The sequence below is a fragment of the Hippocampus bargibanti genome, linkage group LG08 (genome assembly GCF_051943395.1).
Source record: "Hippocampus bargibanti isolate YZ-2025 linkage group LG08, ASM5194339v1, whole genome shotgun sequence".
Classification (NCBI taxonomy): Eukaryota; Metazoa; Chordata; class Actinopteri; order Syngnathiformes; family Syngnathidae; genus Hippocampus; species Hippocampus bargibanti.
Window position 1 is genome coordinate 2,024,728 of NC_142741.1, and position 144,179 is coordinate 2,168,906.

At 38.9% G+C, this 144,179-nt stretch overlaps 5 protein-coding genes across 7 annotated transcripts; 2 read left to right on the plus strand and 3 right to left on the minus strand.

The window, feature by feature from the left end:
• The first annotated feature begins 20,798 nt into the window (after positions 1-20,798).
• tbr1b (T-box brain transcription factor 1b) lies at positions 20,799-29,681 on the plus strand. Its single transcript, XM_089002461.1, has 7 exons — positions 20,799-23,192; positions 23,224-23,747; positions 23,833-23,987; positions 25,559-25,680; positions 25,812-25,970; positions 26,943-27,004; positions 28,285-29,681. Exons 1-7 carry the CDS (start codon positions 23,055-23,057, stop codon positions 29,102-29,104), a joined length of 1,980 nt encoding a protein of 659 aa, XP_088858587.1. The 5' UTR covers positions 20,799-23,054; the 3' UTR covers positions 29,105-29,681.
• Positions 29,682-31,868: 2,187 nt separating this feature from the next.
• slc4a10b (solute carrier family 4 member 10b) lies at positions 31,869-60,311 on the plus strand. The gene is made up of 26 exons (XM_089002456.1): positions 31,869-31,958; positions 34,159-34,200; positions 35,975-36,056; positions 37,281-37,433; positions 38,534-38,672; positions 40,522-40,682; positions 41,651-41,836; positions 41,927-42,015; positions 45,216-45,373; positions 45,430-45,517; positions 46,753-46,899; positions 46,966-47,066; positions 47,149-47,323; positions 48,548-48,681; positions 48,755-49,000; positions 50,073-50,178; positions 51,306-51,467; positions 52,221-52,334; positions 52,405-52,566; positions 53,772-54,023; positions 54,153-54,221; positions 55,182-55,355; positions 56,907-57,026; positions 57,115-57,179; positions 58,385-58,483; positions 59,840-60,311. The coding sequence occupies exons 1-25, from the start codon at positions 31,911-31,913 to the stop codon at positions 58,458-58,460; spliced, it is 3,249 nt and encodes a 1,082-aa protein (XP_088858582.1). The 5' UTR covers positions 31,869-31,910; the 3' UTR covers positions 58,461-58,483; positions 59,840-60,311.
• A 1,782-nt stretch (positions 60,312-62,093) lies between these two features.
• gcgb (glucagon b) lies at positions 62,094-64,845 on the minus strand. Of its 2 annotated transcripts, none has more exons than XM_089002480.1 (4): positions 64,745-64,845; positions 64,550-64,649; positions 63,654-63,809; positions 62,094-62,480 (listed from the first exon to the last, which is right to left on the minus strand). In XM_089002480.1, exons 2-4 carry the CDS (start codon positions 64,636-64,638, stop codon positions 62,360-62,362), a joined length of 366 nt encoding a protein of 121 aa, XP_088858606.1. In that variant the 5' UTR covers positions 64,639-64,649; positions 64,745-64,845; the 3' UTR covers positions 62,094-62,359. The 2 variants fall into 2 exon arrangements, with proteins under 2 accessions (XP_088858606.1, XP_088858605.1); XM_089002479.1 differs by having other exon boundaries at positions 62,094-62,483.
• A 595-nt stretch (positions 64,846-65,440) lies between these two features.
• fap (fibroblast activation protein, alpha) lies at positions 65,441-78,691 on the minus strand. Of its 2 annotated transcripts, none has more exons than XM_089002458.1 (26): positions 78,458-78,691; positions 78,290-78,374; positions 77,158-77,247; positions 76,981-77,075; positions 76,810-76,884; positions 76,216-76,268; positions 75,283-75,355; positions 75,077-75,197; positions 73,988-74,142; positions 73,774-73,874; positions 73,210-73,342; positions 73,086-73,124; positions 72,157-72,255; positions 71,066-71,136; positions 70,581-70,634; positions 70,222-70,346; positions 70,061-70,117; positions 68,512-68,610; positions 68,365-68,434; positions 68,096-68,290; positions 67,460-67,514; positions 67,273-67,372; positions 66,149-66,207; positions 65,985-66,057; positions 65,778-65,851; positions 65,441-65,608 (listed from the first exon to the last, which is right to left on the minus strand). In XM_089002458.1, exons 1-26 carry the CDS (start codon positions 78,458-78,460, stop codon positions 65,510-65,512), a joined length of 2,253 nt encoding a protein of 750 aa, XP_088858584.1. In that variant the 5' UTR covers positions 78,461-78,691; the 3' UTR covers positions 65,441-65,509. The 2 variants fall into 2 exon arrangements, with proteins under 2 accessions (XP_088858584.1, XP_088858585.1); XM_089002459.1 differs by having other exon boundaries at positions 65,470-65,608; positions 65,778-65,873; positions 66,021-66,057.
• A 17,809-nt stretch (positions 78,692-96,500) lies between these two features.
• On the minus strand, positions 96,501-139,681 carry kcnh7b (potassium channel, voltage gated eag related subfamily H, member 7b). Its single transcript, XM_089002455.1, has 15 exons — positions 139,591-139,681; positions 137,692-137,922; positions 124,254-124,409; positions 121,693-122,130; positions 120,722-120,933; positions 117,870-118,295; positions 112,013-112,412; positions 111,724-111,923; positions 109,896-110,148; positions 106,930-107,135; positions 105,673-105,760; positions 104,749-104,925; positions 103,242-103,398; positions 100,725-100,908; positions 96,501-99,784 (listed from the first exon to the last, which is right to left on the minus strand). The coding sequence occupies exons 1-15, from the start codon at positions 139,664-139,666 to the stop codon at positions 99,512-99,514; spliced, it is 3,477 nt and encodes a 1,158-aa protein (XP_088858581.1). The 5' UTR covers positions 139,667-139,681; the 3' UTR covers positions 96,501-99,511.
• Positions 139,682-144,179: the final 4,498 nt, after the last annotated feature.

The following is a 144,179-nucleotide window of genomic DNA, read 5'->3' on the forward strand; positions in this document are numbered from 1 at the left end:
CCAAACATTTTTTCATCCTTTCCATTCTCGTTCTAAACAGGCCCCGGATTTGAGAAAGATTTACCGTTAAGCGATATAGAACATCAAAAAAAAAAAATGTCACATGTAAGATGCGGGATTGAGGTGGACATGCAGCGGCCTGATTACGAGGTGTAAAAATTGCCGGGAGCAAGAAGGTGAAAGCAATCAGGAGTGAGAAGATTGTGGCATTCGTGAGGGGCAACTAATTATCTCAGTCATTTGTGGAGCGAAGCATCCGAGGCTGCTCCAACCCACCGACTGGTGACAGATTGGAGTCAAGGAGAAGGGGAGGTGTTAGAACAATGGAGCCTTCTTGCCTTGCTCCTCATCATTAAATGCGCGCTAATCAGCAATGCCGCAACACCGCTCGGTGCTGCGTAGAGTCAGAATGGGGCGGGGGGGCGGGTCAACCAAGGGGGTTCGAGACCTGAGGGTGGAAAGTGACGCTACCGGCGCTCAGCCACTAGCTTGTTTAATAATAATAATAATAATAATAATAATACATTCCATTTATAAGCGCCTTTCAAAACTCTCAAGGTCACTTTACAGTCACACAATAAGTTTTTCCGTTGCGGCAGCCACGCGCGCCAGCGTTCACTCAACCCGGAATAAGTCAAATAGATAGAAAGCTAGCTAGCTAGCAAATAGATAGCTAGCCAGCCAGATAGCGAACCAGCTAGATCGCTAATAGATAGATAGCAAATGGATAGCGAGCTATATAGCCAGATAGCTAGCTAAATAGCAGCGGCAGCCACACGCGGTAGCGTTTTCCGGGTTGAGTGAACGCTGGCGCGTGTGGCTGCCACTATTCACCGGCAGAAAAAAATATCCTTTGACTCTAAAGTGTCCTTGAGAGTTTTGAAAGGCGCTTGTAAATGAAATGTATTATTATTATTATTATTTTTATTATTTTTATTTTAACTCAAATAAGATGGATAGCCAGCTAGCAAATAGCTAGCCAGCTAGATCACTTGTAAATGAAATGTATTATTATTATTATTATTATTATTATTATTATTATTATTCAAATACGATAGAAAGTTACCTAGATAGCGAATAGCTAGGCAGCTAACTTGCTAGCCTGCTAGATAGCTAGCCAGCCAGATAGCTAGCCAGCTAGATAGATAATAGATAGGCAGCTAGATTGCTAATAGATGGCAAATGGATAGCTGGCTCGGTAGCCTGCTAGATAGCTAGCCAGATAGCTAATTCCTAAATTATATGGGTCGGGAGTTACACGAGTTTATGCAGATAAATTCACCTCATGCAAAAAAAAAAATAAAATAAAATACATTCTATGCTGGAAAACAACATAGAAAGTCCAACATGCTATTATTATTTTTTTATTATTTTTTATGGTTATTTTAATTTCCACCGTGGACCCCCCCCCCCCCCCTTTATTTTTGTGAGTGGGGTGCGGGTCACCTGACTTGAGTGTCCTCTTGATGTCAGTGTCATTGAGAGGATTAACAATTTAGTAGCGAAACATATTCCTCGGTCGTAGCCCGCGGTCACCGTTGGCATGAGCGGATGCCAACCGCCTGCCGCTCGACGGGTTCCTTCGTATTCGAAACAACGTGTTGAAGCCATCTTTGCCTCTGTTAAATCTCACAACACCCCCCCCCCCTCCATCCGTTGCTCTCACAAAAGATTTGGCAGTCACAGCTTCTGATGACAGAGGCAGTGGTGCGATCGCACCCGCAACCCCAAAGGACGCTCAGATTACGGGCGGGGTGGTGTTCGCTACGCATGCATTGCGAAAGGCCCTCCTCAGTGCAGGTCGCAAGCAAGCCCGGCCGGGTATGTCATTTGAGACTTACCGTCAAAGTAAACATCAAATATGACAATTAAATGTGTATTTTGGAGGTCGCTTTTAGCTCAAATTGTGCATTGGAGCAAACAATAAAATCTGAGGACCGGAAAAAAAAAAATCATTTGATTTTATTTTGAAGGGGTGTCAATGATCGCCGTGTGTACAAGGACCAACTGTACTCATCGATTCTGTTTGAAGCAATTTTAGCAACATCATCCTGTTTGACAAAGTCCAGTTTTACAAAACTAAACTCTCGATTGTTAAAAAAAAATAATATCTATATGTATATTTTTTAATTATCTGCTCTGACGCGAAAAAAAAAACATTTAATTCTATTGTTTGATGTTTACTTCAACTGTAATCCTCAAATGACATTCCCGGTTTCAATGTGTTCAATGCGTGTATGTATGTATGTATGTATGTATGTATGTATGTATGTACAGTAAAGTCTCGTTATATCGATATTCAAGGGAGTCCGAAAAAATATCGATATAACCGGGACTATCGATATATCCGACCCTGTTTGCATGTAATTTTGTCCGTGCGTGCATAGAAATAGTATCAATATAACCGGGACTATCGATATATCCAATATCGATATAACGAGACTTTACTGTATGTGAATATATGTATATATGTATGTGAATATATGTATATGTATGTATGTATGTATGTATGTATGTATGTATGTATGTATGTATGTATGTATGTATGTGTGTGTGTATATATATATGTATATAAGTGTGTATGTGTGTATATAAGTGTGTATGTGTGTACATATGTGTACGTATGGTGCGTGTACCTATGTATATGTACGTATGTATATATGTATGCATATATGTTATTTACGGTCATGTGCTGGACATAAAGATGCATTTAGCTATCAATTTTAGCACCCCCCTCAAAGTGTGTTTTGGAGTTGTCAGCAGCCCGTTACTTCATTAAGCGCCTGAGAAGTTGTCGCAGGCCGGGGCGAGCGTGCGGATGTTTGCGAGGTGACGTCGGCACCAAAGAATCCATTCCGGGTTTAATGACCTCGCTTTGCCGGACGACAACCACATGGAAGGCGCTAGTGACTCGTCCTAAGTTTGCCAATTAACACTTGGCCGCCTCTGAACAAGCACCCAAGCGGTTTGTTGTTTGATTTTTGAAAGATCAGCTGGGGCGTTTCTTATTTGTCTTCCTTTCATTCAGATGAAACTGCTTTTACATTGCGGCGATATGACTCCAACCGCGATTGATCAAAAAAAAAAAAAAGCCACAATTTGTCATTTTTTTTGTTCCTCGCACCCAAAAATGCCTTTTTTTTTAAATTGTGATGTCTGGATTGACTTCACAAAAACTCCTTGTCTACGTACAGTGATAATCTGTACCAGAAACCTGTTCGAAAACCAATTTGTTCTAAAACCAAAACAACACTTTCCATTATAATCAATGTAAAAAATTGCAATCCGTTCCAAGTCTAGAAATCAACTTTTTTAAAGCACCTGTAACTTTTTATAATAATAATAATAATACATTTGATTTATAAGTGCCTTTCAAAACTCTCAAGGTCACTTTCCAGTCACAGGATAATTTTTTTCCTGTGGGTGAGCGTATTTCGGTGAGCATAAATATGTCCAACATCGGCCATGATGTTGGACATATTTATTTTATTTTTTTTCTCCACAAGCCGCTTGAATCCAGCCATTTTTTTTTTTGCACGTCCCCATATGGCCACGTGCAGCTTCAATTAAGCACATGCTCGTCCTCCCCTATTGCTTGAACAATCCACTGTCCTCAATAGATGAGTCTGAAAAGTCCCTTTTTCAAATAAGACCCCCCCCCCCCTCATCTTCAGTCCCTCATTTCCCCCCTCGCTGCACTCACCCCTCTGGTGCCGCACATGCTTATCAGCCTCCCAAACAACACCTAGTGCAGGTGTGAATATTCAAATCCCCAGTCCAAGTCGCCGTGGGCTTTCTTCGCTTGTCCTCGGAGTCCCCTTACGGCGCGGCAGCTTTGGGTGGGTGTGGGGGGTAGCATGAGGGGCTGCCGCGCCGTTGGCTAACGCCAACTTGCAGAAACACCTTTTGGCTAAGTGTAAAGGTGGACGTCCGCTAACCAAATGCTCTTAATGACTGATAAAGACGCAATTGAAATCAGCTTCTAATTGAAAAAAAAAAAAAGTGGACTCCGAAAGGCGTCAACGGGAACGTTAGCCGCCAAAATCATGTTTTCAACCTTCGCTGTCCTTGTTGTGTTGATGCGAAGATGGGGACAAAAAAATGAAGGCAGGACACTTTTTTTTAAGAAGAAGCTGTTTAAAATGTCTGCTGGATTTAGTGCGCATGGATCGGTAGCATCTGCCTGAGGGCAGTAGTTGGAAAAGGTGGTGGGCAGGGTACCGAGGGTCCAGTAGGATTTTTCCACGTCCTTGTTTCGATTGTTGCAGTATCGGACTGAATGTTACTGTTAATGTGTAAATTGGGTGAAAATAAAACATATTACAGTTTGTTTATATAGTATTTTATCATTGACTTGCTCCATTACGTGTTTATCCAGTTTATGCTGTAAAAAGCTCATAGATAACTAATACATAGCGAGCTAGATAGGTAGCTATAAAGCTAATAGATAGATAGATGGCTATATGGCTAATAGATAGCTCGATAGCCAGCCATATAGCTAATAGACAGCTAGATAGCTAATATTTTAAATTTTTTCTGCTAGCGGCCGTCCAACGCCTATCTATTTAGCTATTGGCTATGTGGCTTTCTAGATAGCTAGCTAGCTATTAGTTATCTGTATTTTCTATTTATTGGCTAGCTAGCTCACTTTCTATCTATTTGAGTGACTTCCGCGTTGAGTGAACGCTAGCGCGTATGGCTGCCGCTGCTCACCCACAGGAAAAACGTATCCTGTGACTGTAAAGTGTCCTTGAGAGTTTTGAAAGGCGCTTGGAAAATTAAATGTATTATTATTATTATATAAAAAATTATAGGTGCTTTAAAAAAAAGTTGTTTTCTAGACTTGGAACGAATTACAATTTTTTACATTGATTATAATGGAAAGTGTTGTTTTGGTTTTAGAACAAATTGGTTTTCAAACAGGTTTCTGTTACAGATTATCACTGTATGTAGACAGGGAGTTTTTGTGAAGTCAATCCAGACATCACAATTTCAAAAAAAAGCCATTTTTGGGTACGGGGAACAAAAAAATGACTAATTATGGCCTGTTTTTTTTGCCTACCCCGAGCACCGCAAAAAAAAGACACCCCGGTGTCACATCTTGATCGCAATGTGTCCTACTCAAATATTCAGCGTTAAGAAACCATCTGGCTTGGACCAGAGCTGAATGTCATCCTGGCGAGGCCGTTTTTATCTGACTGACACCTCCAAAGAATTCGTGTCGGGGGCGAATTTTCCCTTCTCGTAACGATGTCGCACTTCCCGTTTCGAATCGCTTGCAGGGGATTGGTCCATTTGGTCAATGGCGGGTGATGAGATGGGTGGCGCTTTGTGGTTTTTTTTTTGGTGGATTTTACAAAGATGGAAATTTCTAGTGCCATTTTTGGGGGGATAATATTGATATATGGGGGATAATTTTGGATTCTATATATCGTAGCTAGCTAATGAACACAAAGAATAAACACAATATAGCATGATTATATACCGTAGCTAGCTAGCTAGCTAATAAACACAATATAGCATGATTATCTACCGTAGCTAGCTAGATAATAAACACAAAGAATACACATAATATAGCATGATTATATACCATAGCTAGCTACCTATCTATTAGCTATCTGGCTGGCTATCTCGCTAGCTGGCTATATTGGTAGCTATCTATTTGGCTACCTAGTTAGCTACCTATCTATTTGCTATCTCTTAGCTATCTAGCTGGCTATCTAGCTAGCTATCTATCTGGCTAGCTACCTATCTATTTGCTATCTATTGGCTATCTATATCTAGCTAGCTAATAGATATATAATAGCTAGCTAGCTAGCTGGCTTTCTATCTATTTGAGTTATTCCAGGTTGAGTGAACGCTGGCGCATGTGGCTGCCGCTGCTCACCCACAGAAAAACTTAGCCCGTGATTGTAAAGTGACTGAGAGTTTTGAAAGGAAAACGCTTAGAAATGAAATGCATTATTATTATTATTATGATGATGATGATTATTATTATTATTATTAAAACAAACGGAACTCAAATGACATGCAGTATAAGATTTTCATTTCTTCTTCTTTTCCTGTGCACCAAACAAATTGGCTGTATATTTTGTTCACACCTTTTGCAACCTGGGGATGGCGAGCGCACATGTGCCTCGTCGTACCTGTGACAACAAGCTGCAAAGTGCTCCCTGTGCCCTAATCTGCATTGCACTGTTGAGACCTTCTTCTTCTTCTTCTTTTTCTGCTTCTACGTTCATGTCGTTTTCCTTTTTTTCCTCTGAGCACATCTGTCTCCTGGTTTTTTGCTCGTCTGGCAGTGAATGAGTTAACTTCCCTTTTTTTAAACACTAACTTTTTTGTTCCAGTTGAACAGACTAAGACTATAGAGTGGATATCTTGTGGTTACTTCCGGGATGAGTGAACGCTGGCGCGTGTGGCTGCCGCTGCTCACCCACAGAAAAACTTATCCTGTGACTGCAAAGTGACCTTGAAAGTTTTGAAAGGTGCTAATAAATAAAATGTATTATTTATTATTATCATCTATTTGCTATATATTAGCTATCTATCTACCTAGCTGGCTATCTAGCTAGCTATTTGCTAAATAGCTAGATAGCTAGTTATATATTAACTTCCTAGCTAGCTTTCTATCTATTTGAGTTACTTGCAGGTTGAGTAAACGCTGGCGCTTGTGACTGCCGCTGCTCACACACAGAAAAACGTATCCAGTGACTGTTAAATGTCCTTGAGAATTTTGAAAGGCGCTTATAAATGAAATGCATTATTATTATTATTATTATTATTATTATTATTATTATACTAATACTACTACTAATACTAATACTACTAATAATAAAAATAATAATAATAATCTCACCTGCTCACCTGCACTATCCCATGACTGTAAAGTGTCCTTGAGAATTTTGAAAGGCGCTTATAAATGAAATGTATTATTTAATATTGTCATCTATTTGCTATATATTAGCGATCTAACTAACAAGCTATATATTAGCTATCTAGCTAGCTTTCTAGCTAGTTGAGTTACTTGCAGGTTGAGTAAACGCTGGCGCTTGTGACTGCCGCTGCTCACCCACAGAAAAACTTATCCTGTGACTGCAAAGTGACTTTGAAAGTTTTGAAAGGTGCTAATAAATAAAATGTATTATTTATTATTATCATCTATTTGCTATATATGAGCTATCTATCTACCTAGCTGGCTATCTAGCTAGCTATCCATTAGCTATCTAGCTAGCTAGCTATTAGCTGTATCCTTTGACTGTAAAGTGAGTTTTTAAAATGAGTAACACGTGTACCACTGGCTCGCTTTTGGAATGGACTCAAGCGAGTCCGAGCGCTACGCGACTGTCTCGTCCGATCTCGCCCGTGTGAATGATGTCACGGCTAGAGCTCCTCGGTACTACTCACGAATCCCCGTCGGCCGTGGGACATCCCCGTCCGGTTGCATTATTTAGCATGACTTCGTACCTCGGTGACGCTTGGGTGGAGGGGACTGTTAAATATTTCAAATATATATTGGATTTTTGGGGGATTTTTTTCTTTTATTTTTATTATTACAGTGATACCTTGGCTTACGAACTTAATTGGTTCCCAGAAAGAGTGTGTAAAGCGAAAAGTGTGTATCCCAAAAATTAATTTCCTATAGGAAACTATTAAAATGAGAATTATCCGTTCCCAGGTCACCATAAAACATAATTTTCTTATTTTGTAGGCCTTAAAACTACACAAAATATACCTTATTTTATGGATAATAAATGTGTTATGGTATTATCATTAAAGAAATAAACTGTACTGTATAATAAAGTTGTTTTATTTACCTTTGTGATGGTCGTTGATGGCTTGATGGAATGGACACTTAAACACTAAGAACGTAATCTTCTTCTTTGACCATCTTGAGGAATGATCCCTTGTAGGTGCTTTTTCTGCGATAATTTTACCTTGTTCCTCATCAATTGTGTTCTGTTTATCTGGGTTGATTGCTTTTTTTCATCAAGTGTACAGATGGCTTGTGCGGGTTGTTTGTAGAGCCTGATTGATTGGATATTTTAACCTTGCAGTCTACACTCTGCCTTTGAACTATCAAAGTTGAAACGAGTCCAAATTTCACTGTTTTCTATCCATTTTCTCACTCTCTGTCTGCCTGTCTCTTTAATGTTTAAACCACCGCCCCTCACTGCTGCGTTCTTGACCAATCACGTGGCTTTAACCGAAGACTGGGAGTGGGGAATAGAGGACAAAACAAGCAGGCTGCCATTTTCGTTCCGGGGAACGGGCTCGTTCGCGAACGTTACATCACTCATTGTGGCAGCTCCGTGTGTATCCCAAAAATAGTGTGTATGCCAAGGTAAAATGTTCATAAATGTAACGTTCGTAAACCGAAACGTTCGTAAGCTAAGGGGTTCGTAAACCGACGTATCACTGTATTATTTTTTTCGATGTATGGATGAATGTGGTGGTGGTGGTGGTGGTGGTGGGTGGAGACGTTGCCAGCTGGTGCATCCTGGATAATCACCAAGGCAACTTGCCGAGTCTGTCAAAGTGATCTTGGCAGTCTCGCGAGGTGGACGTCGTGGACGAACGGACTTCCTCCATCGTCTTTTTTTTTTTTGTGTGTTTTGGGCGATTGACGGATCATTGATCGTTTGGCTCTCACCGCCACGAACGCGTTCGATGTTAGCGTGTCATCTGGGGCATATGTGAACACCTGCGCTAACGCTGTTCTTTATTCGCGCCACCTGCTATATGAGTGTGAATGTTTGATAGCGATTGATGTTTTGCTTGTCGATTTCAAATTAAAATAAATGTAAATTCTACACGTGCGTCGATTGTGACACCTGGAAAAAAGACAGATACAGACACTCCCCTACTTACGAACAGCTGAGTTACAAACAATGGGACATACGAGCATTTTTCTTGCCCACCCACTGAAACACTGATCCCGTGACTGTAAAGTGACCTGGAGAGTTTTGAAAGGCGCTTACAAATGAAATGTATTCTTATTATCTATTAGCTAACTAGCTAATACATACAGTAATAATAATACATTTCATTTATAAGCGTCTTTCAAAACTCTCAAGGTCACTTTACAGTCAAGGGATACATTTTTCTGTGGGTGAGCAGTGACAGCCACACGCACCAGCGTTCACTCAACCCGGAAGTAATTCAAAAAGATAGAAAGCTAGATAGCTAATAGATCCAGTAATAATAATACATGCCATTTCTATGCGCCTTTCAAAACTCTCAAGGACACTTTACAGTCACAGGATATTTTTCTCCGGTTGAGCAGTGGCAGCCACACTCGCCAGCGTTCACTCAACCCGGAAGTAACTTAAATAGATAGAAAGCTAGCTAGCTAATAGATACAGTAATAATAATAATACATGTCATTTATAAGCACCTTTCAAAACTTTCAAGGTCACTCTACAGTCAAGGGATACATTTTTCTGTGGGTGAGCAGTGGTAGCCACACGCGCCAGTGTTCACTCAACCCGGAAGTAACTCAAATAAATAGAAAGCTAGCTAGCTAATAGATAGCTTTACTGCAGCCTCTCTCAGTTCTTGTTGGTTTCTCTGTTTTTTTTCTCCTTCAGTCTCATTTTTATGAAACAAAATGGATGCTTGCTTGGGTCAAGTGATGAAGTACATCTTTTGTATCTTTCCAATCAAATCGCCACCGGTGTGGAAGCTAATCCATCCCAAAGTTTGTCAGGACACAACTTGGATTTGTTTTGCTAGCGCATCATGTCACATTCATTGCCTTTTTTTCACTCAACTTGGAACGCCGTCCCACTCCCGGTAGAATTGGGCGCTGATCATTAACCTTTCTTCGGGTTTCTTCTCTTTGCCTGGTCACATTTCCTTCTCCATTTGCTTCCTGCCCCCCATATGCCACTTTCCTATTTCCTGCCTACAGACAGCAGGGGAGTAGCTCTATTATCACCTTTCTCGAGCTGTCTTTGAATGTGAGAGGCAATTCCATTTCACTCAGCTGTGTGGGGAGGGGGAGTATGAGAGGAGGGGGCTGTAGAAGAAAGAAACACATCACAGAGTCGTCAGAAATCGGGCGATGGTCACTTCGGTCGAACAGAATTTCAGTCAACCGCCGTTAACTCATTCACTGCCATTATAATAAGAACACATTTCATTTGAAGCGCCTTTCAAAGCGCTCAAGGACACTTTACAGTCACAGACAAGCATAGGTGCTATAATCAATAACATACAATCACAAATAGAATACAATCAATAAAATACAGTTATAAATAGAAACATGAAATAGAACTACACAAAAAAAATGTGATTTTAAATAGGTGTGTTTTGAAATGGAATTTGAAGGTGGGAAGATAATCCATGTTACCAATGTTGGGAGGAAGTGAGTTCCAGAGTTTGGGGGCAGAGCAGCTGAAAGCCCTGTCCCCCATCGTGCTGAGACGGTCAGGGGGTGGGGGGTGGTGGATGAGGATCTGAAGGAACGAGAGGGAATAGAAATTTGATTTATTCGGGAATTGAAAATATGATGTAGAGCAGAGGTCCCCAATCCCCGGGCTGGGGACCGGTACCGGTCCGTGGGTCATTTGGTACCGGGCCGTGCAGAAAGAATAAATAATGTACAGAATTTCCGTTTTATTTATTATCCGAGTCCGAACTGTTTTATTTTGAAAAATGAAAAATTATCAGTTTACATTCGACTCTGTGTTTTTCGCCACATTGCTTCTCGTCAACTCTATCTCCATGCTAACGCATCATGGGAGATGCTAGCAAACATGCTAACAATGCGTTTGGACTGCCAAATAAGACAGTCTGTGCTTTTCGCCACATTGCCTCTCGTCAACACTATCTTCATGCTAATGCATCACGGGAGATGCTAGCAAACATGCTAACAATGCGTTTGGACTGCTAAATAAAAAATACTCTGTGCTTCTCGCCACATTGCTTCTCGTCAACTATCTTCATGCTAACGCTTCATGGGAGATGCTAGCAAACATGCTAACAATACGTTTTCACTGCCAAATAAAAGGGACTCTGTGCTTTTCGCCACATTGCTTCTCGTCAACTCTATCTTCATGCTAACGCATCATGGGAGATGCTAGCAAACATGCTAACAATACGTTTTCACTGCCAAATAAAAGAGACTATGCTTTTCGCCACATTGCTTCTCGTCAACTCTATCTTCATGCTAACGCATCATGGGAGATGCTAGCAAACATGCTAACAATACGTTTTCACTGCCAAATAAAAGAGACTATGCTTTTCGCCACATTGCTTCTCATCAACACTATCTTGATGCTAACGCATCATGGGAGATGCTAGCAAACATGCTAACAATGCGTTTGGACTGCCAAATAAAAGACACTCTGTGCTTTTCGCCACATTGCCTCTCGTCAACACTATCTTCATGCTAATGCATCACGGGAGATGCTAGCAAACATGGTAACAATGCGTTCGGACTGCTAAATAAAAGAGACTGTGCTTTTCGCCACATTGCCTCTCGTCAACTATCTTCATGCTAACGCTTCATGGGAGATGCTAGCAAACATGCTAACAATATGTTTTCACTGCCTAATAAAAGGGACTCTGTGCTTTTCGCCACATTGCTTCTTGTCAACTCTATTGAAAGTTCCCGCCCCCTCTTCCTGAAATATTGATAAGCTCAAAGCAGGTATATTTTACTACTGTGAAGTCGTGCTAAACATGTTGAGGATGCTCCCATTCTCAAGTGTGTTCTCTCCATTTTGCGGCATTTGACTCCAAGCTTGTGTTTTTTATTTATTTTTGTGTACGAGATGCTTTCCCTTTGGTCTTATCTTCTCCTTCCTTTTTTTATCGCCGTCTTGTCATACGGGAGCACAGGAAGCTCTGGACAATATTGCGGCGGCATAAATTAAACATGCGGAGTGATAATCTGCAGGCCTCTGTCGATTTTCACGCTGCATTGCCAATGAGCCGCGGGTTGGCCTGGTGTTGTTGCCTGTGATTTTAATGACTATTATTCTTGCAACGCGACAGCCGCCCGTTTGCTCCTTTCCCTCTGTTTTTTTTAGCAGTTATTTTAAGAACTGGCCGCTTTGTCATGGTGATAATGAAGATATGAAATAGCGACTGATTCAAAATGAAGGGTCATGTGATAAATTACAATTTGCGAGAAAAAAAAAACACTGAATTATTGTCATTATAGTACATATTCAAAATACCTTAAAGGTCAACCGACGTCACTTTTTTGTTTCCTAACTGACATCAGAAAAACGTTTGATAGCATCTAAAATACCCAAAACACGCCGGATGATATTTTTATTCAAATGCAAAACACCAATAAAAAATGACTTAAAGTGTCCAAAATCTGCAAAAAAATTGAGCTGCGAATTGGGCAATTTCAGAAAGTCCCGCCCCCACTTCGTGACGTCGCGCCAAGTCGTCTTGCTTTGCTGTAGAATCAAAACAATGGCTTCAGATTCGGAGAAGATGCTTTCTTGTTCCACATCCAGTTATGAATAGGATTCAAATAGTTCTGAAGAGGAAAGCATACATGTTTGCAATCGATTAAAGAATTTATTCAATGCCATTTTGAGGCAACATTGGGGAGAAACTATCACCAGAAAAGAGGCACAAAATGGCGACCAGCTCCTGTGAGGAATGAATCAACCCGTTTCCACAGGCTGATAAATTCCATACATGGAGCTTGGACGCCCTCTTCTGGCGGCTTTTGGGTGCAACACGAGGTTTTCAGACCAAACAAGCACAGCAAAATACATTGACGTGATGGAAGTACTGCTACAACGTGTCTTTTTTTTTTCGGTCAGGGGCGTTCCTTTAGTGATGTCACATACGGACTCGTCACCAACTCAAAAACAAGACTTCCTGAATATTCAGCGCGAGTCTTAAAATGTAAAATATAGCTATATGGGGTGGAATCTTTGTCAGATACGCTCAGTAGAAGTCATTTGAAGCCATTTTACAAATTATGGACACAACTTGTCCGGAGGTTGTCCTTTAAAATTCACATTTAAAAAAAAGAGCATCCCAAAACTTTCTATTGTGTGTTAGTTGCATGGGAAACCTCAGAGGAGTCCCCAGGCAGTAAAGAGGACACACTTCATAGCAAGGCTACTCTTAAAATGCAACCGATGTCACTGATAAATAATTCCAAACGTTACAAACATCGGCCCTCGCAATCACGTCCACCCGCCGATATTCATTTGGCATAAGTCAGTTTCATTCCGACGCGCTTTTCATCAGAAATGGCCTGAAAAGAAGAGTCGGTGTGAATTTTTCATGCCAAGGGCTTACTTGGTGGCGTGGGGGAGGGGGGGGGGGTACAGTGGCCATGTTCTTCACTCGTAGACGTCTGACGGCGCATGGCAGCAGAAAAAACAAAATGGTCACCGAGCCGTGCTTCTAGCCGGGGTCACACGGCCTGGTTAAATTTTTAAAGGAGAAACGGTGTCGATACTTCCAGTTGATAACAGGTCAACGGACGGCGATAAAAATACGTTTTTAAGGCGTATTGGGCCTCTGTGACTAACTAATCATAGTATCACTAACCACTAGTGAGAAGTGCATACTGGCCAGAGCTAGCACACTGTATATTTAGCGAGCTGCAGAAGAAGATTTTTTTTAAAGGACAACCGACGCCTTCCGGACAAGTTGTGTCCATAATTTGTCAAAACACTTCAAATGACTTCAACTGGGTGTATTTTACAAAGATTCCACCTCATATAGCTAGCTATATTTTACGTTTTAAGACTCTTTCTGATGTCAGTTAGGAAACAAAAAAAAAATGGTGTCGGTTGTCCTTTAAAGATGCATCTGCAAATAAGTCTTGGCTTTGGTCTCATCGACGCGACATTGCAGTGTTTCACACACACCGTGGTTGGTGCGAGACAAAATTCACACAGGTCTCACTATGTGTCTGTTAATGGGATTTTCCAGGTGAAGACCCTACTAGAGTGTCTGCATTAAAAAAAAAGAAAATACATAATAATTATAATCATAATAATATTCAAATGGCGTATTTATAATCGTATTTTCCAGACTATAACGTGACCCCCCCCCCCCCAATGAATGGTGTATTTTATTATGTTTATGTTCCTTTGAGGTTTTCATGCAATATTTTGGCCTTAAATTTTTAAGAAGTAAACACATTTATTGACATTTTTTTGACAAACAACTTGTCAATTGGTCCAGCAAATAAATAAATACATGTATTAATAAATACGTAAACACATACATAAATAGAGAAATAAATATAAATAATAAACAGATAAACAGTTGAATTAAATCAACAATTAATGCATTCATTAATACATACATAAATACATAATAAAAAATAAATAGATGAGCCGTTTAAATAAATAAATGGACAAATAAATGAATAAACAGTTTAAACAGATAAATAAATACATTGATTAATAAATACATAAATAAATAAATGAATAAATAAATAGTTTAAAGAGCTAAATAAATAAATTGTATAAACAGATAAATAGTTCAAACTAGTTAAACAGATCAATAAATAAATAGATAAATAAATGAAATAATAAATAGATAAACAGTTGAAATCAAGAAACTATTTAAATAAATAAATAATGTAAAAAATGCATTCATTAATATATACATAAATACATAATAAAACACAATAAATAGATGGACAGTTTAAATAAATACACAAATAAATGAATAAATAGTCAGTTTAAACAGATAAATACATGCATTGATTAATAAATAAATACATAAATAAATAGTATAAACAGATAAATAAATCGTTTTAACTAGTTAAAAAGATAAATAAATACACAATAAAACATAATAAATAATAAATGGATGAACCGTTTAAATAAATACACAAATAAATGAACAAATAAACAGTTTAAACAGATAAATAAATACATTGATTAATAAATACATAAATAAATAGATAAATAAATAACTAGTATAAACAGATAAATACATAGTTTAAACTAGTTAAACAGATAAATAAATAAATAAATACATAATAAATAATAAATGGATGAACCGTTTAAATAAATAAATACACAAATAAATCAATAAATAAATACGTTGATTCATACATACAAACATAAATAAATAGTATAAACAGATAAATAAATAAATAATAGTTTAAACTAGTTAAACAGATAAATAAATACATAATAAAACATAATAATAAATGGATGAACCGTTTAAATAAATAAATACACAAATAAATGAATAAACAGTTTAAACAGATACATAAATACATTGATTAATAAATACAGAAATAAATAAATAGTTTAAACTAAATAAAAAAATAAAATAAACAAACAGATAAATCGATAGATAAATCGATTGATAAATCGATTTTATAAATAAATAATCCGCCTATTTTGTCCATTATAGTCTGCAGCCATTTTGCCACTTTCTCCCCAAAACAACATCCCAGTTGCTCAGGGCTCCGATTACGACCAACCATGGTTCACTTTCAGAAAACAGGTGACATTTTTGAAATAGTATGAATGGATGATTCTAGAAAATGCTTTAAAAGTCATGAATCACCTTATCTATTTTCCTTCCCTGACTTGAAATCCCACCAAAGACCAGAATCACCTGCTCTGAGGTTAATTTGCCCCGAGCTTTGTGGTGAGGCGCCCGCTGCGCATTGGCTTGCGTCCTTTCAGGAAACGACTATAATGAGCAGGTGTAGGAAGTTGGAGGGGGGGGGGGGGGGGGGGGTCACGGGGGGGCACTTGTGCGTACGGACGCGTGTCGCCGCGTGTCCAGGGAGGACGGTTAATGAGACTTTAAAAGCCACAAGTGTCCACTCCGCCCCTTTTCAGCCCCCTCCCCACAGCTGTCTTTTCAACACCAAGTTGGGGCGGCGTTCATATTAGCATAGCGGCTAGCGCCGGATTAGCCAAATTACTTAAAGGACAACCGACACCATTTTTTTGGTTCCTAACTGACATCAGAAAAACGTTTTATTGCATCTAAAATACCCAAAACGTGCAGGCTGATATTTTTAGTCAAATGCAAAACAACAATAAAAATCAGTTAGTGTCCCAAAACGACTTCAAAATGACGAGTTTCAGAAGGTCCCGCCTCCTTGTTCGTCTTGCCTTGCTCTAGAATCAAAACAATGGATTCAGATTCGGAGAAGATGCTTTCTTGTTACTCATCCAGTTATGAATATGATTCAAATAATTCTATAATCGATTGCAAACATTCATGCTTTCCTCTTCAGAAGTCTTTCCGTATCAATTCGAGCCGTCAAAGACAGCATGTAGTGTCCCGGAAAATGCACAAGATGGCGCCCAAGCTCCGTTGGAAATTGTCTGCTGGGAATTTGTCTCAACTAGCATCAAATACAGTGAGACCTCAACTTACGAACTTAATTGAGTGTGTAAGGCGAAAAGTGTGTATCTCAAAAAAAAATTCCCATAGGAAACCATTAAAATGGGAATAATCCGTTCCCGGGTTTCCATAAAATATACTTTTCAACTAAATAAGCCTTAAAACTACACACAATATACCTTATTCTATGTATAATAAATGTGCTATTGTATTGTAATGAAAGAAATGCACTGCATTGTATCATAAAGTCACTTTATTTACATTTGTGATGGTCATTTATGGCTTGATGGAATGGCGTTGGAGGTCAAAGGGAATTGCTGTTTGGAAAGAGAGGCGCATTACATGACGACTGTAATTAAAGAAATAAACTGCTGTAAAATAAAGTTTTATTTACCTTTTTGATGGTCGTTGATGACTTATGGAAGGAGAGTCACCTTCCATAAGGACTGTTGGTAACTTAACCTCTGGTGCTGTTCGGTCGTGTGCTTCCGCCGAAGATCACTCCGCCAGCCGTGGTGGGTGTGTATTATGAAAATAGTGCTTATTATAAGGTTTCATTTTCATAAATTTGACGTTTGTAAGACAAAAAGTTTGTAAGTTGAGGTCTCACTGTAGTAGTCTTGGTGCAACACACAACAATTCACGGTTGCGTTATTTATGTGTTTTTCCTTCTAATTTTGCCATCAACAAAAAGGTTTCAGACCAAACAAGTACCCAAAATGCATCGTGTGTCGCTTTCTCGGTCAGGGGCGTTCCCTCCGTGACGTCACTTAGGGGATCGTCCTCAACTCGAAAACAAGACTTCCTGAATATTCAGCGCGAATCTTAAAACGTAAAATAGAGCTATTCGCGGTGGAATATTTGTCCAATATGCCCAGTCGAAGTCATTTGAAGTGATTTTACAAATTATGAACACAACTTGTCCGCAAGTGTCGGTTGTCCTTTAATTAAACACTTCACATGCATCGGGTAATGTCTCGGAAATCAAAGTTTATAGAGAGAGTGGGGCCATATTATGTTCCATTCACTTTGATTTATTGACGGAAATTGCGATGTGACATGTGGCAAACAACATATAAATAAGTTAAAGGCCATCTTAAATGCGTTTCCATGAAATTTTTAGTGCTACTGTAATATAAGCCACTACCTGTCATGAATTCCAAATAACCTTGGCTCTATCCTCTTAGTCCGGGACCCACTGTGCCTCATTCCTTATTACTGGGCTGACAAGGAAATGTTTACCCATCCGACAAGAGACATGCCATTCCGTCGGTTGCAGAAGGGAAGAGGGGGTTTGTGTGTGTGTGTGTGTGTGTGTGTGTGTGTGTGTGTGTGTTTGTGTGTGTGTGTGTGGGGGTGTTTAAAAAAAAAAAAAAAGCAATTTCACCTGACTGGAGTAGCGCGCTGTGTGTCCCCTACTGTATCCTTGCTGGCTATAATTTTGTTGTCATTTGGTGTATCGTGATCATGTCATTGAAGTGACAGAAGTGAGCATTAGGTAAAGTCCCCGAGCTGGTGTTCACTTTGGGTTCTTTTTCTTTTTTCTTTTTTTTTTTTTCTTCTTCTTCTTCTTCTTGTCATTCACATTGATTAGATTAGACCCAGGTGGCCTTCCTTCCTGCCTGCCTGCACACATTCCTTTGACACAACAGCAATAAGAATAGGGAGTGATGCCGCTTTTTTTATTATATTTATTTATTTATTTATTGATTTATTTATTTGTGTGTTTGTTTATTTATTTATTTATCAATCTATTTATTTAATTAGTTATTTTTTTTATTTGTATGTATTTATTTAGTTGTTTATCCATTCATCCATTTACATGTATGTATGTATGTATGTATGTATGTATGTATGTATGTATGTATGTGTATGGATGGATGGATGGACATTATTTTTTATTTTTTCATTTGTATTTATTTAGTTGTTTATCCATTCATCCATTTACATGTATGTATGTATGTATGTATGTATGTATGTATGTATGTACGTACAGACGGATGTATGTATGTATGTATGTATGTATGTATGTATGTATGTATGTATGTATGTATGTATGTATGTACGTACATACGGATGTATGTATGTATGTACAGTAAAGTCTCGTTATATCGATATTCAAGGGAGTCCGAAAAAATATCGATATAACCGGGACTATCGATATATCCGACCCTGTTTGCATGTAATTTTCTCCTTGCGTGCATAGAAATAGTATCGATATAACCGGGACTATCGATATATCCGATATCGATATAACGAGACTTTACTGTATTTAAATTGTTTATTTATTTCAACTGCGCTGGAATCTTTGTCAAATACGCTCAGTAGAAGTCATTTGATGTGATTTGAACAAATTATGGACACAACTTGTCCGGGGCGTCGGTTGTCCTTTAAATGTTAAGATGACTTGAAAATTTTGGTTTCCGTGAGATACACTAACGCACACACACACACTCACACAGATTGGTTGTGATCATCTCTGTGCTTTGGGCTAGTGGAATGAGATGAGCAAGTCTCGGGGGTATCCAGGTGAGATATCTTTCACAGGTAGCTTTATTAGTTGGTTCAAGGGATTTAAAAAAAAAACAAAAAAACATTGCCTTGATTAAAGATCAGAATTGGAAGTCAACTATAATCCTTTTAATTAAGCGACCTGAGAGCTTTCTTCTACTCGCTTTCGGGTCCGGACAAGCCCGTGCTTGCATGTTTTACAGCAATAGATTACCTGACCCTTCATCCTTACTGTATAATGACCTCTCTCGTTAGCGTCGTGCCATGTTCATTAGCGCCACAAGCTATGTACTCTTCGGTATAGACAGAAAGCCTCCCATTGTTCATATACTAAACAGAACTAAACGGCAGATTATAAATTAACATGTATTGGAAAGATGTTTGGAAAACTCCCAATATCGAATACCGATAAAATAAATCTAACAATAATTTTAATCTAAGACACTTAACAAATTTATGATTCAGAACATAGAAAGGGAAAGTGCTGTACAGTGATACCTCGGTTTACGAACCCCTTGGCTGACGAACTTTTCGGTTTACGAACGTTACATTTATGAACATTTTACCTTGGCATATGAACGTTTTTCGTACAGGGAGCTACCTCAATGAGTGATGTGTCGTTCGCGAACGAGCCTGTTCTTCTAACAACAAAATAGCAGCCGACTATTTTTGTCCTCTCTTCCCCGCCCACAGTCTTCAATTAAAGCCACGTGAGTTCAAAGGCAGAGTATAGACTGCAAGGTTAAAATATCCCATCAATCAGGCTCCACAAACAACCCGCACAAGCCATCTGTACACTTGATGCAAAAAGCTATCAAACCAGCTAAACAACACAATTGATGAGGAACTAGATAAAATTATGGCAGAGAAAGCACCCACAAGGCATCCTTCCTCAAGATGCTGAAAGAAGATTACGTTCCTCATCAAGTGTTTCATGCTGATGAAACCTGCCACTCCATTCCATCAGGCCATCGACCATCACAAAGGTAAAGAAAATGACTTTATTATACTTTACAGTTTATTTCTTTAAATATAATACTACAGCACATTCATTCTACATAAAATAAGGTATATTTTGTGTAGTTTTACAGCTTAGAAAAGTAGAAAATGATGTTTTATGGGGACCTGGGAACGGATTATTGTCATTTGAATGCTTTCCTATGGGAAATTATTTTTTGGGAGACACACTTTTCATCTTACACACTCTGTCTGGGAACCAATTAAGTTCGTAAGCCAAGGTATCACTGTATTTAACATTTTTCAGTCTATGGCTCACACAGTTCATTAGTACAAGACACATCCAGCAGTTCCCTGGCCCAAAACTGGCATCCACCTTCATTTATAAGCACTCCTCTATTAATAATCGTGCAATCCAGCTGTTAATCGGGATGATCTATTTGCCCCTACAAACCGAATGAAAGGCTGCATCAAAGTGCACAGCAGTCTGGATGAGATCATGAAACCCCCCCCCCCCCCCACCACCCCTCCATCCCCCACGACGGCATGTGTTACCTTGGTAATAAGCTTATTAGGCCGGAGACTGAGGTGTTCACTGTGCAGGCTTCGGTGCAGCTGCTCCCACTGTACTGTGACTTTGTCACTTCAACTACTATATATATAGTGAGACCTCAACTTACGAACTTAATTGGTTCCCAGACAGAGTGTGTAAGGCGAAAAGTGTGTATCTCAAAAAATAAATCCCATAGGAAACCATTAAAATGGGAATAATCCGTTCCCGGGTTTCCATAAAATATATTTTTCAACTAAATAAGCCTTAAAACTACACGCAACATACCTTATTCTATGTATAATAAATGTGCTATTGTATTGTAATGAAAGAAATACACTGCATTGTATCAGAAAAGTCACTTTATTTACATTTGTGATGGTCATTTATGGCTTGATGGAATGGCGTTGGAGGTCGAAGGTCAAAGGGAATTGCTGTTTGGAAAGAGAGGCAGGTAAATTGGGGTGCGTCTGTATAAGTACACAATTTTGCATCGGAATTTCCATTGTAGGGAATTGGTCGTTGCTATCATTTAGTGCACTGGTATCGAAGTCAAGGCCCGCGGGCCAAATCCGGCCCGCCACATCATTTTTTTCGGCCCGCGAAAGCAAATCAAACTTGTTAAATTCCATCATGATTGCTAAAATCTGAGCCAAAATTTCATATTTTTTTAAGTATATATAAATGAAACATATTTATAGATAGATAACTGCATAGCTAGCTTGCTAGCTAGATAGATAGCTGGATAGATTTTGAAGTGTACCTAATGAAATGGTCAGCGAATGTCCACTCAGACAAAATCAATGTGATTATCTTCTCTTTCAAATATTCAAAAGTCAACCGTGGCTCGTCCAATACGGAGCCTTTCCCTCGACTTGGTGTGACATGTCCCCGATATCCGTGCACCGGCTTATAACTTGAGCCCCGATGAAATATTCAGCAGTCCCGGGACTCATAAACACATCTTCAGTGGGACGCCGTGATTTCACGCTATATCACAAACATTTTAAGGCATCCTGTGCACTAAGCTGTCATGGGCCGTCTGTCATTGATGTGAATAATAAATCCCTTCCTGTCCTCCACAGACATACTTTGGCACTCATGGCACATAAATAGGTAAATAACGTGGGTAAAATGGCTAAACACGGAGATTAATAACCAACACTTCAATAACACTTAGGTCTTAAAGGACAACCGACGTCACTGGACAAGTTGTGTCCATAATTTGTAAAATGGCTTCAAATGACTTCTACTGAGCGTATTTTAATAAGATTGGATTGGATTTGCCTTTATTTCTCGCAGTGGAGAAATTTACATTTCACAGCAGCAAAGTGATGAAAGGAATGAAAGTAGAAAAACAAAACACATGAGCTGCTGAAAAGGCAGCCACTCTCGCGGCGCCGTCTTGAAGTCAAAAGAACAAAAAAAACTACCACATATAGCTATATTTTACGTTTAAAGACTCACAGTGAATATTCAGGAAGTCTTGTTTTTGAGTTGGTGATGAGGGACTGTATGTGACGTCACTAAAGGAACGCCCCTGACCGAAAAAAAGACACATTGTAGCAGTCCTTCCATCACATCAATGTATTTTGCTGTACTTGTTTGGTCTGAAAACCCTCATGTCGCACCCAAAAGCCACCAGAAGAGGGCGTCCAAACTCCATATAAGGAATTTGTCAGCCTGTGGAAACGGAGGTGGCCACAGGAGGTGGCCATTTTGTGCCTTTTTTTGGGTGAGAGATTTCCCCTCAATGTTGCCTCAAAATGGCACGGAATAAATTATTTAATCGATTGCAAGCATGTATGCTTTCCTCTTCAGAACTATTTGAATCATATTCATAACTGGATGAGTAACAAGAAAGCATATTCTCCGAATCTGAAGCCATTGTTTGGATTCTCCAGCAATGCAAGACGTATTGGCGTGACGTCACGAACTGGGGGCGGGACTTTCTGAAAATGCCCAATTCGCAGCTCAATTTTTTGCAGGTTTTGGACACTTTAAGTCATTTTTATTGGTGTTTTGCATTTGAATAAAAACATCATACTGTGTGTTTTGGGTATTTTAGATGCTATAAAACGTTTTTCTGATGTGAGTTAAGAAACAAAAAAAGTGACGTCGGTTGTCCTTTAAAATTGCATTTTCTGTGTAGCTCTCTCTCTTCTTTTTATTTATAATTGTATTTGATTTATTGCATTCTATTTGTGATTGTATTTTCTTTATTATAGTACCTAATTATTTGTCATTTTACTTATGGTTTTATTGTTATGTGCTTTGTTTTATTGTTTTTATTGTAAAGTGTCCTTGAGGGTTTTGAAAGGCGCTTAAAATGAAATGTATTATTATTATTATTATTATTATTATTATTATTCTTTTCCTCTGGGCTTTTCCCTTCAAGGGGTCGCCACAGCAAATCAGTGTCCTCCATCTTGAGAGGTTTGATCCGCATGTTTGTTTTGGCCAAGCTTTTACGATCGGATGCCCTTCCTGACACAACCCTCTATATTTATCCGAGCTTGGGACCGGCACAAGAAGACATATGTCCCTTTGTGGCTCCAGAAGAAGCAACTCGCTCAGTCACAGGCTCCCAAACACAAAATGGTCATCGGCACAGCAACATTCAAAAAAGCAAAAACTGTACTCACTTATTATTATTATTATTATTATTATTATTATTATTATGAAAGAGAGACGGGAGATCGTGATGGGTTGACTTATGAAAGTGAAGCTCTCGCCTCAGCCCAGTGACCCGACCGGTAAGCGCGTGCACGCGAGCATCTCACTTTCCCGCCGCGATGGAATGGGCGCGAATTCTTCTTCCGCCATCTCAAAGAACGCGGAGGGAAGTTCGCCCGTGAAAAAAAAAAAACAAAACGAAGAAGAAGGCCCCCCAGGGAAGGGAAATGACGAATGAGTCGAAGGCAGACACTTTCCCCGAGCCCAAGGACGCGCACGGGGGCAAACTCTCCCCTCCCGGCGGCTGCGAACACGGAGACGCCGACTCCCGTCACGGTCACACCCTCCATGGAGCAAGCGCGGGAGACAAGTGCAACTTTTCTCCGTCCGCGCTACCTCCGCCGTCCGCCATGTTCCCTTACCCGAGCCAGCACGCCGCCTTCTCCATCGGTAGCCCGGGTCGATACGTCGGAGCCTACAACGGCCTGTTGAGCAACACGACGGCGGCTCAGGGGTACCCGCCGCCGCCGCCGCCGCCTCCTCCGCCCGCCGCCGGCTACCACTACGGGCAGCAGTACGGTAGCGGGTACCAGGCTGGCGCCTTCTACCAGTTCTCCCCGGCGCAGGCTGCCGGTTTGGTGCCGGGGAAGGCGCAGGTGTACTTGTGCAACAGGGCCCTTTGGCTTAAGTTCCACAGGCATCAGACCGAGATGATCATCACTAAACAGGGACGGTGAGGAGCATTTGATTTCGAAAAAAAAACTACCTTTTTATTATTATTTTTATTTTTTTCTCACGCGGCGATCTTTATGTTTTAGGAGGATGTTCCCGTTTTTAAGCTTCAATATTTCAGGCCTGGATCCAACTGCTCACTATAATATTTTTGTGGATGTTATCCTGGCTGATCCAAATCATTGGAGGTTCCAGGGAGGTAAATGGGTACCTTGTGGAAAGGCTGACACCAATGTCGTAGGTAATAACTTCAAAGAAATACATATTCTTATAAGGATTTTTTTCTCGAGAGAGAGAAATGGCTGCCGCTGCTCACAAAGAAATACGTATTCTTATAATGATTTTTTTTCTCGAGACAGAAAAATGGCTACCTCTGCTCACCCCCACAAAAATATACGTGACAGTAAAGTGTCCTTGAGAGTTTTGAAAGGAGCTTATAAATGAAATGTATTATTATTATTATTATTATTAAATAGACCGATTTGAGTCATTAATGTACATCCCCAATTTGCATTATCTTCAACAATCTTTACTCCAATAAACGCCCACAAAACTAAAACAAAAATCTGCTTTTACATTGCGGCGATATGATTATTATTATTATCATGAAAATAAACGTCTAAATATTGACCACGACTAAAAAAAAAAAAGGTTATTTTTTGAGTAGCCATTTTGCCCATGCCTGTAAATATAATTATACAATTGCAGTCAAATAACACGTGCAAAGTTTAATTGAAAAAAATGCATGTAAAAAAATCATAATTTCCCATTTTGTCAACGTCTCATTTCTCATTAGAATTCTTTGCATTCTGAACAGCGAGAAAAAAAACTCAATAGTATTATTAAATATAATAATAATACATTTGATTTATAAGTGCATTTTAAAGCTCTCAATGACACTTTACAATCATCAAAACAAACACATAAATAAAACCACAGATTTAAATGCATTGCAATTTTGTTTCAAGTGAAAAATACATTCGAAGCACACAAAAAAATATTTTATAATGCTAAAAACATTTTTATTCAATTATTAAATCGGAATTTACACACTCAGAAGTCCAAATAATAATAATAATAATAATAATACATTTCATTTTAAGCACCTTTCAAAGCTCTCAATGACCCTTTACAGTCACAGAAAGGCATACAATATACATAACCCATAATAGACAAGCATAGATACTATAATAAATAAAATACAATAACAAATAAAATACAATCAATAAAATACAGATATAAATAGAAACAAGAGACAGAGCTACACTAGAAAATGCGATTTTGAATTGGTGGGTTTTGAGAATACTAATACAAATACTATGTAGGTAAATAATACACGTTGGAAAATTATGATCATTTTAATTTTTATTCCCCTTAGTTTTATTTTGGTAGGTATTTCAAATAATATTCATTTGTATTGTGCTTGTGTGAATAATGTAATAATAATAATACATTGTATTTTAAGCGTATGTCAAAGCTCTCAATGACACTTTACAGCTACAGACAATCATATGTACTATAATTAATTAAAATACAATCACAAATAGAATGCAATACATAAAATACAATTATAAATAGAAACGGAGAGAGAGCTACACAGAAAATGCCATTTTAAATAGACTGTATATGTATCTTCAACGCAAATTTTACATCCATGAACAGTCAACTATTCGTCATTTAAAAAAAATGTGACTATAAAGCAAACGACATCGTTAGTATTTCATAATCAAACGCATACCTCATTTAAAATGAATTCGAATTATTCTCCTCTTGTTTTTTTACTTGTCTCTCTATTGAATTTTACGATACTAGGAAATCGCGTTTACATGCACCCGGACTCACCGAACACGGGTGCACACTGGATGCGACAGGAAATTTCTTTCGGCAAATTAAAACTGACCAACAATAAAGGAGCATCTAACAACACGGGCCAGGTGAGATGTTATTGTTATTAGTCATAATTTCAGATATATTTAATCCCCAGACCCCCCCATCCCATCCATACTCCATACTCCATACTCGTCACGGAGTATCGCAAACGTCTGTTGCGCCGTTTTCGGAACAGATGGTAGTCCTGCAGTCTTTGCACAAGTACCAACCGAGGCTCCACGTGGTGGAAGTGAACGAGGACGGTACGGAGGATTGTAGCCAGACTGGCAGAGTGCAGACGTTCACCTTCGTCGAGACGCAGTTCATCGCCGTCACTGCCTACCAGAATACCGACGTAAGAAACCGCATAAGTGTCAAGTTTTACGTTTTATGGGAGAACCGTCAAGTAAGAAGAGAAAAACTCTAGGATCGGGTCGCCGCCAAAAACAATGGGATCGTCTCCAAGGTGAATGGATAAGATCGTCGACCTTTTCTTATTTAACAGGACACTCTGACGAAGGCGGAAGTAGACGCCGAAACATGTCAGGTATTTGAACACCGACAATACACTGTCTGGAAGATAAGAATCCGTTTTAAATTAGATAGCAAGTAGACAGGATGAACTTCATACAACTATAGATTATTTTCTTACAGACAGCGTGTTTTAGCTGTTCAATTACCTGACATGTTTCGGCGTCTACTTCCGCCTTCGTCAGATTGACGTAAAAGTTGCTGCAAGTGGATTTTACGATCTAAAGAGATACTTCAACACTGGCGGACGCGTGGGAAATGTAGCCAAAAACAAGTGTCGTGTTCCATTGACCAAACACGTCGTATCTTAGTGCTGATACAACGGCATCCCATAAAGTCACCAATGCTGAAATTCTCTTCTGCCATTTTCTTGTGGAGCACAACGTCGCGTCACAACATAATGTTAACAAATTAGCTTTGTTTTTAATTCTATCTCTGTTTTTATTCTCGAGTTGCGTTTGTAAGCTTTATTATCGCTTAATAATGGGAATTGTAAACAATAATAAGTAATACTCGATCATGTGTATATATTTTTATCGCTGCGTATACGGTCGATTATGAAAGCATAATATGCGCATGCGCGGTAAACAGCATTTCCGCTTGTGTTAGCGTTTTTTTTTATAATTTCAAATAATGTACGGCGTACTACAACTTTTATACGGGAATTGTAATCATTTATAAGGGCAGCTATTAGCCAAGGTTGACAAGTATAAGAATGAAACGCCCCCCCCCAAAAAAAAGCATTTCTTAATCGGTGAGACTATAAACGCTGAATGTATTATTTCTTCCCTGACAGATTACGCAATTGAAGATTGATCACAACCCTTTTGCAAAAGGATTTCGGGACAACTATGACACGTAAGATTTGCAAGATGGCTGACCACTTGTCGTTTTTTGGTGCAATAGGTTGTTATTCATAGAAATTATTGTAATTATCAATTTGGATACATATTTTTTTGCACACCACCGTTCATTACTTAATATTTATTGCCATTAATTGAGATGGCATTTCCAATTCCCCATGCTCAAATATATTGATCTGGCCTAAGCAAGTGGCCAGTGGTAGCATTTTATAATAATAATAATAATAATAATAATAATAATAATCATCATCATCATCATCATAAAACATTTCATTTTAAGCGCCTTTCAAAGCTCTCAATGACACTTTACACAGTCACAGACAAGCAAAGGTACTATAATAAATAAAACACAATCACTAATAGAATACAAGAAATAAAATACAGTTATAAATAGAAACAAGAGAAAGAGCTAGCTATCTGTCTATCTATTTGAGTTACTTCCGGGAACGCTGGCGTGTGTGGCTGCCGCTGCTCACCCGTAGAAAAAATATCATGTGACTGTAAAGTGTCCTTGAGAGTTTTGAAAGATGCTTATCAATGAAAAGTATTATTATTATTACTGTATTTATTAGCTAGCTAGCTATCTTTCTATCTATTTGAGTTACTTCCGGGTTGAGTGAACACTGGCGCGTGTGGCTGCCGCTGCTCACCCACAGAAGAAGTTATCCTGTGACTGTAAAGTGTCCTTGAGAGTTTTGAAAGGCGTTTATGAATGAAATGTATTATTATTATTATTATTGTTGCTTCCCACTCAACGCGGGTGTGAATGAATTCTAACAAAATAACTTGTTCTTGCTTTTTTGGGGGGGATTAAAAAACTAAAAATAGAAAATAATTATATTTTTAAAATTCAATGGATTGGATTTGGATCTTAAAGTTAAAAGAACAAAAAAAAACTAAATAACAAATATACCAACACAAAGACACAGAGAGTCGTTCATTCTTAAGCATTTTCTGTACCCTCTTTGTTACATGAAGCAGTTCGAGAAGAAAGAGGAGACAATCAAAGCGTCCTTTTCAGCAGTGGACCATGGACATCATGGTGGAATGTGCACGTCGAGTACAAGCTAAATTAAACTTAAAATTAACATTAACATTATAACATTAACAATAAAAATACAAAATCGACTTATTATGAGCTCCTTTGAGGTTTAGTGGGCGTCTGTCCCTAATAAAGTGTCCGTTTGATCAATTCCACGCGTTCCACGTTGGCCGCCTCGCGGTCACCTTCCCACTTTGGCCGCGTTTGTTTTGTTTTGTTTTTTTTTTTTCCAGCGTGTACACAGGCTGCGACATCGACCGCCTGACCCCTTCCCCGGGCGAGTCCCCCCGCTCGCAGCTCATGGCCGGCGGGCCTCGCTACGCCGTGCACTCCCCCTTCCTCCAGGAGCAGTTCGTCAGCTCGTACGCCAAATCTCGATTCCATCCCGGCGTCGCCGCCGGCGCCGACCGCGGCGTGCCCCTCGGCAACGGCTTCCAAAGCGACGAGCCCCCCGCGGGAGGCCCCCCGCAGCGTTGGTTCGTCTCCCCCGCCAACAACCGACTGGACTTCGCCGCCGCCTCGGCGTACGAGGCCGCCGACTTCGCCGGCAACGCCGCCACCCTGCTGTCGTACGCCGCGGCCGGCGTCAAGGCGCTGCCCTTGCCGGCGGCGGGTTGCTCCAACCGGGCCCTCGGCTACTACGCGGACCCTTCCGGGTGGGGGGGACGCAGCCCCCCGCAGTACTGCGGGGGAGTCGGCGGCAAAGCGACCTCCGTGTTTCCCTGCTGGCCGCCAAACTCCATCGGGGGGAGGAGCAACTGCCTGGCGGACGAGGGGGACTCTGTCCCCGCGCCGCGTTCGCCCGTCGCCTCGGAGGACGCCAAGGCCAAAGACGCGACGACCTCCGAGTCGGGGTGGATCGAGACGCCGTCGTCGATCAAGTCGATCGATTCGGGCGACTCGGGCATTTTCGACGCCGTCAAGCGGAGGCGGATGTCCCCCTCCACCACTCCTGTGCCGGACACTGCGTCCCCGCTCAAGGCAGACCTCCTGAGGGAGGACAAGGCCTGCTCCAAGGACATTGGCTACTACAGTTTCTACCCTACCAGCTAAATCGATCAATCAATCCATCAATCACTCTATATCTCGCTATCTTGCTAGCTAGCTGGCTACCTAGCTAGCTCTCGCTCACGCTCTTTCTTTCTATCTCTCGAGCTAGTATGCTTTCTAGCTTGCTTGCTTGCTACCTAGCTAGCTAGCTTGCTTGATAGCTTGTTTGCTAGCTTTCTTGTTAGCTTGCTTGCTTGCTTGCTTGCTGGCTCGCTTGCTTGCTAGCTTGTTTGCTAGCTTGCTTGCTTGCTTGCTGGCTCGCTTGCTTGCTAGCTTGTTTTCTAGCTTTCTTGTTAGGTTGCTTGCTAGCTAGCTAGCTTGCTAGCTATCCATCCCGAGAGAATGAACAAGAACATGAAATTATGACAGTTCACATCCACTGTTAATAGCCAAAAAGTGTACATTATCCACCATTTACATCTTCCAATCATGGCCACTGTAAATAGGAATGTAATTTATATAAAAAAATATTGATTATTGGTGATTGTGATTGGATGCACCCGCCAATTACACGCACAATGTCGAAATTAACAAATGTTATGTCATTTAGACTGAAGTGATATTGATTTGTCTTTATATACACACAGTACTGTATATACGCATATTGAGAATATGGACATGTTTTTGTGTAGCAAAAATCTCATATTTTGTACTTAATCCAAAAACCGTAGGCTGCCAAATGTTTCTGTAATGCGGATCACTGCTGCATTCGTGATAAGTGGTTGAAAATATCGTATATGTACTATATATATATATGTATGTAATGTGATTTTTAAATGCAGTCCCTTTTTGTTGTTGTGAAAAGAATAGACTTCATTGAAATGTCATAGAAGCAAAATAAATTATGTTAGGTTTACCACCAGGTTATGTATAAAACGTGTTAGCAAATTATGTTGAAGTGTGTTCCTGAATGCATCACTAATTTAAGATGCTCCATATTAGTTAAAAACTGATTTTGAAAGGCCATGTTTTATAATTTGGCATAAAAAAATAAACAACAGTTGTAATTTAGGACCTCCTGAAAGTGTCAAGGTATGACACTTAGACAATGAACCAAAGTGTGAATGCAGAACATTGTTATTCAAACTCTTGTTAAACAATTTGAAATATATTTTATGTGGAAAACAACATCGAAACATTTTATTCTTAAGCACATTCACATTCAAAAATCCACTTCTGAAGTAATAATGAATCAAAATACACACAAAATACACTACTTTCGATTTAAGGGCGACGGAAAGTGACGTCACATGACCAACGTCCTTAATTTACGAAGAAACAGCGAGTTTTCTGCTTCTGGTCACGTGATGCTCGGAATGGAACGGTGACGTCACTTTCCGTCGACAGCAGGTGTCGGTACGGCAGAAAAATGGTAAATTGAAACTTTGACTTGTCTTCCGCTTGAACGTTTTGAAGCTGTTTTTCCACGGACAGTTTAGAATGTGAATTTTTAAAAATACTTTGAGGGTGCGTGGGGCTATTTTATCCGATAAACAAGTCTTCAATTGCTCGTTTTATTCCAAGCACTGTGTTAGGACTGCCTTCAATGTGCCTTTAAGTTGTTATTTTGAGGTCGAGTTTTACTCGGTGGTTTATGTGTTTGTGTCCGAGTTTGAAGGAAGCGGCAATCTATGGAGCAGAAGTTCCCAGGATAAAACAGCAGATGGCGACAATTGCACCAATTTTGCTGGGTCAGGTGTGTTCAAACGTTATTAAAAAAAGCTTCTGTTTGAGACCGCTTCAAGGACACCCGACACCTTTTTTTTTGTTTCCTAACTGACATCAGAAAAACGTTTTATAGCATCTAGAATACCCAAAAAACGCAGGCTGATATTTTTAGTCAAATGCAAAACACTAATAAAAATGACTTCGTGTGCTAAAACTGCAACAAATTGAGCTGCGAATTGGGCATTTTCAAAATGTCCCGCCCACGGTTCGTGACGTCACGCCAAGACGTAGAGAATCAAAACAATGGCCTCAGAGAGTTCAGATTCGGAGAACATTCTTTTTTTTTGTGACTCATCCAGTTTTGAATATGATTCAAATAGTTCTGAAGAGGAAAGCATAAATGTTTGCAATCGATTAAAGAAGTACTTGTGTATCAATTTGAGCTATCAGGACTCCAATGTAGCGTCCCAGAAAATGCACAAGATGGCGCCCAAGCTCAGTTGGAAATGGGCTGATTTGTGTGACGCAACCTGTCCGGAGGCGTCGCTTGTCCTTTAATGTCGCATACGGCTACTTTCGTTTTTTGTCATACTAAAATAACATGAAGAAAAGGCATATTTTTTTTTACACGAGTACTGGTTGAAATTAATTTCAATAATAACAGAAATGGGGTAATCCCCCCCCCCCAATTCTTTATTGTCACTGCCAAAGTGTGTCAACTCCCAAGAAAGTACTTTCCGCCAGAAACCGGGATTGGTTGAAATTTGGAATGTTAAATTGGTATCCCCCGAAGATAGTCAAAGTCAGCTTTATTGTCAAATATGCTCATATGCATGACATACAGCACATATGAAAATATTGTCCTCTCGCACCCAGCGTGCAAGGCACTTCTAATGACTTTAACAAACATGCCAATTTGCCGAAACTAATCAAGCTAATATTTGAAACCGCAGATGGCCATGAATGAAAGGAATAACTCACTGGTCAACATGACCGTGGCCATGTGACCATCTTGGACTTTCTCTCTAGCTTTCTATCCCTTCCATTCACTGGATTACACGCCGGCTGGGCTCATCATCATCATCATCATCATCATCATCATCATCATCTTCATCCTCATCGCCACCCACGATACTGCAAAATGGACACGGACGACCAGGGAGCACACATGGAGCCTCTGCTACCCACGGTAAGCTTTCCTTTTTTATCTTTTGAGTGGAAAAAATCGGGACGTGACAGAACAGAATGGAAAACTTTATTTTGTGTGATTTATTTTCAAGTAGGGGAAATGAAGCTTTCTTGTTTGACCATTTTTATGACTGTTTTCATTTTTTGAAAATATTTAATCACATATAAAGTACAGTGATACCTTGGCTTGCAAACTTAATTGGTTCCCAGACAGAGTGTGTAAGGTGAAAAGTGTGTATCCCAAAAATTAATTTCCCCTAGGAAACCATTAAAATGAGAATAATCCGTTCCCAGGTCCCCATAAAACAGACTTTTTTGGCTAAATAAACCTTAAAACTACACAAAAGATACCTTATTTTATGTATAATAAATGTGCTATTGTATTATATTTAAAGAAATAAACTACTGTATAATAATTCATGGCTTGATGGAATCACGTGGCTTTAACCGAAGACTGGGGGCGGGGAATAGAGGACCAAAACAGTCGGCTTCCATTTTCTTGTTAGAACGGGCTAGTTTGCGAACGACGCATCACTCATTGTGGCAGCTCCGTGTGTATCCCCAAAATAGTTTGTATGCCAAGGTAAAATTTTCATAAATTTAACGTTCGTAAACTGAAAAGTTCGTAAACCAAGGGGTTCATAAACCGAGGTATCGCTGTATTCTGTCATTTGTAGCACATAGGAAATCCTACAGTTATTTCCTACCAGATGGTGGTGTTTTTTGTTGCATATTTTATATTCAATACAAAGCTATGATGCCTTTTTAGAATTTTTATGTCTCATAATTTTCATACAGATTTTTTTTTAGATTAATTTCCGAGCAAGCTCAACGTGAACCCCTAGCCAGTTGTACATATTATAAAAATGCTTAAAAAATATTTTTTCATAAAAGATATCCGGACAAAAAGTAACTTTCCACAAAGTAAAAATGCAACATTCAACTTTATGCACTGACACAGGGATTGCATAACTTAATATTTAAAGGACAACCGACACCATTGTTTTGATTCTAGAGCAAGGCGTAGACGTCCTGGCGTGATGTCACGAACAAGGGGGCGGGACCTTCTGAAACTCGCCATTTCCGAGGTCATTTTGAAGTAGTTTTGGGACACTTGAACTCATTTTTATTCGGAGTTTTGCATTTGACTAAAAATATCAGCCTGCGTGTTTTGGGTATTTTAGATGCTATAAAACGTTTTTCTGATGTCAGTTAGGAAACAAAAAAAAAATGGTGTCGGTTGTCCTTTAATATTTAAGTCTCCTGTGGTTCCATCGAGTTCGTGAACTCTCGGTCAGTCCCGTTTGACCATTTTGATGGAGATTTGTTGTCATCAGCTCTTTGCCATTTACAGTACATCCAAGCAGCTTTTTTCCCCCCCTTTCATTTAGCCGACGGTTTTAAGCATTTGGCTTTTTGGCGCTGAGCTTCTGTGCTCTTTTCTGGACTTGTAAATTTGTGTGTGTGTGTGTGTGTGTGTGTGTGTGTGATTGTAGGGCTAGTCTTGTGAGGACCGCTAACATTTTATACCATACAAAGTGAGGACAATTTTGACAAGTGAGGACCTTTTGGCCGGTCCTCACAAATTTTTGATTCTACAGGCTTCTAGAGGGTCTCTAGATGCATGTGTTAAAGTTTCAGAGAGGTCCTCACAAATTCACCCAAAATGATTTTTTTTGGTGTGTATTTTCATTTCACTTGGATACACACACTTTTTTACTCACTGTGTGTGTTTGTGCTTGGTTAATGAGAGGAAAAAGTTCATACCACAAAAAGTAAAACAATATTTTAACCAAATTCATTACAGGAGTGAGGACTTTCAATGTACCCATTCAGAAACCTCACTCCTGCTGTTATTTCAGTTTCAAGTCCACTTTTTATTTCTTTGTTTTTAAAGAAGTTGAAGTGGGAAATGGGGTGACATTTAGTGTTCAAATGTAACGCTAGTTCTTCTCTAAACGTATCAGCAACGGTGGTTCTCACTCCTTGTCTGGAGTTATCTGGACCTCACAAAACCAGTGAAACAGGAATGTGTGTGTGTGTGTGTGTGAGTGAGCGCGCGCGAGCGATTTCATGCTTTGGCCACAAAACACAAGGTCATCTAAAAATTAAATTTTACAGTTAAACTGGCATGTGAAGCTAAAATAAAATATGGCAAAAATGTATCCTGAAATTAACATTTTGCTTGATTTGTCCTGCAGGTCACTTCCCCTTTTGGCTCATCGGTTCGCCGTAGAAGTTTGGTGAGTAAAATTGTAATTTTTTTTACCGTTTGTGTTTATGAGATTTCCAGGGTTAATACAGTGGAGTATAATAATTTCAAAATACAAAGATCTTCACCTGTAATGTTTTTTTTTTTTATCATCTGCTAAGAACGACGGATATCTTGCTGAAGACTGTGACTGTCTCCATGTGATGTATGGCATTGGATTAAACTGCCCTCAGGTGGATAATATCGTGAGCTGTGCAAGTCCATTGATCGAATAAGCAAACAAACAAATAAATAAAATACATACATAAATAAACAGACAGATAGATGAACAAATCAAGTACAAATAAATACATACACAAATAGATAACTAACTAACTAACTAACTAACTAACTAACTAACTAACTAACTAACTAACTAACTAAATGAATAAATTGATACATACATACATCGACTGACAGACAGAAGGATGAATAAATAAATAAATCAATAGACTATAGACAGATAGATAAATAAATACATACATAAATACATCCATAAATAGATAAATAAATGGACAAAAAATAAATAAATACATAAATAAATAAACAGACTGACAGATAGATAAATACATCAATACATAAAGACATGACATAAATACATACTGATCCAGTGACTGTAAAGTGACCTTGAGAGTTTTGAAAGGCGCTTAGAAATGAAATGGATTATGATTATAAATAACTACATAAATAAAGACATAAATAAACACATGCATAAATTGATCAATAAATGAAAAAAAGACAAGCAAATAAATAAATAAATAAATAAATAAATAAATAAATAAATAAATAAATAAATATATACATAAATAGAGAAATAAATGGAAAAAAATGAATGAATGAATAAATAAATTAAATAAATGTAAATTTCTCCACTGTGAGACTAATAAAGGCATATCCAATCCAATCCAATTCAAATAAATAAATAAACAGACTACAGGCAGATAGATAAACAAATAAAAAAAATACATACATAAATACATCCATAATTAGATAAATAAATGGACAAATAAATAAATACATAAATAAATAAACAGACTGACAGATAAATACATCAATACATAAAGACATGACATAAATACATAAATAAAGAAATAAATAAATTCATACATAAATACATAAATAAACACATACATAAATTGATAAATAAATGAAAAAAAGAAATAAATAAATAAACACTGACAGCCTGACAGATAAACAAACAAAATAACTAAATACATACATAAATTGTGAATATTTTTACTGTCCTACATTCCAGTGGTCATTTTCATTAACAGAAGCTAATAAACATACTGTATTTATTTATGTATTTATTTATTTTGATTACGGGCAGTGTAATCTGTCCATGCACTATACTAGTCTTTATTTGTAAACAGATTAACATTAAACTGTCCAGCCATCCGGGCGACATCGGCTTTAAAAAAAAGAAGAAAAAAAAAAGTTCATTACGGAAATGCCTCGATAGTAAACGCTGGGTCAAGATGGAGATTGACACCCAGTGGCGGGCTTTAAGGATTAAGTGTTCTGAACGTGTGTGTGTGTGTGTGTGTTGTGACATTGATGAACAAACATACACTCAACGGTGAGGAGGTTGCGCTTAGGAGAGTTTCACGCCTTTATTGGATGGACAGGAAATGATGTCATTCAACGAATTCGGGTTTCTCAAGTTATTTCCGCTACATGTCACACACATCACTGAGTTTTCTCACTTGGATTAGATTGTTGAGTCAACAGACATTTGAATGTGTGTGTGTGTGTGTGATCATTAGAGGAGTGATGCTGAAGCTGTCGTGGACACAGGAGGAACACGCTCGCAGCAAAGTACTAACTTCGAACCGGAAGAACTTGAAGGTAGCGCAAGGTTTTATTTCATTAAAAAAAAACAATAATACATTCTTCAGTGTACAGTGATACCTCGGTTTACGAACCCCTTAGCTTACGAACTTTTCGGTTTACGAACATTAAATTTATGACAATTTTACCTTGGTATACAAACTTTTTTTCGGGATACACACGCGGACCTGCCTCAATGAGGGATGTGCCGTTCTAACAATAAAATGGCAGCCGACTGTTTTGGTCCTCAATTCCTCGACCCCAGTCTTCGGTTAAAGTCACGTGATTGGTCACCGCATATAGCTCTATTTTCCGTTGTAAGATATTTTACGTTTTAAGACGTTTTAAGTCCTGTTTTCGAGTTGGTGACGATTCTTGATTTTTGGGTATTTTAGATGCTGTAAAACAGGGGTGTCAAAGTCATTTTTTGCCGCGGGCCACATTGTAGTTGTGGTTTCCTCTCGAGGGCCGTTTAGACCCATTAGAATGTTTAAATCCCTCCACATATTACATATAGAGCACACAGCAAATTAATGAATACCTCGTTTTCAAATCTGAAGTCAAGAATAATGACTTTTATTGTGGTTGACATCCAAAAATATGACATTTTGGCTGAGATTTTAGCAATCATCGTGCAATTTAACAAGTTTGATTTGCTTTCGCGGGCCGAAAAAAATGATGTGGCGGGCCGGATTTGGCCCGCGGGCCTTGACTTTGACACCTGTGCTGTAAAACGTTTTTTTTTCTGATGTCAGTTAGGAAACAAAAAAATGGCATCGGTTGTCCTTTAAGTCACAAGTCACAATTTCCTGGCCAACGGCACCCTCTAGTGGACGTGTCGTAACGTCACACCACACTCGCAGCTGATTGATTCAGACGGACGTAGCATAACTGAAGGCCTCGGACTGACATGCACGGCCTGCAACTGCGTAAATCTGGTAGTGGTTCAATTTGTTTGCATAAAGAGGTTCCTGTCATGCTATCTCATCATCACATTGATAGCTTGAACAGTCCACTTCATTAAAAAGCTCATGAACGAACCCAAATCCAACATGTATATGGTAATACAATACATTTAAAGGACAAAGAGGTTTTGCTCATCCATGATGAATATCCGTAAAGCTCCTCAACGCCGATGGACGTACACACAGACGCAGATTCACACACACACTTAAACACACTCACATAGCTACGATTCCATTCGATGGTCCTTCTAATACCGCGGAACATTTTTTTTTCCAGGCCATAGGACTCTGTACATCGGGGTTCACGTCCCTTTGGGCAGTACCAGACAACGCAGCCATCGAAGGCACCGTCACCATGGTAACAAACACAAACGAAGGAGCCGGGATCGCCCGCTCCCATTGGTGGAGGGGCGAGAGTCTCCTTTCTACGGTACGAATGACCTTGAATCCTGTTTTTTTTTGTGTTCGTGTTTTATTTCACTTTGAAATGCATTTTAACTCATTCACTTCCATCCATAAATTTATTCAGGAATTGAAACTATGACCTCTGGCCATGTTTTTCCCTTCCACAAGGGGGCAACATTTCCCTGTTTTTTTCATCTTCGCGCTTTGTTGCAGCTTCAGCTGTTGTTAAAGCGCGAAATAAACCAATATTTATGTATTGCATTGTATTTTGGACAGCCGCCCCCATTTCAAGCACATATAACTCCAGACCCATGTCATTTAGGAATTAACTTTTTTTTCTCATGAAAGAAGAGACTCTAAGGTTTTTTTCACGCTGAATTGAATGTTTATGTAGTCTTAAATCCCAATATTTTGTGGGTCCTGCAATGTAATAATAATAATAATAATAATAATAATAATAATAATAATAATAATAATAATAATAATAATAATAATACATTTCATTTATAAGCGCCTTTCAAAACTCTGAAGGTCACTTTACAGTCACAGGTTAAGTTTTTTTGTGGGTGAGCAACGGCAGCATTCACTCAACCCGGAAGGAACTCAAATAGATAGAAAACTAGGTAGCTAGCTAATAGATAGCTACAGTATTTGTGAATCATTGCTCTACATTATACTCAAATTTAGCTGTTCATTGTACATATAAACAAATGCTCCCCTACTTACGAACATTCAAGCGACGAACAACGGTACATACGAACATTTTTGCGGTTATGTATTGTATTGTATTTTGTACAGCTGCCCCCATTTCAAGCTCAAATAACTCCACATCCATGTAATTTAGGAACTATCTCTATTTTATGATGAAAGAAGAGAGTCTAAGATTTCTTACACTGAATTGAATGTTTATGTCGTCCTAAAAGTCAATATTCTGTGGCACTGGAGTGGACACATTTTTGCACCTGTCTGGCAGTGAATGAGTTAAAGAGTTCAATGTCAATCATAAGAAAATGTTAAACTTTTTATATCAAATTTTAACTCGTTAGAAGTTGAATATTTTTGTTGTCCCATTAATTTTGTCCATATCGCTCTCTCACGTGCCATTTTCATCATTTGCGTTCCCAGACACTCCCTCCCAGAGAGTTCAGTTCCTCTTGGGAATGGAAGACGAGGATGAGGAGCACATTCCTCACGACCTCTTTACGCAGATGGACGAGATTTTCCTGAGGGAGGGCGAAGATTCTGAATGGAAGGAGAGCGCCAGGTACATTTGAAATTTGGGAATTTGAAATCTCGACACATGAGGCCCGAGATTCAATACCAATGGCATCTGGGTGCCTAAAGATGACGCCAAAGCACTACTTTTATATGAGACACGTGTTAGCGTCTTTATGGCAAGCCGATCCCTTCAGTTTACGTAGCCACACGGCACCGAGATCCCAAAAGCACTATTCTTCTACTAGAAAGGGCTTTGGAACCATTTTTGGGCACATTACAGTCCCGGGCTAAAGCTAATTAATGTTTTAGGAATTGATTAATATGTTGAATTGGTAAGATGATGGAGAATAAGAAGTTATCATATTCCAAATTTTCATGCTGTCGTATGCTTAGGCAACATGTGTGACTCGAATACACAATTGTAGCACAGACAACCTGGGGTCAATCTGAGGTCAACAGACACAGCTTGTTGAACTGTCATCTTCATCTAGGAGATCTGACAATGGAGAGAATTTAGGACTTGGTTAACTCCTTCGTTAGAAAGAATTTAGGACTTGAAACTCCTTCACAGGAAGAGCTCATTAGCCAGGTTACAAATTTATCAATTCATGGAAGAGACAATGTTTTATTGCTTACAGCTGTTCGTGCTTAGAACTCAAGAGGCGTGGTATGCTAATCAAGCAAACTACGTTTTACTAATGTATCACTTTAATTTGCATATACTCTCAATAAATAGCTTGGCAGAGGGCTGCAGAATTCAGACGTCTGTCATGAATGGCTGCGTCTCCTGCCGGCAGTAAAGACAATCTTTCTGGGTCCGAGCCTTCGTCCACAGTGTCCGATCGAACATCGAAAATACAATGCAAATAAATACATATTGGTTTATACAGACGCTCTCCAACTTACGAACGAGATATGTTCCGAACGGTCGTTCGTAAAGTGAATTCGGTCATAAGTTGCTTCAGTGCTATATTTTGTATGGAATGTTTCAGGCTTATATAAGTACAGTAAAGTCTCGTTATATCGATATTCAAGGGAGTCCGAAAAAATATCGATATAACCGGGACTATCGATATATCCGACCCCGTTTGCATGTAATTTTCTCCGTGCGTGCATAGAAATAGTATCGATATAACCGGGACTATCGATATATCCGATATCGATATAACGAGACTTTACTGTATGTTTAACCTTTATATAAGTATGTAAGTATGTTTAACCTTTATATAAGTGTTGTTTATGTTTAACCTTTATACAAGTATGTTTAAGACTTGTATGAGTAACCTGTATTGGTTTCTACAAAAAAATAAACACTTAATAAAATGTCTGCTCTATAAAGATATGTACATGTACAACTGGAGAGAATACTACATATGTTACTACAAAAATGTTCATATGTACCGTTGTTTGTAACTCGAATGTTCGTAAGTAGGGGAGCGTTTGTATAGCGCTATAACAACTGCTGAAGCTGGAACAATGTGCTAATATCGCAAAAAAAGGAAAAATGCTGCCCCCTTGTGGAAAGGAAAAAAAAACACTGCCAGAGGTCTGACCAGCGCTTTATCGGCACCCAAGCATGAAAAAAACAAAACCCGAGCAAATTCGCGAAAGGCGCTCTACCTCAAATTTTCAATTCTCGAATAAATTTGTGAATGCCTGTAGAAAAAAAGCCTTTTTTCCCCCAAAAATTACTTGACATTGCTCATTTATCCATAAAACGGAGACATGCTGTATTTACACCTCAGCCACGACAAAAGGCAATACGTTGCTCTGCTAAATGAGTCAATGTGATAGAAGGAGCGATCAAAACGAGAGACGCGTGGCTCACGATCCAGATGGCACGTCGCTTCCCCCACCCCACCCCGTCTTTTATCTCCGTGCGGCTGTCGTGGCAGGTGGCTGAAGTTTGAGGAGGACGTGGAGGACGGGGGAGAACGATGGAGTAAACCCTACGTGGCCACGTTGTCGCTTCACAGCCTGTTCGAACTGCGCAGCTGCATCATCAACGGCACCGTGCTGCTCGACATGAGGGCCGGCGCCATCGAGGAAATCGCAGGTGGAGTACGGCCCCCACGTGCACGTGAATTCAACAAAAAATACATGACAGTGATACCTCGGTTTACGAACCCCTTAGCTTACGAACGTTTCGGTTTACAAATGTTACATTTATGATCATTTAACCTTGGCATACAAACTATTTTTCGGGATACACACGGAGCTGTCACAATGAGTGATACATCGTTCGTGAACGAGCCCGTTCTCCTAACAAGAAAATGGCAGCCAACTTTTTTTGTCCTCTATTCCCCGCCTACAGTCTTCAGTTAAAGCCACGTGATTGGTCAAGAACGTAGCAGTGAGGCGAGGTGGTTTAAACATTAGAGTGACAGGCAGACAACAGAGAGAGAGTGTGAAAATGGATAGAAAACAGTGAAATTTGAACTCGATTCAACTTTGATAGTTCAAAGGCATAGTGTAGACTGCAAGGTTAAAATTCCCATCAATTCGGCTCCACAAATAACCCGCATAAACCATCTGTACACTTGATGCAAAAAGCTATCAACCTTGCTAAACAGAACACAATTGATGAGGAACTAGATAAAATTATGGCAGAGAAAGCACCTACAAGGGATCATTCCTCAAGATGGTGAAAGAAGAAGGCTACGTTCCTCATCAAGTGTTTAATGCTGATGAAACCGGCCACTCCATTCCATCAAGCCGTCAACGACCATCACAAAGGTAAATAAAACGACTTTATTATACAGTACAGTTTATTTCTTGAATTACAATACCATAGCACATTTATTATACATAAAATAAGGTATATTTTGTGTAGTTTTAAGGCTTAGGAAAGTCGAAAATGATGTTTTATGGGGACCTGGGAACGGATTATTCTCATTTTAACGGTTTCCTACGGGTAATTATTTTTTGGGCTGCACATTTTTCGCCTTACACACTCTGTCTGGGAACCAATTAATTTCATAAGCCAAGGAATCACTGTATTTCACATTGTCTCTTTTACGTTAGACATGGTACTGGACCACCAGGAGCTTTACTCGCCGCTAGGCGACGAGCTCCGAAAGAAAGTGCGTGAAGCCTTGTTGAAGCGACATCATCACCAGAATCAGAAGAAACTGGCCAATCGCTTGCCCATCGTACGTTCCTTCGCAGACATGGGACGTCGGATGTCAGACATCCACCTGGACAAGAATGGTGAGGACCACGCACGATTCTCCACGCCTGCCGCAGATTCGTCTCGGTATCATCCAGGGAGATTTAGCGCTTCTTTTCTTTATGATCCAGGTCAGATGACCTCCTCACAGTCTCATTTAGCAGGTCCGGAAGGAAAAGGGGACCTCACGAGAGAAAATAGCGCCGTGGATTTGAGCAAGGTATTCTCAGGACACTTAAAAACAACCGCTACTCAAAAACATCCAAACATTGCACAATGCGAAGATTTTACTGACATTTTTGACCTTCAAATTTTGACTCCATGTTTTTTTTTTTCAAAAACAGTGAAGGAACACTGCCACTAAATATTCCACTGCATTCGACAACTATTTCAAGATTTCAATTTCAGAGATGAAAAAAAAAAATGATAAATTAGTAAATAAAGTAAATAAATACACAAATAAACAGACATTAAAAAAATAACAAGATGAATTAACATAGATAAATGAACAAACAAATTGATAAATGAATGGATAAATAACTCAATAAATACATACAAATAAAAAATAACGAATTAAATAAATACATGGATAAATAAATAAACAAACAAATGGATGAAGAGATAAATAAATAAATAAATACATAAATACATACATGAATACACAAATAAATAAATAAATAAACAAATACACGAATACACAAATAAATAAATAAATAAATAAATAAATACACAATTAAATAAAAATAAAGAAAAAACTACAATAAATAATTAAATAAATAAACAAACAAATATATAAAAAATAGAGGAATGGATAAATAAACAAATAAATTAAATAAATACACAAATAAATACACAATAAATAAATAAAATAACAACATAAATAAATACATAGATAAATAAATAAACAAATAGATTACTATATAAATTAATGGACAGATAAATACATAAATAAATACACAAATAAATAAAAAAAAAAAAAATAACAAATAAATACTTAAATAAATAAACAAACATAAAAAATGGAGGAATGTATAAATAAATAAATAAATAAATAAATAAATAATAAATAAAATAACGAAATAAATAACTACAGAGATAAATAAATAAATAGATAACTATATAAATTAATCGACAGATAAATAAATAAATAAATACACACACAAATAAATAAATACACAAATAAATAAAAGTAACATTTTACAACAGATTCTTTTATGACCAACAGTCAGTAATAAAAAAAATGTTGTAAATTAGATAATAAGGAGACAGTATGAATTTAACGCAACTAAATAAAAAAACAGAAAACAATAACAAAAGAAATAAATACATAGATAAACAAACAAATAAATAAATGAATGCATAAATAAATAAATGGATAAATAAATAAATAAATAAATAAATTGATAAATAAATACATAATTAAATAAATAAATACTGACATGATTCCCAATGCAAAATACGTTGCAAATGTCCACCACCAAGCGTTTTTTTTGCTGTTGATAAAAATTACGCACGTGCCGATGACTGTTTTTTACTTTAATAACACATTGAGAGGTCAAGAGCCCCGGTTTATTATTATCATCATCATAATTTTCATGCATTTATGCCTTGTTTCCGGTCGCATGGAATATACAGTATATAGATATAGTCTGGATTAGGATTAAAACCAAATAGACATTGACGGAAATGAATGCACAAGCGAAGCCCACACAGGAAAGACAAAGCAAAAAAAAAAAAAAAAATCCCTCTTAAAACCTTTTCCACATAATGTACAACACATAAGTGTGTTATTTACACTAGGTCAGGATGTGGTCATACCCGTTTGTGTGTGAAGTTGATCCTTGCATCAAGCAATCATCCTCCTGTTCGTTCACTTTATTTATTGCATTATAGTTCATAACGCATTACGGAACATGCGAGATTGTTTTTGCTGCTTTGAAGAGAACAAGCAGTGTCTGCTTCTCACCGCCACCTAATTTTCGCTGAAAAATCAACACCTTCCCTCTGACAACATTTGTTGTTATTTCCAAGGCGTTGACGAGACACCAGATTATTCATAAATACTTAAATACATAAATGAATGAATGAATGAATGAATGAATGAATATGCGAATACATGAATACATGAATACAGGAATACAGGAATACACGAATACAGGAATACACAAATACACCAATACAGTACACAAAACACAAAAACACTAATACACTAATGCACTAATACACAAATACACAAGTACACAAAACACAAAAACACTAATACACTAATTCACTAATGCACTAATGCACTAATACATGAATACACGAATACAGGAATACACGAATACACGAATACACTAATACACGAATACACTAATACACTAACGATGAGAAGGTTTCTTCAGCCGTCATCTGTACAAAAGTGAAGGTTTGTACAGATGACGGCTGAAGAAACCTTCTCATCGATGGACCACTCCTGTACGACTGAGAGCTTACACAGACTAATACACTAATACACAAATACTGTACACAAAAACACTAATACACTAATGCACTAATGCACGAATACACAAATACACAAATACACCAATACACCAATACAATAATACACTAATACAGTACACAAAACAGAACAACACTAATACACTAATTCACTAATGCACCAATGCACTAATACATGAACACAGGAATACACAAATACACAAATGCACGAATACACTAATACACAAATACTGTACACAAAAACACTAATACACTAATACACTAATGCACTAATGCACTAATACACAAATACACTAATACACTGATACACAAATACATAATAATCATTTCATTTATAAGCGCCTTTCAAAACTCTGAAGGTCACTTTACAGTCACAGGATCAGTTTTCCTGTTGGTGAGCAGCGGCAGCCACAGGCGCCAGCGTTCGCTTAACCGGGAAGTAACTCAAACAGATAGAAAGCTAGCTAGCCAGCTAAAAATAAATAAATAAACACACATAGCAATACACGAATAAACGAGTACACGAATGAATAAATAAATAAATAAATAAAGCTAGCCAGCTAATAGATAGCTAATAGATAGCCAGCTATGTATGCAGCCAGCCAGCTAAATAGCCATATAGCTAGCCAGCTAATAGATGGCATACTTCATGGCATACATTCAATGCTGCCCTAATGTCACTTAGCAAATCAGAATCAGAAAACCTTTATTCGTCTCACAGTGCGGACAAACTAAGAAAGCTCAATTAAGAAAAGGAAGTGTACGGTACCCTGCGGGACACCTTTTATAATTGACAAGCATATATTTACCGTCAGTGATGGGTGAATGTTCAGTCAAATAAATGAGAAGAAAAGTGGCTTCTTAGATTTTTCGGTATATTGGATTTGGTAGGAAGACTTTGGGTGAACGTTTTTTGACTGTGTGTCGTTTTTTTTTCAGATGGACCTTCATTTTATGAAGAAGATCCCGCCAGGCGCCGAGGCGTGCAACGTGTTAATAGGAGAGTTGGACTTTCTCAACAAGCCCGTAGTGGCTTTTGTGCGTCTCTCCCCAGCAGTTCTTCTCAGTGGATTGACTGAGGTCCCCATCGCTACCAGGTTAGCATATTTAGCACGTTAGCAAAAATCCCATCTGATGCTTTTTTTGCTGTTAGGTTCCTCTTTATTCTCCTGGGACCCGTTGGAAGAGACCCTCAATATCACGAGATCGGCAGGTCCATGGCTACGCTCATGACAGACGAGGTAAGGTAGCGGTTGCCGGCGCGACTTGACAGTTGAGCGGAAGTCGACAAGCTCACAAAGTGATGGTGACATTTCTCGGTGTGACGTGCAGCTCAGAGCTTTTATGACAAGCTTTTTGGGGATTAGTCATTGCATTCTGACCAGGATTTAGGCTTGTTGTCCATCATCGGAGAGGAAATGATAGCTTTGATACACTCAAACGTTGAATTCTTGACTAGTTGTTAAAATAATATACATAATAATAATAATAAAAAAAAAATCATGATCGTAATAATAGGGATAATAATGAGAATAATGATGATGATGATGATGATAATGACGATATGATGACGACAATGATGACGATAATGATAACGATGATAATAATAATAATATTAACAATAATAATAGACATATTTATATAAACTTTGAACATACTAATATAAGCCTTAAAGGACAACCGCCGTCACTTGACATCAGAAAAACGTTTTATAGCATCTAAAATACCCGAAACACGCACTATGATATTTTTATTCAAATGCAAAACACCAATAAAAATGACTTTGTGTCCAAAATCTGCAAAAAAAAATTAGCTGCGAATTGGGCATTTTCAGAAAGTCCCGCCCCCAATTTATGACGTCACGCCAAGACGTCTTGCATTGCTTGAGAATCAAAACTTCAGATTCGGAGAATATGCGTTCTTGTTACACCTCCAGTTATGAATATGATTCAAATAGTTCTGAAGAGGAAAGCATACATGTTTGCAATCGATTAAAGAATTTATTTGTGCCATTTTGAGGCAACATTGGGGGAAAATCTCTCACCCAAAACAAGAGGCACAAAGTGGCGACATCCTGTGGCCACCTCCATTTACACAGGCTGATAAATTCCTTATATGGCGCTCGGACGCCCTCTTCTGGCCTTCTGGTGGCTTTTGGGTGCAACACGAGGTCCCCAGACACATACATTGACGTGATGGAAGGACCGCTACAATGTGTCTTTTTTTACGGTCAAGGGCGGTCCTTTAGTGACGTCACGTACGGACTCGTCACCAACTCAAAAACAAGACTTCCTGAATATTCAGCGCGAGTCTTAAAAGGTAAAATATTTGTAAAATACGCACAGTAGAAGTCATTTGAAGCTATTTTACAAATTATGGACACAACTTGTCCGGAGACGTCGGTTGTCCTTTAAAAAAAGTGAGCCCTTGCCCTGGTGGGACTTTAATTTCAAAATTATGATTTTTTTTTTTTTAGGTTTTCCACGACGTCGCATATAGAGCGAAGGACCGAAATGATCTGATTGCCGGGATTGACGAATTCCTTGACCAAGTGACGGTTTTGCCCCCAGGGGAGTGGGATCCATCCATTAGAATAGAACCACCCAAGAATGTACCTTCTCAGGTAAATGTTTTTTTGGGGGATTGTTTGCTGTTACTATGAACACGAGCGGATGTGTTTGTTGAACAGGAGAAGAGAAAGAAAAATACCAATCTACCGAACGACATAGCTGAGTCCAATGAAGAAGTGCATGAAGGCCACGGAGGTCCTGAACTGCAGCGCACGGGGAAGTAAGTCAATCAAGGACAGCTCATTTTGCTTCATTGTAGCTTTTAGCCACATATCAATTCCCAGCACCTTCTTCTCCCTCAGATGGTTCGGTGGTCTCCTTCTCGACATCAAGCGCAAAGCCCCCCACTACCTGTCCGACTACACGGATGCATTCAGTCTGCAGTGTGTGGCCTCTTTCCTGTTCCTCTATTGTGCCTGCATGTCCCCCGTCATCACCTTTGGAGGACTTCTGGGCGAGGCGACCGAAGGACGCATAGTAAAACATTCCTTATTTTCATCTGTGTACAACAATGATCAATAAATAAATACATAAAAACATACATAAATAAATAACCGCACAAATAAATACGTAAATAGACAATAGACAGACAATAGATGAGATGAGATGAGACAAACAAACTAATGAATAAATAAATAGACAAATGAATGAATTAATAAATGAATAAATAACTGAATAGGTAAATTAATACATAAACAAACAAATGAATGAATGAATGAATGAATGATGCATATAAATAATACATAAATAAATTCACAAATAAATGAAAAAAAATGAATAAATAAGTGAATAGATAAATAAATAGACAAATAAATAAATAAACACACACAATAAATAAATGAATAAATAAGTGAAGAAATAAATATATTCATACACAAACAGATAAATAAATAAACAAACAACCCAAATAAATACAAAATAAATACACAAATAGATATAAATAAATAAATAAAGAAATGAATAAGTGAATATATAAATAAATAGACAAATAAATAAACACAAATAAATAAATACATGAATAATAAATAAATAAATACATAATTACATAAATAAATAAATACATATTTAAATACATAAATAAATAAATGAATAGATGAATAAATAAATCAATACATACATACATAAATAAATGAACAAATAAGTGAATGAACAAACAAATAATGCATATAAATAACACGTAAATAAATTCACAAATTAATGAAAAAAAATGAATAAATAAGTGAATAGATAAATAAATAGACAAATAAATAAATAAACACACACAAAAATAAATAAATGAATAAATAAGTGAAGAAATAGATTCATACACAAACAGATAAATAAACAACCCAAATAAATACAAAATAAATACACAAATAGATAAATAAATAAAGAAATAAATGAATAAGTGAATAGATAAATAAATAGACAAATAAATAAATACATGAATACTAAATACATAAATAAATACATAAGTAAATAAATAAATAAATACATATTTAAATACATAAATAAATAAATACACGCAAATAAGTACATAAAGAAACAAGTGAATAAATAAGTAGACAAATAAATAAACAGACATTAACAATCCAAATAAACAAATAAATACATAAATACATATATACATGAATAAATAAGTGAATAAATAAATAAATAAATTGCTGTAGAAACACTGGTTGTATTTGATGATTTCCACGACAGTCTTTTTCTTTTCCCCAGAGTGCAATTGAGTCGCTGTTTGGTGCCTCGTTGACGGGAATCGCCTACTCTCTATTCGCCGGGCAGCCGCTCACCATTTTGGGCAGCACGGGCCCGGTACTTGTCTTTGAAAAGATACTCTTCAAATTCTGCAAGTACGTTTGGATTCACCAATTTTCTTTGCTTTTTGACTTCTGAATGACAAAATGACGTTTTTGGACCCTTTAGGGAGTACGGCCTTTCCTATCTGTCGCTGAGGACCTGCATTGGCTTATGGACGGCGTTCCTCTGCATCGTTCTGGTGGCCACGGACGCCAGCGCCCTGGTGTGCTACATCACTCGTTTTACGGAGGAAGCCTTCGCCTCGCTCATCTGCATCATCTTCATTTACGAGGCTTTGGAGAAACTGCTCTACTTGGGCGACTACTACCCCTTTAACAAGAACAACAACCTGGACAAGCTCTCTTTGTACTCGTAGGTGGACACCTCCTCTCGCACAAACACTCACATACAAACAAAAGAACAAAAATACAGTGATACCTCGGTTTACGAACCCCTTGGTTTACGAACTTTTCGGTTTACAAATCTTAAATTTATGACACTTTTACCTTGGTATACAAACTATTTTTCGGGATACACACGGAGCGCCACAATGAGTGATGTGTCGTTCGCGAACGAGCCCGTTCTCCAAAAACATGAAAATGGCCGCCGACTTGTTTTTATCCTCTATTCCCCGGCCGTAAGTCTTCGGTTAAAGCCACGTTATTGGTCAAGAACGCAGCAGTGGGGGCGGGGGGTAAACATTAAAGAGACAGGCAGACGACAGAGAGAGAGTGAGAAAATGGTTCGAAAATAGTGAATTTTGGACTCGTTTCAACTTTGATAGTTCAAAGGCAGAGTGTAGACTGCAGGGTTAAAATATCCCATCAATCAGGCTCCACCAATAACCCGCACAAGCCACTTACACTTGTAGTGTAACCACCACTACACCACGTACACTTGATGCAAAAAGCTATCAACCCAGCTAAACAGAACACAATTGATGAGGAACTAGATAAAATTATCGCAGAGAAACCACTTACAAGGGATCATTCCTCAACATGGTGAAAGAAGAAGCCTACGTTCCTCATCAAGTGTTTAATGCTGATGAAACCGGCCACTCCATTCCATCAAGCCATCAACGACCATCATAAAGGTAAATAAAACCACTTTATTATACAGTACAGTTTATTTATTTAAGTATAATACCATAGCACAGTTATTATACATTATTATACATAAAATAAGGTCTATTTTGTGTAGTTTTAAGGCTTAGAAAAGTAGAAAATTATGTTTTAAGGGGACCTGGGAACGGATTATTCTCATTTTAATGGTTTCCTATGGGAAATTATTTTTTGGGATACACACTTTTCGCCATACACACTCTGTCTGGGAACCAATTAAGTTCATAAACCAAGGTATCACTTTAATAGGCGGGAGATATCTTGGAAATCCGACCCAGATGTGGGATTATTTTGACGCCCCAGATGTTGACGTGCGTCCACAGATGTTCATGCGTTGAGCCTTCTGACCCCACCAATGGCACCCTGAAATACTGGGAGTTCAATAACATGACTGTCTCCGAGATCTACTGGGAAGCGTTGGAGGTGAAGGTACGAGTTTGACTCTTCTTTGGGTTTAAAAACAAATGCAGAAATAACAAAATAATCATTTGTCTTTTTTTTTTATTTGACCGTAAAGTGGCATGCTCTCCCAGATTGAGAACAGAGGAGATTAAGGGCATGCGGGCTGGATTACATTGGATTATTCACTGCAATTCACCACCAAATAGCACCTACACACCCTTTTTTTAAACTCATTCACTGCCAGTCACAAATTTATTCGGGAATTGAAAATATGACATAGAGCGCCATTCCCGAATTTTTTTGGTTTTGTTTTGTTTTTTTCATACTTGGGTGCCGATAAAGTGCTGGCCATGGCCTCGAGCAATTTTTTTTCTTTTCCACAAGGGGGCAGCAATTCCCTTTTGTCCATGTTAATTTTCCGTGTTTATAATAATAATAATAATAATAATAATACATTTCATTTATGATCACCTTTGAAAACTCTCAAGGTCACTTTACAGTGACAGGATAATTTTTTCTGTCGGTGAGCAGCGGCAGCCACACGCGCCAGCATTCACTCAACCCGGACGTAACTCAAATAGATAGAAAGTTATCTAGCTAGCTAGTTAGATCGTGAATAGATAGCAAATAGATAGCTAGATAGGTAGCCAGCTAGATAGCGAATAGATAGAAAATAGCTAGGTAGCCTCCTAGCTCGTTAGATAGCAAATAGATAGCTAGCTAGGTAGCCAGCTAGCTAGTTAGATAGCAAATAGATAGAAAATAGACAGCTAGATATGTATCAAGCTTTGTGCTTTTTTCCACCTTCAGCTGTTGATAAAGCACTATATAAATCAATATGCATGTATTGTATTTTGTACAGCTGCCCCCATTTCAAGATCAGATAACTCCCAGACCCATATAACTTAGGAATTAACTATTTTTTTTCCTGATGAAAGAAGACAGTCTAAGGTTTCTTTTGGTGCATTGAATGTTGATGTCGTCCTAAAACTTAATATTCTGTGAGTCCTGGAATTCGAGTGACAATGACAAAAACCCTGGCACTGGAGTGGACACATTTTTGCACATTTCTGGCAGTGAATGATTTAATAACCGAATTTCCAAAATCATCACATCCCCGTGGGTTTTTGTTTCCCCCTTTTGTTTGTTTGCAGGATTGCATTGAAAAACGCGGCGAGTTTGTGGGCAGCGCCTGCGGGCCCAACGGACCTTACGTCCCTGACGTTCTCTTCTGGTGCGTCATTCTCTTCTTTTCCACCGTCTTCATGTCGTCCTTCCTTAAGGAGTTCCGCTTCAGCAGTTACTTCCCTACAAAGGTATCATAGAAGGGGGGGTCACCCCTTCCATATAAATTCTTCTTTAAAGGACAACCGACACCTCTGGACAAGTTGCGTCCATAATTTGTAAAATCACTTCAAATGACTTCTACTGAGCGCATTTTACAAAGATTCCATCGCCTATAGCTATATTTTACCTTTTAAGACTCGCGCTGAATATCCAGGAAGTCTTGTTTCCGAGTTGATGACTAAGTGACGTTACGGAAGGAACGCCCCTGACCGAGAAAGCGACACACAATGCATTTTGGGTACTTTTTTTTTCGCCTGAAAACACAGTGTTGATCGCGAAATTAGAAGGAAAACTACATAAATAACGCGATGGTGAATTGTTTAGTTTCACAGCCAATTGCGGTAACACGTATAAAGAAGGTGTACGTTTACACAAATTCCAAAGAAGAGGAAGAATAAGAAGTAAAAAGCTTCCTATCTAGCTGGCTAGCTATTAGCTATATAGCTATCTAGCTGGTTTTCTAGCTAGCTAGCTAGCTATTGGGTATCTATTGGCTAGCCAGTGCTTTATCGGCACCCCCAGAAAGAGAAACCAAAACCCGAACAAATTTGGGAATGCTTGACATGTACGCATTATTGATTTTATGACAGAGGCTGTGGACCAAATGGAAATTGACAACGGGCCACATTTGGCCCCCGGGCCGGACATTGAAGATCGATTTTCAACCGAGTCCGGCGCGAGCTTCTCTTCAACTATTTTTGTCATATTCTTTTTTAATTTAGGTGAGGTCCATCGTGAGTGACTTTGCGGTTTTCATCACCATCTTCACCATGGTGCTGGTCGACTACTCCTTAGGGATCCCTTCTCCAAAACTGAAAGTTCCAAGCGTGTTTAAGGTAACAGATACTCCATTTTTTGTTTTTATTTTTTGCCGCCTTCACATCCGACCGATGTTCACAATTCAAGCCGACCAGAGATGATCGAGGCTGGTTCATCAACCCGCTGGGACCAAACCCCTGGTGGACGGTAGTCATCACGTTGTTTCCGGCTCTGCTCTGCACCATTCTCATCTTCATGGACCAGCAGATCACAGCCGTTATTATAAACAGGAAGGAACATAAACTGAAGGTATTGAAGGTTTTTCATCCTAACAAATTAAAGGACAACCAACAGCATTTTTTTGTTTCCTAACTGACATCAGAAAAACGTTTTACAGCATCTAAAATAGCCAAAACACGCAGACTGATATTTTTAGTCAAATGCAAAACACCAATAAAATGACTTAAAGTGTCCCAAACCTGCCACAAAACGAGCTCGGAATTTCGGAGATTGAGAAAGTCCCGCCCCCTTCTTTGTGACATCACGCCAGGATACTCCTTCACAAACTGCCTTGCTCCAGAATCATAACAATGATCTTCAGAGACTTCAGATTCGGAGAAAATGCTTTCTTGTTACTCATCCAGTTATGAATATGATTCAAATAGTTCCGAAGAGGAAAGCATACATGTTTGCAATCGATTAAAGAAGTCCTTCCGTCTCATTTTGAGGCGCCTGGACTCCAATGTAGCGTCCCAGAAAATGCACAAGATGGCGCACAAGCTCCGTTGGAAATTGATTTGTCCGCTAGGAATAATAATAATAATAATAATAATTTTACATACAATACATTTCATTTATAAGCACCTTTCAAAACTGTCAAGGTCACTTTACAGTCACAGGATAAGTTTTTCTGTGGGTGAGCAGCGGCAGCCACACCGGCCGGCGTTCACTCAACCCGGAAGTAACTTAAATAGATAGAAAGCTCGCTGGCTAGCCAATAGATAGCTAATAGCTAGCTAGCTATCTAGCAAACCAGCGAGATAGCTAGATAGCTATATAGCTAATAGCTAGCCAGCTAGATCGGAAGCTTTTCACTTCTTATTCTTCCTCTTTTTTAAATTCTTCTTCTTCTTTGGAATTTGTGTCAACTTACACCTTCTTTATGCGTGTTACCGCAATTGGCTGCGACACACAACGATTCACAATTGTGTTATTTATGTAGTTTTCCTTCTAATTTCGTCATCAACACGGATCAACAGATGAAAAAAAGTACCCAAAATGCATTGTGTGTCGCTTTCTCGGTCAGGGGCGTTCCTTCCGTGACGTCACTTAAGGCATCGTCATCAACTCGAAAACAAGACTTTATGACTATTCAGTCATTTGAAGTGATTTTACAAATTATGGACGCAACTTGTCCGCAGGTGTCGGTCGTCCTTTAAATTAGGAGAAATCTGAGCATGCCTGTGGTGAAATAATTTGTGAGATAGTTTGAAAATGTTCCCTGTGTCTTCTAGAAAGGTTGCGGCTATCATCTGGACCTTTTCATGGTGGGTCTGATGCTCGGGGTCTGCTCTCTGATGGGCCTTCCGTGGTTCGTGGCGGCTACCGTTCTTTCCATCACGCACGTCAATAGCCTCAAATTAGAATCCCGTTGCTCGGCGCCTGGCGAGCAACCAAAGTTCTTGGGTATCAGGGAGCAACGTTTCACCGGACTCATGATCTTCGTTCTCATGGGCTGCTCCGTCTTCATGACATCCGTGCTGAAGGTCGTAGAGACATTTTTTTTGGGCAGTTACTTTCTGAGAGTATTTATATTTTTTTTGTTTTTGGGATGTGTGCAACCAAATTTTTAGGTGTACCTTGACCGTTTGTTCGTAATGTATTTTTTCCTTCAGTTCATTCCCATGCCTGTGTTGTACGGCGTTTTTCTCTATATGGGCGCGTCATCCCTCCGAGGAATACAGGTACACAGCCAGAATTCCTACAATAAAATTCATTCCTAATAATAATAATAATAATAATAATAATACTTTGACTCATACTGTTACTCATACTGTTACTCATACTTTTACTCATACTTTTACTAATACTACTACTACTACTAATAATAATAATAATAATAATACATTTCATTTCTAAGCGCCTTTCAAAGCTCACAAGGTCACTTTACAGTCACAGGACAAGTTTTGTCTGGGTGAGCAGCGGCAGCCACACGCGCCAGCGTTCACTCAACCTGGAAGTAACTCAAATAGATTGCGAGCTAGGTAGCTAGCGACTAGCTAGCTAATAGCTAGCAAATATATTGCTAGCTAGCGAGTAGATAGCTAATAACTAGCGAATAGCTTGCGAATAGATAGCTAGCGAATAGTTAGCTAATAGCAAGTGAATAGCTAGCTAATAGCTATCTAGATAGCGAATAGATAGCTAATAGCTAGCAAATAACTAGCTATTAGCTAGCTAGCTTTCTATCTATTTGAGTTATTGTGGCGCGTGCTCACCCACAGAAAAAATTATCCTGTGACTGTAAAGTGACCTTGAGAGTTTTGAAAGGCGCTTATAAATTTATTATTATTATTATTATTATTATTATTATTATTATTATTATTACCTACTGAAGCTGCTGCCCCCACTACCCGACCCCAGATAAGCAGCATAAGATGGATGGATGGATTGTTCTTCTTCTTCTTCTTCTTCTTATTATTATTATTATTATTATTATTATTATTATTATTATTATTATTATTATTATTATTATCATGAAAGGAAACTGAAAGACAATTTGGAATTACTTCATAAGAATTAATGGACAAAATATAATAAACATCAATCTTTGATTTAGATATTTCTTAGGCCAGCGGAGAAGGCTTTGCAGGCCTTTCACGGTCCACCATTGGCATCCTCACACCTGGCTTTGTGTTTTCCAGTTCTTTGACCGTCTCACACTGTTGGCCATGCCGTCCAAGCACCAGCCAGATTTCATCTACCTGCGTCACGTCCCCCTGAGGAAGGTGCATCTCTTCACTTTCATCCAGCTCAGCTGTTTGATTCTTCTGTGGGTCATCAAGACGTCCAAGGCCGCCATCGTCTTCCCCATGATGGTGAGCCCACGAGCTTCATCCTGGTCTGATGTCCTCGTGCATTTTTTGGACAGTTTGACAGCGCCATCTTTGGGTTAACGCAGAGAGAGCCGCAAACTTTAACTTTGCTGCTGTCATACTTCCGGGTAGAGTGGTGCGAATGGCTGCCGCTGCTCACCCGCACAAAAAAAAAATCCAGTGATTGTAATTTATTAGTTATATGGCTATCTAGCTAGTTGGCTAACTGTCTAGGTGGGTATCTATTGGCTATCTGTCTAGATAGCTAGCTATGTAGCTGGTTATCTAGCTAGTTAGCTAACTGTCCAGCTGGCTATCTGTTAGCTATCTGTTAGCTAGCTGGCTAGCTTTCTATCTAGTTGAGTTACTTCCGGGTAGAGTGAACGCTGGCGCGAATGGCTGCCGCTGCTCACCCGCACAAAAAAAAAAAAATCCAGTGATTGTAATTTATTAGTTATATGGCTATCTAGCTAGTTGGCTAACTGTCTAGGTGGGTATCTATTGGCTATCTGTCTAGATAGCTAGCTATGTAGCTGGCTATCTAGCTAGTTAGCTAACTGTCCAGCTGGCTATCTGTTAGCTATCTGTTCGCTAGCTGGCTAGCTTTCTATCTAGTTGAGTTACTTCCGGGTAGAGTGAACGCTGGCGCGGATGGCTGCCGCTGCTCACCCGCACAAAAAAAAAATCCAGTGATTGTAATTTATTAGTTATATGGCTATCTAGCTAGTTGGCTAACTGTCTAGGTGGGTATCTATTGGCTATCTGTCTAGATAGCTAGCTATGTAGCTGGCTATTTATTAGCTATATGGCTATCTAGCTAGTTAGCTAACTGTCCAGCTGGCTATCTGTTAGCTATCTGTTCGCTAGCTGGCTAGCTTTCTATCTAGTTGAGTTACTTCCGGGTAGAGTGAACGCTGGTGCGGATGGCTGCCGCTGCTCACCCGCACAAAAAAAAAATCCAGTGATTGTAATTTATTAGTTATATGGCTATCTAGCTAGTTGGCTAACTGTCTAGGTGGGTATCTATTGGCTATCTGTCTAGATAGCTAGCTATGTAGCTGGCTATTTATTAGCTATATGGCTATCTAGCTAGTTAGCTAACTGTCCAGCTGGCTATCTGTTAGCTATCTGTTAGCTAGCTGGCTAGCTTTCTATCTAGTTGAGTTACTTCCGGGTACAGTAAACGCTAGCGCGAATGGCTACCGCTGCTCACCCGTACAAAAAAAAAAAAGTCATGTGACTAATTTATTAGCTACATGGCTATCTAGCGAGTTGGCTATCTTGCTAGCTAGCTATGTAGCTGGCTATTTATTAGCTATATTTATTAGCTACCTTTATTAGCAGTTAGCTAACTGTCCAGCTGGCTATCTGTTAGCTATCTGTTAGCTAGCTGGCTAGCTTTCTATGTAGTTGAGTTACTTCCGGGTTGAGTGAACGTTGGCGCGTGTGGCTGCCGCTTCTCACCCGCAGAAAAAATGATCCTGTGACTGTAAAGTGAGGCGCTTATGAATGAATTATTATATCTTGAGCTTCTTTTTTTGGTCACTTCCTCAGGTGCTCGCTTTGGTGTTCATCAGGAAACTACTAGACTTCCTTTTCTCCAAGAGAGAACTGAGCTGGTTGGACGATCTCATGCCGGAGAGCAAGAAAAAGAAGTTGGAGGATGCCGAGGAGGTGTCGGCATTAGATGTCTTTATTTTTTTCCTGTGCCAAATGAGAATTCTTTCACATCTCAGACGGGTTATCTTCTTCAAATCTTCAGGAGGAAGATCAGAGTATCCTGGCGGAGGATGAAGGTGCGGTGCAAGTGCCCTTGGAGCAATACAAGTAAGCATTTTTATGCCTGTTTACGTCTTTTTTCTTGTTTTTTTTAATTTTTTTTATTTCAAGATGGCGCCGTGTCAGAGATGTTCGATCGGACACTGTGGACAAAGACTCAAACCTCGAAAGATTGTCTTTTTACTGCCGGCAGGAGACATAGCCATTCATGACAGACGCCTGAATTCTGCAGCCCTCTGCCAAGCTATTTATTCAGAGTATATGCAAATTCAAGTGATACATTAGTAAAACATAATTTTCTTGATTAGAATACCAAACCTCTTGAATTCCAAGCACGAACAGCTGTAAAACATTGTCTCTTCCATGAGCTGATAAATTTGTAATCTGGCTAATGAGCTCTTCCTGTGAAGGAGTTTCAAGTCATAAATTGTTTCCGTGATAAAAGTCCTAAATTCTGTCCAAGGCCATGTGTTAAGCTGAAGAGGACACAAAAGAAAATTACGGTCGAGCAGAACCGGGAGATCATCGAAAAAAAACAAACAAGGTGTGCGTTTTTGTGACTTAGCGTCCCAGTACCAGTACGCTAAGTCGACCATTGCTACGTGTGGCTAAGGGTGTTTTTGTGTTATCTAAGCAACGGTCTCAGGCAATAGAAGAGGTTGAAAAATTTATGTTGCTTTGGATTAACGAAAAGCAGCTAGCAGGGGACAGTGTGTGAGGGTAGTATCACTGAGAAAGCACGGCAACTTCACTCGGATATCATCAAGAGGCAACTACATCAATGACCATTGCAAAGGTAAATAAAAGAACTTTAATATACAGTACAGTTTATTTCTTTTATTACAATACAATAGCACATTTATTATACATACAATAAGGTATATTTTCTGTACTTTTAAGAGGCTTATTTAGTAGAAAATTATGTTGTATGGGGACCTGGGAACGGATTATTCTCATTTTGATTGTTTCCTATGGGAAATTAATGTTTGGAATACACATCTTTCGCCTTACACACACTTTGTAAGATGAGGTATCACTGTATTTTGTTTTTGCTTCTGTGAAATGTAAATTTCTCACTGGGAGACAAAGGTTTATCGAATCTAATCTAATCTAATCTAATCTAATCTAATCTATAGGTTTTCCTACATATCGAGACGAGTATGGGGTTGTTTTTTTCCTGAATAGACACGCCCTCTTTAACCCTTCAATGACAACCTTTACATGCATTTGACTTCTTCCCTCATATTCCGCAGAGGGTTACCCATCATCAACATAACGGATGAGATGTCCAAAGGTTCTTTCGGAAACACTTGGAACACCGCAAGCTAGGAAGGACGTTTTGTATTTTTACGGTAAGAATGCCGCATAAACCTTCAATGACAGTCGACTGGAAAATATCAATACCAATACTGCCAAATCCTAAATTCACCCTTTGTAGTTCATGTTTAAACATAAAACAATGAGAAGTACAGTCCCCCCCCAAAAAAAAAAAACATTACAATGCACTTTTTAACTCATTCACTGCCCAGACCATGTGTAAAAATATGTCCACTGCAGTGCCAGGGTTTTTGTCATTGTCACTCGACTTCCAGGACTCACAAAATATTGAGTTTTAGGACTACATGAATATTATGTGCAGCGTAAGAAATCTTAGACTTTCATCAAAAAAAGTAGTTAATTCCTAAATTATATGGGTCCGGAGTTATATGATCTTGAAATGGGGACGGGTGTACAAAATACAATACAATACAGTACATATTGATATAGCGCTTTAACAACAGCTGAAGCTGTAACAAAGCACTAACGTTCAGTTTCATTTAATTGAATTTAATTTTATTGAATTGAATTTAATTCATATTGAATTTTTGAATTTATATTCATAATACAGTAAAGTCTCGTTATATCGATATTCAAGGGAGTCCGAAAAAATATCGATATAACCGGGACTATCGATATATCCGACCCTGTTTGCATATAATTTTCTTCGTGCGTGCATAGAAATAGTATCGATATAACCGGGACTATCGATATATCCGATATCGATATAACGAGACTTTACTGTATATTATATTCATATATATATTTATATTCATATTTAATTTATTCATATTGAATATTTTGATTCATTTCAGCCCCTGCCCCCCCCAAAAAAAAGCTAGTTAGTCATCATGAGGTGTCGGGATGGACCATCACTTGAGCTATCTGGCTAGTTAGCTAGCTACCTGGCTGGTTAGCTATCTAGCTGGCTACCTAGCTAGCTATCTATTTGCTATATGTTAGGTATCTAACTAGTTAGCTAGCTAGCTATTAGTTATCCATTAGCTAGCTAGCTAACTTTCTATGTATTTGAGTTACTTCCGGGTTGAATGACCGCAGGCACGTGTGGCTGCCGCTGCTCACCCACAGAAAAACTGATCCTGTGACTGTAAAGTGACCTTGAGAGTTTTGAAAGGCGCTTATGAATAAAATGTATTACTATTATTATTATTATTATAACATTGAAAAGGGGAAATGCTGCTCCCTTGTGGAAAAGAAAAAAAAACATCACTAGAGGCCATGGCCAGTGCTTTATCAACACCCAAGCATGAAAAAAAAAACGAACACATTCGGGAATGGGGCTCTATGTCATGTTTAATCCCGAATAAATTTGTGAATGGCAGTGAATGAGTTAATGTGTTAATTCAGCATTTTATTTCCTACGTTGCCAGGTGAACATTTTGCTGATCCTCGCCACGAGTCATTTAAGTGTCACCGGGAGAAATTAGGTATGGCAATGACTACTCTGTGTTTTTTTTAAATATTTTTTTTGTAATTTTGAACCCATCATACCACCTTGTGATTGGATAATCGTATCAAGTCATGTGAGGAAGGGTTCTGTTGCTTGCTTTGAGTTGTCCTCAGATTTATCGATTAAAAAGGATGAAAATACGTACGTAGCGTAACGACAAAGCATGCGATATTCTTTGTAATTCGTCGTAAATCCTCATCCTTGAATTATATTTTGTGTGGTTTACTTGATATATTTGTAATATGTATCCGATCACTTCATCCCGAAAAATGTCAATCATCCTTTAGCATCATTTTATGTTGCTGTATGGCTTTTTTGTGTGTTACAATTGTGCAATTTCAATCACTGATCCGTCAGCTGTTCCGCACTTGTTTCTAGCCATAAACTATCGAACAAACATGACTCGATGATGCTTGTTTATTTTAATTTTAAATTAAATTAAAATTAAAATTAAAATTAAAATTAAAATTAAAATTAAATTTAAATTTAAATTTAAATTTAAATTTAAATTTAAATTTAAATTTAAATTTAAATTTAAATTTAAATTTAAATTTAAATTTAATTTTTTTCACTTTTACTTTTACTTGTACTTTTACTTTTACTTTAAATTTTAAATTTAAATTTTAAATTTTAAATTTAAATTTAAATTTTAATTTAAATTTAAATTTAAATTTAAATTTAATTTTAATTTTTATTATTAGTGCTGCTACGGAGTAAATTCGGGTTTTGTCACCGTTGCTGGCTACCTAGCTAGCTATCTATTAGCTGTCTAACTAGCTAGCTAGCTATTAGTTATCTATTAGCTAGCTAGCTATTATTATTATTATCATCATCATTATTATTATTATTATTATTATTATTATTATTAATATGGCTTCATTTATATGTGCACAGAGTTAGCGGATGCAAACTTTCACTTTCCCTGTGGTTACTCCGATCTAATGATCAGCTGTCACTAATTTGTTTTTCATATTAATAATACTATCATACCAACCAGTAAAAAATATCATCATCCGGCTCTAAGAACCGGTTCGTTTGCGAACGACACATCACTAGTGGTTGTTGATATGACGTAAAATGAGTGCGGTTGGCTTTTGATTCATGAATCGTTGCCTTCTCTGACTCATCGCCTCATCTTACATGAACATATGTTGCATTGTTTTTCCACATCTGTCCCAATCATTATTTTAATTGGCCTATTAATAGAAAATATGAACGTGGAGTGGCCAAAGCTTTCCCTGGCAAATGTTTGACAAGCTTTCAGATGACAGCTAAGAGAGACCATTCCTCCCAAGGCGAATCGCGTACGTTATTATTTCAGAGGAAGCGCCGGAGAGTGACGACCCGTCGCTTTTTGGTCGACGAGTTGATTGACAGGATTTCCCTTTGTCATTCTCTCGTGAAATACTCGTGCGTCAATCTGTTGCGCGCTTTTTCTCAATATAAAACAAATATCGTGAGAAAAGAATCAATATGAATTGAAGGGTTCCATAACTCCACAGATTTGGTAACGCCACAAAAAAATATATATATCTAGCTAGCTAGCTACTGAGCAAGCTATCTAGCTAGTTGACGAGCTAGCTTTTCTAGCTAGCTACTGAACTAGCTATTTAGCTACCAACCGAGCTCGCTATGTAGCTACCTACCGAGCTAGCTACCTAGCTACCTAACGAGCTAGCTATCTAGCTACCTACCAAGCTAGTAGTAATGTGTCGTTCGCGAATGAGCCGGTTCTTAGAGCCGGATCTCTGAAGTTAACGAAGAGAGCCGGTTCCTAACAAGGAGCCCGAAATGGGAACTGATTTTTTTGTCCTCTATCCCCCGCCAACAGCCAGCCAGCTAGCCAACAGATAGCCGCCAGCTAGTAGACAGATAGCCAACTAGCTAGCTAATACATAGCTAACAGATAGCCAACCAACTAGCTAGCTGGCCAATATATAGCCAATAGATAGCCATCCAAAACAATATAGCGATGATGCTAACATCCAAAAACAATATGGCGATGATGCTAACATGCTAAGTGCGAATCATGTTTTTTTTTCCCTCAATGAATAAAATGAAAAGCGATACATTTTGATGATAATGCATGTCTGTGTAATGCAACATATTTTATAAAAATATGCGCACACTTTTACAAAGATGGGCAGCAGCATATACATTTTAACACACACAGATAACATAAAATGAAATACCATTTATTGCACTCAAATTGTTTCAGAGGCAGCAGATAAATAAAATAAAATACAGTCAAATTAATGTGAGCATGAGAGATTTTTTTTGTGACTGGCTTCATGATCTGTAAATAAGAATAAAAATGACAAGAAGGAAAAAGATGGTACATTTTTGTGACATATTTAATGATTGCACAAAAGTCAGTTCTGGGAACGCAGTGGTGCAGCGTGACGTCGGCTGTGGCTCGCCGCCTCGTCCGTCCGTCCGTCTACGGCAGTCTTCCTCGGCCGGCCTTCAGCCAGCTCACAAACTCTTTGGCCGCCTGGTCCTGCAGGTAGGAGCTCATGTCGCTTGTGTAGGTGCCGTCCGCATGGCGTCGAATGACACTTCTGCTGACCACATGACCACAAAGTCACTTGAAGGACAACCGACGTCTCCGGACAAGTTGTGTCCATAATTTGTAAAATCACTTCAAATGACTTCTACTGAACGTATTTTACAAAGATTCCACCGCATAGAGCTATATTTTACGTTTTAAGACTCGTGCTGAATATTCCGGAAGTCTTGTTTTTGAGTTGGTGACGAGTCCGTACGTGACGTCACTGAAGGAACGCCCCTGACTGAAAAAAGGATACATTGTAGCAGTCCTTCCATCACGTCAATGCATATTTCTGTACTTTTTTTTCATCTGAAAACTTCATGTAGCACCAAAAAGAGGCAGAAGAGGGCGGCAAAGCTCTGTGTAAGGTATTAATCAGCCTGTGGAAAGGGGCTGATTAATTCCTTACACAGAGCTTTGTCGCCATTTTCAGCCTCTTTTTGGTGCTACATTTCCCACCCCTCAAAATAGCACGGAATAAACACGTATGCTTTCCTCTTCAGAACTATTTGAATCATATTCATAACTGGATGAGTAACAAGAAAGACGTCTTGGGGTGACGCCACGAACAAGGGGGCGGGACCTTCGGAAACTGGCCACTTCTGGGTTCATTTTTTTGCAGATTTTGGACACTTTAAGTCATTCTTATTGGTGTTTCGCATTTGACTAAAAATATCATACTGAGTGTTTTGGGTATTTAGATGCTATAAAACGTTTTTCTGAAGTCAGTTAGGAAGCAAAAAAATGGTGTCGATTGTCCTTTAAGGTTTAATGCTGGTCTGTAATGCGTGTCATTCCATTGTCTACCACCAGATGGGGGCAAGCGTAAGTGTGAGACGGTGTACATTTGAAAGAAGAACAAAACTGGATTTATTTTAGCACCGCGTGTTTTGGGTTAACATCAATTTAGTCTGCTGTAATTCTGCCTTTTACGCCTACAAAAATAGATGTAGATTAATTGTATTTTTTTATTGTATATTGTCAGACGATACATTTGTTGCTTAGAGGCGTCGAATGTGTTTACTATAGACAACACCGATAGAAAGTTTGTTAAAATGGCCGCAGAGCATTTTCGCCTTTTCCGTTGCTCTTATAAATATTAATTATAACAATGAAGACACGAAATGAGCAGAGCAGCGTTTTTCCAAAAGTTGGTCTGATGTTTCGAAAAGGCAACGCTTACCCGTTCCGTTTTGAGTTCTTAAGCCACTGAACAAAGTCTTGAGCTCTTCTCGTTTCCAGGTATTTACTGTAGTCGTTGGAAAACGTTCCTTCGGAATGTCTCTTCATGTTGGAAAGCTCGAGGGGTTCTCTTGAAATGGAGTTCTCACTTAAAAGTCTGCAAAAATCAACATGAAGCAAATCCAGGTAACTACACATAAAAAAAAAAAAACTTTGACGGGTGTGATTTCTTCCAAGCAATTAACAAAAAAAAAAACACCTTCATAACCTTATACAACCTTATACGTTTACATTGATTTCGTTTTTAATGTGTTTCGTTAAAAGGATTCGTAGATGAACTGAATGAACTGATAACGTGAGTTTTACGTGTTTCCTTTGTGTGTTTATAATTCAACGTGGTTGGTCATATTGTGAATATGGACATTAAAAAGCGTGAACAACAGTTATTATGCTATTGCTTTGCACTATTAAGAGTGTTAGTATATTGTGATTGCACTGACGTTTAATTTACCGTAACGGTGTCAGAATGTTTTTTTACGTGTTTACTGAATGGAGGAAAAGTTCCCCTCCACCATGTGATATAAATAGCTATACAGCTATCTATTGGACAGCTAGTTTAGCTTTCTTTCTATTTGAGTTATTTCCGGGTTGAGTGAACGCTGGCGCATGTGGCTGCCGCTACTCACCCGCAGAAAATGTTATCCTGTGACTGTAAAGTGACCTTGAAAATTTTAGAAGGCACTTAAAGTCATTATAAGTGCCTTGCACGCTGGGTCCGAGAGGATAGTAATTTCATCTGTGCTGTATGATATTCATATTAACATATTTGACAATAAAGCTGACTTTGATGAGTCCAACAGTGACAAATCAGTGAGTGGGTTACGTAGTCGTCCTTACGCAGAGTTTGTGTCATGGTCAGGCAACTGCCAGCTGCTTTGGACGATGATGAGGATGAGGAGTCCGGCGAAAGAGTGAGCGTGTTCCATCCTTCAAGCACCTGTCATGAGAAGTCACAGGTAAGAAACAAACAAAAACAAAAAACTATGAAAAGGAAGAGAAAAAAAACGCAGATAGAAGCAATGCAAATCTCACCAGTGGCCTCAATGTCTGATTGGGATTTCGGTAGTTGGGTGGAAGAATGGGATCCCTTTTTCTCCTCGCGGCGTCCTGATGCGTTTCATGGCCGATTCTTGGTGGGCTGCGTCTTTTATAGTGGCGAGCGGGCGCACTCCTCCCAGGTGACTTCTCCGTCACTGGAACCTGAACATCTTCGCTTTCACGCTTGCGCCATTAATCAGTTTCTGTCTCATTGAATCTATTTGACTCCAACAAACACCACCGGGTGCGACATGTGGTCAGGAAAAGGCTTCCATCCTCGCACGTACCATGACTTAAAGGACAACCGACGCCTCCAGACAAGTTGTGTCCATAATTTGTAAAATCACTTCAAATGACTTCTACTGAGCGTATTTGACAAAGATTCCATTTTACGTTTTAAGACTCGCTCTGAATATTCAGGAAGTGTCGTTTTCGAGTTGATGACGATGCCTGACGTGACGTCACGGAGGGAACGCCCCTGACCGAGAAAGCGACACACACCTCTGAGTTAGCAAACAAAAATATGGTGTCGGTTGTCCTTTAAATGGCCATATATATTTTTTTTTTGCTCATAACGAACGATCACTTTCACAAATAACTCATACAGTCACTTTTTGTGGTCTTATATTTCATTTATTTAAAAAAAGGCACTGTAAAACATGAATGGTGATTTTCATCACCCCCCCCCCCCCCCCAAGAAAAAGTCAGTAAAATGTACAGAAGTCAACTAAACACAATAGCGTTCCAAAATAAATGCATTCATTTGCCATTAACAAGACATTTATTGAGGAATTTACTCATGAGGGTGTACACATGCCGGATGGCGCCTTTGAGGGAATGGTCCTTGTCTGTGTACCACTGAAAAGAAAAATGGAGAAATGCAAAAGACATCGTTAGCAGAAAAATACGCCCCCCCCCCCCACACACTTTCCATCCGTTGCCATTCATTCATGAAATCAAACAACGTCCGGGGAGGGGGGGGGGGGGTCAATATTATTTCAGCGCTTCCCAACGAGCCAATATTTACCATGGCCTCGAAGTTAACCTGTTCGTCCACCAGAGCCGTGTTGAGTTGCGCTGCATGCTGGAAGTGGACATTGTCTAACGGGAAACACACGGCGTCCTGATGTTATTTGCTCGTCCATTTTCCGTACCGTCGGACACGGGTCCATTTGCGAAAAAAAAAAAAAAAAAAAGAGGGCGGCGACGTGAAAACAAGATCAGATGGACTCACCGTCTGCTGTGCCGTGAATAAGCAAAAACGGCGTACCCTTGAACTTTCCTGCACGGGCTATGACGGAAGAATTCTGCTCAAGGAAAGAAATATTAAAAGCCGGTTTAAACCGGTTGAGATGAAATTGTCTTTTCTCCCGTGATAGCAATGCTACAACCACTTACCTCGTAAGCTATTTTATTTTCTTGAGGTGTGCCCATGTAGCGTTCAGTGTAGATGGCATCTGCGGGGAAAAACGTACTTTTCAAGACAAACGCAAATAGCCACGAAATTGTCATGGAAGTCATGTATTTTCCAGTGTATAACGTGCACCCAAAAGCCTGCATTTTCTTCAAAAGATCACCGTACGCCTTATACGCAGGTGCGCCTTATATTGAGCCACAACAGGTCTCGCAACTACTGTTAGCAGCCAACGACTCCAAAGTTTGATAATACACCATTTATTGGGGGTGCGTCTTATACTCTGGTGCATTTTATATATGGAAAAAGTTTTAAAATACACCATTCAATTGGGGGTGCGTCTTATACTCTGGTGCATCTTATATTGGAAAAAGTTTGAAATTACACCATTTATTGGGGGTGCGCCTTATACTCTGGTGCACCTTATTTGGAAAAAGTTTGAGAAGACACCATTCAATTGGGGGTGCGCCTTATACACCGGAAAATACAGTGTTTTTGACCGGTAAGAGATTGTGATCACATAAAAGCAATTGTGAAGGTAAATCTCAATCCCGAATTGATCAATTAAAATACCATCAAAGTTATCGATTGAGAACCTGAACTCCAAAGATGAATCTTTGACTACACGACACCCAAACAGGTGTTTCCAGGCGCACATCTCCTCAAAATGGAAACTCAGGGCTGTGCCAAGCAAAGCGGGCAGACATAAGCTGGCATCCTATACCAATCGACAGATGTCCCACCGCTGTTCAGCGCCACTGGGGGTGGGGGGTTGTGTGTCACTTTTTAAGTTTCTTTATGAGAGGGAAAAAAAGCGCATCTGGTTTGAAAAATTACCTGATTTGCTAGGAATGGTGCGGTAGTGTGGCTAAACTCTGGAATTCACTTCCAACATTCGTAACATGGATTCTCTTCCCACCTTCAAATCCCATCTCAAAACCCATTTAAAATGGCATTTTCTGTGTAGCTCTTTCTCTCGTTTCTGTTTATAATTGTATTTTATTTATTGTATTCTATTTGTGATTGTGATTACTATAGAGTAATATGCACATACATTATATCTACACCCCCTCCCCCTCCCCCTTATAGGGTATATAAGCATACTCACCATACATTTGCCATTTGGCGACTGGAGCAACGGCAATCCCACACTTGAAAAGGCCGCTTCCCGCGCCCAGGGCCATGGAGGTCACGTAACCGCCATAGGACTGAAAATCAATGATGGAAAATCATCCCTCATGAAAAAAAACATATAAAAATAAAATGAGATCAAATATAATAATAATTGAATTTACCCATCCCCAAATCGCTATCCGGTCTTTGTCCACAAAACGCATCTTGGCAAAGTTCCTGAAAATGGATAAGTAGTTGATGGAGAATAAGAAGTTATCATATTTAAGTTTAAGTTTCATGCTTAGTCAACATGTGTGACTCGAACACACAATTGAAGCACAGACAACCTGGGGTCAATCTGAGGTCAACAGACACAGATTGTTTAAAGTGTCATCTTCATCTAGGAGATCTGGCCTTGGACAGAATTTAGCCCTTGGAAAACTCCTTTATCACCGAAGCAATTTACGACTTGAAACTCCTTCACAGGAAGAGCTCATTAGCCAGGTTACAAGTGTATCAGTTCATGGAAGAGACAATGTTTTATTGCTTACAGGTGTTTGCGCTTAGAACGCACAGGGGCGATGTATTCTAATCAAGAAAAGTATGTTTTACTAATGTGTCATTTAAATTTGCATATACTCTCAATAAATAGCTTCGCAGAGGGCTGCAAAATTCTGGCGTCTGTCATGAATGGCTACGTCTCCTGCCGGCAGTAAGACAATCTTTCTGGGTCCGAGCCTTTATCCACAGTGTCCGATCAAATCCCTGACAGTAGTACATGATGGCTTTAGGTCCAGAATCCCGAGGCAGTTCTCTACCTGACCGCCGTGATCTGATCCTCCACCTCAATGGTTCCCAAACGCCGGTAGATGGCGTGCAGGATCTGGTCGCCTTGGTAACCGCTTCCTCGTCCGTCAAATCTGGCCACGATGATCCCGTAGGTGCTGGCCAGGAAGGTACTCCAGTTCAGTTTGAAACGATAATCCACTCTTTGGCTACAGGGGCCACCGTAACTGCGGGACAGACCTCCGCTATTAGTCCAAATCCATTTGTGGAGCTAGCCGCGCAACCGAATTTGGTCACTTACACGTCAAGAAGCAGAGGGTACTGTCTGGAGGATTGAAAATTTGGCGGTAACATCATCTCATACGAGAGATCTGTTGAAACAGGGTTCAAAAATAGACAACAATCTTTCAATAATTTTAAATGGATCTTTCGGTGGGGAGCGTCTCACCAAATCCTGCAATGTTGAAGGTGCCATACTTCATTGTTGGCATTTGGAACTGCTGGAGAATGTTCTCAATTTCTGTGTTTTCTTCAAGAGTGGCGAGCACTACAAAATAATAATAATAATAATGAATTATTTCATATTAATTCAGTTGATTTTAGGTTGTGGGCCACTTTGTTGTGACTCAGAGGCTATTCTCATTTTATTTTGAAATATAATTAAAAATATCAACACATTGATGGATGTTGTCACTAATATTTTGTTCAATGTTGCAAATTACGGTTAGGCAAAAAAAACAATCTCAGTGTTTATTATTGCAGATGATCATTTTAAATTTTCTGATAGATTTTCGCAAGGATTATAAACATCAATATCACATAACTTGATGTGACCACCACTGGCCACCTTGAGTTTTACAAGAGTGGTTTAGATGTTTATTGGTAGCTAGGCAGTACCTTGGTGTAAAAAAATAAATAAAGAAAAAGTAGAATCACTGCGTATAAGTATACAGAATACAATGTTCCAAGGGGTATAAAAAGTATAATGCCGTAATATCATATGGATTAGATTAGCCTTTATTAGTCTCACACTGGAGAAATTTCCAATATAATATAATTAATATATAACAAGATATATGATAAATTAGTATAGTATAGTACAGTAATGTAATGTATCGTGTCATGTATCATATCGTATCATATCATGTATCATATCGTATCATATCATGTATCTAATTGTATCATATCGACCGTAACATGTATCATATCGTATCATATCATATATCATCATGTATCATATGTATCATATCGTATCAAATCATGTATCATATTGTATCATACCGATCATATGTATCATATCATGTATCACATCGTATCATATCATGTATCGTATCATATTGTATCATATGTATCATATCGTATCAAATCATGTATCATATTGTATCATATCGATCATATGTATCATATCATGTATCACATCTTATCGTATCATATCGTATCATATGATGTATCATATCGATCATATTGTATCATATCATGTATCATATTGTATCATATCATGTATCATATCATGTATCATCGTATCATATACAGTAAAGTCTCGTTATATCGATATTCAAGGGAGTCCGAAAAAATATCGATATAACCGGGACTATCGATATATCCAATCCTGCGGCATGTAAATTTTCTCCTTGCGTTTATAGAAATAGTATCGATATAACCGGGACAATCGATATATCCGATATCGATATAACGAGACTTTACTGTGTGTGTGTGTGTGTGTGTGTGTGTGTGTGTGTGTGTGTGTGTGTATATATATATATATATATATATATATATATATATATATATATATATATATATATATATATATCCACTTTCACATCATTGTTTCTTTTTCTCTTTCCTTCCACTTGTGTTTCATGAACATTAACAAATTTGTCGTGTCCAACTAAAAAGTGTTGACATAAAGTGGATCAGCCCATTTTTAACGGGCGATCTGACAATGAACACGTGGCTTACTGCGCGTGTACGTGCGTGTATGTGCGTATACCTACAGGCATTTGCACCTGGGCCTCGATTATCCATGAGCGTGAAGCGAGGCAAACCCGGCCCTGTTCCACACAAACAAGTGTCATAAATGAAGCCGATTGTTCACAGACCGGCGCATTTGAACACGGGGGGGTTGATTGTCGCCGTCAAATACGGTGCAACTGACCGTAACAGTCCATGCGGTAGTACGAGGCGTCGGTGCTGAAGTAAGCCGCGTTATACTGACACCTGTCCTTGTCGTCGTTGCAGGTGAGGCACTCGCGAGGAGATGGTACGACTCCGATCGCCACCCTGATGCGTAAGGGAACACGCAACGACTCAGGTGCGCAATGGAACTTTGCGTCAATTCTTGTTTTACGGGTTACTGTGTTTCAAAGTGTCCAGACTCGACATTGTTCGGCGTTTCACAGTTTATACTGGACCGATTTCGAAAAATCTGAACATGACTGAAGTATAGAATGTCACATCCTGGTTTAACCCCTTCAGAGACAGCACTAACGACAGCATATCATTTGAAGAGCTTACTTGTAAACGTGTCTCTTCGAAGGCGTCCCCCCATCTTCATAACCGACAAAATATCTGTGGGGGATAGATTAATCAAGACCACATTTCATTCATTCATTTCTTTGTTTAATTAATTAATTATTTAATTCACCAGCCATTCCCGAATTTATTCGGGAATTAAAAAGCATAACTTGCAGTGCCATTCCCAAATTTGTTCGGGTTTTGGTTTTTCTTGACGTGGGTGCCGGTAAATCGCTGGTCAGACCTCTGGCAATGTTTTTTCCTTTCCACAAGGGGGCGGCATTTGCCTTTTGTCAATGTTAGCGCTTTGTTGCAGCTTCAGCTGTTCTTAAAGCGCTATATATAAGTCACTATTGTATTGTATTTTGTAAATCCGCCCATATTTCAAGGTCAGATAATTCCAGAGCCATTTAACTTAGGAATTAACTTTTTTTTTCGGATGAAAGAAGAGAGTCTGCGCTGAATTGAATATTTATCTCACTCACATAGCATCTTTCGTCAGCTTGGTGATGTAAATGACTTCCCACTTGCCCGAAGTAATCGGTGTCGCTTTGCCCTTCAAAAAAGGCCCCAAGTTAGTAAACATTGAACATTGACTCCAATGAATTTCAGGTAATTTTTTACACAGACAAAAAAGTCATTTCTGTGTAATTTTGTGGAAAATTGACATTATTATTATTAGTAGTAGTAGTAGTAGTAGTATTGGTATTCTTCTTCTTCTTCTTCTTCTTCTTCTTCTTCTTCTTCTTCTTCTTCTTCTTATTATTATTATTAGTATTATTATTATTAGTAGTAGCATTATTATTAGTAGTAGTATTATTATTGTTAGTTTTATTAGTATTATTAGTATTAATATTAATATTAGTTTTAGTATTAGTATGAGGATTGGTATTAGTATTATATTTTGGCCATTAAAATTTATCCAGAAGATTCCGGCTCAATCTATCTTAAAAAAAAAAAAATATATATATATATATATATATAAATACCACATACTGCTCGCTAACATACCAAAAATAATTGCCGTAATTTAATTCTTTATAATAATAATAATACATTTATTCCCCCTCACTTTTGTTACTCAAGAATTTTAATTTTGTCTTCTGGACGTTTAATTCAAAAGTGTCCAAAGCCTATAGGTAAGCAGAGCTGCAATATATATATATATATATATATATATATATATATATATATATATATATATATATATATATATATATATATATATATAAAAAATTGGAGAATCGTTATTGTATGAGCTACTCTTTTACTCAATCGATCCTTCATATCTAAAAATAAAAAAATACATCAATACACAAATTAAAGTAATTTAAAAAGTCAACTAAAATGGATTTTTTTGTGGGGACAAAGTAAAAAACTAATTCTCATGACCACGAGATGACTTTGAAATTGTCATAATAAAATAAAAACTATAATTAAAAAATCCTAAATTACAATCTTGATTCAAACTCAAGTAAAATATGGGTCAACCCTGACCTGCCAATATTTAAAGAGCATTTTTTAAATTTAATTTACTTTTTTTTGGAGAGTATATTAATTACCTGATCCCGCTTACCTTTTGGATGCGATGAATATGTTTGTAGCCACTGTTGTCACTTTGCACTTTGTAGAAACTCATTTTATCTTCGGCAAAGAAAAGAGCTAATGGCCCATACTGAAAGTTGAAAAAAAAAACAGTTTTTACTTCAATTTGCGGAATAGTTACAGAAATAAATGAATATTCCATTTCAGCTGTTTTATTAAAGGACAACCGACACCATTTTTTTTTATTCCTAACTGATATCAGAGAAACGTTTTATGGCATTTTTAGTCAAATGCAAAACACCAATAAAAAATGACTTAAAGTGTCCCAAAACTGTCCCAAAATGAGCTAAAAACTGGGCAAATTCAGAAAGTCCCGCCCCCTTGTTCGTGATGTCACGACAGGATACTCCTTCACAAACTGCCTTGCTCCAGAATCCATAAAACGGCTTAAGAGAGTTCAGATTGGGAGAAGATGCTTTCTTGTTAGTCATCCATTTATGAATATGATTCAAATAGTTCTGAAGAGGAAAGCATAAATGTTTGCAATCGATTCAAGAAGTCCTCCCGTATCAATGTAGTTATCGATAGTCGTATTAGTATCAATAGTAGTCTTCGTGCAACACACAATGATTCACCATCGCGTTATTTATGTAGTTTTCTTTCTAATTTCGCGATCAACAAGGTGTTTTCAGGCGAAAAAAAGTACCCAAAATGCATCGTGTGTCGCTTTCTCGGTCAGGGGCGTTCCTTCTGTGACGTCACTTAAGGTATCGTCACCAACTTAAAAACAAGACTGACTAAATATTCAGCGCAAATCTTAAAAGGTAAAATATAGCTATATGCGGTGGAATCTTTGTAAAAGACGCTCAGTCGAAGTCATTTGAAGCTATTTTACAAATTATGGACACAACTTGTCCAGAAGCGTCGGTTGTCCTTTAAATGTGGCACAGCAGAACTTACATGGCCAACCCAGCCTGTCGTGCTCGTTTGCTCAAATTTCTATTACGGAGACAAAAAAAAGCTGTTTTTTAAAAAAAAAAATCATATTCAAATCACATCATCGGTGAAAGCAAAGCAAAACGACCTCTTTGTTTTCTTTCCATTTCCCTCCAACCAAGTCGTAAATCTGCACCAGCACGTAATTCTGCTTCCTGGTGACCCACTGCGCCGCGACACGCTCATCCGTGACCCAGGTGACCGAATATAAAATGTGATCCCTAAACACAAAGTGACGGGACGTTAAAGACGCTGAGCCGCCTGCCGCTTTGTCACGTTAAAATAAATTAATAAATAATAAACAATAAATAATAAATAATAAACAATAAATAATAAACAATAAATAATAAAAAAATAATAAAATAAAAAAAACCAATAATCAAAAATTAAAAATAAAAATACAAATAAATACAAATAAATAAACATAAATAAACATAAATTAATATATAAATAAATATATAAATAACTAATAAATAAGTAATAAATAATAAATAATAAGTAATAAACAATAAGTAATACATAATAAGTAATACATAAGTAATTAAATACATAAATGCATTGATACATAATAAATAATGAATAATGAATGAATAAATAATGAATGAATGAATATATAATAATAAATAATAAATAAAAAATAATAAATACTAACCCGGATCTGACGGAGACTGGGGGCAGGATCACTTTTGCGGGGATGGACAAGTTATTCGTATCAACCACGAACAGTTTGACCTTTGTCAGATTTGACCCCGCCTGAAAAAAAAGTCATTATTTGGACATGTTGACGAACTGTAAATGGGGCCGGGGGGGGGACGGACTACTAGTTCGACCTTGAAATACAGTCATTGAAATACTTTCAATCCTACCTTTGGGTATGCAATCGCCATAGTTTCGGGGTACTGCGTCACCCCGTAGAAGGAAAACTCCACTCTTTTCACGTTGGTATCATCAAATTCGGCGTAGGCCAAGTATCGTCCAGTTGTTGACCACCACAAAGCTCCGTTTGATGCAAATACCTCTTCTAGAGTTACACAGAAAACAAAAAAAGAACCATAAACAAATAAAGTAAATACATAAATGAATAAACAAACAAATAAAGGCATCACTAAATACATATATTGATAAATAGGTAAACCGATAAATAAATAGATACATAAATAAATACATACATAAACAAACAAATAAATCAAGTAAATAAATAAATACACACATAAACAAACAAATAAATAAAGTACATTCATAAATAAATAAACAAATAAATACATAACTAAATAAATACACTGATAAATAGATAAAAAATGACTACATACATAAACAAACAAATAATGAAAGTAAATAAATAAACAAATAATACATAAATAAAGAAAGAAATATGTATATGAATAGATGGATAAATAAATGAATGTATACATAAATAAAAAAAATACATAAAGAAACAAATAAAGTAATACATAAATAAACAAATACATAACTACATAAATAATAAATAAATGAATGAATAATTTAAAAATAATAAATAAACAAATAAATAAACAGTTGAATAAATGCATAAATAAATACATAAATAAATAAAAACAGCCGTGGTAAAAGTGCTGGTAATATAAAAATCGTGCTTTCGTGCCATCGTTGGTCAACTTGCCACCAATCAAGGTTGACATGAGTTGAGGAGCTTGATTGAGGGGAAAAAAAAGTAGTGTTTCAGTGCCATCTTGCCGAATGTTGATGTTGAGCAATAACTGTTTCAGGGTATTCAAAAATTGTGTGGACACAAGCAGTGCTTTGCTGCCACCTTGTGGAATATCAGCATCAATGAATGGGAAACCAAGAGAGGGTTTATCTGATTACTCAAATTCCATATTTTCAAAAAAAAAAAAAATTCTCAATGTTTTTGGAACACCTTTGGTGTGGGGACACACACAAACACGCACAAGGCTAAACCGCTAAATGTTCCTCACCCTCATACACCCAATCAGGCACTCCATTGAGGATCTCATTCTTTTTCCCGTTGCTGGTGACTTGTACGGCTTCGGCGGTGATGTTAGCTTTGACATAGACGTTGTAGCCGGCAACGTAAGCCTGCGCGACAGCACGCACAAGGCGCCGTTAGCGTGTAGGTGCGAAAATATAAAAGCGTGATGTCGCACAGGAGTGTAAAACTCGCCATTTTGTTGCCCTCTGGCGCCCAGCTGAAGTACTGCACCACCGACGGAAGTCCCACATTTTTAACAAACGCCCTGTAGTCAAAATATCAAGCACAGTTAAAGGACAACCGACACCTCCGGACAAGTTGCGTCCATCATTTGTAAAATCACTTCAAATGACTTCTACTGGGCGCATTTTACAAAGATTCCACCGCATATAGCTATATTTGACGTTTTAAGTGACGTCACGGAGGGAACGCCCCTGACCGAGAAAGCGACACACAATGCATTTGTCAATACTTTTTTTCGTCTGAAAACACCGTGTTGATGGCAAAATTAGAAGGAAAACTACATAAATAAAACGATGGTGAATCATTGTGCGTCGCAGCCAATTGCGGTAACACGCATAAACAGAGCTTGGGCGCCATTTTGTGCCTTTTCTGGGACGCTACTTTGGATTCCTGATGGCTTGAATTGATACGGAAGGACTTCTTTAATCGATTCCAAACATTTATGCTTTCCTCTTTAGAACTGCAGTATTTAAATCATATTCATAACTGGATGAGTAACAAGGCAGAATTTTTATGAATCTCCCCAGTTCTGAGCTCATTCTGTGGCAGTTTTGGGACACTTTAAGACATTTTTATTGGTGTTTTGCATTTGACTAAAAAATATCAGCCTGCTTGTTGGGTATTTTAGATGCTATAAACGTTTTTCTGATGTCAGTTAGGATACAAAAAAAACTGGTGTCGGTTGTCCTTTAAATATCGCTGTAAAACATGAATCATTTTTTTTTGAAAATTATTATGATTGTTAATGATTATTATTATGGTGCTTTTTTAATTCATGTCCAATATCCCAAACTTTAGTATACCGTACATTATGCTTCATTATGATTCCAGAATAATCCCAGCATATTTTTTTTTTGTCTGCACACGAAAATGGCTACTTACCAACTCTTCAAGCTATAGAATGAGTAGGCGGCTGTGTACGAATGTCTCCATTGCTGGTGGATGGCATACACACACACAAAAACAAATAAGAATAATTATCATACACTAATATTCTTACTATTGCCGGATGATGTGCAAAAATATGTCCACTCCAGTGCCAGGGTTTTTGTCATTTTCACTCAAATATAGAGTTTTAAGAATACATAAACATTCAATGCAACGTAAGAAACCTTAGACTCTTTTTTTTCATCAGGAAAAGAGTTAATTCCTAAATTATATGGGGTTGGAGTTATCTGAGCTTGAAACTGGGGTAGCTGTACAAAATACAATACATAAAAAAATTATATAGGGCTTTAACAACAGCTGAAGCTGTAACAAAGTGCTAACATGGATAAAAGGCAAATGCTGACCCCTTGTGGGAGGCAAATAAAAAGTCATGGATACATTTTTTTTGTCCATTTTTCAAAAAGCAGAGCCATGCGACTGGTTAGCTAGTGTGTGCCGTCCCGTGTACCCCACCCGACAAGCACTCATGACAAATTGTCATTTGCCCGCCTCTTATTTTTTGCGTTCGTCACATGCGAGATCGCTCACCTTTGTGAAATTGCTTTCTAGCGCCGCATATTTGTGATCCCCGGACAACAGGTAGTCTGTGGCGTCCACCTCGTCCTACGATAGACAATATATATATATATATAAAAAAAAAGTCATCCTATTCCAGGAGTGTTTGGTTGTTTAATATGTTAGTCGAAATGATTCTCATACAAAAGTTGAATTGCTCAAGAATGGCGACGTTGTGTTGGTTTCCACATTGGAGAGATAGACGTTCCCATCTCTGGCTTTGTGTAGATACTCGCTATCTGCGGGTGTGAAAATAACACATTTTAGGAGTGTGTGTTTTGTGTGTGTGTGTTGTAGGCGGCTTGCAAATGTTGACCATACCTGTTATCCAGTAGAGATTGTAGGATCTCCACCGAATTGTGTTATTGAAATAGTCTTCAAAGGTGTAAGGGTTTTTGGGTGGTTCTGATTCTGGACACAAACGAGGGTGGGTCAAGGTGGGGCGAGAGTATAAAGTTGTCTTGACGTCACATAGTGCTGATTTTGGGATGTAGATGCATTCCTGAAATGCAAGGCTGCCAAATCTTTTATTTCAAAACATGTATATATAGGCACAAAATTCTACTGGACCCTCCGCACCCTGCCCACCACCTTTTCCAACTACTATGACCGTATAGTGCCTCTTTGCAATTTTTTTTATACTAGTGCAGCGTGTTCTATCGGAGACAAATTCCTTGTGTTTCTACGCACTTGGCGAATAAAGATGATTCTGATATTTAACTCATTCACTGCCATTCCCGAATTTACCATAGTTTCCAGGGTATAAGGCGCACCAGAGTTTTCCGTGCACACCCAATGAATGGTGTATTTTCCAACTTCAAACATATCTTAAACAATCTGATGTTTAAGATATAATAATAATAATAATAATAATAATAATAATAAAAATAGCAACAGTAGTAGTAATAGTAATTAAAGTAATAATAGTAATAATAATAATAATGATAATAAATTTCATTTCTAAGCGCCTTTCAAAACTCTCAAGGTCACTTTACAGTCACAGGATAAGTTCTTCTGTGGGTGAGCAGCGGCAGCCACACGGGCCAGCATTCACTCAACCCGGAAGTAACTCAAATAGATAGAAAGCTATCTAGCTAATAGATTTCTATGGCATCTAGGTATCTTCTTTATTTAAGATGAGATATTATAATATTATATATTGATATTATAAAAATATGATATTTTTAAAGATCTGCTAAACTGTGCTTGTTTTGGATATTTTAGCATTAAGCTAACAGTGTTAAGTGCTTTGGTTGTTCCTTTTGTTTTAGCAATTTGACCGTAAATTGCATTTGACGGTGGAGATTAAAAACTTGAAGTCAACACACTGGGAGGGTCTCTTAAACTTTTCAGTGAACGCACAAAGCAATACGAGCCCAATTTCCAATGATGCAGCAAATAACAACAAAAACAAAAACATTGCATTCAACAAACACTTCCAAAATGTACTTACGACTTAAAAAAACCGCCGTCACGGTTACTACCGCGATGAAGGCAGCAGCCCCCAGCAGCACCCACACCACTTGGCTGATGCAGCCCTGTGGAGGGTCACACCATTAAGCGCACCTCCGCTCACCCCGATTTGAAAAAAAATACATCAAATATTCCCGCTCGTACTGACCATGAAGCTGAAGAAGTCTCTTCAAGGCTCCTCCAAAGCTGACCGACAAGTTGACACTCTCGCTCCCAATGTTTTGATTGATAATTCTTCCCCCACACCACCCAAACAAGAAGAAAAGTAAAATCCGTCCGGCGTGCGTTCGTGCTTGCATGCGTGCGTGTCGTCGAAGTAGACTTTCTCCCCTTCCCACCGCATTCCTTGAGGAAAGCCCTGAACCAGACGCACGCCTTTCTGCACAAGCACCAACTCCGCACGCGCTCGCGCGTGCGCAGATGTTGGCTTTTCCGCATTCTAAAATCCTCGTTTACGTTACGGTCTGTGTAGAGTTACGACGACGCGTGTTATCTGCACATTTTTTGGGGTGTCGGAATGTCACATTTTTCCATTCAGGAGCGCGTCTGAGTGCGAACCGCAGCACACTTAGAATGTTGACTCAAAACAATTGTAGTTTGTGAAAATTTGAACAAAGAGGCGCATTTTTCAGTCTTAAGGACAACCGACGTCTCCGGACATGTTGTGTCCATAATTTGTAAAATGGCTTCAAATGACTTCTACTGAGCGTATTTTAATAAGATTCCACCGCATATAGCTATGATAACATTCAAAAGAAGGCGATTTTTAATACATTCGGGAATGATTCTGAATGGGTTAAATGCGAACATTCTCAACTCTCCTACGTAACTCTTTAAAATGAAATCATGTCAACAAGTCAAGCCGTATAATTTCAGCGTATCCCCAAGAGTAGCAAAAAGCGTCGGTGCGATGTTTAGTAGGTGATAGATTTTCTCATGTGAATTCCGTCAGCCTGGCGGTTTGAACAGACATGGGAAGTAGGATACCGGTGGGAAAATAAAGAAATAAATGGAAAAGGCAAGCGCTTTCAAGCGTTTTCGACAAACAGCATATGTTCCACTTTGGTGGCCATGCCACCTTGGACTGTTGCGTGCCAACAGAAGCCCGAAGACTTTGACAAGATCCTGTCAGGCATCGTCGTGGGAGAGGTCGCGTGTCCTCTGGGTGGCTTCCTATCACTAAATATATCACTGTACTAAATATAACTAACTACACTCATGACTAATAACTGCACTAAATATAACACTTTGCATTTCATTTGATTTTTTTTTTAGCCGATTTAATCTAGTTTTGTGCTCTTTATTCAAAAGACAACCGACACCTCCGGACAAGTTGCGTCCATAATTTGTAAAATCACTTCAAATGACTTCTACTGAGCGCATTTTACAAAGATTCCAGCACATATAGCTATATTTTACGTTTTGAGACTCGCACTGAATATTCAGGAAGTCTTGTTTTGGAGTTGATGACGATGCCTAGCGTGACGTCACGGAGGGAACGCCCCTGACCGAGAAAGCGACACACAATGCATTTTGGGTAATTTGTGTGGTCTGAAAACCTCGTGTTGATCCGTGTTGATGGCGAAATTAGAAGGAAAACACAGAACTAATGCGATGGTGAATCCTTGTGTGTTGCACCAAGACTATTATTCGATACTAGTTGACACAAATTCCCAGCAGACAAATCAGCCCATTTCCAATGGAGCTTGTGCGCCATCTTGTGTATTTTCTGGTTGCTACGTTGGAGTTCATACGGCTCGAATTGATACAGAAGGACTTCTTTAATCGATGTCAAACATTTATACTTTCCTCTTCACAACTATTTGAATCATATTCATAACTGGATCAGAATCAGAAAACCTTTATTCGTCCCACAATGGGGAAATTTGCAATGATGAGTAACAAGAAAGCATCTTCTCCGAATCTGAACTCTCTGAAGCCATTGTTTTGATTCTGGAGCAAGGCAGTTTGTGAAGGAGTATCCTGGCGCGACGTCACAAACAAGGGGGCGGGACTTTCAGAATCTCCCCAGTTCCGAGCTCATTTTGCGGCAGTTTTGGGACAATTTTAGTCCTTTTTATTGGTGTTTTCCATGTGACTAAAAATATCAGTCTGCGTGTTTTGGGTATTTTAGATGCTATAAAACGTTTTTCTCATGTCAGTTAGGAAAGAAAAAAAAATGTCGTCCTTTAACTTACTTTGGACATGCATTTTGCCATGTCGCAAAATGAATACGACCATTGCTAGCAAGACGTCCTTGTAAGTCCGCTAACGCCGCGCTAGATAGCAACATATTTTCTGGCAGTAAAAATGGTCCATCTGTGTTTGCTCGTGGATGTGCGTCAGGGATTTCAGATATCAAAAATAAAGAAAAATGAGAAGAATGAAGCTGGAAAGTTTACCTTCGGGTCATGTTATTTCAGGGATGGCGCTAACACCAAGGGCTAGATGGGAGCTTTAACCGAATCACAAATCCGTTTAGCCACGATCGGTTTTTAGAATTAAGTGTTCATTTATAACCTGCGATTTCTATACAACCCCAACAATGTAGTTTTAAATTAATTTATATTTTTTCTCTCAAGGACACTTTACAGTCACAGACGAGCATCTTTTGTGATGTATGCTCACTTTAGCTAACAACAAGGCACTCTAAAGCGGCCCAAATCGGTCAATTTGATTTCTTCCCACAACCCTCCTCGCTATTTTATCATTCTCTGCATGACGTGCATGGACGGTTTCACGGGCCACAACGAGGCTTTGGAATGGCGACCAAATCAAAGCACGGGTGTCAGAGATGTTCGATCGGACACTGTGGACAGACTCGAACCCAGAAAGATTGTCTTTTACTGTCGGCAGGAGACGCAGCCATTCATGACAGATGCCTGAATTCTGCAGCCCTCTGCCAAGCTATTAATTGAGATTATATTCAAATTAAAGTAATACATTAGTAAAACATAGTTTTCTTGATTAGACTACCACACCTCTTGAGTTTTAAGGACAAACAGCTGTATGCAATAAAACATTGTCTCTTCCATTAACTGATACACTTGTAACCTTGCTAATGAGCTCTTCCTGTGAAGGAGTTTCAACTCGTAAATTACTTCTGTGATAAAGGAGTTTCCCAAGTCCTAAATTCTGTCCACGGCCAGATCTCCTAGAATAGATGAAGATGACAGTTTCAACAAGCTGTGTCTGTTGACCTCAGATTAACCCCAGGTTGTCTGTGCTTCTATTGTGTATTCGAGTCACATTAGGCATACAACAGCATGAAACTTTTAAGTATGATAACTTCTTATTCCCCATCAACAGGCAAATTATGGAGATAAATATCGATAACTTTGAATTGCAGCAAAGCACGTGAACGTGTGGAGCAAATGTTGCTTCGGTATAAATTCAAAAGGCCTTCACAATTCCGAACAATAAGTATCAGCGTCAGTGAAATGTCAGCCAATACAAGTTCCTAAAATGTTCCAGGAAATGTGAGGCCTGCACATTTTCCTGCAAAGCTTAACATCTGCATGTGATTATCAGACACGTCCATTTGCCAGCAAATTTCGATTTCATCACCCTTTGCCTAATATTGCCATGTCGGGCCGATGCAACTAAAGAAGAATGTGTGGTACTCTGGACCCCCCCCCCCCCGACTCCCCCTTCCCTGTGCTACTTGTTCTTATCGGCTTCACACGTCCCCCATTTATGAGTTCGACCTCCTGCAGAGTTTTGTCTTTGGCGCAACAGCAAAATACACTCGTTTGTAGTTATGTGTCAGAGATCGGACACTGTGTGGACAAAGACTCGAAACCCAGAAAGATTGTCTTTTACTGCCGGCAGGAGATGCAGTCATTCATGACAGACGTCTGAATTCTGCAGCCCTCTGCCAAGCTATTTATTGAGATTCTATGTAATTTTAAGTGATACATTAGTAAAACATAGTTTTCTTGATTAGACAACCATGAACCCGAACAGCTGTAAGCAATAAAACATTGTCTCTTCCATGAACTGATAAATTTGTAACCTGGCTAATGAGCTCTTTCTGTGAAGGAGTTTCAAGTCGTAAATTGCTTCGGTGATAAAGGAGTTTCCCAAGTCCTAAATTCTGTCCAATGCCAGATCTCCTAGATGAAGATGACAGTTTCACAAGCTGTGTCTGTTGACCTCAGATTGACCCCAGGTTGTTTGTGCTTCAATTGTGTATTCGAGTCACACATGTTGACTAAGCATATAACAGCATGAAATTTTTAAATATGATAACTTCTTAATCTCCATCATTGTGTCAGGCGGCAGCCATTTAGTCACTTGCTGTTGACTAAAAATGAAATGAGGGTTACTTGGGGCTCAGTTCATGATGTTGGAAATATATTTGTTCATTCAGGGATCGTTAAACTACTGTTGTGAATGTTGCGATGGGTGAAAAATTCTTTTTATATTCATTGTGAAATTCCAAACTTTTTGCGAGTGTAAAGAAACCAAAGGAAAAAGTTATGAAGGCACCATATTGGAGGCCAATATGTAAAATCCACTTCCAATGGGCCGTGATCTGCCGATATTGGGCCAACATCTGTTTTTCATTTGATGCAGCTGACTATTCTTTGCCTTCTTTAACCTTGACATGCTTCGTCACCGAACACACATGAAACTCATTATTTGGTTGGAGCTCCTCAAAAGTCGGCGACGCCCGATTCCCATTCAAACTGCTTTGAGTTCACCCAAATACATGCGGGCTCCGTTGTCGACAAACATAGACCCTCCGAGTACATTGGTTTGCCTCATCTAATATTTATAATAATTGGAAATTATATTCAGTTGAGACAAAGAACTGACGCACCTATTGTAGTTGTGTCAGTGGGCGGCCATTTTGTCACTTGCCTGTGGCGTCCTCCTCGTTGCCTTAAAAACGCCTTAAAAACGACCAGGTATAGTAAGGCATTTTTAGCCGAAGAAAACGACCATGTATAGTAAGGCATTTTTGGCCCAAGAAACGACCATGTTTAGTAAGGCATTTTTAGCCGATAAAAACGACCATGTATAGTAAGACATTTTTGGCCGAAAAAAAAACCGACCATGTATAGTTAGGCATTTTTGGCCAAAAAAAAAACGGCCAAGTATAGTAAGGCATTTTCAGCCGAAAAAAACAACCAGGTATAGTCAGGCATTTTTGGCCGAAAAAAGCAACCATGTTTAGTATGGCATTTTTAGCCGAAAAAAACGACCATGTATAGTTAAGCATTTCTAGCCGAAAAAAACGACCATGTATAGTAAGGCATTTTTAGCCGAAAAAAAATGACCATGTATAGTAAGGCGTTTTTGGCCGAAAAAAAGACCATGTATAGTAAGTCATTTTTGGCCGAAAAAAACGACCATGTTTAGTAAAACATTTTTAGCCGGGAAAAAACGACCATGTATAGGTAAGCATTTCTAGCCGAAAAAAACGACCATGTATAGTAAGGCATTTTTAGCCGAAAAAAAATGACCATGTATAGTAAGGCGTTTTTAGCCCAAAAAAAAAGGCCATGTATAGTAAGGCATTTTTGGCCGAAAAAAAGATCATGTATAGTAAGTCATTTTTGGCCGAAAAAAACGACCATGTTTAGTAAAACATTTTTAGCCGGAAAAAAACGACCATGTATAGTAAGGCATTTTTGGCCGAAAAAAACGACCATGTATAGTAAGGCGTTTTTAGACCTAAAAACGACCATGAATAGTAAGTCATTTTTGGCCGAAAAAAACCGACCATGTATAGTAAGGCATTTTTGGCCGAAAAAAACGACCATGTATAGTAAGGCATTTTTGGCCGAAAAAAACGACCATGTATAGTAAGGCATTTTTAGCCGAAGAAAACGACCATGTATAGTTAAGCATTTCTAGCCGAAAAAAACGACCATGTATAGTAAGGCATTTTTGGCCGAAAAAAACGACCATGTATAGTAAGGCGTTTTTAGACCTAAAAACGACCATGTATAGTAGGTCATTTTTGGCCCAAAAAAACGACAATGTATAGTAAGGCATTTTTAGCCGAAAAAAACGGCCATGTATAGTAAGGCATTTTTGGCTGAAAAAATGTATGTATAGTAAGGCATTTTTGGCCGAAAAAAACCGACCATGTATAGTAAGGCGTTTTTAGACATAAAAACGACCATGAATAGTAAGGCATTTTTGGCCGAAAAAAACGACCTTGTATAGTAAGGCATTTTTATCCGAAGAAAACGACCATGTATAGTTAAGCATTTCTAGCCGAAAAAAACGACCATGTATAGTAAGGCATTTTTGGCCGAAAAAAACGACCATGAATAGTAAGGCGTTTTTAGACCTAAAAACGACCATGTATAGTAGGTCATTTTTGGCCGAAAAAAATGACCATGTATAGTAAGGCATTTTTGGCCGAAAAAAACGACCATGTATAGTAAGGCATTTTTGGCCGAAAAAAACGACCATGTATAGTAAGGCATTTTTGGCCGAAAAAAACGACCATGTATAGTAAGGCGTTTTTAGACCTAAAAACGACCATGTATAGTAAGGCGTTTTTAGACCTAAAAACGACCATGTATAGTAAGGCATTTTTAGTCGATAAAAACGACCATGTATATTAAGGCATTTTAGCCCCAAAAAAACGACCATGTATAGTAAGGCATTTTTAGCCGAAAAAAACGACCATGTATAGTAAGGTATTTTTGGCCGAAAAAAACGACCATGTATAGTAAGGCGTTTTTAGACCTAAAAACGACCATGTATAGTAAGGCGTTTTTAGACCTAAAAACGACCATGTATAGTAAGGCATTTTTAGCCGAAGAAAACGACCATGTGTAGTAAGGCATTTTTAGCCGAAGAAAACGACCATGTGTAGTAAGGCATTTTTAGCCGATAAAAACGACCATGTATAGTAAGGCATTTTTAGCCGGAAAAAAACAACCATGTATAGTTAAGCATTTCTAGCCGAAAAAAACGACCATGTATAGTAAGGCATTTTTGGCCGAAAAAAAACGACCATGTATAGTAAGGCGTTTTTGGCCGAAAAAAACGACCATGTATATTGTAAGGCATTTTTAGCCGAAAAAAACAACCATGTATAGTAAGGCATTTTTAGCCGAAAAAAAACGACCATGGTAAGGCATTTTTAGCCGAAAAAAACAACCATGTATAGTAAGGCGTTTTTAGCCGAAAAAAACGACCATGTATAGTAAGGCGTTTTTAGCCGAAAAAAACGACCATGTATAGTAAGGCGTTTTTGGCCGAAAAAAACGACCATGTATAGTAAGGCATTTTTAGTCGATAAAAACGACCATGTATATTAAGGTATTTTAGCCCCAAAAAACGACCATGTATAGTAAGGCATTTTTAGCCGAAAAAAAACGACCATGTATAGTAAGGCATTTTAGCCCCAAAAAACGACCATGTATAGTAAGGCATTTTTAGCCGAAAAAAAACGACCATGTATAGTAAGGCGTTTTTAGCCGAAAAAAAACGACCATGTATAGTAAGGCATTTTAGCCCCAAAAAACGACCATGTATAGTAAAGCATTTTTTGCCGAAAAAAACGACCATGTATATTAAGGCATTTTTAGCCCAAAAACCGAGCATGTATTGTAAGACATTTTTTGCCGAAAAAAACGATCATGTATAGTAAGGCGTTTTTAGCCCAAAAAACGACCATGTATAGTAAGGCATTTTTGGCCGAAAAAAACGACCATGTATAGTAAGGCGTTTTTAGCCCAAAAAACGACCATGTATAGTAAGGCATTTTTGGCCAAAAAAAACGACCATGTATAGTAAGGCATCTTTAGCCGATAAAAACGACCATGTATAGTAAGGCGTTTTTAGCCCAAAAAAACGACCATGTATAGTAAGGCATTTTTGGCCGAAAAAAACGACCATGTATAGTAAGGCATTTTTGGCCGAAAAAAACGACCATGTATAGTAAGGCATTTTTAGCCGAAGAAAACGACCATGTATAGTAAGGCATTTTTGGCCGAAAAAAACGACCATGTATAGTAAGGCATTTTTAGCCCAAAAAACTACCATGTATAGTAAGGCATTTTTGGCCGAAAAAAACGACCATGTATAGTAAGGCATTTTTAGCCGATAAAAACGACCATGTATAGTAAGGCGTTTTTAGCCCAAAAAAAACGACCATGTATAGTAAGGCATTTTTGGCCGAAAAAAACGACCATGTATAGTAAGGCGTTTTTAGACCTAAAAACGACCATGTATAGTAAGGCATTTTTTCACAGAAAAAAACGACCATGTATAGTAAGGCATTTTTAGCCGATAAAAACGACCATGTATAGTAAGGCGTTTTTAGCCCAAAAAACGACCATGTATAGTAAGGCATTTTTGGCCGAAAAAAACGACCATGTATATATAGTAAGGCATTTTTAGCCGATAAAAACGACCATGTATAGTAAGGCGTTTTTAGCCCAAAAAAACTGACCATGTATAGTAAGGCATTTTTGGCCGAAAAAAACGACCATGTATAGTAAGGCATTTTTGGCCGAAAAAAACGACCATGTATAGTAAGGCGTTTTTAGACCTAAAAACGACCATGTATAGTAAGGCATTTTTTCACAGAAAAAAACGACCATGTATAGTAAGGCATTTTTTCACAGAAAAAAAACGACCATGTATAGTAAGGCATTTTTGGCCGAAAAAAACGACCATGTATAGTAAGGCATTTTTTGCCAAAAAAAAACGACCATGTATAGTAAGGCGTTTTTAGACCTAAAAACGACCATGTATAGTAAGGCATTTTTGGCCGAAAAAAACGACCATGTATAGTAAGGCATTTTTGGCCGAAAAAAACGACCAGGTATAGTAAGGCATTTTTGGCCCAAAAAAACGACCATGTTTAGTAAGGCATTTTTAGCCGAAAAAAAACGACCATGTATAGTAAGGCATTTTTGGCGGAAAAAAACCGACCATGTATAGTAAGGCATTTTTGGCCGAAAAAAACGACCATGTATAGTAAGGCATTTTTGGCCGAAAAAAACGACCATGTATAGTAAGGCGTTTTTAGACCTAAAAACGACCATGTATAGTAAGGCATTTTTTCACAGAAAAAAACGACCATGTATAGTAAGGCATTTTTTCACAGAAAAAAACGACCATGTATAGTAAGGCATTTTTGGCCGAAAAAAACGACCATGTATAGTCATGTTTTATTCCCATGTTACACGGTGATATAGCTCAGTGTTTAAGCATGTTCTTTGGGTGTATGAGGTCCAGGGTTCGAACCCCTCTTGGAACTATTCAAGACTTTCTTATTTCTATGAAATAACGACCATGGACAGTAAGGCGTTTTTCGCCAGAAAAAAACGACCATGTATAGTATATAGTAAGGCGTTTTTAGCCCCAAAAAACCGACCATGTATAGTAAGGCATTTTTGGCCGAAAAAAACGACCATGTATAGTAAGGCATTTTTGGCCAAAAAAAACCACCATGTATAGTAAGGCGTTTTTAGCCCAAAAAACCGACCATGTATAGTAAGGCGTTTTTGGCCGAAAAAAACGACCATGTATAGTAAGGCATTTTTAGCCGAAGAAAACGACCATGTATAGTAAGGCATTTTTAGCCGATAAAAACGACCATGTATAGTAAGGCGTTTTTAGCCGAAAAAAACGACCATGTATAGTAAGGCGTTTTTAGCCCAAAAAACGACCATGTATAGTAAGGCGTTTTTAGCCGAAAAAAACGACCATGTATAGTAAGGCATTTTTGGCCGAAGAAAACGACCATGTATAGTAAGGCGTTTTTAGCCCAAAAAACGACCATGTATAGTAAGGCATTTTTGGCCGAAAAAAAACGACCATGTATAGTAAGGCATTTTTAGCCGATAAAAACGACCATGTATAGTAAGGCATTTTAGCCCCAAAAAAACGACCATGTATAGTAAGGCATTTTTGGCCGAAAAAAACGACCATGTATAGTAAGGCATTTTTGGCCGAAGAAAACGACCATGTATAGTAAGGCGTTTTTAGCCCAAAAAACGACCATGTATAGTAAGGCATTTTTGGCCCAAAAAAACGACCATGTATAGTAAGGGATTTTAGCCCCAAAAAAACGACCATGTATAGTAAGGCATTTTTGGCCGAAAAAAACGACCATGTATAGTAAGGCATTTTTTAGCCCAAAAAACTACCATGTATAGTAAGGCATTTTTGGCCGAAAAAAAACGACCATGTATAGTAAGGCATTTTTGGCCGAAAAAAAACGACCATGTATAGTAAGGCATTTTTTAGCCCAAAAAACTACCATGTATAGTAAGGCATTTTTGGCCGAAAAAAAACGACCATGTATAGTAAGGCATTTTTGGCCGAAAAAAACGACCATGTATAGTAAGGCATTTTTTAGCCCAAAAAACTACCATGTATAGTAAGGCATTTTTGGCCGAAAAAAACGACCATGTATAATAAGGCATTTTTGGCCGAAAAAAACGACCATGTATAGTAAGGCATTTTTTAGCCCAAAAAATTACCATGTATAGTAAGGCATTTTTGGCCGAAAAAAAAACGACCATGTATAGTAAGGCATTTTTGGCCAAAAAAAACGACCATGTATAGTAAGGCATTTTTGGCCGAAAAAAACGACCATGTATAGTAAGGCATTTTTAGCCGAAGAAAACGACCATGTATAGTAAGGCGTTTTTAGCCCAAAAAACGACCATGTATAGTAAGGCGTTTTTAGCCGAAAAAAACGACCATGTATAGTAAGGCGTTTTTAGCCCAAAAAACGACCATGTATAGTAAGGCATTTTTGGCCGAAAAAAAACGACCATGTATAGTAAGGCATTTTTAGCCGATAAAAACGACCATGTATAGTAAGGCATTTTAGCCCCAAAAAAACGACCATGTATAGTAAGGCATTTTTGGCCGAAAAAAACGACCATGTATAGTAAGGCATTTTTGGCCGAAAAAAACGACCATGTATAGTAAGGCGTTTTTAGCCCAAAAAACGACCATGTATAGTAAGGCATTTTTGGCCCAAAAAACGACCATGTATAGTAAGGCATTTTTGGCCAAAAAACGACCATGTATAGTAAGGCGTTTTTAGCCCAAAAAACGACCATGTATAGTAAGGCATTTTTGGCCGAAAAAAACGACCATGTATAGTAAGGCATTTTTGGCCAAAAAAAACGACCATGTATAGTAAGGCATTTTTAGCCGATAAAAACGACCATGTATAGTAAGGCGTTTTTAGCCCAAAAAACGACCATGTATAGTAAGGCGTTTTTAGCCGAAAAAAACGACCATGTATAGTAAGGCATTTTTGGCCGAAGAAAACGACCATGTATAGTAAGGCGTTTTTAGCCCAAAAAACGACCATGTATAGTAAGGCATTTTTGGCCGAAAAAAACGACCATGTATAGTAAGGCATTTTTAGCCGAAAAAAACGACCATGTATAGTAAGGCGTTTTTAGCCCAAAAAACGACCATGTATAGTAAGGCGTTTTTAGCCCAAAAAAACGACCATGTATAGTAAGGCATTTTTGGCCGAAGAAAACGACCATGTATAGTAAGGCGTTTTTAGCCCAAAAAACGACCATGTATAGTAAGGCGTTTTTAGCCCAAAAAACCGACCATGTATAGTAAGGCGTTTTTGGCCGAAAAAAACGACCATGTATAGTAAGGCGTTTTTAGCCGAAAAAAACCGACCATGTATAGTAAGGCGTTTTTGGCCGAAAAAAACGACCATGTATAGTAAGGCATTTTTAGCCGAAGAAAACGACCATGTATAGTAAGGCATTTTAGCCCCAAAAAAACGACCATGTATAGTAAGGCATTTTTGGCCGAAAAAAACGACCATGTATAGTATGGCATTTTTAGCCGATAAAAACGACCATGTATAGTAAGGTGTTTTTAGCCCAAAAAACCGACCATGTATAGTAAGGCATTTTTGGCCGAAAAAAAACGACCATGTATAGTAAGGCATTTTTGGCCAAAAAAAACGACCATGTATAGTAAGGCATTTTTAGCCGCTAAAAACGACCATGTATAGTAAGGCGTTTTTAGCCCAAAAAACCGACCATGTATAGTAAGGCATTTTTGGCCGAAAAAAACGACCATGTATAGTAAGGCATTTTTGGCCGAAAAAAACGACCATGTATAGTAAGGCATTTTTAGCCGAAGAAAACGACCATGTATAGTAAGGCATTTTTAGCCCAAAAAACTACCATGTATAGTAAGGCATTTTTGGCCGAAAAAAACGACCATGTATAGTAAGGCATTTTTAGCCGATAAAAACGACCATGTATAGTAAGGCGTTTTTCGCCCAAAAAACGACCATGTATAGTAAGGCGTTTTTAGCCGAAAAAAACGACCATGTATAGTAAGGCATTTTTGGCCGAAAAAAAACGACCATGTATAGTAAGGCATTTTTGGCCGAAAAAAACGACCATGTATAGTAAGGCATTTTTGGCCGAAAAAAAACGACCATGTATAGTAAGGCATTTTTGGCCGAAAAAAAACGACCATGTATAGTAAGGCATTTTTGGCCGAAAAAAACAACCATGTATAGTAAGGCATTTTTGGCCGAAAAAAAACGACCATGTATAGTAAGGCATTTTTGGCCGAAAAAAAAACGACCATGTATATTAAGGCATTTTTGGCGGAAAAAAAACGACCATGTATAGTAAGGCATTTTTGGCCGAAAAAAACGACCATGTATAGTAAGGCATTTTTAGCCCAAAAAACTACCATGTATAGTAAGGCATTTTTGGCCGAAAAAAACGACCATGTATAGTAAGGCATTTTTGGCCGAAAAAAACGACCATGTATAGTAAGGCATTTTTAGCCGATAAAAACGACCATGTATAGTAAGGCGTTTTTAGCCCAAAAAACGACCATGTATAGTAAGGCATTTTTAGCCGAAGAAAACGACCATGTATAGTAAGGCATTTTTGGCCGAAAAAAACGACCATGTATAGTAAGGCATTTTTAGCCCAAAAAACTACCATGTATAGTAAGGCATTTTTGGCCGAAAAAAACGACCATGTATAGTAAGGCATTTTTGGCCGAAAAAAACGACCATGTATAGTAAGGCATTTTTAGCCGATAAAAACGACCATGTATAGTAAGGCGTTTTTAGCCCAAAAAACGACCATGTATAGTAAGGCATTTTTGGCCGAAAAAAACGACCATGTATAGTAAGGCGTTTTTCGCCCAAAAAACGACCATGTATAGTAAGGCATTTTTGGCCGAAGAAAACGACCATGTATAGTAAGGCATTTTTGGCCAAAAAAACGACCATGTTTAGTAAGGCATTTTTAGCCGAAAAAAAAACGACCATGCATAGTAAGGCATTTTAGCCCCAAAAAAACGACCATGTATAGTAAGGCATTTTTGGCCGAAAAAAACAACCATGTATAGTAAGGCATTTTTGGCCGAAAAAAACGACCATGTATAGTAAGGCATTTTTGGCCGAAAAAAACGACCATGTATAGTAAGGCATTTTTAGCCGAAAAAAACGACCATGTATAGTAAGGCATTTTTGGCCGAAAAAAACGACCATGTATAGTAAGGCATTTTTAGCCCAAAAAACTACCATGTATAGTAAGGCATTTTTGGCCGAAAAAAAACGACCATGTATAGTAAGGCATTTTTGGCCGAAAAAAACGACCATGTATAGTAAGGCGTTTTTAGCCGAAAAAACGACCATGTATAGTAAGGCATTTTTGGCCGAAGAAAACGACCATGTTTAGTAAGGCATTTTTAGCCGAAAAAAAAACGACCATGCATAGTAAGGCATTTTAGCCCCAAAAAAACGACCATGTATAGTAAGGCATTTTTGGCCGAAAAAAACAACCATGTATAGTAAGGCATTTTTGGCCGAAAAAAACGACCATGTATAGTAAGGCATTTTTGGCCGAAAAAAAACGACCATGTATAGTAAGGCATTTTTGGCCGAAAAAAACAACCATGTATAGTAAGGCATTTTTGGCCGAAAAAAAACAACCATGTATAGTAAGGCATTTTTGGCCGAAAAAAAAACGACCATGTATATTAAGGCATTTTTGGCCGAAAAAAAACGACCATGTATAGTAAGGCATTTTTGGCCGAAAAAAACGACCATGTATAGTAAGGCATTTTTGGCCGAAAAAAACGACCATGTATAGTAAGACATTTTTGGCGGAAAAAAACGACCATGTATAGTAAGGCATTTTTGGCCGAAAAAAACAACCATGTATAGTAAGGCATTTTTGGCCGAAAAAAAACGACCATGTATAGTAAGGCATTTTTGGCCGAAAAAAAAACGACCATGTATATTAAGGCATTTTTGGCCGAAAAAAAACGACCATGTATAGTAAGGCATTTTTGGCCGATAAAAACGACCATGTATAGTAAGGCGTTTTTAGCCCAAAAAACGACCATGTATAGTAAGGCATTTTTGGCCGAAAAAAACGACCATGTATAGTAAGGCATTTTTGGCCCAAAAAAACGACCATGTATAGTAAGGCATCTTTAGCCGATAAAAACGACCATGTATAGTAAGGCATTTTTAGCCGAAAAAAAACGACCATGTATAGTAAGGCATTTTTAGCCGCTAAAAACGACCATGTATAGTAAGGCGTTTTTAGCCCAAAAAACCGACCATGTATAGTAAGGCATTTTTGGCCGAAAAAAACGACCATGTATAGTAAGGCATTTTTGGCCGAAAAAAACGACCATGTATAGTAAGGCATTTTTAGCCGAAGAAAACGACCATGTATAGTAAGGCATTTTTAGCCCAAAAAACTACCATGTATAGTAAGGCATTTTTGGCCGAAAAAAACGACCATGTTATAGTAAGGCATTTTTAGCCGATAAAAACGACCATGTATAGTAAGGCGTTTTTCGCCCAAAAAACGACCATGTATAGTAAGGCGTTTTTAGCCGAAAAAACGACCATGTATAGTAAGGCATTTTTGGCCGAAAAAAAACGACCATGTATAGTAAGGCATTTTTGGCCGAAAAAAACGACCATGTATAGTAAGGCATTTTTGGCCGAAAAAAAAACGACCATGTATAGTAAGGCATTTTTGGCCGAAAAAAAACGACCATGTATAGTAAGGCATTTTTGGCCGAAAAAAACAACCATGTATAGTAAGGCATTTTTGGCCGAAAAAAAACGACCATGTATAGTAAGGCATTTTTGGCCGAAAAAAAAAACGACCATGTATATTAAGGCATTTTTGGCGGAAAAAAAACGACCATGTATAGTAAGGCATTTTTGGCCGAAAAAAACGACCATGTATAGTAAGGCATTTTTAGCCCAAAAAACTACCATGTATAGTAAGGCATTTTTGGCCGAAAAAAACGACCATGTATAGTAAGGCATTTTTGGCCGAAAAAAACGACCATGTATAGTAAGGCATTTTTAGCCGATAAAAACGACCATGTATAGTAAGGCGTTTTTAGCCCAAAAAACGACCATGTATAGTAAGGCATTTTTGGCCGAAAAAAACGACCATGTATAGTAAGGCGTTTTTCGCCCAAAAAACGACCATGTATAGTAAGGCATTTTTGGCCGAAGAAAACGACCATGTATAGTAAGGCATTTTTGGCCAAAAAAACGACCATGTTTAGTAAGGCATTTTTAGCCGAAAAAAAAACGACCATGCATAGTAAGGCATTTTAGCCCCAAAAAAACGACCATGTATAGTAAGGCATTTTTGGCCGAAAAAAACAACCATGTATAGTAAGGCATTTTTGGCCGAAAAAAACGACCATGTATAGTAAGGCATTTTTGGCCGAAAAAAACGACCATGTATAGTAAGGCATTTTTAGCCGAAGAAAACGACCATGTATAGTAAGGCATTTTTGGCCGAAAAAAACGACCATGTATAGTAAGGCATTTTTAGCCCAAAAAACTACCATGTATAGTAAGGCATTTTTGGCCGAAAAAAAACGACCATGTATAGTAAGGCATTTTTGGCCGAAAAAAACGACCATGTATAGTAAGGCGTTTTTAGCCGAAAAAACGACCATGTATAGTAAGGCATTTTTGGCCGAAGAAAACGACCATGTTTAGTAAGGCATTTTTAGCCGAAAAAAAAACGACCATGCATAGTAAGGCATTTTAGCCCCAAAAAAACGACCATGTATAGTAAGGCATTTTTGGCCGAAAAAAACAACCATGTATAGTAAGGCATTTTTGGCCGAAAAAAACGACCATGTATAGTAAGGCATTTTTGGCCGAAAAAAAACGACCATGTATAGTAAGGCATTTTTGGCCGAAAAAAACAACCATGTATAGTAAGGCATTTTTGGCCGAAAAAAAACAACCATGTATAGTAAGGCATTTTTGGCCGAAAAAAAAAACGACCATGTATATTAAGGCATTTTTGGCCGAAAAAAAAACGACCATGTATAGTAAGGCATTTTTGGCCGAAAAAAACGACCATGTATAGTAAGGCATTTTTGGCCGAAAAAAACGACCATGTATAGTAAGACATTTTTGGCGGAAAAAACCGACCATGTATAGTAAGGCATTTTTGGCCGAAAAAAACAACCATGTATAGTAAGGCATTTTTGGCCGAAAAAAAACGACCATGTATAGTAAGGCATTTTTGGCCGAAAAAAAAACGACCATGTATATTAAGGCATTTTTGGCCGAAAAAAAACGACCATGTATAGTAAGGCATTTTTGGCCGAAAAAAACGACCATGTATAGTAAGGCGTTTTTAGCCGAAAAAAACGACCATGTATAGTAAGGCATTTTTGGCCGAAAAAAACGACCATGTATAGTAAGGCATTTTTGGCCCAAAAAAACGACCATGTATAGTAAGGCATCTTTAGCCGATAAAAACGACCATGTATAGTAAGGCATTTTTAGCCGAAAAAAACGACCATGTATAGTAAGGCATTTTAGCCCCAAAAAAACGACCATGTATAGTAAGGCATCTTTAGCTGATAAAAACGACCATGTATAGTAAGGCGTTTTTAGCCCAAAAAACCGACCATGTATAGTAAGGCATTTTTGGCCGAAAAAAACGACCATGTATAGTAAGGCATTTTTAGCCGAAGAAAACGACCATGTATAGTAAGGCGTTTTTAGCCCAAAAAACGACCATGTATAGTAAGGCGTTTTTAGCCCAAAAAAACGACCATGTATAGTAAGGCATTTTTGGCCGAAAAAAACGGCCATGTATAGTAAGGCGTTTTTAGCCCAAAAAACCGACCATGTATAGTAAGGCATTTTTGGCCGAAAAAAACGGCCATGTATAGTAAGGCATTTTTGGCCGAAAAAAAACGACCATGTATAGTAAGGCATTTTTGGCCGAAAAAAACGGCCATGTATAGTAAGGCATTTTTAGCCGATAAAAACGAGCATGTATAGTAAGGCATTTTTGGCCAAAAAAAACGACCATGTATAGTAAGGCATTTTTAGCCGAAAAAAACGACCATGTATAGTAAGGCATTTTTAGCCGATAAAAACGACCATGTACAGTAAGGCGTTTTTGGCCGAAAAAAAACGACCATGTATAGTAAGGCATTTTTAGCCGAAAAAAACGACCATGTATAGTAAGGCGTTTTTGGCCGAAAAAAACGACCATGTATAGTAAGGCGTTTTTTGCCGAAAAAAACGACCATGTATAGTAAGGCGTTTTTGGCCGAAAAAAACGACCATGTATAGTAAGGCATTTTTAGCCGAAAAAAACGACCATGTATAGTAAGGCTTTTTTGGCCGAAAAAAAATGACCATGTATAGTAAGGCATTTTTGGCCGAAAAAAACGACCATGTATAGTAAGGCATTTTTAGCCGATAAAAACGACCATGTATAGTAAGGCATTTTTGGCCGAAAAAAACGACCATGTACAGTAAGGCATTTTTAGCCGAAAAAAACCGACCATGTATAGTAAGGCGTTTTTAGCCCAAAAAACGACCATGTATAGTAAGACATTTTTGGCTTTGGCTTTTTTTCGGCTAAAAACGCCTTGCTATACATGGTCGTTTTATTTTTGGCTAAAAATGCCTTACTATACATGGTCGTCTTTTCGGCCAAAATGCCTTACTAGACATGGTGGTTTTTTTCGGCTGAAAACGCCTTACTATACATGGTCGTTTTTTTTTCAAGCCAGATATACACATATGTCAATCATCCCCCTCATTTTTTTTCTCTTGCGGAAAACACCAAACAAACCCAAATCATCTGACATGGGAGCAACACTAATATAAAATCCTCGTGGATATTTAAAAAAAAAAGAATTCTTCCTGCTGTTTTGTGTCTCCTTTTATTGCAGATCCCAGTCCCAAAACAAACATTGACTACTTTTCAAAATAAGATAAGCAGTAAAAAATAGACTTTTTTTCTCTTCCCCCAAACATATGACAATATGATTAATTGCCTTTTTTCCCGTTTCTAGCAATAATTTCAACATACAGCATCAGCATAATTGTGCTGGGAAATAAAAGGAGTTTTTGATATGTTAAGAATAGTCTAACGTAGCGTTTGTTCTATACGGTAGAGGCACAAAACCCTCTGTCAGGGCTGTTAATGTGCAAATGCTAACTTTTCTACATGGTAAAAGAGACATGTATGCTGACATCGTTATAATATGTGCTGCTACTTTGGGCTAGCAAGTGGTGCAAAAACAATCACCATTTAGATCAAAACAAAACATGCGTTTATCGACAAATGAGTGTCATGTACAGTAGGTGCACACCAGTGACCTAAGTAATAATGCACATTGTATCAAGAGGATTATTACAGTATTCTGGATACTGTAAACCGCAGTGCAATTGTCCAGAAAGCCCTGAGTTCACACTTCAGAGAAGACAGGCAGGCATACAGCCGAAGATACAAAACAGTTGTCATATCTCCAAATGCTGTGTTACACCCAGAACAAAAAAAAAATGGATGTGCTCAAATGTGTTGGCCCATTAACTCATTCACTGCCACTCCCGAATTGGTTTGGGTTTTCTTGCTGGGGTGCTGATAAAGCGCTGGTCAGACCTCTGGCAATGTTTTTTTTTCCTTCCACCAGGGGGAAGTATTTGATTATTGTCCATGTTAGCGCTTTTTTACAGCTTCAGCTAAAGCGCAATATAAATCGATATGTATTGTATTGTACAGGGAACATCCGACTTACGAGCGAGTTCCGTTCCGACCAAACGGTTGTAAGTCAAAATGGTCGTAAGTCGAAATCCATTCAAAATGTTGAATAGAGATTCGGTGGCTAAATGACTGGCAAACTCCCCCTCTTAAAATGTTAAAAGTAGGGTCTGGAGGTAGTGGTCGTAAGTACGGGTGGTCGTAAATCGAGCCAGTCGTAAGTCGGATGTTATCTGTATTTTGTACATTTCAAGCTTAGATAACTCCAGACCAATATAGCTTAAGAATTAACTATTTTTTTCTGTCTAGTCTAAGGTTTCTTACGCTGAATTGAATGTTTATGTCGTCCTAAAACTCAATATTCGGTGGGTCCTGCAATTTGAGTGACAATGACAAAAACATTTTTGCACATCATCTGGCAGTGAATGAGTAAATTCTGCTTAAGTGTCCTCCAAAAAATGTTTTTTTTTTGTGACTCACAGGCCAGCATGCAAAGATAGGACGGGAAAAAAATCCAGGATCCTGGACCTGCAGGATAATTGGATTTGATTAGTTCAACAAAGTAAGTAAAAAGTGAACCTTTTTGGTGGGTCATGAACCACGAATCTTAAGTCGCAAATCCCGAACCGCGAATCCCAAACCGTAAATCTTGAGTTGGAAGTTTTGAACAGAACAGAATTAGCCATATAGCGCAATCTTGAAGCGCAAAATAGCCATATGACGCCATCTTGTGCATTCGCGTTTCACGATTGGCCACTCAAAATTTGCATGCTAACAATGCTGATCCATTTATCAAGCCAAACTATCGATGTATTTAGCATTCCAGTTCAAATGAGCATATTTCTACTACAGTATTTTCTGGACTATAAGGCGCACCTTTCAACGAATGACACATTTAAACACATTTTCCACACATAAGGTGCACCGCATTACAGGGGGCACCTTCAATAAATGACATACAGTGATACCTTGGCTTACGAACTTAATTGGTTCCTAGACAGAGTGTGTAAGGTGAAAAGTGTGTATCCCAAAAAATAATTTTCCATAGGAAATCATTAAAATGAGAATAATCCGTTCCCAGGTCCCCATAAAACATTTTTTTTTTTTTACTAAATAAGCCTTAAAACTACACAAAATATACCTCATATTATGTATAATGAATGTGCTATAGTATTATAATTAAAGAAATAAACTGTACTGTATAATAAAGTGGTTTTATTTAACTTTGCGATGGTCGTTGATGGCTTGAAGGAATGGAGTGGCCTGTTTTACCAGCATTAAACACTTGATGAGGAACGTAGCCTTCTTTCACCATCTTGAGGAATGATCCCATGTAGGTGCTTTTTCTGCGATAATTTTACCTTGTTCCTCATCAATTGTGTTCTGTTTAGCTGGGTTGATAGCTTTTTGCATCAAGTGTACAGATGGCTTGTGCGGGTTATTTGTGGAGCCTGATTGATGGGAATTTTAACCTTGCAGTCTACACTCTGCCTTTGAACTATCAAAGTTGAAACAAGTCCAAATTTCACTGTTTTCTATCCATTTTCTTACTCTCTCTCTGTCATCTCCCTGTCTGTTTAATGTTTAAAGCACCTCCCCTCACTGCTGCGTTCTTGACCAATCATGTGGCTTTAACCGAAGCCTGGGGGCGGGGAATAGAGAACAAAAACAGTCGGCTGCCATTTTCTTGTTAGAACGGGCTCGTTCGCCAACGACACATCACTCATTGTGGCGCTCCGTTTGTATCCCGAAAAATAGTTTGTATGCCAAGGTAAAATGTTCATAAATCTAACGTTCGTAAAACGAAATGTTCGTAAGCCAAGGGGTTCGTAAACCGAGGTATCACTGTATTTTGTTTGTATTTCTGCCCAGACATACAGTATCTTATGTGTGAGGTTTGCATATAAGAAAATGGCTGTTGATAGTCTATCGTGGCCTCGTGGTGGTTTGCGCTTTCCAAGTGGATTGACATTGGAAACACGTCTATCGACAGCATGAGAGAGAGCAAAAATATATAGATATATATCAAATACACGTTTAATATACTACTGCAAATCAAGAATATATATTTATCTGTTGCAGCATGCTGAGAAAAAGAAGTGACTACTACTTGGATGTCGTGATTACAGCATGAACGACCCAGAGGTGAGAAGACAAATGCTGAAAGAAAAAAAAAAGGTTTATGGCCTTGGTAACTCCGGGTCAGATTCGGGTCTGTGTGGTCCGCTGGCGTTGAGGGGACGTTCGGAAGTGGGCGGCGACGACGACGAGGTCGAAGTTGAAATCACGATCAATGTCGACTGCTGATCTCGGGTAATGTCTTGTTGCTGTTGCGCTTGTCTTTGGAAAAGCAACGTTGAAAGGTTGTCCTCCATCGGTACCTTCAAGGTGGCCAAACTCGCCACTGAGTCTTTGGGTTCCCGAATGGTCCTCTTCACTTTGTGGTTCGGAGCCTGGGTAGGGAGCATAAGACAAAAAAAATTGCTTAAAATATTCCATTCGAAACAGAGGACTAGCTATATGGCTATCTAGCTAGTCAGCTAACTGTCTAGCTTGCTATCTATTTGAGTTACTTCCGGGTTGAGTGAACACTGGCGCATGTGGCTGCTGCTGCTCACCCGCAGAAAAACCGATTCTGTGACTGTAAAGTGACCTTGAGAGTTTTGAAAGGTGCTTCGAAATTCAATGTGTTATTATGTGTACTGACTTTACAGCAGCTCCTGTCTTTTGATAATAATAATACATTTCTCTCAAGGTCACTTTATAGTCACATGATATATTTTTCTGTGGGTGAGCAGCGGCAGCCACACGCGCCAGCTCAACCCGAAGGTAACTCAGATAGGAAGCTAGCTAGCGAATAGATAATATTAACAATAGTTATAACCACATTTCAAAACTATCAAGGACATAGCTAGATAGCTATATAGCTAATAGCTATCTAGATAGAAAGCTCGCCAGCCAGATAGCTAATAGATAGCAAATGGATAGCTAGCCAGCTAGCTAGCTAGCGATTAGATAGATAACCAGCTGGATAGCTAGCCGACCCGATGGCTTTCATCACTTTCATCACAAGACATGTTATTTCAATATCAATATTTTGTGCCAGCTCATAAAAGTTTGCACGATTTATCAAAATAAGTAGTACGTCGATATCAAAGTAACTCAAATAGATAGAAAGCTAGCTAGCTAATAGATAATAATAATAATAATCACAAAACATTATTTATAAGCGCCTTTCAAAACTTTCAAGGACGTAGCTATTAGATAGCTAGCTAGATAGCTCGCCGGTTATTCAGAATCACAAAACCTTTATTCGTCCCACAATGGGAAATTTGCAGTCCACGGAAGCAATTTGAAAAACAAGATATTCTAAGCATCGTAAAATTCACTTACTTGACTTTGCGTCTGGCTGAAAAAACGACTCGCTGTTGTCAAGGCAGCGGGTTGAAGCTTCACGGCCGATCCGCGATACTCTGGACTGGCCGTCACAGTGCTGTAAGCCGGAGGACCCAACGCGGGTTGTCTCTGCAACAGCTGCAGGATCGTCTGAATGTCGGATGTAAGCTGCGACTCTAACCTAAAATTAAAAAAAAACAGCACCGACAATCAGTCAGAGTGTGCAGATCTATGAGAAAGTGGCTAAATTAGCTTGACCCTTTAGCTTGCCAAATGTAGCTCAAATATCAACCACATTTCAGGTAAGTTGCGTTTTAAAATGACAAGGCAATCCAATGACAGACACCAGTGAGTCCGTCAAAAAAAAAAAAAAAAAAACAATTAAAACAAAAAAAGAATGATTTAACCATAGACACATACTAAACTTCACTTTGGGTCACGTTTTCTCCTCCACCATATTTAATGTGGCAAGACCCCCGTAAATAAACACACGTCACCTTGATTGAGCTTCTAAATGCTGAGAAATGTAAAAGCCTTTCATTCACCCAGTGACACATAACCCCCTCCCCTTTTCACAAAATATTATATTAAAAAATATGTCAAAGAAATGTTTCAACCCACTTTCCAAAGACGAATTTGTAACATTCACCATCAGTCTCCAATGTACACAATTCGTTATCTGACCACCAGAGGGGGCTTTTGATCCACGATAGACGCCATATTTAATGTGGCAAGGCCCCCGTAAATAAACGCACGTCGCCTTGATTGAGCTTCCAAAAGCTAAATGCCGAGAAATGTAAAAGACACATAGACCGCCATTTTCACAAAATATGAACAAATACGATTTCCATCGACTCTTAATCATACGAAATTGTAACATCATAGTCTCCAATGTAATCACAATTCGTTATCTGACCACCAGACGGGGCTTTCGATCCACGATAAACGACAAATGGCTTGTGTTATGGAAAACAAGGGAGCAGGTTAAAAGGATGATTTTAAACAAGGGTGATAATTAGAGTATGTATAGAAGGTGTGAATCTATTGTTTACTGCGAATAAATACACTATTTCCATGACGGTAACTATGACTCCATTTAATCAGGACATCGTTGTTGAACACCTCCAGCTAATAATTACCCCTTTACCACGGATTGAAATAAGAAGTCACGAGCTCAACCACAGATACGGCACAATACTGTATTAAAAGTACACTTTGTGCTCATCCAACCATTGCATACTAGGTGAAAATCTGCCATAGATTCCCTTTGCAGGATATGACATGACTTATTTGTGCGAAAATAAAATGAGCCAGACACATGGTCCTGATGCCGGTGTCATTCCCAGGGCCAAAAATAACACCTGATGCTCATTTTTGTGTCAACTCGCTGGTTGCCTACTGGCTTGCAGTTGTGTTGTGAAAAACTTTCTGAAAATGAAATCAAAACTACATCTGCTCAAGCATTAATTCACATGTTTGTCAGTACAGTGATACCTCGGTTTACGAACTCCTTGGTTTACGAACTTTTCAGTTTACGAACGTTACATTTATGAAAATTTTACCTTGGCATACGAAATGTTTTCGTACACGGAGCTGCCTCAATGAGTGATGTGTGGTTCGCGAACAAGCCCGTTCTAACAACAAAATGGCAGCCGACTGTTTTTGTCCTCTATTGTCCGCCCCCAGTCTTCGGTTAAAGCCACGTGATTGGTCAATAACGCAGCAGTGAGTGGAGGTGGTTTAAACATTAAAGCGACAGGCAGACTACAGTAAGAGAGTTTCAACGTTGATAGTTCAAAGGCAGAGTGTAGACTGCAAGGTTAAAATATCCCATCAATCAGGCTCCACAAATAACCCGCACAAGCCATCTGTACACTTGATGCAAAAATATATCAACCCAGCGAAACAGAATACAATTGATGAGGAACAAGGTAAAATTATGGCAGAGAAAGCACCTACAAGGGATCCTTCCTCAAGATGGTGAAAGAAGAAAGCTACGTTCCTCATCAAGTGTTTAATGCTGATGAAACGTGCCACTCCATTCCATCAAGCCATCAACGACCATCACAAAGGTAAATAAAATGACTTTATTAGACAGTACAGTTTATTTGTTTAATTATAATACCATGGCACATTTATTATACATAAAATGAGGAATATTTTGTGTAGTTTTGAGGCTTAGAAAATTAGAAAATGATGTTTTATGGTGACCTGGGAACGGATTATTCTCATTTTAATGGTTTCCCATGGGAAATTAAATTTTGGGATACACACTTTTCCCCATTTCCCCATTGCGGGACGAATAAAGGTATTCTGATTCTGATTCTTTTCGCCTTACACACTCTGTCTGGGAACCAATTAAGTTCGTAAGCCAAGGTATCACTGTAATAATTTTTTGAACGTTCTCGTCTAGATGACTGCATCACGTAAACTTTGCATGCCCAAATCTAGCACTCGTTTTTCTTTCCCCGTAACGTTGACTTTCCCAAACGGCGACAATGAGAAAACGTCTACCTGTTCAAATGCTCCTGGAGCTGATTCAAACGCTGTTCCACCTCCCCGTAGGTGAGCTCGCCGGCCGAATGATCGTCCCCTCGGAGCTCCTGAAAATGCGCTGACTCATCCAGGTAGTCGGCGGCTTTTTTGCACACCCATTTATCACAGCACAGATCTGCAGAGAGCGCAAAAGCAACATGCGTTTTTTTTTTTTTAATTTACAAAATAGCGTCAAAACAAGCAAAAAAACATGCTTGTTAAAACGCGGGTGTCATTAATCTCTAAAGAATTGCTTAGTGCGGCGCATTTTGTTGTAATTCATCAGGCCTTTTGTCCTCGGCGAAATGACTCGAGCGCTGTTTTCAAGTGGGCCGAACAAAAGGCCGTTGTTATCGCAGCTGGACACCTGCTAACGCTAACGTTTGCTTTGTGCTGATTTGTTTTGGAAGACCATTTTGGACTCGTAGAAAGAAGGGAAAAAAAAAATGGCCGCTTGTATGGTGGCTTTGTTGCAGTAAAGATACGAGGAAGCTTGTTTTGTCCATGTTTTCCTTTGTTTTCACGAACGACGAGGCGCTTTGTGCTCACGTGGATTTAGCGTCCACCGAGCAAGTCATAGGAACAATAGAAGGAAATAAAAGTTGAACTGCGAGCTTGTTCAACATTGTGCACGTGGTAGAGAAAGTTCACCCTTAAAAAAATATTATGATTATTTTATGTATTATAAATGAAATGTATTATTATTAGTATTATTATTATTAGCATTTGCTATCTATTAGCTCTGTCTGGCTAGCTGGCTATATGACTGGCTGGCTAGCTATGTATTCACTATATAGCTGGCTGCCTATCTAGCTAGGTATCTGTTGGCGAACGATTGCCTAGCTAGCAAGCTTTCTATCTATTTGAGTTACTTCGGGGTTGAGTGAACGCTGGCCCGTGTGGCTGCCGCTGCTCACCCGCAGAAAAAAACTTATCCTGTGACTGTAAAGTGACCATGAGAGATTTGAAAGGCGCTTATAAATGAAATGTATTATTATTATTATTATTATTATTATGCGGATATTATTACATGACCAGATTTTAGCGCACTAGGAGTAGGAGACTTGACTTAGCCGTTGCGCCTTTTCAGCAGCACCGTTTTTGATTTGAGAGGAATGTCAGTGCCATTTAATGACAGTCAAATGGCACTGACATAGATAGCCATTAGCCAGCGAATAAATAGCCATTAGCTAGCCAATAGATTGTGAATAGTCAAAGTTAGCTTTATTGTCAAATATGCTAATATATAATAGATAGCTAATACCTCGAGAATAGAAAGCTAATACCTAGCTAATACCTAGTATACAATGTCAATCTGTTGTTTTTACGCAACGTTTTCTTTTGAATACTATTACATACTAAATATATATTCGATTTCAAATATATCGCTAATAGATAGCAAATAAATCAAATCAAAGTCGCGGTAGCACAGCTTGGCCCATTTCAAGAAAGCGTAACGACCGATTCTTCCAAAGGCGTTCGTTACCTTGATAAGACGGACTTCTCCTCAAGCCGTCTATGACCTGCTTGTGTCCAAGAAGATTAGAGTCCAGAGCAGGGTTGCTGGGTGTCGAGGTCCCTCGGACTTCCGAGCATCTTTTTAGGCACAGGTTGGACTCACTCTCCCTTTCCAGTTCGGTACCGACTTCATTGTTGTCTTCCACTGGGGGAACGGCAAATAGCAACGTTTTTCAAAACGTCTGTGTAAGCTCTCACTCATACAGGAGCGGTACATCGATGAAAAGGTTTCTTCAGTACTGTACTTCTGTACTTCTTTCAAAGTGTCGAACGTTTCTCCTCTTATCCAAGAAGCTTCGTCAGCAAACTAAAGTCTTACTGGTAGTTTCGGCCCTATATATATCTCGACTGTCTAGGTCAATAGAAGCAAACAGCGGAGCCGCCAGGGATTAGTCCTCTGCTCCCCCCCAACCTGAGAGAAGGGACCAATCATAGCAGAGTCCGGCACCGCCATGTCTGGACAGTAGGGATATATAAATATATATATAGGGTCGAAACTACCAGTTAAGACTTTCGTTTGCTGACGAAGCTTCTTGGATAAGAAGCGAAACGTCCGACACCTTCAAAGAAGTACAGATGACGGCTCAAGAAACATTTTCATCGATTAGTAAGAAATATTGTGCTCAATCAATATTCTGTTTGTCTTTTCTGTAATACCGTGCAATAGCTATCTGGCTGGCTAGCTATCTAGCTTGCTTGCTATTAGCTATCCATTAGCTTGTTAGCTAGGTTTCTATCTATTTGTCTTACTATTCTATTTGGGCTGAGTGAACGCTGGCGCGTGTGGCTGCCGCTGCTCACCCACAGAAAAACTGATCCTGTGACTGTAAGGTGACCTTGAGAGTTTTGAAAGGTGCTTAGAAATGAAATGGATTATTATTATTATTATTACCTTTTGGTGGTTCCGGTGTGAAGGAAATTCTTCTTTTAATACTTGTGGTCCCCTCACCATCCGAGTCGCAGCCTTCTGGACTGGGAGGCTGCAATAACACCATTTATTTTTTAAATTATAATCATGCATTTTAACTCATTCACTGCCAGACGATGTGCAAAAATGTGTCCACTCCAGTGCCAGGGTTTTTGTCATTTTCACTCAATTTGCAGGACCCACAGAATATTGAGTTTTAGGACTACATAAATATCCAATACAGCGTTAGAAACCTTAGTCTCTCTTCTTTCATCAGAAAAAAAAATCTATCTATTGGCGATCTATTAGCTTTCTATCAGCAGGGTAGCTAGCTTTCTATCCATTTACTTCTGGGTTGAGTGAACGTGAAATGTATTATTGTTATTACTATTATCTATCTAATAGCTATATAGCTATCTAGCTAGCTATCTGTTGGCTAGCTAGCTAGCCTTTCTTCTATTTGAGTTACTTCTGGGTTGAGTGAACGCTTGCGCGTGTAGCTGCCGCTGCTCACCCACAAAGAAAAACGTATCCTTTGACTGTAAAAACCTTAAGAGTTTTGAAAGGCGCCTATAAATTAAATGTATTATTATTATTATTATTATTATTATTATTATTTGCTAGCTATTTACTATCTATTAGCTATCTGGCTGGCTATCCATCTAGCTTGCTATCTATTCACTATCTAGCTAGCTAGGTATCTGTTGGCTATCGATTGGCTAGCTAGCTAGCTCTCTTTATTAGAGTTACTTCCGTGTTGGGTGAACGCTGGCGCGTGTGGCTGCCGCTGCTCACCCGCAGAACATTTTATTCTGTGACTGTAAAGTGACCTTGAGAGTTTTGAAAGCCGCTTATCAATGAAATGTATTATTAAGAAAAAACAAAAAAAAAGCCGCCGTAGCTAGCTAACCACGTTATATAGCACTGCTTAATCACACAGATGGTATCTGAAATATTCATCACGCTGTTATGTAAATTCAAATATGTTGACACGTTATAAAAATTCCCAAAATATTTGGGAGATGAACTAACATTAATGTTAAGCAGATTCCTTACTTACAGACAGTGTATTGTAGGTGTTCAAATACCTAAACTACATTGATTGATGGGAACAATGGACGCTAACCAAAAGTGCTATCGCTATATTAGCAACCCGCGCGAAAACAATGGACGCTAACCATAAGCGCTGTCGCTATATTAGCAACCCGCGCATGGCTGTCATTCACGTAATCTTTTTTTTACCTTGGCAGACTCATCTCTGAGATTGAAGGTCAGCTCCAAGTTGGTAAAGAAGTAGTCGGCAAACTCCGGGTACATGTCCAATACTTCTAAAAGGTCCTCCCGTTGGATGGTGCTCAGGTCGCAGTAACTCAGAGCCCGTACGTCGGCGTTGGATTTTCCAGGTTTGGCAAAAAGATGGATCATTTCACCAAAGATGTCATTTTTACCTGTTTTTTTTTCACAACAATATACGCACATATACACAAACCAAAGCCATTTATTTACATTTTTGGTCAAAATTAGAATATATGAGCTGAAAATATCAGATAAAATGTCATGCTAAATTATGGACATACAGCAGACATATTTGTCAGCGCGCCGCCGCCCACTTTGTGTCTTTGTGTTGTCATTTGTTATTTAGTTTTTTTTACTTTATGTTACTTCCGGTTTGAGTGAACGCTGGCGCGTGTAACTCAAATAGATAGAAATCTAGCCAGCTAGCTAACAGATAGCTAATAGATAGCCAGCTAGACAGGTAGATAACTAGCTAGATAGCAATATAGCTAATAAATAGCCCGCTACATAGCTAGCCAGCTAGACAGATAGCTAATAGATAGAAAATGGATAGCAAATAGATAGCCAGCTAAGTAGCTAGCAAATAGATAGAAAATTGATAGCAAATACATAGCTATCTAGGTAGCTAGACAGATAGCTAATAGAAAGCAAATAGATAGGAAAAGGATGGCCAGTTAGGTAGCTAGCTAGATAGCCATATAGCTAATAAATAGACAGCTACATAGCTAGCCAGCTAGACAGATAGCTAATAGACAGCAAATGGGTAGCAAATGCATAGCCATAGTAGGTGTCTAGCTAATAGATAGCAAATAGATCGCTAACTAGCTAGATAGCAAATGGATAGCCAGCTACGTAGCTAGCTAGATAGCAAATAGATAGCAAATGTATAGCAAATAGATAGCCAGCTAGGTAGCTAGCTAATAGATAGCAACTATATTGCCACCAAGGTATCTAGATAATAGATAGAAAATGGATAGCAAATAGATAGCAAATAGATAGCCAGCTAATAGATAGCAAATGTATAGCAAATAGATTGCCAGCTAGGTAGCTAGATAGATAGCAAATAGATAGCAGCTAGGTAGCTAACTGGGTAGCAAATGGATAGCCAGCTAGGTAGCTAGCTAGGTAGCAAATAGATAGGAAATGTATTGCAAATAGATAGCCAGCTAGGTATTTAGCTAGGTAGCAAATGTATAGCAAATAGATAGCCAGCTAGGTAGCTAGCTAAGAGATAACAAATAGATAGCCAGCTAGGTAGCTAGCTAAGAGATAACAAATAGATAGAACTACAGCCAAGCGGCACAGTCCGATTGGCCTTTCTTGGTCCCGGAAAGACACCAAAGTCCTTTTCTGGGTCTTGGGTTTGCGTTAGAGGCGTCGAGTGATATGGACAAAAAAAAATCTTTTGAGACCTTTTCGATTGAGTTAGTCCAAAATGATTTCTGGGGCCGTTGCGCGAATGAGTGTGGAAATGCCGTACATCAGTCGCAAATGAACGGCTTTGGGCGGAGTTGAAGATGTTATTATGGGCGCAATGAAAATGAAAAATCCCTTTAGCTCTTTGGCTTGCTTCGTCGCTCATGTGTGGCAATGTGCTAAAAACGCAGAACCCCCCCCCCCAAGTGGAGCAAAGCCGTGCTGATCAAGCACGTTGTTAGCTTCGCACTGTACGCCATCTTGAAAGTAGAACGATCAATCGGATCGGTGACATTTTCAGCGGCAAAGGTGGGGGGTGGGAGGTGGGAGGGTGGCTCCATAATGTGCGATTCAGCAGCCCGTGTTTAAGCCCCGTTGCGTCGGTTTCGGCTTTGGTGCGCATTCATCTGGCGGACAAATGCTCTTTTGGACCCGCCTCGACCCTTGAAAGGCAATTTTTTGTGTGTGTGTGTGTTTCCTATCGCAGTGGGAAAATATGACAAAAATCAGCCGAGAGGAAAATTGTTCACATTATATCGCTATCTTTCAACAAGACCCCCCCCCCCCCCCACTTCCCATTTTGAAGCTGTCAAGACTCAGCCGACAGTTGCGCGCTCTTTTAACAACCTTTTATAGATCCACTTAATAGAAATGCCAGCGCTCCGTTCTCGGCACGAAAACGCCTGTTGGCCAAAGGGCCGCCGCCTTCCTGTCAAAATATGTTGACGTGAGGCATTTTAAAAGCGCCAATTACTACGCCCCGCCTCCCGAAATCCGTCAGAAATTCAACCTGAGCCCTTTTCTGTCGGAGAATGTGATTGGATGCCCGTTTTCCCTACAATTTAAATAAATGGTTGTGGAATTCGCACCCCCAAATTTTAAATAGCATAAAATGTGCCGTGCACCCCCATAAATATACAGACGCTCCCCAACTTACAAACAAGATACTTTCCAAACGGGCGTTCATAAGTTGAATTTGTTCGTAAGTTGATTCAGTGCTATATTTTGTAGGGAATGTATGTTTGTAGGGATTGCATGGCTGCGATGCCATTTTAAGTTCACAGAAAGTGACAAAATAGCCGCCCATAGTTTTAATCAGGGGTGTCATATTGCATACAGCAAATTAATGAATAACTTGTTTTCAAATCTGAAGTCAAGAATAATGACTTTTATTGTGGTTGACATCCAAAAATATGAAATTTTGGCTCAGATTTTAGCAATCATCGTGCAATTTAACAAGTTTGATTTGCTTTCGCGGGCCGAAAAAAATGATGTGGCGGGCCGGATTTGGCCCGCGGGCCTTGACTTTGGCACCTGTGGTTTTAATGGTGGATTTGACCGCTCGCCTCATTTTCATACATAATATTCAGCAGAATTGTGTTTATAGACTTTTTGAGACCGCGTGGAACATACATGTCGGGATTGTAAATGACACATAAAAGTTTAAAATCTAAAAAGTCAAAATGTTCATTTTTGTTCAAGAAAATTCAACTTACCCAAAATGGCGACCACAATGTCGTCTTTCAGAATCTCGATAGAGCCGCGGGACAGGAAGTAGAGGGCGGTGAGAACGTCGCCGCTGTGGACCAGAGTGTCCCCGGGAGGGGCGTGCGTGGTCTTGAAATGCATGGCCAAGGCCCTCAAGCAACCTTTGGTGGCTCCTTGGAACACTTTGCAGTTGTGAAGGAGATTATTATTCAGATGAAGACAGATATCTGCCTGGAGGCACTCCGGAAAACCTTTGAGCACCTATGAGGAGGCGGGTGGAGGTAGTGAGGGACAGGGTGAGAAGAATTTTATGGAGCCTTGGTTATCTACATTATGTCTTCACATGACATGGATGGATCACATGATTTGGAAGATGGAATTGGAGACTCCATGGGAGAAAATGTCCGCCAGATAGCACGCAAGCTAACAGGCTCGCGCTTGGCGATCCGCTTTATTAGACGCCTAAAGACACTCATGTTTTTATCTCATAATTTTGAGTTTTGTCTCACAGTAAAAAAACAAAACACAAATAACGTATTTTCCGGTGTATAAGTCATATATAATAAATGTAATATTAAAAACAAACGTTAGCAGACAATATTACTGACATTTCACCATAATGTATTTTCAAACATGCTAAAACAATCACGTGTGTTTACTGATGAAGAAAAGTACTTATTTACCCCAAAAAAAAAATCATCTTCATCTTTCATCTTCAATGAATGAAAAAAGTTTTCCAAATTTAATATAAAATTTATATATAAGTTTTTATGTATATAAGGCACACCGCATTATAAGGCGCACTACTTCTGCTATGGGGGAAAATTCAGTCTGGATGAGAGTAGTAGTAGTAGTAGTAGTGGTGGTAGTAGTAGTAGTAGTAGTAGGAGTGAACGCTGGCGCGTGTGGCTGCCGCTGCTCACCCGCAGAAAAAATATCCTGTGACTGTAAAGTGCCCTTGAGAGTTTTGAAAGGCGCTTGTAAATGAAATGTATTATTATAGTAGTAGTAGTAGGAGTAGTAGGAGTAGTCCTAGTAGTGGTAGTAGTAGTAGTGGTAGTACTGGGAGTAGTAGTAGTAGGAGTAGTCCTAGTAGTGGTAGTAGTAGTACTGGTAGTAGTAGTAGTGGTAGTAGTAGTAGTAGCAGTAGTAGCATTAGTAGTAGTAGGAGTTGTAGTCGTAGTAGTAGGCGTAGTAGTGGAAGTGGTGGTAGTAGTAGTAGTAGTAGTAGTAGCAGCAGTAGTAGGAGTTGTAGTAGTAGTAGTAGTAGTGGTGGTAGTAGTCGTAGTAGCGGTAGTAGTAGTAGGAGTAGAAGTAGTGGTAGTTGTAGTAGTAGTGGGAGTAGCAGTAGAAGTAGTAGTAGTAGTAGAAGACCTGTTGTGGCTCAATATTACTTCACATACCAGGCGCACCCGCGTGTAAGGGGCAAAGTTATCTTTTGAAGAAAATCAAGGATTTTGGGTGTGTATTATACACCGGAAAATACAGTAAGTAAATAAATAATACATAAATAAATACAAGTACAATTCCAATATTTTACACCAAACATCGGTTTGGTATGTGAGTCAGAATCAATCAATTCATCAATTTGCTATGCTACGGCTCTTTAGCGCAGCATGCTAATCTTTTCTATCACATAGCGACGATGCTTTGGGGAGCGGGAAGGGGATGCAGTTAGCCGCTAGGCTATCAAACGAGATGAGATCATACGTACCTCCTGCTCTCGCCAGAAGAACGAAAGCGTAAAGCAAACAAAAGAGAGAGAGAGAGAGAGAGAGAAAAAAGAGACTTTGCCGTTTAGATTTTCACGTTGACCCAATGGCGTGGTTTCTTTACCGTATTCATGTCGATGCCGTTGGTGTAGGCCCAAGAATGCTGGAAATATTCCTCCAGCCGCTGCCTCAACGGGTTGGGGATCTGATGAAAACGGATGAACTCTTTGACCCGCAACATTTGCGCGTGGTAGCGCGCCGTACCCGAGTACAACCTCTGGATGATGGCCGACACGTTCCCAAAGATGCTGGCGTACATCAGCGCTAGCAACACACACACACACACAAAAAGCGTCCTTTTTCAGCAAACGGGCGTTTAAAAGACGCGTTTCCATTGGACGCTTTACACTCACATCCAATCAGCATGACGCAAATGGAAAAGATCTTCTCGGAATTTGTGTTGGGGGAAACGTTACCGAATCCCACGCTGGTTAAACTGCTGAAGGTGAAGTAAAGCGCCGTGACGTATTTGTCTTTGATGGACGGGCCCGAATTGGGGTCGCTGTAGTTGTATTTCTTCCCGATGGACACCCCCAAGTTGTCCAACCAGCCGATTTTGTGCTCCAAATAAGGTTTTTCCACGTTGCCGATGGCGTACCAAATGCAGGCTAGCCAATGGGCGATGAGGGCGAAGATGCACATGAGCAGCATCAGGACGGCGGCGCCGTATTCCGAGTAGCGGTCCAACTTGCGGGCCACTCGGACCAGGCGGAGGAGCCGAGCCGTCTTCAGCAAGCCGATCAGAGTGGTCGTCTGAGACAAAAAAGGTTGACGGTTAGTTGGAAGCAGCGGTGAAATGGACGTGTTTCATTTGCTTTTGCGGGCCGCAATGGATGAGTATGGTGAGCCAAATCTGGGCCCCAAGCCTCATGTTTGACACCTGGACGCTTTGAAAGAAAATCCAGTTTGAGCGACACTGAGTGCGTGTGCAGACCCCAGACCAGTTGAGAGGGTGGATCGTGACTTTTTTTCCGGTCTAAGAACTGTTTCTTTATAAAATATCAATAGCGTGAGTTCGGTTCACGCCATTAACTGCGCAAACAGACCCTTTTTATCATTCATCCTTGCCTCCATCATCCATCCATCATCTATCCATCCGTCTGTCCATCCATTTCACAGTTCATCTATCCATCCATCCATCCATCCACACATTCATCAGTCCATCATCCGTCCGCCCATCCATCATCTGTCCGTCCATCCATCCATCATCCGTTGATCAATCCATCCATTCATCCATCCCCCTATTTGTCTATCATCCATCTGTCCATTCACCCTTACATCCATCATCCGACCGTCCATCCACCATCTGTCCATCCTTCCATTCATCCATTAATCAGTCCATCATCAATCGAACATCTATCCATCCATCCATCACTCGTCCGTCCATCCTTCCATTCGTCCATAATCCATCCATCCATCCATCATCCGTCCGCCCATCCATTCATCCATCCATCCCTCTCTTCATCCATTATCCATCCATCCATCACTCGTCTGTCCATCCTTCCATAATCCATCCATCATCCATCCATCATCTATCAATCTGTCCACCCATCCATCATCTGTCCGCCCATCCATTTATCCATTCAACAATCCATCCATCCCTCTCTTCATCAATTATCCATCCATCCACCCTTCCATCAATCATCTGTCCATCCATTCATCCATTATCCGTCCATCCACCTATTTATGTATTTATTTTTAATATGGCAGCTTGTGCACACATATATTTATTTATTTACTTATCCACCAATTTGGTTGTTTATTTATTTATTCATTCATTCATTTATCCATCCATTTAAGTATTTATTCATCCACTGTATGTATGTATGTATTTATTTAATGATCTTATTCATCTACATACCCATCTATGTATTTTTAACTTATGCGCATGCATATCAAGAGCCAATTGAACACGCCCGCTGCTTTCCAGATAATCTGGAAAACATTACGTGGTTGTATATTGCCAGGGAAGCGTGTACGCTATGTAAAACTGTCGCTATTCTAATCATGTCCCCCCCCCCCCCCCAATATGCCGACTAGCGAACAGCCTTTCCCCAAGAGGGCCAATAAACAAGCGGAATGAGGCGAGGTGGGGGGGCATAGTACCTCTTCGTGCCACAAGCTATTCATTTTGCCGCACTTCACCGAGCTTACTTTTGTTGGGCAAACGAGTCGCAGCGTACGACAGCCATTACAGATTTTTCAAGCGTCATTATGTAGTATGACAACAAATAGACTGTGTGGAAATCATTCCTCCAAGACATGCAGTGAGGCCACAAATAATAATAATCATAATAATAATAATAATACATATTTCATTTATAAGCACCTTTCAAAACTCTCAAGGTCACTTTACAAGTCACAGGATAAGCTTTTCTGTGGGTGAGTAGCGGCAGCCACACGCACGCCAGCGTTCGCTCAACCCGGAAGTAACTCAAATAGATAGAAAGCAATCTAGCTAGCTAAATAGATGCAGTAATAATAATAATACATATTTCATTTATAAGCACCTTTCAAATCTCTCAAGGTCACTTCACAGTCATAGGATACAGTCGCTAATAGATAGCTACCTAGCCAGCTAGATAGCTAAATGAAAAAAAAAAAAAACTTGTACTGTGACTGTAGAGTGGCCTTGAAAGTTTTGAAGGGCACTTATAAAGGAAAATGGATAATAATAATAATTATTATTATTATTATTTTTATTTTTTCTTATTATTATGATGCAAAGATCCTCTTTCATCTAGAACTGCTTCATGTCACAAAGAGAGTACAGCAAAGGCTTAATTAAGAATGAATGACTCCTGTGTTTATGTGTTGTCATATTATTTGTTATTTATTTTATTTTATTATTATTTTTACTTCAAGATGGCACCGCGAGAGTGGCTTCCTATCTAGCAGCTCCCGTATTTTGTTTTTCTACTTCTTTCTTTCCTTTCCCCTTCCTGTCATAACTATGCTGCTGCGTTACTTCCGGGTGGGGTGAGCGCTGGCGCGGGTGGCTGCCGCTGCTCACCCGCACAAAAAAAATGCAGTTTTGAAAGGCGCTTGGAAATTAAATGTATTATTAATATTGTATCTTTTAGCTAGCTAGTGACCTAACTATCTATTTGCTATCTATTAGCTAGCTAGCTGGCTCGCTAGCTTTATACTTTTCGAATCCCACACGGAATATAGCAGAATTTGTGCGCCTTGGGAATGACAGCTGTACATTTTGAAGTGAAACGCATAAGCCGCCGACAGATGTAACCAGAGTTCGTTCATTCCCGTTTGTCTGCACGGGGATTATATAACGTGGTAGCTGAGGGGCTTCTCCTTTCATTTCAATATGTCCGCGGGGGAAAATAAACATAAACAGATTCATACGGCTGTTTTCATTAATGCATGACCTCATTAGAGAGTCGCGGTGGGTGGAGCTCAGATAACTTTGGAAACAGTTCGGGGAAAAATATTTGTGGAACTGAAATAAAATTAAAACTATATTGCAATACATTTTTCCTATTTACTTGACGGCGAACGTGTATTAAAAAAAAACATTTAAAAGCTAACGCTAAACAAAGCTGTTTTTGAGCATTTACATTTTACATATATTACAATAACTAAAAGCAATATTAATGTTAGCAAAAGTTAAACTAAGCATTTGAATTTTACATACAAAAAGTAATATTAACACTAGCGAAAGTTAAATTAAATTGTTTTTGAGAATTTTAATTGTACATATCTTAAAAAAATCAAAGTAATATTAACGCCAATTTAAGCTAAACTAAGTTGTTTCTGAGCATTTGAATTATACATATATTAAAAAAAAAAAACATTATAAGCAATATTAACATTAACGAAAGCTAAACTAAGTTGTTTCTGTCTGAGCATTTGAATTTTACATATATTTAAAAAAGCAATATTAACACTAACTAAGGCTAAATTAAATTGTTTTTGAGAATTTAAATTTTACATACATTAAAAAAATAAAAGCAATATTAACGCTAACTTAAGCTAAACTAAGTTGTTTCTGAGCATTTGAATTTAACATGATTTAAAAAAAATTTAAAGCAATATTAATGCTAACTAAATCTAACGCTAACTAAAGCTAAACTTAGTTGTTTCTGAGCATTTGAATTTAACAGTATATTTAAAACAAATCAAAGTAATATTAACGCTAATTAAAGCTAACTACAGTTAAACTTAGTTGTTTCTGAGCATTTGAATTTAACATATTTAAAACAAATCAATGTAATATTAATGCTAATTAAAGCTAACGCTAACTAAAGTGAAACTATGCAAGTTATTTTTGAGCATTTGAATTTTACATATCTAAAAAAATTAAAGGAATATTAACGCTAACTAAAGCTAACACTAATTAAAGCTAACGCTAACTAAAGCTAACCTAAGTTGTTTCTGAGCATTTGAATTTAACATATATATATATTCATATATATATATATATATATAAATCAAAGCAATATTAACGCTAACTAAAGCTAACGCTAACTAAAGTGAAACTATGCAAGTTATTTTTGAGCATTTGAATTTTACATATCTAAAAAAAATAAAAGGAATATTAACGCTAACTAAAGCTAAAACAAATTAAAGTTAACGCTAACTAAAGCTAACGCTAACGAAAGCTAAACTAAGTTGTTTCTGAGCATTTGAATTTAACATATATTTTTTAAAAAAATCAAAGCAATATTAACGCTAACTAAAGCTAACATTAACTAAAGCTAACGCTAACTAAAGTGAAACTACGTTTAAGTTATTTTTGGGTATTTGAATTTTACATATCTAAAAAAATTAAAGGAATATTAACGACAACGAGAGCTAACACTAACTAAAGCTAACGCTAACTAAAGCTAAACTAAGTTGTTTCTAAGCATTTTAATTTAACTTTAACTAAAAAAATAAAGCAATATTAACGCTAACTAAAGCTAACAGTAACTAAAGTGAAACTAAGTTGAAGTTACTTTTGAGCATTTGAATTTTACATATCTACAAAAATTTGAAGTCACTTCACAAATGATGGACGCAACTCTCTGACTCAGCAGAAGCGATTGTGGCAACAGTAAAAAAAATATATATAAATAAAAAAAAATAAAAAATAAAAGATGATTATGGTTGATAATCAGGAGCTTTGCTAGCGTAATGGAGTGCCTACAAAGCACGATCAAGCGCTGAAGCCGATCCGGAGCAATCAAACGAGCCGGCCAAGCCTGGCAAGGCAACCTACCAATGACACGTAAGCCGTGCGCACGGCGCTGTTACCCCCCGCCCTCCATCACATAAATGCATCAATGATTGCCATTTGGTAAGCCATTAATCCTTGTAAATGGATTCTAGAATGAGGACCATTCAAAAAAAAAAAAAAAAAAGCGCCATGCAATTTAAAGTCATATTTTTTATCGCTGAGACAGAAAAACACACTTAAAGGACAACCGACACCTTTTTTTTTTGTTTCCTAACTGTCATCATAAAAACGTTTTGTAGCATCTAAAACACCCAAAACACGCAGGCTGATGTTTTTAGTCAAATGCAAAACACTAATAATAATACATTTCATTTTAAGGGCCTTTCAAAGCTCTCAAGGTCACTTTACAGCACAGGTGTCAAAGTCAAGGCCCGCGGGCCAAATCCGGCCCGCCACATCGTTTTTTTTCGGCCCGCGAAAGCAAATCAAACTTGTTAAATTGCACGATGATTGCTAAAATCTGAGCCAAAATTTTCATATTTTTGGATGTCAACCACAATAAAAGTCATTATTCTTGACTTCAGATTTGAAAACCAGTTATTCATTAATTTGCCGTGTGCTCTATATGTAATATTTGAAGGGATTTAAACATTCCCCAAATTCATAACTCGAGAGGAAACCATAACTATAATGTGGCCCGCTGCAAAAAATAACTTTGACACCCCTGCTTTACAGTCACAGAAAGTTACTTAGTTATTTGTGTATTTATGTTTGTGTTTTTTTTTTCTCGTTTATTTATTTATTGCAATATTTGTCATTTTCATGCTCGTTCCAAGGCACTGATTGCCCTGTCATTTTTATTAGTGTTTAGCATTTGACTAACCATATCCGCCTGCGTGTTTTGGGTATTTTAGATGCTATAAAACATTTTTCTGATGTGTGTTAGCAAACCAAAAAAAAAAAATGGTGTCGGTTGTCCTTTAAGTAGTAGCCCGGGTTACCCGAGTCTTGATAAAAGAAAAGAGCTGACAAACCTCATCTGATCCAGAGCCGAAGATAAGCAGATCAAAGGGAATGGCCGCCACCATGTCTATTAAAAACCAGCCTTTAAAATAATGAATGGCGATCTTAGCGGCGTGGCTGACCACCTCCTCGTTTTGGTTGACGTAAGTGGTCCTAAAATTGATGAGGATGTCGATGATGAACATGATGTCCACCATGAGGTCCACCACGTTCAAAGGGCTGCAGGAATAGCCGCATTGGCGTCTCTTTTGCTCCTCCTGGTCGTTGAGGAGGAAGGCGGCCGAGTAAGGCGTGAGGATGGCCGTGTAGATGACCAGAAGTAAGATCAGCCAATCCCACACCGCTTTGAAAGGGCTGTAATGGAGGATGGTGAATTTGTCGATGCGGTTCGTTTGGAGCTTGTATTCCGGTAGCACGTCGGCACCTAACGATAAAACCTGGTGGAGACCCCCCCCCAAAGAAACAAAATGCACATTAGTTTATTTCTTTTAACATCTATTCATTTTTTTTACATGAGTAGCATCAAAAGTACAACCGTAAATACGACCCCCCATTGCCATGAGTCAACTCCCCATGATCGAAATACAGTGCAAACCTAATTGGTTCCCAGACAGACTGTGTAAGGCGAAAAGTGTGTATCCCAAAAATTCATTTCCCATAGGAAAGCATTAAAATGAGAATAATCCGTTCACAGGTCCCCATAAAACATAATTTTCTACTTTCTAATTTTCTAAGCCTTAAAACTACACAAAATATAACTTATTGTGTGTATAATAAATATGCTATGGTAAAGAATCCTTCCGTATCAATTCTGTACTTCCGTACCAAGTCTGGACTCCAATGTAGCGCCCATAAAATGCACAATATGGCGCACAAGCTCCGTTGCAAATGGGCTGATTTGTCTGCTGGGAGTTTGTGTCAACTGGTATCAAATAGTAGTCTTGGTGCAACACACAACGATTCACCATTGCGTTATTTATGTGTTTTCCTTCTAATTTCGCCATCAACACTGTGTTTTCAGATGAAAAAAAGTACCCAAAATGCATTGTGTGTCGCTTTCTCGGTCAGGGGCGTTCCCTCTGTGACGTCACGTCAGACATCCTCATCGACTCGAAAACAAGACTTCCTGAATATTCAGCACGAGTCTTAAAAGGTAAACTATAGCTATATGCGGTGTAATCTTTGTAAAATACGCTCAGTAGAAGTCATTTCAAGTGATTTTACAAATTATCGACGCAACTTGTCCGGAGACGTCGGTTGTCCTTTAAGGCCCAAGTGTCGAAACAAGATCACTTGAAAGAATCCAGCTATGACGTCATCCCGCCCGATATTAGCGAGGACAAAACGTTCATATTTCAACAAGCTTGGCTCATCTATAAATGAACAAAAAAAAAAAAAAAAACATCCTGGCGATTAAACGCACTTCTTCTTCTTCTTCTGTTGTTGACCTTAGCTGAGCATCAGGAGACGCCACCAAGACGTGAACGCTGAATCTTCCTCTTGTATAATTCATGTATTCAACAAACGAAGGGGGTGTGCAGTGACTAGGAAAACCCCAATGCTGCCCACAACTTTTTTTTTTTTTATGGCACGGGAAAGTTTTTGTCATCCGCGGCAAACCAATATTTGAATCTTGAGAGCGTGTATATGGGCTAAGTCTATTTACTGATTCTCTTAGTGCGCAACGCATTCATTGTAAATGTCATCTCCAATCGGTTTTTGGATTGTTAAGCGCAGACAATGGCGCCGCTCCCGTAGTTATTTCAGAGTTAGGCCATTGTTGTTCATCGCTCACATTTGCTTCGCTGCCATTGGTCACTTTCTATGAGCCTCTGGGGGGGAGGGCAACTAGGCCAAGAATTACCACGGTGTGCAAATGTAGCTTTTTTTTTTTTTTTTGCATTAACAGGGATTAATTACACAACGTCAGCAGTTCTCTAACGGGAGACCGTGATTCATCAAATACTTACTCATAGATTGTATTTTTGTTTCTTTTTTGAACATATTTTTCAGGAATTGAAAAGAGTGACGTGAAGCGCCATTAAAGAGACAGGCAGACAGAGAGAGAGTGAGAGAAAACACACACACACGAAAGGGAGATGACAGAGTTTCAAACCAAAAAACAAAAGTAATAAATAAAAGAAAAAACATAAAAAAAGGTTAGAAAATGGATAGAAAACAGTGAAATTTAGACCCGTTTCAACTTTGAAAATTCAAAAGCAGAGTGTAGACTGGAAGGTTAAAATATCCCATCAATCAGGCTCTACAAATAACCAGCACAAGTCATCTGTACACTTGATGAAAAAAGCTATCAACCCAGCTAAACAGATCACAATTGATGAGGAACAAGATAAAATTATCGTAGAGAAAGCACCTACAAGGGATCATTCCTCAAGATGGTGAAAAAGAACACTACGTTCCTCATCAAGTGTTTAATGCTGATGAAACCGGTCACTCCATTCCATCAACGACCATCATAAAGGTCAATAAAATGACCATTGTACAGTAAGTACAGTTTATATCTTTAATCATAATACCATAGCACATTCATTATACATAAAATATGGTATATTTTGTGTAGTTTTAAGGCTTAGAAAATTAGAAAGTAGAAAAATATGTTTTATGGGGACCTGGGAACGCATTATTCTCATTTTAATGGTTTCCTGTTGGAAATAAATTTTTGGGATACACACTTTTCGCCTTACACACTGTCTGGGAACCAATTAAGTTCGTAAGCCAAGGAATTGTCATAACTGTATTATTATCTATTATGCTAATGAGGGAAGATGTTTTTTTTTTTTTTTTTTCAAGAAAAGACGACACGCGGATGACCGTCAAAACGAAAACCTCGCCAATGGCTCACCTGTGTGACTTTTTCGGTGACGTTGTGTGTCCTGTCTTTGACTTTTGGCGCGATGATGGTTTTCTCCGATGTCGGAGGAGAGTGAGTCTTCTTGTCGTTGCCTTCCGAGAAGGTGAGCGCGATCAAGGGGATCTTGTTGATGGTGCTGTACTTGTTGATGTTGGAATCCGACGTGGAGCCAAGCAGGCTGGATTTCACGTGGTTAAATGGACCTAATGAGAAAAAAAGACACACACACACAAATTATCTGTCTGTCTATCTATCGAGCTACTTACCCAGCTACCTATCCAGCTACCGACCTAGCTCTCTACTTACCTAGCTTGCTATCTACCTATCAACCTACGTATCTATCTACCTACCTATCTATCTATCTGCCTCACTAGCTAGGTATTTACCTGCCTCGCTAGCTATCTACCTGGCTAGCTATCTAGCTACCAAGCTAGCTACCTAGCTACCTGGCTAGCTATATAGCTACCTGGCTACCTATCTACCTGGATAGCTATCTAGCTACCAAGCTAGCTATCGATCTAGCTACCTATCTAGCTGGCTACCTATCTAGCTACCTATATCTACCCACCAAGCTACCTATCTAGCTACCAAGGTAGCTGGCTACGAAGCTACCTATCTGTCTAGATACCTATCGAGCTACCTATATCTACCCACCAACCTACCTATCTAGCTATCAAGCTAGCTAGCAAGCTCACTATCTATCTAACTCCTATCTAGATAGTACCTAGCTTTGTTTGCTTTGGCCTGGAGAGTCAAGTTCACAATTTGCTTCAATGATATCTGTCGCTATGCTATCTAGCGTCCGAAATAGGACTAATGTCTGAACCCTGATTGTAACGCCCCCCGCCACACTTTTCAGTCTTATTCCAATGCAAAAAAATATATATATATATATAATAATCGGCTTATATGGGGGCCACTACGGTATTCTCGCGCATGAATGGACAGACGAACACGGATACCTTCATTTGTATGGCGGTCCCTGAAAATGCTTTTGGAACTCGAACTGTAGCCTTCAATCTCATGGACAGAGGACGCCCGTCTCATGCTGCTGACGCTTCCTCTCGGGAAGGTGTTGGACAAGGAGGACGACGACTGGTGCACCTCCGTCTGGTAAATCTTCTCCCATAGCAATTTGGGGGACGAATGGTCGAGCGGTTCGGGGGCCACGCTAGCCTGGGAGGAATGGCGGCTTGAGCTGATGAGGGCGTGGGTGTCGTTAGCCTCCGTGGGACTGCAGATGCTCTTAGTGGGCGAGGGGAAACTCTGCAGGGCCAGCGAGTCCTCGTTGTCTTTGGGCGAGTCCACCATCACTGCGTCGGGGTCCTCTTGTGGAAGCGATTGCTTGTTGGTATTCATCAGGCTCAAGGCAGCTTGGCGGAAGCGGAAAAATCGACTCCCTAAAAACAGGACGGGAATTTACAGTACAGTGATACCTTGGCTTACAAACTTAATTGCTTCCCAGGCAGAGTGTAAGGTGAAAAGTGTGTATCCCAAAAAATAATTTCCCATAGGAAACCATTAAAATGAGAATAATCCATTCACAGGTCCCCATAAAACATTTTTTTTTACTAAATAAGCCTTAAAACTACACAAAATAAACCTTATTTTATGTATAATGAATGTGCTATAGTATTATAATTAAAGAAATAAACTGTACACGATAATAAAGTGGTTTTTTTAACCTTGTGTTGGTCGTTGATGGCTTGATGGAATGGAGTGACCGGTTTTATCAGCATTAAACACTTGATGAGGAACGTAGCCTTGTTTTTTAGCCATATTGGGGAATGATCCCTTGTAGGTGCTTTCTCTGCCATAATTTTACCTAGTTCCTCATCAATTGTGTTCTCTTTAGCTGGGTTGATAGCTTTTTGCATCAAGTGTACAGATGGCTTGTGCGGGTTATTTGTGGAGCCTGATTGTTGGGAATTTTAACCTTGCAGTCTACACAAAGTTGAAACGAGTCCAAATGTCACTGTTTTCTATCCATTTGCTCACACTCTCCCTGTCTCTGCCTGTCTCTTTAATGTTTAAACCAGCTCCCCTCACTGCTGCGTTCTTGACCAATCACGTGGCTTTAACCGAAGACTGGGGGGCGGGGAATAGAGGACCAAATGACACATCACTCATTGTGACAGCTTTGAAAAATAGTTTGTATGCCAAGGTAAAATGTTCATAAATGTAACGTTCTTAAACCGAAAAGTTAGTAAGCCAAGGGCTTCGTAAACCGAGGTATCAATATCACTTTAAATGTCCAAGTCACGGGGGAGGGAATTTTAATGGCGGGGAGTGAACGCGGCGCTGGGGAAAATCCATTTCTCATGCATTTTAGCACGCTAATTGAAGTCAGATCGGAAAAGTGAAACTTTTGACTCATTAACAATAGAATAGTCGAGCGAGAACGGGGGGGGGGGGGGGATGAAAGTGAACCCTTGTGAGCCGTCGTCTCCCAGCATCCTTCTTGCATACATAAATAATAACTTTCCATCTGTTTCCATACCCTACGCACGCTCATGTCAACACCCCCTTTAAAAGCGTTTAACAAAGCTCGGAAACTACTGGAGAGAAAGAAGCTTATAGATTTTCCAGTCTGAGATGAAACACCTGAAGGGATCCACCCACCGGCCATGGCTACTTTGAAATGTATTACAGTGAGACCTCAACTTACAAACACCTCAACTTACAAGCTTTTTGTCTTACAAACGTCAAATTTATGAAAATTAAACCTTATAATAAGCACTATTTCCATAATACACACCCACCACGGCTGGCGGAGTGATCTTCGGCGGAAGCACACGACCGAACAGCACCAGAGGTTAAGTTACCATATGGAAGATCGATGAGAAGGTTTCTTCAGCCGTCATCTGTACATTTTCCCTTGGCATACAAACTATTTTTCGGGATACACACGTTGCGCTGTACCTTTTGATGAGAAAGTCCTATTCAAACCATCTATTTTCTTTTGCTAGGGGAGTAAAAGAAGCGATTTTCATAAAACAGCAAAACCCTTCACTAAATCACCATGGTGGGGTGAGACTCAATTTGGATCATTCCTACAACCGACTTCTTAGGCAACATAGGCTTAGTTATGCTGATGAGGTGATACCAGATCAAATGGGACAATCAGGCCAGTCATAGACCCCATACTCAGGAGTCACAATTGAAGTAATCAGTCGAGACAATCAGTGTAGCCGCAGGGAGTAGTCCTCCGCTCCCCCAGACCTGAGAGCAGGGACCGACCCTAGCAGAGCCTGGCATCGCCGCATCTGGACAGTAGGGATATGTATAGGGCCAGCAAAAGATTTTAGTTTGCTGACGAAGCTTCTAAGATAAGAAGCGAAACGTCCGCCACCTTCAAAGAAGTCCAGATGACTGCTGAAGAAACCTTCTCATCGATGGAACACTCCTGTGCGACTGAGAGCTCACACAGACGTATTACCCTGTATCTTTTTTATTTTTTTAGCCTTTGCCGGAATATTTTCACGGGATTATATCCCAGCGCGAGAGTTAAGTGAGTACTCACTTTGATCAGACTTTGTGGGCGAGGCTGGGCTTATCTTCTCTGCGGAGTTGTCACTCCCCTCGTCCAAAACGTAATCAAAATTCAGGATGAACATCATCACGACGCCCTCTTCGTTCTTCACCGGGATGATGTGAATGTTACATTGGAAATCGGATCCTGGGAAAAATAATAAAAAAAAATAGGAGAGTGAGAAAATATGATGACAACAAACACTTGACCCATGTATTACCCGAAGGAAAAAAAACTTTCATCTGCTTCCCTGTGGATCTTTGATGGAGGAAAAAAAATGGAGGAAGACTTGATCTGATTTAAAGGTCAATGCCTTGCATGTCAGAGTGCATGAAAATAACTGAGCTCGGCCCTCCCGGGGTTGGGGGGGTTTCGACGTCCTTGTATAGTGATACCTCGGTTTACGAACCCCTTGGCTTACGAACATTCCGGTTTACAAACGTTAAATTTATGAAAATGTTACCTTGGCGTACAAACTATTTTTAGGGATACACACAGAGCTGCCACAATGAGTGATCTGCCCGTTCTCCTAACAACAAAATGGCAGCCGACTGTTTTTGTCCTCTATTCCCCGCCCCCAGTGTTCGGTTAAAGCCACGTGATTGGTCAAGAACGCAGCAGTGAGGCGGGGTTGGTTTAAACATTAAAAAGATGGGCAGATGACAGTGAGAGAGTTTCAACTTTGATAGGCAGAGTGCAGACTGCAAGGTCAAAATATGCAATCAATCAGGCTCCACAACCCAGCTATCAACCCAGCTAAACAGAACACAATTGATGAGGAACTAGATAAAATTATGGCAGAGAAAGCACCCACAAGGGATCATTCCTCAAGATGGTAAAAGAAGAAGGTTACGCTCATCATCAAGTGTTTAATGCTGAGGAAACCGGCCACTCCATTCCATTAAGCCATCAACGACCATCACAAAGGTAAATAAAACTACTTTATTATCCAGTACAGTTTATTCCTTTAATTATAATACCATAGCACATTTATTATACATAAAATAATGTATGTTTTTTTCTAGTTTTAAGGCTTAGAAAATTAGAAAATTATGTTTTATGGGGACCTGGGAACGGATTATTCTCGTTTTAATGGTTTCCCATGGGAAATACATTTTTGGGATACACACTTTTCGCCTTACACACTCTGTCTGGGAACCAATTAAGTTCGTAAGCCAAGGTACCACTGTATGCTTCTCTATCTTATCGGGATCTTAGAAATAAAATGTCATTCACGAATCCAGTTATTAGACACCAACGTAGTTGAATAGGATTGATCGCAAAGCCAAGGGAAGGATGCGAGCCAATCACGGAGATGGAGGGTGGGGGGTGGTTACAATTGCGCTCAAAGGAACAATCACGACAAGGGAAAAATCACGCCGGGCAGTCGAGCAGAAAAAGCAGCCAGGGTCTAAAATTAGACTTGAACCCGGAATATACTCAATTCATAAGTGAGAAGGATATATCAGGGAGCGGGGGCGAGGAAGGGGGGGGGGGGGGATAAGGCTACTAATGCCAAGCGACGTGTCATCACGCCAGTCGACTCACTGCAGCCGAAAAAAAAACAGCATTACAAGCACACAGTGAACCCTTGGATAATGCAAAAAAAGGCGCTTAGAAATAAAATGTATTATTATTATTATAGGGCCAGAGCTACCAGCAAAAATTTAGTTCGCTGAAGAAGCTTTTCGGATGAGTAGCGAAACATCCAACACCTTCAAAGAAGTCCAGATGACGGCTGTAGAAACCTTTTCATCGATGTTTTTTTTTTTTTAAATTTCCATTTCAAACTGTCCGTCAATAATGACAGACTTCAAATAATCACATTAAAAAAAGAGCATCCTCTCAATTTCCACTTGGGTGCGGTTCGCTGTCTCTCTTGTTTTGCTTTTTTGACCCAAAGAGGACACACACACACACACACACACACACACACACACACACACACACACACACACACACACACACACACACACACACACACACACACACACACACACACACACACACACACACACACACACACGTTCCCAGTGTTCTCTGTAATCTCCTCGGGGCTCAACAGACACCCTGCCAGTAGCATTCATTAGCAGTTTTAGACTCGCTGTCTGACTAAATATAACAAGCTCGCTCTCTCCATGCTAGGGTTGCGTTGGAAGGATTTTAATTTTTTTTTTTTTGCCATCAAAACTCCCAGAAGTGATGTCCTCACTGACGGTATGATAATGTGATTTGAAAGCGTTGTGGGCTAACAAAAAAAAATGTATTTTGGGGGATAGGGGGCTTAAGGTATCCCAAAACTGCCACAAAATGAGCTCGAAACTGGGCAGATTCAGAAAGTCCCGCCCACTTTCCGTGACGTCACACCAGGATAGTCCTTCACAAACTGCCTCGCTCCAGAATCAAAACAATGGCTTCAGATTCAGAGAAGATGCTTTCTTGTTTCGCATCCAGTTATGAATATGATTCAAATAGTTCTGAAGAGGAAAGCATAAATGTTTGCAATCGATTAAAGAAGTCCTTCTGACGTTTTATAGCATCTAAAATACCCAAAACATGCAGTATGATATTTTTAGTCAAATGCAAAACACCAATAAAAATGACTTAAAGTGTCCCAAAACTACTTCAAAATGACCTTGGAGATGCCGAGTTTCAGAAAGTCCCGCCTCTTTTGTTCGTGACATCACGCAAAGACGTCTTGTATTGCTCGAGAATCAAACCAATGGCTTCAGATTCGGAGAAGATGCTTTCTTGTTACTCATCCACGTATGAATATGATTCAAATAGTTCTGAAGAGGAAAGCATACATGTTTGCAATCGATTAAAAACTCCTCCCGTATCATTTTGAGTCGTCAGGACTCCAATGTAGCGTCCCAGAAAATGCACAAGATGGCGCTCAAGTTTCGTTGGAAATCGGCTGACTTGTCTGCTGGGAATCGGTGTCAACTAGTATCAAATAGTAGTCTTGGTGCAACACACAACGATTCACCATCACGTTATTTATGTTTTCCTTCTAATTTCACCATCAACACGGATCAACACGAAATTTACAGACCAAAAAAAGTACCCAAAATGCATTGTGTGTTGCTCTCTCGGTCAGGGGCGTTTCCTCCGTGACGTCACGTAGGGAATCGTCACCAACTAGAAAACAAGACTTCCTGAATATTCAGCGCGAGTCTTAAAAGGGAAAAAATAGCTATATGCGGTGGAATCTTTGTCAAATACACTCAGTCGAAGTCATTTAAAGTGATTTTACAAATTATGGACGCAACTTGTCCGGAGTTGTCGGTTGTCCTTTAAATGATATTCAATACACGCCATTTGTATTATGCGATTTGTCATCATTACAATTACAATCATATGACATTCATTGTTGCCCTCGTGCATCCCCAGATGAAAATGATTACGTTGGCCTGTTTTCTTTCCGGAAGAGGAAACAACAGCGCTGCTTAAAGGCTTAAGCGACGGGGGGGGTCGGCCACTCATCTGGTGTCCCGCTGAATGCCATCTTTGCCAAAACGCTTCAAACAGACGCCTTCCTTAGAGGTGTGAGAACACAACGATCAATCGCTCGATTGGATCTCGTCATATGCCGTCCGTCCCCAAAAAAAAAAAAAAAAAAAAAATTGGAGTGATTTCGCTGGGTTGCAAAAGTCTACACACCCCTTGTTTTAAGCGACAGGGCTTTGTGGCCTAAGATAAAATGAGAGGTGATCAGTTATTATTATTATTATTATTATTAGCTTTCTATCTATTTGAGTTACTTCCGGGTTGAGTGAACGCTGGCTGCCGCTGCTCACCCACAGAACTCATCCAGTGACTGTAAAGTGTCCTTGAGAGTTTTGAAAGGCGCTTAGAAATCAAATGTATTATTATTATTATTATTATTATTATTATGACAATGACTATTTTCATTTTCATTATTATTATTATTATTATTATTATTATTATTATTATGACTATGACTATTTATTTTTATTTATTTATTATTATTATTATTACTATTATTATTATTATTATTATTACAAAAGGCAAATGCTGCCCCTTGTGGAAGGGAAAAACATTGTCAGAGGCCATGGCCAGCGCTTTATCAGCACCCAAGCAGGAAAAAAAAAATCCCAAGCAAATCGGGATTGGCGCTCTACGTCATATTTCCAATTCCTGAATACATTTGTGAATGGCAGTGAATGAGTTAAATAAACTAAACTACTCGGGTGAATGAAATAGAAAAATGTTTTTTTGGGGGGCTGGGTTGGGGAAATAAAAATAGAAAGCCTACTAGAAAATCAGAAATCTGTTCATGGTTATTCTGAGCCACTTTCAACAAAAGTAAACATTGAAATGATGATTTTTTTTTTTTTACTTGGCCTCACAATGGCGCTTGATATTGAAGCGATTCATCTTTCGTGTCATCTTTTTAGCTCGTAAAAAACAGATTTTGTAATTATTAATGGCGTCCCGTTCAATAATAACCTTATCAGCAATACCGACTTGTCATCCTTTAATTGCCTGAGCAGATACGCAGCAGAGTCGACGCGTTCAGGGAGGTCGGGAAATAATCAATTCAATCAATCTTACAGTCTAATTGTGTTTACAAGTGCCAGAAAGGCTCACAAAATGGGTGACAAATACACCAACAAACTAAACAAAAACAAAATCCTTCGACGTATCTTCATATGAATGAACTCCTGGCTTCCTTTTCATGATGGACGTTTCATTACTGTTCATTCTATTTCCACAATCAATTATTCAAAACGTCGCTGCGACATGAAGGGATCTTTTGAGACAGTGACACACGGGCCCTCCAATAATGCCGCTGTTGTTGTTGTTTGTTTTTTTGAAAGTTAACGATATTAAATTCATCACCTGGGGAATTCATTTTGAATATTGCATTCGCTTACAACAGATTAGAACAATTAGGTGTTTTCGTTTTACCTTAAGCTGCGTAGCATGCTAAACGTTGAATGTATGAATAATATATGAATTGTATATAGATAGCTAGCGAGCTAGATTATAGAGAAGATAGCTAGATAGATAGAAAGTGAGCTAGCGAGCTAGATAGATAGCTAGCTGGCTAGCTTGACAGATAGCGAACTAGTGAACTAGCTAGCTAGATAGAGAGCTAGCTGGCGAGATAGACAGCTAGCTAGCAAGAGAGAGAGAGAGAGAAATATAGTTAGATAGCTAGATAGACATTTAGCTAGCTCGATAGATGGATAGCTTGATAGTCCGATAGATAGCTTAATAGATAGCTCGATAGATAGACACCTAGCTGGATAGATAGCGAGCTAGCGAGCTAGATAGATAGCTAGCTCGGTGGCTAGCTTGACAAACAGCGAACTAGTGAACGAGCTAGCTAGATAGACAACTAGCTGGCGAGATAGACCTGCTAGCTAGCAAGAGAGAAATATAGATAAATAGATAGATAGACATTTAGCTAGCTCGATAGTCCGATAGATAGCTCAATAGATAGATAGCTAGCTAGGTACCTAGCTGGATAGATAGCTCGCGAGCGAACTAGCTGGATCGAAAGCTCGCTGGCGAACTAGCTCACTTGATAGACAGCTAGCTAGACAGACAGACAGACAGACAGATAGTTAGGCTAGCTCGATAGATAGATAGCTCGATAGCCAGCCAGCTAGCTAAATATCTAGCTCGCTAGCAAACTAGCTAACTTGATAGACATACAACAGTCACTCTCACATTCACACCGAGAGACAATTTGGTTAAACAGCTAGCTAGCTAGCTAGATAGATAGATAGATAGATAGATAGATAGATAGATAGATAGATAGATAGATAGATAGATAGATAGATAGATAGATAGATAGATAGATAGATAGCCAGCTAGCTTGCTAAATATCTAGCTCGCTAGCAAACTAGCTAACTTGATAGACATACAACAGTCCCTCTCACATTCACACCGAGAGACAATTTGGTTAAACAGCTAGCTAGCTAGCTAGCCAGCTAGTATTTCTCCCCTTGACCACATCTTTAGTGCAGTAGTGTGAATTGTGTTGTACATTTTTTAAGGCCATCCCCCAATCAGCTGTGATGTATTTGTGCTCTCATATTAATCTGCATAAGCCGATCCGCTTCAGGTAGAAACATGGGTAATAACGCTTGAGCCTTGATCTCGTTTTTTCCGGTTGCTTCTCTTCTACCATGGTTCAACCCATGGCGGGGGGGGGGGTTATTATTATTTTTTTTTTTACACATTACGGCCCCATACGGATCGTCGCCCGCTGGCGAATTCATTTAATGAATTCTGACAAGTTTTAGGTCCATCCAGGGCTGTCGGTTTTCAGCCAATACGCATGTTGTTCCCGATGCGTGAAGGCTAAGCTAGCACTTTGTGTTGAGTCTTTGGCCATTGCGGCCATATCGAACCATCTTGGAGCTAACGCGCGCTGGCCTAATTTCGTCTTCAATCAGTGTCAGCGAAGACATGGGGGGGGGGGGGGGGATAACTCGCAGCTCAATCCACATTACATTTGTGCTAGATTGAATTGATTGAATCGGGGTGTTTTTTTGTTTTTGAGTTGGTGTCCTCGCGTTACGTCACTGAAGGAACGCCCCTGACCGAAAAAAAGGACACATTGGAGCAGTCCTTCCATCACGTCAATGCATTTTGCTGTACTTTGTTTGGTCTGAAAACTTCGTGTCGCACCAAAAAGAGGCAGAATATGGCGACAAAGCTCCGTGTAAGGAATTAATCAGCCTGTGGAAATGGGCTGATTAATTCCTTACACGGAGCTTTGTCGCCATTTTCTGCCTCTTTTTTTGGTGCTACATTCCCCCACCCCCTATTGTTTCAAAATGGCACGGAATAAATTATTTAATCGATTGCAAACTTTCATTACGACATTAAAGGAGAACCGACGCCTCCGGACAAGTTGTGTCCATATATTGTAAAATCACTTCAAATGACTTCTACTGAACGTATTTTACAAAGATTCCACCGCATATAGCTATATTTTACATTTTATCTATTTGAATCATATTCATAACTGGATGAGTAACAAGAAAGCATCTTCTCCCAATCTGAAGCCATTGTTTTGATTCTGGAGCAAGGCAGTTTGTGAAGGACTATCCTGGCGTGACGTCACGAATAAGGGGGCGGGACTTCCTGAATCTCCCCAGTTGCAAGCTCATTTTGTGGCAGTTTTAGGACGTGTTTTGGGTATTTTAGATGCTATCAAACGCTTTTCTGATGTCAGTTAGGAACCAAAAAAAATGGTGTCATTTGACCTGAAAGGTCAAACGATGACACGGTATTACTTTTGAATGTCACGAGTGCGGCAGGCTGCTTTCTGCTGCTCGTTTGCAAGTCGCTCCTCAGCGTGCGGGAAATCCTCGTGAAAACGTGATGTCGGGATTTGACGAAGCGATGGGCGGCCACAAAGCCATGATTCTTCTCAATGAGGAGGGGGGGGGGGGGGGATGTTAAGCTGCTTAACGCTTCAAAATAAAAGTAGCGTCGGGGACTTCGGGAAGGCACGGGAGCCGCCATTTTACTTTACTTTTCGATCTGTCTTTCCGTGGACAGTCGAGCGAGGCTAGCAAATAGCAAATACCCAAACTTCTTCCACCCATAATCGATGTGATAAATGCTTTCCCTCAATGGCCGTATGAAGCGATGGCGTTTCAACGGGTGTAACAAGACTTAGCGCAGCCGCGGCGAGTCTTCACCAAAGGAAGCCGACACCGAGTGAAGTGAAATGGATAATGACTACATAACAGCGGCGGCGGCGGCTTAGCTAACCGCGCCGAATGATCTGGCGGCACGTGCGGGTGCAGGGTTTCATAGGAGGCTCCCTACCGTGAGGGGTGGGGGTCTCGAGTAGCATGGAGACGCCTTGCACGTACATTGAGGAAGAAAACGTTTGCGCCGGACCACATTTTGCGTGCATAAACTACAAAAACAGCGTTTCTATTTTCATATGCAGCGTTTGATGGGGGGGGGGGGTTATAATGCCCTAACAGTGAGACGATTCTACGCTCAAAAGATTTATTTTTAAGTCGATTATGATGCGACGGGATGGGATGAACGGACAGAGGGACCAACCGAATGACAAAGATAGAATTATGTGCTAGCTAAAGCTACATAGCTAATAGTAATAATGATAATAATACATTTCATTTATAAGCGCCTTTCAAAACTCTCAAGGTTACTTTACAGTCACAGGATAAGTTTTTCTGTGACTCTGTTCTGATTCGGAGAAGATGCTTTCTGGTTATGAATATGATTCAAATAGTTCCGAAGAGGAAAGCATACATGTTTGCAATCGATTAAAAAAGTCCTTCCGTGTCATTTTGAGGCGTCTGGACTCCAATGTAGCGTCCCGGAAAATGCACAAGATGGCGCCCAAGCTCCGTTGGAAATGGACTGATTTGTCTGTTGGGAATTTGTGTCAACTAGTATCAAATAGTAGTCACGGCGTTATTGATGTGTTTTCCTTCTAATTTCGCCATCAACGCGGATCAACACGTAGTTTTCAGACAAAACAAGGTACCCAAAATGCATTGTGTGTCGCTTTCTCGGTCAGGGGCGTTCCTTCCGTGACGTAACGTGACCAAATTCAAAAACAAGACTTCCGGAATATTCGGCGCAAGTCTTAAAACGTAAAATCTAGCTACACGCGTTGGAATCTTATTAAAATACGCTCAGTAGAAGTCATTTGAAGACATTTTACAAATTATGGACACAACTTCTCCGGAGACGTCGGTTGTCCTTTAAGTGAAAATGAAAAAAGACATTTTTGCACATCATCTGGCAGTGAATGAGTTTAACACACAAAAATAAATACGTGAATAAAATTAAATAAATGATATACATTATAAATAAATTAATTAATAATATACAGTAAAGTCTCGTTATATCGATATTCAAGGGAGTCCGAAAAAATATCGATATAACCGGGACTATCGATATATCCGACCCTATTTGCATGTAATTTTCTCCGTGCGTGCATAGAAATAGTATCGATATAACCGGGACTATCGATATATCCGATATCGATATAACGAGACTTTACTGTAATAATAAAAATAATAAATTAAATAAATCAAAAATGCAACTTCCTTTTTTTCATTTTGGTTCACACCTCGTCCTTGGCAGAGGTCCTCCGCTCTAATCTAGTTTCATGTGCTTCGTATCATGTGCGTGATTCGTGACAAGCATTAGGTGGAGGCTAGATGTAAAGAGGGGTGGGGGAGGGGCTTTAGCGTGAAATAAAATAAATAAATAAATCGACTGATCTGAACGCAATGCGATTGCCGGCAAATGTGGCGGCGAGCGGAAAACACGTCGCTGAGCCGCGCGCGGTTGGGTTGCTTTGCCTTGAAATCGCATATTCGCCGATTGTAGTAAATCATCCTGTGCGCAGACTCCCCCCCCCCCCCCGATATACCTCCAGTTTAATGCATTTGCTCTGTAAGCCGCCCGCTGCTCCGCCGTCTACGCCGCTGTCAGGCCTGCCATCTTTATTCATGAGCGCACATGCGCCGTCCGTCTCAACTCCTCGGAGAAAGTCTTAAAGGACAACCGACACCTCCGGATAAGTTGCGTCCATAATTTGTAAAATGACTTCTACTGAGCGTATTTTACAAAGAGTCCACCGCATATAGCTATATTTTACCTTTTAAGATTCAGGAAGTCTTGTTTTCGAGTTGATGACGATGCCTGACGTGACGTCACTGAAGGAACGCCCCTGACCGAGAAAGCGACACACAATGCATTTTGGGTACTTTTTTTTCATCTGAAAACAGTGTTGATGGCAAAATTAGAAGGAAAACACATAAATAATGCGATGGTGACTCGTCGTGTGTTGCACTAAGACTACTATTTGATACTAGTTGACCCAAATTCCCAGCAGACGAATCAGCCCATTTGCAACGGAGCTTGGGCGCCATCTTATGCATTTTCCGGGATGCTACATTGGAGTCCAGACGCCTCAAAATGATACGGAAGGACTTTTTTTTTTTAATCGATTGTGACGTGACGTTCCTGCCTTGGGTGTTTGGTGTAATTGTCTCGCGTGTTTCCGTGCCTATTTTTTTCCCTCTCCGTGTGGCTCACGGTTTCTTTCCTCCTGATGAAGAAGAAGCAGGAAGGGGTTAGGGCGGAGGTGGTTCAGGGGCTGATGGGAGATTAAACATGTATCCATAGCCTAGAATCTAATCAAACTCGCAATTAAACATTTAAAAATCCGCCTTTGTACGATTAAATAAAATATCACGGCATTTTCACTTTCATACATGAGTCTCCGGAGAGATGAGCTTACGGTGGCGCTAACAGGGGAGGGGTTTGAACGATGAATTCGAATTCAAATCGACATTGTTAAACAGTAGGCTGCCATTTTGAAAATCGCCATTTTGAATATCGCAAATTAGGGAGAATTTTGCGCGGGTCCAAATGTGTTGAAAACTCAAACAGAAGTGGCGATACTTCTCAAAAAGCATTTCTTCTTTAATCGGAGTTCATTCGTCATTTCTTTGACCATATTTTCCGGTGTATATGGCGCACCAAAACGCCTTGATTTTCATCAACATCCGACTTACGTTCCAACCAAAGTCAAAATGGTCGTAAGTTGAAATCCATTCAAAATGTCGAATAGAGACCCGGAGGCTAAATGATTCTCAAACTCTCCCTCTTAAAATGTTAAAAATAGGGTCTGGAGGTTTTGGTTGCAAGTATGGGTGGTCGTAAGTCAAGCCGGTCGTAAGTCAGATGTTACCTGTATATATTTATATATATATGGAAAACTTTTCATTCATTGAAGGTGTGCCTTATAGTCTGGTGCGCCTTATATATGGAAAAAATGTGAAAATTCACCATTTATTTGATGCACAAAGCTATCAACCCAGCTAAACAGAACACAATTGATGAGGAACTAGGTAAAATTATCGCAGAGAAAGCACCTACGAGGGATCATTTTTCAAGATGGTGAAATAAGAAGGCTACGTTCCTCATCAAGTGTTTAATGCTGATGAAAGCGGCCACTCCATTCCATCAAGCCATCAACGACCATCACAAAGGTAAATAAAACCACTTTATTATACAGTACAGTTTATTTCTTTAATTATAATACCATAGCACATTTAATATACATAAAATACGGTATATTGTGTGCAGTTTTAAGGCTTATTTAGTTGAAAATTATGTTTTATGGGGACCTGGGAACGGATTATTCTCATTTTAATGGTTTCCTATGGGAAATTATTTTTTGGGATACACACTTTTCGCCTTAAACATTCTGTCTGGGAACCAATTAAGTTCGGAAGCCAAGGTTTTACTCCGGTGTGCCTTATACACCGGAAAATACAGTATTTTTATTTCATTTAGTCGCAAAAAAAAATATGTGAGCACCTCTGATGATTATTCTTTGAAGGTGCGCCTTATATATATATATTTTTTTTTTTAAATACTCCATACATTGGGGGGTGCGCCTTATACTCCGGTGCACCTTATACACTGGAAAATATGGTATTTTGATTTCATTTACTCGCAAAAAAAAATATGTGAGTACCTCTGATGATTATTTTTGGAAAGCATTTTTAGTGAAATGTGAAAATACACTATTCATTGTGGGTGGGCCTTATACACCAAAAAATATGGTAACTTCATCGCCAACTTCATCTCATATTGAAATTTGAGTATATTTGGACGCCATGGCATGTTGACCACAAAAAAAAAATCCGACTGGCATGAATTGATCCCTCGGGTGCACCATTGATGGCGCGGCGGTAATACGCAGCGAATGAATGACAAGTAGAGAGCGACGTTATTGTCGGAGCCAACGCGCCTCTGCATGAACCGAAGGCATTTCTACGCAAAGCCGGCCGGAGCCGTCACATGCACGGCAATATTCCGGATTAGTCAAGTGATCCGTGCTCTAATCAAGCTACTGTGTGCTGTGTGCTGAAAACAACATGGCTGCTTTGGAGGGATCCCATTGAATGCGCCAAACGATTCACTTATGTGACTCTCACAGTGATAATTGTCATCAATAACACGTGCAGGTGTACCCGTTGCTCGCCGGCCATAATTTGATCGCGTCACAATAGAAATATGATAGAAATATGGGGGATATTTTTGAGCAAGGTTTTTTCTTGTAGATACTGTAAAATGTGTTAATCCAACATGAGTAAACACCTCTTTACATTTAAAGGGGGGGTCAGCAATGAATAAAAATATATATATATATACAGACATAAATAAACAAATAAACTAACAAACATCAAATTACAGTACGATATTTAACTTTTATCTATCTAGCACAATCCATCTAGTTAGCTATCTACCTCTCGCTAGCTATCTACCTACCTTGCTAGCTATCTACCTACTTCCCTCGCTAGCCATGTACCTACCTCGCTAGCTATCTACCTACCTTACTAGCTATCTACCCACCTCGCTAGCTAACTACCTCGCTAGCCATGTACCTACCTCGCTATCTATCTACCTTTCTATCCACCTACCTAACTAGCTATCTACCCGCCTACCTAGCCAGCTATCAACCTATCTATCCACCTCACTCGCTATCTACCACACTAGCTATCTACCTACCTCGCTAGCTATCTACCTTTCTATCCACCTACCTACCAACTAGCTATCTATCCACCTCCCTAGCTAGATATCTACCTATTCGCCTCCCTAGCTAGATATCTACCTATCTATCCGCCTCGCTAGCTATCTACCACACTAGCTATCTACATATATCGCTAGCTAGCTACCTTTCTACCCACTTCCTACCTACCTAGCTAGATATCTACCTATCTATCCACCTCGCTAGCTATCTACCACACTAGCTATCTACCTACCTCGCTAGCTATACACCTATCTATCCGCCTACCCAGCTAGCGATCAACCTATCTACCCACCTCGCTAGCTATCTACCACACTAGCTATCTACATATCTCGCTAGCTATCTACTTTCTATCCACCTACCTAGCTAGAAATGTACCTATCTATCCACCTACCTAGCCAGCTATCAACCTACCTAGCCAGCTATCAACCTACCTAGCGAGCTATCTACCTATCCACCTACCTAGCTACCTATCTAGCTAGCTAACTATCTAGCTAGCTAACTATATATAAATCAAATATTCACATATCCGGGTTGAGTGAACGCTGCCGTGTGCCTGCCGCTGCTCACCCGCAGAAAAAATATCCTGTGACTGTCCTTGAGAGTTTTGAAAGGTGCTTATAAATAAAATGTATTATTCTTATTATTATTGTTGTTGTTGTTATTGTTATTCCCAATGTGTTAGCGTCAGTCGAGCGTATGTAAGGACACCGAGCGATGACCGCGGCTCGCCTATCGAGGTGTTTACGTTGAGGGGTGAGAGTAAGCGATACGCGGCTTAATAGCGACGCTTCGCTCACGACAACAATATCAAATGACTCTGACGTGACGTCGGCAACTCACCGTCCTTGCGGTAGTAGGTGATCTCCACCTTGCGCTCCTCGGAGCCCCGGAGAGCCTGGCCCACCTGGCCGATGGCTTCCGTATCCGTGTGCTCGCCGTGGAGGAAGTCGCAGGTACACGCTTTCTGCATGATGTCCGGCCTGGAGAAACCCGTCATTTCGCAGAAGCCGTCGTTGCAGTAGATGATGGCACAGTTTTCCACCCTGGCGTTGGCAATCACAAATTTACGGTCTGTAATGTAGGAAAGGGGTGTTAGGGGGGGGGGGGGGGGGGGGGGGGGGGGCAGGAAACAGAAATGTGAGAGCACTGACCTGACCTTGGAGGTGCTCAATGGTCATTAAGATGCTACCTTCACTCCCAGAGGGGGAAAAAAAAACTACAAGTAACCATCTCAAACATGGCCGCCCATACTAAAATAATTATAATATTAATATGACTACTACTAATAATAATAAGAATTCTCAAACATGACCGCCCATACTAAAATAATAAGAATAGTAATACTAATAATTATAAATCTCAAACATGGTGGCCCATACTAAAATAATAGCGATAATAACAGTAATAATAAAAATAATAATAATAAATCTCAAACATGGTGGTCCATACTAAAATAATAATAGCAATAATAATAGTAATAATAATAAATCTCAAACATGACCGCCCATACTAAAATAATATTAATAATCATCATCCTCATCATAACAATAAATCTCAAACATGGCCGCCCATACTAAAATAATGGGTAATAATAATAATAATCATCATAAATCTCAAACATAGCTGCCTATAGTAAAATAATAGTAATAATAATAAATCTCAAACATAGCTGCCTATACTAAAATAATAGTAATAATAATAATAATAAAACATCTCAAACTTTGCCGCCCATAGTAAAATAATCATAATCTCAAACATGGCCGGCCCATGCTAAAATAATAATAATAAAAAAAATAACAATAATAATTGTAAAACATCTCAAACATGGCCGCCCTTACAAAAATAATAATAACAATAAATCTTAAACATGGCCGCCCATACTAAAATAATGGTTAATAATAATAATAATCATAATAAATCTAAAACATAGCTGCCTATAGTAAAATAATAGTAATAATAATAATAATAATAAATCTCAAACATAGCTGCCTATACTAAAATAATACTACTACTACTACTAATAATAATAAAACATCTCAAACATTGCCGCCCATACAAAAATAATAATAATAAATCTCAAACATGGCCGTCCATACTAAAATAATAACAATAAATCTTAAACATGGCCGCCCATACTAAAATAATGGGTAATAATAATAATAATCTTAATAAATTTAAAACATAGCTGCCTATAGTAAAATAATAGTAATAATAATAATAATAAATCTCAAACATAGCTGCCTATATTAAAATAATACTACTACTAATAATAATAATAATAAAACATCTCAAACATTGCCGCCCATAGTAAAATAATCATAATAAATCTCAAACATGGCCGCCCGTGCTAAAATAATAATAATTAAAAAAAAAACAATAATAATTGTAAAACATCTCAAACATGGCCGCCCTTACAAAAATAATAATAGTAATAATAATAATAAATCTCAAACATGGCCGTCCATACTAAAATAATAATGATAATAATAATAATAATAATAATAATAATAATAATAAATGTCAAACCTGGTCACCTAAACTAAAATAATAATAGTAATAATAGAAATAATAGTAATAATAATAGTAACAATCGTAATAATAGTAAGAAGAGTAAAAATAGGAACAATAGTAATAATAGTAATCATAATAATAATTTCTTGTTCTGATTTTTTTTTTACTTTTCACGTTTTTTTTTTGCTATTTGCTCCCCAATGTTACATTGCGGCGAACGATACTCACTCTGGCCCTCGAATTTGCGGATGATGATCCCAAGGAAGGTATTTTGCGGAGCGACGTGTCCTCTTCTCACCGGCATGTTGACTGACTGGCAGGCAAAATCTCCCGCAGGGAGGAGAACTTACAGATGTTGCCCGTTCGCCGTGCCCTCTTCCCGCGTCAGCATGCTCCGCTCGGGTTCGCTGTGAGATTCCTTCTTTCCTTTCCTTCACTTTCAATGACCTTCCCCACTCGTTTTATCCCGCGTGGATGCAAGAGCAGGCGAAGGCTTCCTCTCCGTCAAGCCGCGCGCCCTCGCTCGGCGTCGCTCCATTTAATTGCATTTGGCCGAGCATCTCGCATTTAGGGAGGGGGGGGGGGGAGGAGAGGAGGAGAAGCAAGAGGAGGAGGGATGGGGGAGGGGGGGGGGAGAGAAAGCGATCCCGAGGTCCGCGGCGACGGCGGCGGACGGACGAGTGCGGGCGCGTTTTTGCCGAGACTGGTCGATGATGCGTCCCAGTCTGGTGACGTCTCTCCCAAAGGGGGGCTTAGTTGCCTCCACCACGACCACGCGAGTCCCACCCTGGTGTCGGGTAGGATTATCTGCATCCCTGGATGGGGGGTCGTGGGGGGGGGGGGGGGTAAAAAAAGTGACATGAAAAGGAATGACATTTCACTTTGATTAGCATGCCAGTGCATACGGCAACTTTCTATTATCATATCTATAATAATAATAATAATAATAATAATAAACAATAAATAAAGAAACACATAGACACATTAATATATAAAGACACAAATACACAAATACTTATGGTAAATAAACAAATAATATATCATAATTAATAATAATAATATGATAAAATGATGACATAATAATAATAATAATAAATGACAAAAATAAAATAAAATAATATGAATAATAATAAAATAAACAAATAATAATTAAACAAACTAATAAAACAATAAAATAAACAAATACATGCTTACATATATAAATGAATAATTAACAATAATACAATGATAACATAATAATAACAGTAATAATAACAATATAATAAAACAAAACTAGCACAAAAAAAACAAAATAAACACTGCCAATAAATAAACAAATAATACATAATAATTAATAATAATACTAAAAAGATGAAATAATAATAAAAAAGAATAAAAAATAAGAATAATAAGAATAAAATAAACTAATAAATAAAACAATAAAATAAAACAAATACATACATGTATTTGTTTATGTACTTACATATATAAATGAATAATTAATAACAATAATACAATGATAACATAATAACAGTAATAATAACAATATAATAATAAAACAATGAAATATAATGAACAAAAATAAAATATTAATAAATAAAACTACAAAATAAACACTACCAATAAATAAACAAATAATGCATAATTAATAATAATAATACTAAAAAGATGAAATAATAATAAAAAAGAATAAAATAATAATAATAAGAATAAGAATTAAATAAACTAATAATAATTAAATAAACTAATAAATAAAACAATAAAATAAACAAATACATACATACATAAATGAATAATTAACAATAAAGTAATAACAATAATACAATAACATAATAATAACAGTATAATAAATAAAACAATGAAATACAATGAACAAAAATAATAAAATAATAATAATAAATAAAACTATAAAATAAACACTATGAATAGATAAACAAATAATACATAATAATAATAATAATACTAAAAAGATGAAATAATAATAATAAAAAAGAATAAAATAATAAGAATAATAAGATTAAAATAAATAATATAAATAATAAATAAAACAATAAAATAAACAAATACATATACATATATAAATGAATAATTAATAATAATAATACAATGATAAAAAATAATTATAGTAACAATAACAATATCATAAATAAATCAATAAACAAACTAATAAATAAACACAAAAATACACAAGTATTGTACACGTCGTTTATCCTTGGATGGATTTTGTCAGCCACCTGATCCGCTATGGTAACAAACATCCTAAATAAGTCACGAACAAACCGGTTCGTTGCTGCCAGGGTTGAACATCAATAATGCAGTTTGATTGTAAAAAATAAATAAAAATAAATACATGGAGCTCATTTATGAACGTGTCAACATGTAAAAGCTAACCCGACTTCAACATGGCGAGGCCAACCGTTACTTTAAGCCAGGGGTCGGGAACCTTTTTGACTAAAAGAGCTATAAATAAATCTAATATAAATATAAAATATTTAGAAATGTTTGTCAGTCAAAATGTCAGAATGTATTATTTAAAATAACTTTTTGATAATACTCACCATTAAGATGAATGTTTTTTTCCGTTTCCGCATGATTGTTAAAAAAAAAAAAAAAAAACCCAGCCAAACGATCGGAATGAAAGTCAACTAAAGGCGAAGTTACTGCTAGTTAGCCTGCACACTGTTCATTAGCTTCCACACGTCTCTCGCAGAAGTATATTGATGCTAACGTTAGCATGGGGCTTGTCACAGTGCCACTCATATTCAACTGTTTCATTCGTGGTATTGTTTCATTGCAAATTTGTCAGAGATGTTCGATCGGACACTGTGGACGAAGGCTCGGACCCAGAAAGATTGTCTTTTACTGCTGGCAGGGAACTTAGTCATTCATGACAGACGACCGAATTCTGACACCCTCTGCCAAGCTATTTATTGAGAGTATATGCAAATTTAAGTGATACATTAGTAAAACATAGTTTTCTTGATTAGAATACCACGCCCCTGGACGTTCTAAACACCAACATCTGTAAGCAATAACACATTGTCTCTTCCATGAACTGATAAATTAGTAACCTTGCTAATGAGCTCTTCCTGTGAAGGAGTTTCAAGTCGTAAATTATTTCGGTGATAAAGGAGTTTCCCAAGTCCTAAATTCTGTCCAAGGCCAGATCCTAGATGAAGATGGCACTTTAACTTGCTGTGTGTGTTGACCTCAGATTGACCCCAGGTTGTCTGTGCTTCAATTGTGCATTGGAGTCACACATGTTGACTAAGCATATAACAGCATGATAACTTCTGATTTTCCATCAAACGGCCAGCCAATCAAAATTGCGCTTTCAGCTAACTCCAGCCCAAACAGGAACAGCGAAAAAAAGCGAGAATATGTATTTAGTTTTAGCGCTGAGCCTTATCCAATCACCAAAAGAGCCATATATGGTCACGAGGCATAGGTTCCCGACCCCTTGCTTGAAGCTATTAGGACCGATGCGAGAAATCTCGCCGCCGTGGTTGCGTTTCTCACTTGAGGAAACATTCTTGATTCTAGCTGGCAGATATGCTGACTGGTCAAAAAAATAAAGCCAAGCGTGGCCACCGCGTGAGTTGAGGGCTGATACTTAGCGAGGGTGAAAGCAACCACGCCACCGCCCCGCTAACCCCTTTCTCGAGGAGTTGCGTGCTCTGAAGTAAACACATCCCGTCCACTTAAGACCAACGCGGTTGCTCATTTCACTGATGTCCTCTTGAATTTGCGAGAATCTCATGTGTCTTTTGTCTCTTCACTTTGACTTCCGAGTCTGTATAGGTTGAAAAGGAGATGTTGCGTCATCTTCAGAGAGTAGAGCTGATCACAAAACACCACAAGTTTATGTCCCGAAAACTACTTCAAAATGACCCCGGAAATAGCGAGTTTCAGAAGGTCCCGCCCCCTTGTTCGTGACATCACGCCAGGACGTCTTTGCCTTGCTCTAGAATCAAAACAATGGCTTCGGATTCGGAGAAGATGCTTTCTTGTTACTCATCCAAAAATAGAGTCCAAGATACTACGGCGTGTACTCATATTTCGGTGAGTGTGGCAGTGGGAAGGGGTAGGGGGAGGCAGGGCTGGCAGTGAAGAGAAAATTGTTCATCTTTTATCCTTCAAAAGGAAACAAGATGCAAGAAAATCCGCCCTTTCTTTTTTGTTTGTTTTTCTGTCTTTTGTTTGCAACAGAATGTATTTAGCATTCGCTAGTCTGCGCATCCATTAGTCATAATTGCTGCTCTTGGTCGTCCTATTTCGGAGTCGTTTATAAAAGGATGGCGCTTTAGTGAAGCCAACTCACGTATTTTTTTTGGTCTTTTTGATTTGCATGGATGGGAAAGGAGGAACGTTTTGTTTTCCATTCTGCGTTATAATAATAATAATCCATTTCATTTCTAAGCGCCTTTCAAAACTCTCAAATCAGTTTTCAGGGCGGGTTAAACATTAAAGAGACAGGCAGACGACAGTGAGAGAGTTTCATCTTTGATAGTTCAAAGGCAGAGTGTAGACTGCAAGGTTAAAATATCCCATCAATCAGGATCCACAAACAACCCGCACAAGCCATCTGTACACTTGATGCAAAAAGCCATCAACCCAGCTAAACAGAATACAATTGATGAGGAACTAGGTAAAATTATGGCAGAGAAAGCACCTACAAGGGATCATTCCTCAAGATGGTGAAAGAAGAAGGTTACGTTCCTCATCAAGTTTTTAATGCTGATGAAAGCGGCCATTCCATTCCATCAAGCCACCAACGACCATCACAAAGGTAAATAAAATGACTTTATTATACAGTACAGTTTATTTCTTAAATTATA

Excerpts from the sequence above, each read along its gene's own strand:
- tbr1b (XM_089002461.1), top strand. The coding sequence starts at position 23,055 with ATGAAAGTGAAGCTCTCGCCTCAGCCCAGTGACCCGACCGGTAAGCGC. Across the intron at positions 23,988-25,558 it reads GGCTGACACCAATGTCGTAG|GAAATCGCGTTTACATGCAC; the intron begins GTAATAACTTCA and ends TTACGATACTAG. Across the intron at positions 25,971-26,942 it reads CTGCCTACCAGAATACCGAC|ATTACGCAATTGAAGATTGA; the intron begins GTAAGAAACCGC and ends CTTCCCTGACAG.
- slc4a10b (XM_089002456.1), top strand. The coding sequence starts at position 31,911 with ATGGACACGGACGACCAGGGAGCACACATGGAGCCTCTGCTACCCACG. Across the intron at positions 54,222-55,181 it reads CATCCCTCCGAGGAATACAG|TTCTTTGACCGTCTCACACT; the intron begins GTACACAGCCAG and ends TGTGTTTTCCAG. Across the intron at positions 57,180-58,384 it reads GTGCCCTTGGAGCAATACAA|AGGGTTACCCATCATCAACA; the intron begins GTAAGCATTTTT and ends CATATTCCGCAG.
- fap (XM_089002458.1), bottom strand. Across the intron at positions 75,356-76,215 it reads TTCTATAGCTTGAAGAGTTG|GGCGTTTGTTAAAAATGTGG; the intron begins GTAAGTAGCCAT and ends TTTTGACTACAG. Across the intron at positions 65,609-65,777 it reads AGGTTAACTTCGAGGCCATG|TGGTACACAGACAAGGACCA; the intron begins GTAAATATTGGC and ends TTTTCTTTTCAG.
- kcnh7b (XM_089002455.1), bottom strand. The coding sequence starts at position 139,666 with ATGCCGGTGAGAAGAGGACACGTCGCTCCGCAAAATACCTTCCTTGGG. Across the intron at positions 112,413-117,869 it reads TCGGCTCTGGATCAGATGAG|ACGACCACTCTGATCGGCTT; the intron begins GTTTGTCAGCTC and ends TTTTTGTCTCAG. Across the intron at positions 107,136-109,895 it reads CATTGTGGTCGCCATTTTGG|GTAAAAATGACATCTTTGGT; the intron begins GTAAGTTGAATT and ends AAAAAAAAACAG.
- gcgb (XM_089002479.1), bottom strand. The coding sequence starts at position 64,638 with ATGGAACACGCTCACTCTTTCGCCGGACTCCTCATCCTCATCATCGTC. Across the intron at positions 63,810-64,549 it reads GACCATGACACAAACTCTGC|ACTTTTAAGTGAGAACTCCA; the intron begins GTAAGGACGACT and ends TGATTTTTGCAG. Across the intron at positions 62,484-63,653 it reads AAGAACTCAAAACGGAACGG|CAGAAGTGTCATTCGACGCC; the intron begins GTAAGCGTTGCC and ends TCATGTGGTCAG.